The sequence below is a fragment of the Entelurus aequoreus genome, linkage group LG19 (assembly GCF_033978785.1).
Source record: "Entelurus aequoreus isolate RoL-2023_Sb linkage group LG19, RoL_Eaeq_v1.1, whole genome shotgun sequence".
Taxonomy (NCBI): domain Eukaryota; kingdom Metazoa; phylum Chordata; class Actinopteri; order Syngnathiformes; family Syngnathidae; genus Entelurus; species Entelurus aequoreus.
The window spans coordinates 5,520,117-5,637,616 of NC_084749.1; the positions used below are offsets into that span (position 1 = coordinate 5,520,117).

The 117,500-nt window shown below is 38.0% G+C and overlaps 3 protein-coding genes across 7 annotated transcripts in view; 1 reads left to right on the forward strand and 2 right to left on the reverse strand.

Annotated features, from left to right (window-relative positions):
• Nucleotides 1-5,103: 5,103 nt before the first annotated feature.
• Nucleotides 5,104-37,094, reverse strand: matk (megakaryocyte-associated tyrosine kinase). 2 transcript variants are annotated; one of them, XM_062027739.1, is made up of 13 exons: nt 36,972-37,094; nt 36,860-36,892; nt 31,448-31,564; nt 23,590-23,705; nt 23,149-23,368; nt 20,431-20,524; nt 20,302-20,367; nt 18,403-18,502; nt 15,438-15,522; nt 10,459-10,532; nt 10,194-10,395; nt 7,308-7,394; nt 5,104-5,539 (listed from the first exon to the last, which is right to left on the reverse strand). In XM_062027739.1, the coding sequence occupies exons 3-13, from the start codon at nt 31,562-31,564 to the stop codon at nt 5,372-5,374; spliced, it is 1,329 nt and encodes a 442-aa protein (XP_061883723.1). In that variant the 5' UTR covers nt 36,860-36,892; nt 36,972-37,094; the 3' UTR covers nt 5,104-5,371. The 2 variants fall into 2 exon arrangements, with proteins under 2 accessions (XP_061883723.1, XP_061883724.1); XM_062027740.1 differs by having other exon boundaries at nt 36,834-36,892.
• Nucleotides 37,095-37,125: 31 nt separating this feature from the next.
• On the reverse strand, nt 37,126-85,167 carry zfr2 (zinc finger RNA binding protein 2). 2 transcript variants are annotated; one of them, XM_062027736.1, is made up of 19 exons: nt 84,939-85,167; nt 79,622-79,880; nt 75,613-75,727; nt 72,193-72,438; nt 71,777-72,102; nt 68,667-68,855; nt 68,351-68,582; nt 68,065-68,225; nt 65,560-65,679; nt 65,346-65,485; nt 65,037-65,163; nt 61,661-61,869; nt 60,344-60,512; nt 55,679-55,853; nt 43,919-44,010; nt 43,723-43,818; nt 39,920-40,031; nt 39,748-39,845; nt 37,126-39,672 (listed from the first exon to the last, which is right to left on the reverse strand). In XM_062027736.1, exons 1-19 carry the CDS (start codon nt 84,989-84,991, stop codon nt 39,505-39,507), a joined length of 3,087 nt encoding a protein of 1,028 aa, XP_061883720.1. In that variant the 5' UTR covers nt 84,992-85,167; the 3' UTR covers nt 37,126-39,504. The 2 variants fall into 2 exon arrangements, with proteins under 2 accessions (XP_061883720.1, XP_061883719.1); XM_062027735.1 differs by having other exon boundaries at nt 43,919-44,013; nt 84,939-85,166.
• Nucleotides 85,168-89,151: 3,984 nt separating this feature from the next.
• The window catches only part of atcaya (ATCAY kinesin light chain interacting caytaxin a), a 38,271-nt gene continuing 9,922 nt past the window's right edge, over nt 89,152-117,500 (forward strand). Inside the window, exons 1-8 of one of the 3 annotated variants that reach the window (XM_062027458.1) lie at nt 89,152-89,546; nt 98,064-98,144; nt 108,801-108,859; nt 108,932-109,180; nt 109,257-109,430; nt 111,948-112,050; nt 112,119-112,250; nt 116,278-116,364. In XM_062027458.1, coding sequence (XP_061883442.1) covers nt 98,068-98,144; nt 108,801-108,859; nt 108,932-109,180; nt 109,257-109,430; nt 111,948-112,050; nt 112,119-112,250; nt 116,278-116,364 — 881 coding nt within the window. In that variant the 5' untranslated portion in view covers nt 89,152-89,546; nt 98,064-98,067. Of the gene's footprint in view, nt 89,547-92,377; nt 92,451-98,063; nt 98,145-104,955; nt 105,235-108,800; nt 108,860-108,931; nt 109,181-109,256; nt 109,431-111,947; nt 112,051-112,118; nt 112,251-116,277; nt 116,365-117,500 lie in introns of those variants that run through there. The other 2 variants (XM_062027460.1, XM_062027461.1) reach the window with 2 other exon arrangements.

The window sequence follows — 117,500 nt, forward strand, 5'->3', positions numbered from 1 at the left end:
GTTTAAGAAAACATTGAAAGGTGAAATAATTGAAAATTATAAAATATAGCAACGATTACTTTCATCCCATTGATTTTTTTTTTCCTTTTTAATGTTGATGTTCCAGGTAATCTTATTTTCAGTGAAGGTATAGGATAGGCAAATATAAGCCTTGGCTTCAGCCTATTCCTTTTTCGCTCATGCTTTTTCTTTTCTTTTCTTTTTGTGTGTAAATGTGTATGATTGTTATATATGTATAATTTGTACTGTACTGTCACACAAAATGGTTATTGGTTGAGGGTTGATTATATGGCCGAAATAAACTTATTTCATTCATTCATTCATTCATGTTTTTTCTACCAAGAAAAGTGCACTCATTAGTGAGAATATACTTATTTTAAGCTATTTTGGGGTTCATTGAGGTTAGCTCATTTGACTTGTTTTGTAAAGTCTTGACAAGCCAAATGTTCTTGTTCTATTGGCAGATAATTTTGCTTAGTTCAAGTAAAATACCCCTCATTTTTGTATTTTTTTCCCCTTGTTTTTGACTTTTTGCAGTGTAAATAAAAGCCCTTCTATGTATCAACTACCTCATTTCAATTATTTGCTTGCCTAACAGAATGACTATTGCGACATCCAGTGGACACAATCAGAACATTTAAAAATGCAGCTCAATTAAAACCGTGGACAATCATTGTGGACATTAATCCTGACTTCCTCCTTATGATACTTACCTTCCTTCCTTCCTGGCTGGCTGGAAGAAATCACACCATTCTAGTGCTTGATTTCGGTTCCTCGTCCTAAAAAAGGTTTCGAGTCGGTTTACAAGAGCAATGATAATCAGCGGAAATATGCAATATGTATTTTGACCTTTCAACTCTGGGCCGCAGTTGTCCCTTCCTGAACATCCTCTTCAGTGTGAAGGCGCCTGCAGGGACCGTCACGTGGCTCCTGCGTAAGACTCCAGCCATTAGTTCAGTTAAGGACGCCACCAAAGTCAAATGGTGCCGGTGAAAAGGTTTTATTGGCGTGCTTGACTTAGCGCTCATTAGGCAGCTTGTTGTCCGTCCAAGTGAAGCAGAACGCCCACCTTAGGAGGCATTAGATCCACCGCTAACATATGGCCAGTGGGATCATGGCTGTGGACACCAAGACCACATCCAGCAATCCTTCACGCAAATCGTTTATCATTTTTTTTACATGTGCTGTAAATCCTTGCTGGGGAAATTGCTGCTCATCCTATTACGGACGTGGAGGGGGGAAAAACAGATTGAACAAATGCTAAAAGTGGGAAGGAAGCACGAAGGATCAAGCCTCAATTTGGGTTTGTGTCTCGCGGGACAGAGACAAACATCGAGCTTACGCAGATTTAAAGCTCTTCCATGTGCTCATCCTGTGTGACAACAATCCTGGAAACCATTTTCAAGCTTTCATTACACACAACACGTCCGATTATTGACATGTTCATATTTGTACCTTTGAACCTCTGGATCACACCATTTCAATGTCTAAAGTAGGATTCAGGTTAGATTAAATTCCTATAATCGATGGACTGCCCTGACCAAAGAAAGCTCCAATGTCATACGATAGATCAAAGACTTGAACACATCACCATAAAACAGATCTGGACAAAATATGGCCTGCGTTAACATTTTCAATCCGGCCCATCGGATTTTCTACATCATTTTGTTAGACCTTTAACATGAAAAGTGTATTTGCCTTTATGATGTGCAGTGATGTTTTTAAATGAGCGTAAGTCTTCAACTATACAAAGTATTTCAATGGTTGAAATCTGGGGCCGTACTTATCAAGCTTCTTAGAGTGCCATTTTACACTTAAGTCCTGAGAATTTGCGAAATTTAGTCCTACTCTCAAACTTTAAAAGCTTTTTATCAACGTTCTTAAGTCTAAGAATCACTCCTACTCTCCACGATATTTAAGAGACCTTCAGAGGTGTCTTAAGTGGTTAGGAGTTGCCAGCAGGGGATGGCACTGAGGCGAGAGAGACGTGCGCGAACGGAACAATGTTTTGTTTTTTTTTGATGACGAGCAGCTGATCAAACGGTATCGTTTAGACCAGGGGTCGGCAACCCAAAATGTTGAAAGAGCCATATTGGACCAAAAATACAAAAACAAATCTGTCTGGAGCCGCAAAAAATTAAAAGCCATATTACATACAGATAGTGTGTAATGAGATATAAATTGAATTAAGATGACTTAAAGGAAACTAAATGACCTCAAATATAGCTACAAATGAGGCATAATGCTGCAATGTGTACATATAGCTAGCCTAAATAGCATGTTAGCATCGATTAGCTTGCAGTCATGCACTGACCAAATATGTCTGATTAGCACTCCACACAAGTCAATAACATCAACAAAACTCACCTTTGTGCATTCACGCACAACGTTAAAAGTGTGGTGGACAGAATGAGACAGAAAAAGAAGTGGCATAAAACACGTCCTAGAAAGTCAGAGAAAGTTATACTTGTAAACAAACTACGGTGAGTTCAAGGACCGCCAAAATTAGTAGGACAAAACGGCGCTCGCCAAATACTCGAATCAGTGAAGCATGTTTAATATAAACAGTGTGCTTTATAACAATTAGGGAGGTTTGCGTCATGTTTGTCCTCCTACGAAAACCATATTAAAACAAAAACTTTTTTTTTTCCTCATCTTTTTCCATTTTTCATACATTTTTAAAAAAGCTCCTGAGAGCCACTAGGGCGGCGCTAAAGAGCCGCATGCGGCTCTAGAGCCGCGGGTTGCCGACCCCTGGTTTAGACAGAGCGGATATTATTTTTGTCACAGATTTAATACTTTTCGATTCCTTGTTGATTTCTGCATGTGTCTGCAGTGGGCTAGTATATATAGAGCCACCCACACCAGTTTCAAATTAGTTGCCTAATTAATTAATTGGAAAGAAAATGTTATGACAGTAGCGTATGTGTGTGGCCCTTTAATAGGTGACAGCATGTGAGGTGAGTGACATCAGTGAGTGTGTGGGCGATAGAAGAGAGGGAGCGGTAGCGTGAGTGCCGGCGGGGACTAGTTTGTTTTGTATTATTTTGTAGTTTATTGTCAAAATATACACTCCCATTGTCCACTTAAATATTTCCAAGATATTTCTTTATTCTTAGACAACGGATTCCCTTCCGTGATTGGTCATTTCTATGGACACAGAAATGACACCACCCAAAATTGCGTTTACGGCACATAGTAATGTCGTAATTCAGCTCTGAGTGTGACACTTAAGATTCAGTCCTACACTTCGCTGAAAGTGTGAGTAAGACGCTTGATAACTAACTTTTAAGTGCAGCTTTCAGCCAAGAATTTATTTACTCTTAAGTCAACTCTTAGCAGACTTCTTAGGAGTCATTCTAAGAAGCTTGATAAGTACGGCCCCTGAACTTTTGGGTGTTCTAGGAGTTATTAGGGTCATCTAGGTCACAGCAGCTCAGACTAGGGATGTCCGATAATGGCTTTTTGCCGATATTCCGATATTGTCCAACTCTTTAATTACCGATACCGATATCAACCGATATATGCAGTCGTGGAATTAACACATTATTATGCCTAATTTGGACAACCAGGTATGGTGAAGATAAGGTACTTTTTAAAAAAATTAGTAAAATAAGATAAATACATTAAAAACATTTTCTTGAATAAAAAAGAAACTAGTAATGAATGAAAATGAGTAAAATGAAGTGTTAAAAGGTTAGTACTATTAGTGGAGCAGCAGCACGCACAATCATGTGTGCTTACGGACTGTATCCCTTGCAGACTGTATTGATATATATTGATATATAATGTAGGAAGCAGAATATTAATAACAGAAAGAAACAACCCTTTTGTGTGAATGAGTGTAAATGGGAGAGGGAGGTTTTTTGGGTTGGTGCACTAATTGTAAGTGTATCTTGTGTTTTTTATGTTGATTTAATTAAAAAAACAAACAAAACAAAAAAATACGATACCGATAATAAAAAAAACGATACCGATAATTTCCGATATTACATTTTAACGCATATATTGGCCGATAATATCGGCAGGCCGATATTATCGGACATCTCTAGCTCAGACCCAAACACATGTGTCAGGAACACATGCGGAAGCACATTTTTACAACACATTTCTGCATAAAAGTGATAATATATCAAATTGTAGGTTTTTATTACACTTTGCATTCATATTTTGCTGTTTGTTACATTTTTGTTGTGTTTTGCTTGATTGTAAAAGATACACAACTATGGAGGAGCTGGTCTGAGAAGTAAAAGATGTTCATATGTTGTTAATATTCAGTGTTTTATTGTTCATAGTTAATATTGTCGTCATCATGACAAATGTACACACACACATATATTAAAAAAACAATATTGTTATGGATTATTTATCTATTTAAAGCTCAAATTACTTCACATTACATATTTCCCTTTAAAAAAATTTTTTGGGGAAATGTTTGCATATTTTGTGTTTTTGCCATTAAAACAGGTTAAAAAAAAAGTGCATAAAAAACTTTATGGCAACAGATGGACATGAAGTGGATCTATAGATACTTGGGCGTTGAAAGTAAAACAATTAAATAAAAAAATAATTGTACGAGTTATTTTTTACACTTTGACTGAGACCTTTAAAACACAACAACGAGGGGATTCAATATATATTGTACTGGTTTACAAATGACAGCTATTAAAATGGCCCCCGCATGCTTTGATTTTTCATTGTGTGGCCCTTGGAGGAAAATGTTTGGACACCTCTGGTGTACGTTAAAGCTCAACGTTGGCGGCCTGAACTCTTGGAATGGAATGATAGAAGGCTAACAAGTTAAAATGCTACAATGACAAAACTCTAAGTCCATAGAATAATAGATCTAACAATAGAACGCTATACATGTCAAATGACAGATTGAAGCCTAAACGTTTTAAATTCTAAAAGGTGAAAACAGATTAAATGATAAAACACTAAAAAGGACAAACAGGTTAATCTAAATTGCTTGAAGGGTCGAACGCTGAAATCGCTTTAAGAAAAAAGACGACCGAATGCTAAAGCGATACAACAATGGCTAAAAGGCAAGGCATATAAAAACAATACAATAATAAATACAGTGGCAAAAACTATTCATAAGCAGGAACATAAATATTTATTACTACAGTCAATAAACATCTCCAAATGAAGAGGATACATATTATATAGGGTAATCCTGAATGGTTGGTGGTATCCAACTATGGAGAAGAAACGCTCCAATGGGTCAACTATACTGGCGAGTGTGTGTGTGCATTATTACAGGACTGTATTACACACGGATTGTTTTATATTCCACAATGTTCATCAGAAAATAGCTTATCAACATGTCGTGTGGGACATCCACCTCCAAACCTGACGCTCTCAGAACTCTTCAAGGCGTCTCTTGCTCCAGTTTCTCCCTGACTTTGTGGAAAGCGGGTCTCCTGCGAGGCTCCTTGTCCCAGCAAATGGTCATGAGGGCGTACACAGCGGGGGGGCAGTCGCTCGGAGCCTCCATGCGGTGGCCGCCCGCCACTCGCTCTTTCACCTCCTGCAGAGACTGGGCCACAGGAAGGGAAGAAGAAACTTGGCTATGAAATCATTTCTCTTCCAGATCAAAGTGCTCCTCCGCATCTTGGAGAATTGAAGTATGTTTTGTGGAGTTCTCTGCATGTACTCTCTCAATGTAGGAAGTAAATATTCATATCAATAATATCACTGTTAGCCCAAAATAAGCAAAATAAGCCCAAATATGCTTATTTTTGATACCATTAACCCCATAACAATACTCAATACTACTAAATACTAAATTATTAAACACAATTAAGATTTTGTTTTGCACGTTAAACAATTAGTTACTCCCCAAGAACCCCTGTGTATGGTGAAAAATGGACGCAAGGTCAAATAAAGTATATATAAGGCAAAAAAAAAGGTAAATAAAAGTTAAAAGTAAATAAAAGATCAAACAAGGTAAATAATAGGTAAACAAAGTCAAATAGAAGGTAAAAGAAGGTAAATTAAAGGTAAACAATAAATAAAAGACAAAAGAAGATAAATAAAAGGTAAAAAAAAGGTAAATAGAAAGTAAAAGCTAAATAGAATGTAAAAGAAGGAATTTAGAAGGTACAATTAGTTAAATAGAGGGTTAAAAAAAAGTCAACAAAAGGTAAAGATAAGAAAATGTAAAATTATATAAAAGCTAAAAGATAAATAAAAGGTAAAAGAAGATGAAAAGAAGGTACAAAATGGCAAACACAAGGTAAATATAAGGTAAGGGAAGTTATATAGAAGGTGAAAGAATATAAATGAAAGGTAAATGAAGGTAAATAGAAGTAAAAACAAGGAATATGGAAGGAAAAATAAGTTAGGTAGAAGGTACAAAAAAGGACTATAGAAGGTAAAAAGAAAACAACGTAAATAGAAGGTAAAAGAAGGTCAATAAAAGGTAAAATAACGTAAATAGAAGATTCAAAAGATAAATAAAAGGTAAAATAAGGTCAATTAAGATAAATAGAAGGTATAAAAGGCAAATAGAAGGTAAAAGACTTTAAAATAAAATGTAAAATTAGATAAAAGCTAAAATATAAATAAAAGGTAAAAGAAGATAAATAGAAGGTAAGCAGAAGGTAATAAAAGGTAAGAGAAGTTATATAGAAGGTAAAATAATATAAATGAAAGGTAAATGCATGTAAATAGAAGTAAAAATAAAGAATATAGAAGGAAAAATAAGGTAAACAAAAGGTAAAATAAGATAAATGGTAAAAGAAAAACAAAATGTTTAAATAAGTAAATATTGTAAATAAAAGGTCAAATAAGTTAAGTAGAAGGTAAAAAAAGGAAATAGAAGTTAAAAACACATAAATAGCAGGTAAAAGAAGGTCAACAAAAGTTAAAATAAGGTAAATAGAAGGTTAAAAAGAAGGTATAAAAGGTAAATAATAGGTAGAATAAGATAAATAAACGGTAAAAAGGAATATAGAAGGTAAAACAAGGTAAAAGATGGTCACAAAAAGTAAATTAAAGTTAATGAAGGATGTGACAAATACAAAAATATTTGCTTATTTCAACTATTTTCCCTAAAATACGCAATAAGGCTATAAAGTGTGTTTATCCAATTACTAGATTAATGGCTAGATTAGTGGATGACTAAAAAAATGGAAAGCTGCAGCCACACATCAAGATGGCTGTGAGAGGATCTTGGATCAATAAAGAAGGCAGGCTGGGAAAGTGTGTTGGGACTCCAGTTTAGACATGAAATATGTCTTTTAGCACAGTCCTGGAACTTTTCTGACACAGCTGCTCAAATTAAACGCCCTGAGAGCACATACCATCTTTGGGTAGGGTTGGCGACCATAAGAGAAGATCTCCCACAGGAGGACGCCATAACTCCAAACGTCTGACTTGGTGGAGAACTTCTGCGGTATGGGGACAAAGTCACAACATTAGGTACGCCTGCACAATGACATGAGAGCCCACACAAAGGAAATACTTCTGATTGATGTGGCATAAATACACTGTCACAGAGTATCTATGTAACAACATACAGTAATGTGGTATAAATACACTGTCACAAAGTATCCATGTAACAACATATAGTAATGTGGTATAAATACACTGTCACAAAGTATCCATGTAACAACATACAGTAATGTGATATAAATACACTGTCACAAAGTATCCATGTAACAACATATAGTAATGTGGTATAAATACACTGTCACAGAGTATCCATGTAACAACATATAGTAATGTGGTATAAATACACTGTCACAAAGTATCCATGTAACAACATATAGTAATGTGGTATAAATACACTGTCACAGAGTATCCATGTAACAACATATAGTAATGTGGTATAAATACACTGTCACAAAGTATCCATGTAACAACATATAGTAATGTGGTATAAATACACTGTCACAAAGTATCCATGTAACAACATACAGTAATGTGGTATAAATACACTGTCACGGAGTATCCATGTAACAACATATAGTAATGTGGTATAAATACACTGTCACAAAGTATCCATGTAACAACATATAGTAATGTGGTATAAATACACTGTCACAAAGTATCCATGTAACAACATACAGTAATGTGGTATAAATACACTGTCACAAAGTATCCATGTAACAACATATAGTAATGTGGTATAAATACACTGTCACAAAGTATCCATGTAACAACATATAGTAATGTGGTATAAATACACTGTCACAAAGTATCCATGTAACAACATACAGTAATGTGGTATAAATACACTGTCACATAGTATCCATGTAACAACATACAGTAATGTGGTATAAATACACTGTCACAAAGTGTCCATGTAACAACATACAGTAATGTGGTATAAATACACTGTCACAAAGTATCCATGTAACAACATACAGTAATGTGGTATAAATACACTGTCACAAAGTGTCCATGTAACAACATACAGTAATGTGGTATAAATACACTGTCACAGAGTATCCATGTAACAACATATAGTAATGTGGTATAAATACACTGTCACAAAGTATCCATGTAACAACATATAGTAATGTGGTATAAATACACTGTCACAGAGTATCCATGTAACAACATATAGTAATGTGGTATAAATACACTGTCACAGAGTATCCATGTAACAACATATAGTAATGTGGTATAAATACACTGTCACAAAGTATCCATGTAACAACATATAGTAATGTGGTATAAATACACTGTCACAAAGTATCCATGTAACAACATATAGTAATGTGGTATAAATACACTGTCACAAAGTATCCATGTAACAACATATAGTAATGTGGTATAAATACACTGTCACAAAGTATCCATGTAACAACATATAGTAATGTGGTATAAATACACTGTCACAAAGTATCCATGTAACAACATACAGTAATGTGGTATAAATACACTGTCACAAAGTATCCATGTAACAACATATAGTAATGTGGTATAAATACACTGTCACAAAGTATCCATGTAACAACATACAGTAATGTGGTATAAATACACTGTCACAAAGTATCCATGTAACAACATACAGTAATGTGATATAAATACACTGTCACATAGTATCCATGTAACAACATACAGTAATGTGGTATAAATACACTGTCACAAAGTGTCCATGTAACAACATACAGTAATGTGGTATAAATACACTGTCACAAAGTATCCATGTAACAACATATAGTAATGTGGTATAAATACACTGTCACAAAGTATCCATGTAACAACATACAGTAATGTGGTATAAATACACTGTCACATAGTATCCATGTAACAACATACAGTAATGTGGTATAAATACACTGTCACAAAGTGTCCATGTAACAACATACAGTAATGTGGTATAAATACACTGTCACAGAGTATCCATGTAACAACATATAGTAATGTGGTATAAATACACTGTCACAAAGTATCCATGTAACAACATATAGTAATGTGGTATAAATACACTGTCACATAGTATCCATGTAACAACATACAGTAATGTGGTATAAATACACTGTCACAAAGTATCCATGTAACAACATATAGTAATGTGGTATAAATACACTGTCACAAAGTATCCATGTAACAACATATAGTAATGTGGTATAAATACACTGTCACAAAGTATCCATGTAACAACATACAGTAATGTGGTATAAATACACTGTCACAAAGTATCCATGTAACATATATATAAATATTATAGAATGTAGTACAAATACATGTAGTTTTATGAAGTAATGTAATAATAATGTACAACATTCACCTTGGAGAGTGGACTTCTACGGTATTTCGTTCGAGCCGCTTCTCCATCAAACACACCATCAGCAGCTTTTCCATATTTTCATGTATAAATGTCTGCCGTTTAGATATTATTTTAACAACTTTTTTCTGCTACGCTCAAGTTGCTTCACCAAGTTAGCTCGCTACACACTGTCATGTTTTTCACGATTTCTTTCTTTAATTCAATGAAAATCATCCAATTCTTCTTCTCAGCGCCGTCCTTCACACTCACGTTCTTCCTTCCTATGGTCGGAAAACAAAGTTTATGTCCATCTCTCGAGGATGGCGAGGATGCTGGTAACTCAAACGTTAGCTTGCAACTTAAAGCATAACAATTAGCCGAGAGACTGCTCTTATCTCAAGACACTCTTAAGTCGAGGTGCCACTGAAGTAACCGCTAATAACCGATGTAGAGCATTCCGTCCACTGACCTCCGTACTCAGCGCCTCTGGGGCGCTCCATCGAACGGGCAGTTTGGCACGCTGGTTGTCCGACACCTTGGAGGCGGCCCGAGTCAGCCCAAAGTCGCTGACCTTGGCCACAGTGTCGTGCGAGACCAGGATGTTGCGAGCGGCCAAGTCTCTGTGCACCAGCTTCTTGGACTCCAGGTACTCCATTCCCTCACACACGTGACTGTGGACGCAGGGCACGGTCAGGCTGACTTGGTGGTGCTGCACATGCACCTGCTGTACTTACAGTGCGAAGACGAGCAGCTGCACACGGCTGATGACCGAACGGCCTCTTGTCCGGAGAAAGTTTGCCAGGTTTCCCTGCAACATAACAATTATTTGCTTCAATAACAATTAACATTATTTGCACTGGAAATGTTATAAAATACAATATGTGGCTCTAGGCCAAAATGCTCCATAGAGGTGGGAATCTTTGGGCCCCTCACCATTCAATTATGATTCAGGGGCTATTATTTATTTATAAATCTCTAATTATTATATTGTATATTGTTAATATATTATACATTATTATTCTAAACTATGTCTACAAGGCATAGTTATATACACCTATATATATATATATACACACACATATACACTATACATATATAAACAATTACATATGTCAGAATAATTGTATATAAGTTATCACACAACTTGTTTGCTTGCAGTTCAGGTTGCCCTGCGTGAAGACAAAGCTGTCCTTGTTCTTATCAAGCAAAGGCGGACAGCTTGTAAAATCTCCACTGTGTACGATGGAATGCGCCTCGCCGTAGAAGTGTCTGTGTTTCAGATCTGGACAGCCTTATCAGGACCCGAAATCTCCAAGAAGATAAGACGGACGAGCAGAGAAGGGGCAAACCTGACACCGCTCCAAGCACATTTTGTTTGAACTGTTTATGACCCAGTGCGAGGCTGCTGCATAGTGTCACCTCTCCCCTTAGAAGCAGCTTCAGCTATGTAATCAGGGAATGCCCAAATAAATGGGGAGGCGCTGGAACTTTTTCCTCAGAGCGTGGGGTGACACTGTACGACGGCGCAGGTCCACGCGCTCTCCTCATGAGCTAAATTGAATCCTGTCTCTGTTTCATTCCTTACTTCTTGTCCTGTTTAGATAGTTTGGTGTTTAAACCTGACACTATACATACATATACATATCCACTATACCAGACCTGGGCATTGTACGGCCCGCGGGCCGCATCCGGCCCTTTGCGCATCCCTGTCCGGCCCGCGTGAGGCCAATCATAAATGACAAAATAAATTTTAAAAAGTATCTATGTCGAGTGTGCAATACAACGGTGCTGCTTTTGTTTTGAAAAGCGTTATTTGTATTACTTCCGTGTGGACGTATGCGCGTGTGCGATTGTGAGTGAATTGAACGGCGCAATTACAAATTACAAAATAAAGTTGAAAAAACATCTATGTCGTGCGCGCAATACAACTGTGCTGCTTTTATTTTGAAATGTGTTATTTATGCCGTATGTCCGGGGGGAACCTGTGAGTGAAGGTGCATAGAGACAAGTGATGAGACGCTAAAAAGAGAAAAGTTGATGAGGAATGGCGTGTTTCCAACAAGACGTGGACTGCCAAGTATTTCTTTACATAAATTAATGGTAAAGCCGTGTGCTTAATGTGTGGTACACAGGTTGCTGTGTTTAAATATCATTTTAATCGCCACTACACGAAGAAACACGAGGGAAAATACCGGAATGTGTCTGATGAAGCGCGCGCAAGGGAGGCTGATGCGTTGATGGTAAAACTGCAAACCCAACAAGGACTTTGTGCCATATTTCACACCCCCAGAGATGCAGCCGTCAGGACAAGTTTCGTCATTTCTCACAAAAGCGCCAGAAAAAGTAAGGCGTTTTCTGACGGAGAGTTTATTAAGGAGTGCTTATTGGACTTTGTTGCGCTGATATGCCCGGAGACATGGACTATTTTTCGCTAACTTTGGATGAGAGCTCTGATGCAGTCAATTAAAGAGACAACCACAGGTAATGACTTGTTCACAGAGGTAAATGCGTGTTGGGACAAGCTGGCAGGTGTGACAATCCAATCCACTTTATTTATATAGCACATTTAAACAACAAAATGTTTCCAAAGTGCTGCACAACAATATTACAAACAATATTCAAATATTATCCTTAGCTCCACCAATGACTGAATAAAAAGAAAAAACAATTACATATAAAACCAATATAAAAAACAATATAAAATAAATATGATTAAAAACTCTTTTTAACAACATATGGTTGTCCAAATCTGATGGGGAAAAATGTTGGATAATGCAGGATAAAGTGACCATCAAAAGCAATCTGCTTTTGTATAAAGTTAAGTTAGGTTAAATTAAATTATTATCATTATTATTAATTATTATTATTATTATCATCATTATTATTTATCTTACGGTATATCAAAAATAATATTGAGCAAAATTTAATTGAAATATTGTCGTGTGGCCCTCCAGCAGTGCTCGGGTTGCTTATGCGGCCCCCGGTGAAAATTAATTGCCCACCCCTGCACTATACATATATAGACACATATATATTTATATACATATACACACAAAGGGTGGCTATTTTTAAGAAACTAGAATATAAAACATGTTTTCCGTTATTTCACCTTTTTTGTTAAGTACATAACTCCCCATGTGTTCATTCGTAGTTTTGATGTGACAATCTACAATGTAAATAGTCATGAAAATAGAGAAAACACATTGAATGAGAAGGTGTGTCCAAACTTTTGGCCTGTACTGTATGTATATATATATATATATATATATATATATATATATATATATATATATATATATATATATATATATATATATATATATATATATATATATACAGTGGGGCAAAAAAGTATTTAGTCAGCCACCCATTGATTGTCAATGGGTGGCTGACTAAAATACTTTTTTGCCCCACTGTATATTAGGGCTGCAACTAACGATTAATTTGATAATCGATTGATCTGTCGATTATTACTTCGATTAATCGATTAATAATCGGATAAAAGAGACAAACTACATTTCTATCCTATCCAGTATTTTATTGAAAAAAATACTGGCACCATACTTATTTTGATTATTTTTTCTCAGCTGTTTGTACATGTTGCAGTTTATAAATAAAGGTTTATTAAAAAAAAAAAAAACTCTGCGCATGCGCCATAGCATAGATCCAACGAATCGATGACTAAATTAATCGGCAACTATTTTAATAATCGATTTTAATCGATTTAATCGATTAGTTGTTGCAGCCCTAATATATATATATATATATATATATATATATATATATATATATATATATATATATATATATATATATATATATATATATATATATATATATATATATATATATATATATATATATATATATATATATATATATATATATATATATATATATATATATATTATTTTGGCCTTCGACCAATTGTTTTTAACCCAATGCGGCCCCCAAGTCAAAGTCTGGACACCCCTGATGTAGATAATGGGTTTCACTATGTAAAGCGCTTTGAGTCTCTAGAGAAAAGCGCTATATAAATATAATTTGCAATACACATACAAAATGCATCAAAACGATAGACATTATTAAAAAAAATTGTATGCGGCCCTGGCTGGAAACAGTTTGGACACGTCAATATAGAACATGCTTTAAAAAAAAAAAAACTTGAATTTTATAGATATAACCATGTTTGAAAAGGGGGGGGGGGGTGAAGCAGAGCTTATTCCATCATATCCTTTCTCTTTATCTCCATTATTATTATTTTTATATACAGTATTTAGCTATTAATTATGCCCATATTTTTTTAACCTATAAACATTATTGTATTATTAGAATATTTCATTGAAAGAAAATAAAAAATAATGGTGTGATGTTATTGATAACGTTTGTAGCAAGCTTGGTGAGAATTTAAAAAAAACAACAACTTACAGATGACATTTTTTTAAGAATAAAAGTGAGGCAGTCTGCAGCAAGTACAGCTTTGCTAAAATGTATAGAGTATTTTTATTTATTTATCAGGGGCACCCAAAGTGTGCCTTTAGAGCAGGGGTCACCAACGCGGTGCCCGCGGGCACCAGGTAGCCCGTAAGGACCAGACGAGTAGCCCGCTGGCCTGTTCTAAAAATAGCTCAAATAGCAGCACTTACCAGTGAGCTGCCTCTATTTTTTAAATTGTATTTATTTACTAGCAAGCTGGTCTCGCTTTGCCCAACATTTTTAATTCTAAGAGAGACAAAACTCAAATAGAATTTGAAAATCCAAGAAAATATTTTAAAGACTTGGTCTTCACTTGTTGAAATAAATTCATTAATTTTTTTACTTTGCTTCTTAGAACTTTCAGAAAGACAAATTTAGAGAAAAAATACAACCTTAAAAATGATTTTAGGATTTTTAAACACATATACCTTTTTACCTTTTAAGTTCTTCTTCTTCTTTCCTGACAATTTAAATCAATGTTCAAGTAAATGTATTTTTTTTATTGTAAAGAATAATAAATAAATTGTAATTTAATTCTTCATTTTAGCTTCTGTTTTTTCGACGAAGAATATTTGTTAAATATTTCTTCAAACTTATTATGATTAAAATTCAAAAAAATTATTCTGGCAAATCTAGAAAATCTGTAGAATCAAATTTAAATCTTATTTCAAAGCCTTTGAATTTATTTTAAAATTTTTGTTCTGGAAAATCTAGAAGAAATAATGATTTGTCTTTGTTAGAAATATAGCTTGGTCCAATTTGTTATATATTCTAACAAAGTGCAGATTGGATTTTAACCTATTTAAAACATGTCATCAAAATTCTAAAATTAATCTTAATCAGGAAAAATTACTAATGATGTTCCATAAATTATTTTTTCAAGTTTTTGTCTTCTTTTTTTCGGTTGAGTTTAGAATTTTAAAGATTCGAAATTGAAGATAAACTATGTTTCAAAATTTAATTGTCATTTTTTTCGTGTTTTCTCCTCTTTTAAACCGTTCAATTAAGTGTAAATATAATTAATTATTAATAATAACATAGAGTTAAAGGTAAATTGAGCAAATTGGCTATTTCTGGCAATTTATTGAAGTGTGTATCAAAATGGTAGCCCTTCGCATTAATCACTACCCAAGAAGTAGCTCTTGGTTTCAAAAAGGTTGGTGACCCCTGCTTTAGAGTATAGTGAAAAGAAAAAGCTGATTCATGCTCTCCATGAATTATTGGAAGATGCACGCACCTTCGTCATGAGCTCTGTGATGATGAGGAGGCCTTTGTGCAAGATGACACCCAGCAAGCCCACCAGGTTTTTATGCTTCAACTTCCTGGAAGGAAACAAAGCGAACTCAACATGAGTGAAAACTTTATTCAACCAAGTAAAAGAAAAAAACACTGAGATGAAAATCTCTTTTACAAGAGCGACCTGGCCAAAAGGGGCAGCAAAAAACAGGTTTCATCAATACAGCAGCAGTCACACACTAAACATCAGGCCTGGGCAATTACTTTGACGCGGGGGGCCAAATTTAGAGAAAAAAATGTGTCTGGGGGCCGGTATATCTATTTTTAGGAACACTAATGCAAAACCTCACAATAATGTACATGAAAATAAAAAATGTGTGATTAACAATATTAGCTATGAAGGATAAAACACTGAATATTGACAACATGAACGCTCGATTGACACATTTATACAATCAAGCGAAACGCTACAAAAATGCAACAAGCAGCGAAATATGAACACGAAGGGTTAAAAAAAACACCTACAGTCTGATATATCACTAAGCTTTAGAACTTTGTTGAAAAAATCTCCTTCCACGTCTGTCCCTGACACCCACATTTCAGGCTCTGGGAACACTCTGTGGAAACACTCCCCACCCACACTGCTTGGTGCCTCGTCTGAGCTGCTGTAACTAATTAGATGACCATAGTAACTAATTATATTACCACAGTAACTAATTAGATTACCATACTAACTAATTTGATTACCATAGTAACTAATTAGTAGATCATAGTAACTCATTAGATTAAAATAGTAGCTAATTTGATGACCATAGTAACTAATTAGATTACCATAGTAACTAGAGATGTCGGCAGGCCAATATTATCGGCCGATAAATGCTTTAAAATGTAATATCGGAAATTATCGGTATCGTTTTTTTCATTATCGATATCGTTTTTTTATTTATTTATTTTCTAAATTAAATCAACATAAAAAACACAAGATACACTTACAATTAGTGCACCAACCCAAAAAACCTCCCTCCCCCATTTACACTCATTCACACAAAAGGGTTGTTTCTTTCTGTTATTAATATTCTGCTTCCTACATTATATATCAATATATATCAATACAGTCTGCAAGGGATACAGTCCGTAAGCACACATGATTGTGCGTGCTGCTGAAGTAGTACTAACATTTAACAGTTAATTTTACTAATTTTCATTCATTACTAGTTTCTATGTAACTGTTTTTATATTGTTTTACTTTCTTTTTTATTCAAGAAAATGTTTAGAATGTATTTATCTTATTTTATTTTATTATTTTTTTTAAAAAAGGACCTTATCTTCACCATACCTGGTTGTCCAAATTAGGCATAATAATGTGTTAATTCCACGACTGTATATATCGGTATCGGTTGATATCGGTATCAGTAATTAAGAGTTGGACAATATCGGATATCGGCAAAAAGCCATTATCGGACATCCCTAATAGTAACTCATTAGTTGACCATAGTAACTAATTAGATTACAATAGTAACTGATTTGATGACCACAGTAACTAATTAGATGACCATAGTAACTAGTATATAATGCAGATTCCAAGCATTGAAATACTTAATATTAGGGATATTAATGGCTTTTTGCCGATATCCGATATTCCGATATTGTCCAACTCTTTAATTACCGATACCAACCGATACCGATACTGATATATACAGTTGTGGAATTAACACATTATTATACCTAATTTGGACAACCAGGTATGGTGAAGATAAGGTCCTTTTTTTTTTAAAATTAATAAAATAAAATAAGATAAATAAATGAAAAACATTTTCTTGAATAAAAAAGAAAGTAAAACAATATAAAATCAGTTACATAGAAACTAGTAATTAATGAAAATTAGTAAAATGAAGTGTTAAAGGTTAGTACTATTAGTGGAGCAGCAGCACGCACAATCATGTGTGCTTACGGACTGTATCCCTTGCAGACTGTATTGATATATATTGATATATAATGTAGGAAGCAGAATATTAATAACAGAAAGAAACAACCCTTTTGTGTGAATGGGGGAGGGAGGTTTTTTGGGTTGGTGCACTAATTGTAAGTGTATCTTGTGTTTTTTATGTTGATTTAATAAAAACAAACAAAAAAAAAACAAACAAAAAAAACCCCAAAAACGATACCGATGATAAAAAAAACAGATACCGATAATTTCCGATATTACATTTTAAAGCATTTATCGTCCGATATTATCGGACATCTCTACTTAATATAGTTGAAGACTTACGGTCATTAGAAAACATCACTGCACATCATAATGGCAGCTACCGGTACACTTTACATCTTAAAAATCTAAAAAAAAAGATTTGGGAATGTCGGACGGGCCAGATTGAGAAGCTTAACGGGCCTTAATTGGCCCAGGTCTGCTATAGATAAAAGCACAAATTACTTACAACATAAACATAAAAACATGCAATAGGTAAAAAGATAAAAGGATTCAATAAAAACTATTTAAAAACATTTCTCGATCTTTTAAAATGGCCTGAAATTCCCAAAGTGATGAGTTCAGGTCTCCTCACATTCTTTTGTATTTATTCCATAACCATGGAGCAGCAAATCTGAAAGCTTTTTAAAAATTTTTTTAACCAAGACTCGTGTTGGCTCTAGGAATCAACACACTAAGAATGTCCTGGGACTGCAAACTGACGGGACTGGAGTGTCTACACATAAACAGAAATAAGGGAGAACCAGACCAAGAAGTGATTTTTTTTTTTAAACATCCATCGAGAAAATCTACGGACTGATAAAGATGGACAGTTTGCCTTTGCATATATAGTGCAATGGTGGACAAGGTTGTCACAACCAGTAATAAACAGTACCGGTATCTAGTTTTTTGACAGATGTCAATGTGGTTGAAGAGATGCACTGCAGTGAAACAGAGGCCACAAACCTCAACTTAGTGAAAAAGAAGTGATGAGACTTACGTCATCACGGCGGTCTCCTGCAGGAAGGCCTGCGCTGTGACATCACACTTAATGGTCTTGACTGCCACCCTCTGGCCCAAATACTGGCCTTCAAACACAGCTGGAGGACACAATCATACACAATGAATCTCTTAAAACAGCAGCGTTCAAACTTCTCCCACTGAGGGCCGAACACTGAAAAATCTGCTGGTGTTGTCTGAGTTTTAGAGCACGCCATGCTTCCCGCTGCTGACCAACTTTATGGAGATGCAGATTTAATTGAACAGGCCTTGGCACCAAACTACCAGCACCTGGTTCAAGGGCCATAGTATCCCTTTCTTTAATTGGCATGCAACCACGCCTGACCGCGGGCGAACAGGGTTTGTCCGACCCGTGAGATACGTTTTCAAAGTACAAGAATGAGCTGACATTTTTGAATGAAAGAGACTGCTGTTCTAAATGTGTCCACTGGATGTCGCAATTCTTTGTATCACTAGCTATGATGGAATAGAGCAGTGTTTTTCAACCTTTTTTGAGCCAAGGCACATTTTTTGCGTTGAAAAAATCTGGAGGCACGCGACCAGCAGAAATCACTAAAAAACGAAACTCAGTTGACAGTAAAAAGTCGTTGTCGCAATTTTTGGGTATGACTTTAAAGAGTGGGACTACCCAGAGCTAGCAGCAGTGTGCTCAAACAACCACCAGGTGCCATCTGTGAGCAGATAATACTGTATAACAGGGGTCACCAACGCGGTGCCCGCGGGCACCAGGTAGTCCGTAAGGACCAGATGAGTAGCCCGCTGGCCTGTTCTAAAAATAGCTCAAATAGCAGCACTTACCAGTGAGCTGCCTCTATTTTTTAAATTATATTTATTTACTAGCAAGCTGGTCTCGCTTTGCTCAACATTTTTTAATTCTAAGAGAGACAAAACTCAAATAGAATTCGAAAATCCAAGAAAATATTTGAAAGACTTGGTCTTCACTTGTTTAAATAAATTCATAATTTTTTTTTTACTTTGATTCTTGTAACTTTCAAAAAGACAATTTTAGAGAAAAAATACAACCTTAAAAATGATTTTAGGATTTTTAAACACATATACCTTTTTACCTTTTAAATTCCTTCCTCTTCTTTCCTGACAATTTAAATCAATGTTCAAGTAAATTAATTGTTTTTATTGTAAAGAATAATAAATACATTTTAATTTAATTCTTCATTTTAGCTTCTGTTTTTTCGACGAAGAATATTTGTGAAATATTTCTTCAAACTTATTATGATTAAAATTCAAAAAAAATATTCTGGCAAATCTAGAAAATCTGTAGAATCAAATTTAAATCTTATTTCAAAGACTTTTGAATTTCTTTTAAAATTTTTGTTCTGGAAAATCTAGAAGAAATAATGATTTGTCTTTGTTAGAAATATAGCTTGGTCCAATTTGTTATATATTCTAACAAAGTGTAGATTGGATTTTAACCTATTTAAAACATGTCATCAAAATTCTAAAATTAATCTTAATCAGGAAAAATTACTAATGATGTTCCATAAATTCTTTTTTTAATTTTTTCAAAAAGATTCAAATTAGCTAGTTTTTCTCTTCTTTTTTTCGGTTGAATTTTGAATTTTAAAGAGTCGAAATTGAAGATAAACTATGTTTCAAAATTTTATTGTCATTTTTTTCGTGTTTTCTCCTCTTTTAAACCGTTCGATTAAGTGTAAATATCATTAATTATTATAATAACAGAGTTAAAGGTAAATTGAGCAAATTGGCTATTTCTGGCAATTTATTTAAGTGCGTATCAAACTGGTAGCCCTTCGCATTAATCACTACCCAAGAAGTAGCTCTTGCTTTCAAAAAGGTTGGTGACCCCTGCTGTATAACATACATAATACTGTATGTAGTACAACGAATACAAGAAGCTTACCACCAAACTCCCCTTCTCCAATGTTGTGCCCCAGTGTGAGTTTGGAGATGTCCAGCAGCCATCCAGCTGCAAGAGCAGACACATTTCGTGTGACATCAATTAAGACTTCACAGGATTCTTCTTTCCTACCTTTGGATAGCTCCGTCTCCGCCGACTTGGCTCCGTGTTTTGCTTTGGGTTTGAGGAGCGTTTGAGCAATGGAGCCCTTGTTGTGAGAGTAGAACTGGAAAGAGGGAAACAGTAAAGGTCGGATGACACTCACATTGGATCATTCCTCATTTAAAGATCACGCATGAGTCACGTTGCCTTTTGTCAGCATGCAATACATTTAACTGTGGTTACATTTTGGTACAAAACATTGCCAAAAAGGTCAATTTCAGTATTTTTTTTCATATCTGCACAAACCATACACTTTTATTTAGTAGTGAAAACGTTTGGTCAAGTAAAATGAGTCAAACAGAGAAGAGTATTACAGACCTTGAGTGATAATTGTGTTTTGGTGACATCTAGTGGCCACAATAATTCAGTAAGGGGGTCATATTATGATTTTTCTTTTCTACATTTACACATTTAAAACCTTGTGGTCTACATAACATGTAAGGTTGGTTCTTTGGGTCAACATTTAGCATAAATGATGTTTCACAGACCATTTTCGAGCCGCTTTCTGACCCTCACTTCAGGATTCGCCGTTTTGTTTACGTGGCGTGTCCAGTGATGATGTAGTTTTTAGTGCTTCCAAAGCCAGTCGACTGACAGATTAGGTTCGAACTGTATGCTACTTTGTAGTAGAAATGGCAACAGCGGAGGATGCATGTGTATGTACGAGCCAGTCTGCCCCACAGCAAGAGGAAAGTGAAAAAGAATAAATGTATTGATTACATTGTCAGACTACAATGTCAGCACTTTGGGTAAATATATATCGCTGACGTCACCAATGTCTAAAACATCACTAATGAGGCAAATTCCAAACGGCTCGTTTAGGCAAGATTATTTTACAAATATCTCCGCAATAGCTCCATGGTTTCAGTTCACATTTTTGCAACTTATGCAGATCCCAAATACCTGTACACTATTTTCCCAAATACATTTCAAAATAAAATACAAATAAACCAGTTCTTGTTTAAATTATCATTCATGAAAACAATAATATTGATAATTAATTGTTTTTTTTGTTGTGGATGACATTTTTATTGTATATTGTTTGCTGCCGGTGATGTACTTCTTGCCCAGGGACTACGGCTGGAAACTAGCTTTGTAGATTTGAGATTTGTTCCTAATATTTCACTGCAGCGTGAACATTAGTACTACTGCATCATGAACACTAGTACTACTGCATCATGAACACTAGTACTACTGCATCCTGAACATTAGTACTACTGCATCATGAACATTAGTACTACTGCAGTGTGAACATTAGTACTACTGCATCATGAACATTAGTACTACTGCATCATGAACATTAGTACTACTGCATCATGAACATTAGTAATACTGCATCATGAATATTAGTACTACTGCATCATGAACATTAGTAATACTGCATCATGAACATTAGTACTACTACATCGTGAACATTAGTACTACTGCATCATGAACATTAGTACTACTGCAGTGTGAACATTAGTACTACTGCATCATGAACATTAGTACTACTGCATCATGAACATTAGTACTACTGCATCATGAACATTAGTACTACTGCATCGTGAACATTAGTACTACTGCAGTGTGAACATTAGTACTACTGCATCGTGAACATTAGTACTACTGCATCATGAACATTAGTACTACTGCAGTGTGAACATTAGTACTACTGCATCATGAACATTAGTACTACTGCATCATGAACATTAGTACTACTGCATCATGAACATTAGTACTACTGCATCATGAACATTAGTACTACTGCATCATGAACATTAGTACTACTGCAGTGTGAACATTAGTACTACTGCATCGTGAACATTAGTACTACTGCATCATGAACATTAGTACTACTGCATCATGAACATTAGTACTACTGCATCATGAACATTAGTACTACTGCATCATGAACATTAGTACTACTGCATCGTGAACATTAGTACTACTGCAGTGTGAACATTAGTACTACTGCATCATGAACATTAGTACTACTGCATCATGAACATTAGTACTACTGCAGTGTGAACATTAGTACTACTGCATCATGAACATTAGTACTACTGCAGTGTGAACATTAGTACTACTGCATCATGAACATTAGTACTGTCAGAATAATTATATATAAGTTATCATAAAACTTTGTGTTCCCATGAGTTCAGGCTGCCCCGCGAGAAGACAAAAGCTGTCTTTGATCTTATCAAGCAAAAGGCCTACCGCTTGTAAACCTCCACTGTGCGCGATGGGATGCGACGTGGAGGTGTCGGTTTCTTTGATCTATTGGACAGCCACAGGAAGACCTTGTCATGACCCGAGGTCTACAAAGCAGAGAGGGGGAAAACCTGACACCGCTCCAGGCACCTTTTCTTTGAACTGTTTCTGACCGAGTGCGGCAGCAGTTTATGACCCCCTTCCCCTTAGAAACAGCTGCAGCTATGTAATCAGAAAAGGCCCAAATAAAGGAGGAGGCGTGGAATCTTTTCGTCAGAGCGTGGTGGAGCTGAGTGTGCAGCCCCAGACGTTTCTCCTCGTGAGCTAAATTGAATCCTGTCTGTTTGATTCCTTTGCTTCTTGTCTTGTTTAATAGATAGTTCGGTGTTTGAACCTGACAAGTACTACTGCATTGTGAACATTAGTACTACTGCAGTGTGAACATTAGTACTACTGCATCACGGAGGTTTCTGATGCACACAGAATACAAAGTACCTCTATCATGTGGATGAGGTTGGGGAAGTGCTGCTTGTTGTCAATGGTCAGCTGGTGGTCCTGGTGCATCACACGGTAGTGGATGACCTCCCCACACACACTCACACACAGCACGTAGTCGCCGGGGTGACGTATGGACTCCCGCACCAGGAACAGGCCGTCCTGCGCCGGCTGCAGCTTGCAGACGGCATCTGGGCCCGAGATCTTCCCGTGAAACCATCTGTCTGAAGGACAGGTCACACGTCAGGCCTTAGACTGGATTCGGCATTTAAAAAACAGAGGAAGTCGGTCTTCGGACTCCTGCGGGGTGTTTGTGAGTTTCCTCGCCGGCATAAATAGAGCTGTCACTACGTCAGCCGCCACACTTCCTGATGTGACACTGCGGTGGCGGTTGAGTTTCCTGTGAGAAGAAGTCAGCATTCGAAGGAACAGTTTACGTACGGCATGAGGCTGAGGCTTGCATCAACGCGCAGAGCTCCTCTTCCACGCACATTGGTGCCGTTTATGATCCCCTCTTCCCCGGTGGAGTTATGTCGGGCTTTGTAGTATCCTTTATTCTAGGGCCATATTACAACACGCAATAAGTATGTTGACTTTCTTATATTCAAGGTTCAGGTATACAGTGGAACCTCCATTTACAAACCCCTCTATTTGCAAACTTTTTGATTCATTTAGATCGCAGGTGTCAAACTCAAAGATTTTATTTGGCCCTTGAAAGTCAGGAAATAATATATCAATAAAGAACTGTAACTTTTCTTACTAAATAACTTCTTTCTTTCTATTTTGGGAGAAAAAAAAAATATGTACTCCATGTAATCGCAAATGATGTTAACTTACATATTGTCTAATTATGCAAAAATATATGATCAAACATTCAAACCATTTTTAAATAGAAATAAATATTAATAATAATGATTTCAAAGCAAGTTATCCGTCAAATTGTGCAATGTAAAAGCAGCAATAGATTTCATGGTCAAATTGTGAAATTTCCTGTGGTTTTTACAGCATTTTTCTCTGAATGAAAAAAACAGTACGTTTTTTACTGTAATAAACTTTGGTGCTGTTTTGGCATTTACAGTAATACATCCAAAAATCTACACTTGTTGATTTGCGGTAAAAAAAACTAACTAAAAACACTTTTACTGTAAAACTGCAGAGTTTTTTTATTCACAGTAAAAATCTAACGTAAATTTTACAGTAAAATTCTGGCAACTGAGCGGCCTTTTTTTTTTTTTTTTTACCATAAAAACAGCGGAACTGTTTTTCCATTTACAGTAATATACATTACATTTTGAGGTGAAATTATTGCAACTTACCATATTTTTTTTACATTTTAGTTTAAAAAAAATCTAATAAAATGCAGTAAAAAAATTGCGTAATAATGGTATTCACTGTTAGAAGCGGCCCTCTGGGGCCAAATATAACTGCCATGTGGCCCTCAGTGAAAACCACTTCGGATTTAGATTGAGCCAAACGTGCCACAATGTTGAAAAAGACGATTAAAAACTGGACAAACCATCTCACGACACACTGTTCTTTTTCACTGGTTGTTTTATTATTATACTGTATGTACCGTATGATCATGTTTTATGTTGATTATGTGGAAGCGCCTTTAAGGGCCTTTTAAAAGTGCTAAATAAATAAAATTAACTATTATTATTAGTAATTTTGTGTTCCGCCTGCAGGCAAAAAGCAGGGCGCAGCTTTGTTGCAGAGTCGCAGTCCTCCAAGTCACTTGCTGCCCGGGACTACTAGTCGCTGCTTATGTTTGTATGCAAGTTTTGTCTATTTTGCTAACTCAATAGGAGTCCCAAAAATGTAACAGACCAGCGTGGAGAGAAGGAGGGAATCGCTGTGGAGTTAAAAAATAAGAAATAAAAAAGACATTAATAGTGCTCACAAGTATGGAAGAATCACTGAAGCGGGAAAAAATGCCAGAGCAGACTTATTTCACAACAGAGGAAAAGACACTACCTCTCCTTCAGCAGCACTCGAGCACACACTTCTCTTCTTGTCTGCTATTTTCTCTTCAGCTCCTCAGCCGACGTTAACGTGGGTGGATTTGACTTTTTTGAACGTTTATTATTTTAATTATAAATATGGTTATATAAAATGGTTAATTATAATTATATAACATGGTTGTTAAAGTTAAGGATTTTTGTCATTTTTGATCGTTTGTGAGGGCACCAGAGCAGCGCATACACTTGAGAAAATGCCCTTCTTAAAAAGAGTTAAAAAAATGTAAACAACGTATTTTTGATTGTAATGAGCAACACAAATCTGCCAATTGAACAAGTCAAAAGTCTTCGTAAGATTTATTTCTTGAAATAAAACATATTTAAGCTTTAAAAACTGATAAACGATCCTGAAATGAGCAATTCAAACTTATTATTAGCCATTATTACTCGTATTGTGAAGTTTTGTGTCTTTAGACAAACTTGTGATGCTGATAAGTGCGTAATATTTTTTCTATTGTTTAAAAACAAGTTCTTATGTCTGTCTCACTGAAATAATACTATTATGGGGATTGTGACTTGTAACTTAGAAATATATACTTGCTGAGTTTTTTCCGGTGTACAGGACAGTTTAGCTTGTCGTTTAGCTTGTTAATAAAGACAGTTAATGTATCACCCCTCGTTATGTTTGTTTGCGATACAGTACTGCGGTGTTTTTCAACCTTTTTTGAGCCAGGGCACATTTCTTGCGTTGAAAAAATTCAAAGGCACACCACCTGCAGAAATCATTAAAAAACAAAACACAGTTGACAGTAAAAAGTTAAAGTAATTGTCGCAATTGTTGGGTATGACTTTAAACCATAACCAAGAGTGCATCAATATTGCTCTTGTCTCAAAGTAGGTGTACTGTCACCACCTGTCACATCACGCTGTTATGTTCAAATAACAGACACAACAGCCTCGCTCAACTTCACAACAGCACTCTGCTTTATTTCAGTAACTTCCTCAAAAGGCCCAGCCCAACTACGGTGGCTTCAAGGTATCAAAAGGCACAACGTAAATAGCCTGAGTAAGACAGTAGAACACATTACCAATAGGCATTCAAGTATAAGAACAGTATTTAAGATGAACTTGAATGAACACAACATTTCCCCTCCTCTCTTAAAACTTCAAGTATGGAAGGTGGCCACAAAGTCCTGAAAACGCTCAGGGCGTGCACGGGCCCTAACAGGCCGAGGCTCAGGAGCAAGGGGGACCGGCAGTGGGGCCGGTGCTGGAGCAGGGCACTGCGCGACCGGCACAGCCTGGGCGAGGGGTGCTGCCACTGGATCGGGCACCGGAGGGCGTGGCCCCAATGCGGGAATGTTCGGTGCCACCCCTGTGACGTGAGGCTGGTGAGGAGGGGCAGGTACCTTGCGCAGGCAGTTAGCGTGCCAACGGGATCCATCGGTTAACTGAAATGAAGCTGGGCCCAGCTGGCGGCTGACCTGGTATGGAGCAGACCAGAATGTTGACAGTTTGTTGGCGCGGTGGGGCCGGCGCGCTCTGACCCAGTCCGACACTCTGACAGCTGGCCATTTAGCCCTGTGCTTCTGATCGAACCTTTGCTTCATGGAAGTTTGTTGTCCCTTGACGCGAGACTTGACTGCTGCTGAGCATGGTCGCGGGCTCGCGGCCATCGGTGGGCGGAGTCTCGACAGGGGAAGCACAAACTCTCGACCCACCATGAGGCTGGCAGGAGAGACCCCTGTTGTAGAGTGGACAGTCGCCCTGTAGTGGAGGAGGGTCTGATTCAGTGCAGCCTCCAGCGAGTATCCCTCGGACATGTGAGCACGCAGTCCATTCTTCAGTGATTGGTTGTACCTTTCCACCCCCCCGTTTGCCTGGGGGTGGTAGACGGAGGTTCTGATGTGAGTAACACCCTTGCTGGCAAGGTAGGCGGTGAACTCCGAGGACAGGAACTGAGGACCGTTGTCCGTGGTGATGGCTCGGGGTAAACCCCAACGGGAAAACAGGCGGTCCAGGAAGGCGACGACGGCAGCAGAGGTGACCGTTCCCATGGGAGCCCCCTCAGGCCACTTGGAATGCAGGTCGTAGACCACCACAAGAAACCTCTGGTGGTGTGGCACATTATGCAGCTCACCACAGATATCAAGCTGGAGATGGTCCCACGGTTTAGTTGGCCAGTCCAGGGGCTGGAGTGGAGGCGAAGCGGGTGGCCCAGTCTTCCCACTGGTGAGGCACGCTGCACAGGAGCGGATGAGTCCCTCCAGGTCTCGATCGATGGCGGGCCACCACACTGTGTCACGGCACCTTTGCTTGGCTTTGACTATGCCAAGGTGACCCTGGTGTGCCATCTGTAAGACACACCCTCTGAGGGCTACTGGGATAACAGCGCAGTGTCCCCGGGCGATGCAGGCCTCACCCCAGCATGACAGTTCGTTCTTCACACGGGAATACGGCTCTAGCTCAGGTGGGACACGGGAAGGCCAACCGTGTCTGATGTAGTCACGCAGCATGGTGAAGACAGGCTCGGCTGCTGAGGCCGTCTCCAAATCACGAAGGGAGACAGTGTCCTTCAATGGTGAGTGGACCAGGTGGACCACGTCTTCTTCGTCCTCCGGGGAGACAGCGGGGCCCTGGGTGGTGGCAGGACGGGACAGGTAGTCTGCCACCACGTTATTCCTGCCAGGGGTGAATTGTAGCTGAAAGTCATACTGCTGCAGACGGTCTGACCATCTGTGAAGACGGAGGGGCCTGTGCCCCACACCAGAGGTAGACATCAGGGTCGTCAGGGCCTGGTGGTCCGTCCGTAAAGTAAAGGACCTTCCGTATAAGTAGAGATGCCAACGCTCACATGCCCATATACAGGCGAGTGCCTCCCGTTCGCCCACTGAATATTTCTGCTCAGTGGGGCTGAGCGCCCGAGAGGCAAACGCTACCGGTCTCTCTACGCCATCATGGATCTGTGACAGAACGGCACCTAGAGCCACTGCGGAAGCATCACAGGTCACAAATGTGGGGCTGTCCAGTTGGAAGTGCGCCAGGATCGGAGACGTGGTGAGGAGCCGCTTCAACTCGTCGAAACCAACCTGGCACTTGGGAGTCCAAGACCATGGTGTCTCCTGCCTGAGCAGCATCCTGAGCGGGGCCGTAATGGAGGAGTACTGAGGCAGGAACCGCATGTAGTAGGCTGTCATCCCCAAAAATGATGCCACCTGGGAGGCCGTCGCAGGAGTGGGGACGTCGATGATGGCATCCACGTTCGACTGGAGAGGCGAGATGCCGTCGGCGGAGACACGGAACCCAACAAAGTCTATGGCGGGTGCAGCGAAAACACACTTCTCTGTGTTCAGCGTGGCATGGTGGCGCTTGAGTGCGGTGAAAACCTGTTCCAGGCGGGCATCGTGTGTGGCAGCATCTGGCCCATGCACCACAATATCATCCAGATACACCACAGTCCCAGTGCAGCTAGCGAGGATTGTGGACATGATTTTCTGGAAACAACTCGGCGCTGAATTGAGCCCAAAAGGCATCCTCGTGTAGCGGTACAGGCCAGTGTGGGTGATAAACGCTGTCAAGTCCCTACTCTCCTTATGTAAAGGGACTTGTAAATAGCCCTGGCGCAAGTCCAATTTACTGAAAACTCGGGAGCCGTGGAAGTGTGTAGTGAGTTCCTCCGTCGTAGGAAGAGGATATTTGTCAGGCACCACTGCCTTGTTCACTTGGCGGAGGTCGACGCAGACTCTCAGTCCGCCCGACTTCTTCTTGGCGATGACAATGTTGGACACCCATGGGGAAGCGTCGATGGGCTCTATGATTCCACCAGCCTGGAGGCGTTGAAGCTCCTGCGTAACGCCGTCCCGCAAAGCCAGGGGAACACGGCGAAGGGGCTGGACCACGGGAGGCACGCTGTGGTCCAGGAGTGGCTTGTGTGTAAATGAGCTGAGGCAGCCCAGGCCGTTAAACAGCTCCGGCTGGTCGTGTTGCCTCGGAGACGCTACGTGTAGAATCCGCATACCGCTGTTGTCCTGCAGGGTAAAACCCAGGCTAGTGAAGAGGTCGAGGCCCATGATGTTCTCGCCGCGGCGCGTGATGTGGAACGGGAAACGGTCCACAGCTGTAGAGGTGTAGCGAACCGGGAGGTAGAGAAGGCCGACGACATCGATTTTGCTGCGGCCGTAGCCACAGAGGGCAGTGGACGGGGGCTGTAGCTGTCTGTTCGGGAAGAGCAGGTTGCAGGTGTCGACATTCAGTAGTGACACTTTGGCCCCAGTGTCGAGGAGGAGAGGGACACAGCAGTCATCCAGGTAAACAGGGCACCTCGAGAAAGTCGCTGAGTGGGGGCCTACAGTGCGCACAGGCACCGCCGGGTCATGTGACTGTGCATCAGGGTAATCGGCCGGAGCGGACCGGCACCACCTGGCAAAGTGGTTAGGCTTCTGGCAACGGCGACAAGTTTGGCCCCTAGCAGGGCAGTCCTGGGCCCTTGTTGCATGGCGGTTGGAGCCACAATTCCCACACCGTCTCTGTTGACGTGTTGGCTGGGGACGCGCTACCTGTATAGCAGCATCAGGGTCTGAGGTTGATAGCTGTTGCACTGACTGTTCAATAACAGGGGTAGGCCTATGAGGCTTATTTTCCGCAATTTTGGCCGCACATTCAGTAGCCGATTCCACTTGTATTGCGATTATTAGTGCGTCATCAAGTGTCAAAGTTGCATCCTTGAGTAACAACTCCTCCTGCACTCTGGGATTAGACGTTTTCTCAATGAGCTGGTCTCGAATGAGTTCATCAGTGAGGTTGCCGAAATTACAGTTCTGTGATAGGGCTCTTAAATCTGCTACATACTGCCTGGCAGACTCACCCGGGCGCTGACATCTTCGTCTGAACTCCAACCGGCGGAGTAGGATATTCTGTGATTTTACAAAATGTCCGCTCAAAGCTGTTATGACTGCATCATAAGTGTCCAGCGTACCGCTGAGAGAATTGAAAATTCTGTTCCCCTCCGCTCCAAGCAGGTGTAGGAGAATGGCGCGCTTCCTCGCGCTAGTGGCATTGTCCAAACCTGTGGCCAAAAGATACGTCTCAAAAGACGATTTCCACTGATTCCAGGGAATGACAGGATCGCCCGGGAGGGGTAGAAACGGGTCCGGAGGTGGCAGGGAGAATATAGGTGTGTCAGCCATCCTCGTTCGCCAAATGTTATGTTCAAATAACAGACACAACAGCCTCGCTCAACTTCACAACAGCACTCTGCTTTATTTCAGTAACTTCCTCAAAAGGCCCAGCCCAACTACGGTGGCTTCAAGGTATCAAAAGGCACAACGTAAATAGCCTGAGTAAGACAGTAGAACACATTACCAATAGGCATTCAAGTATAAGAACAGTATTTAAGATTAACTTGAATGAACACAACACACGCCGTGACTTATTTTGAGTTTTTTGCTGTTTTCCTGTGTGTAGTGTTTTAGTTCTTGTCTTGCGCTCCTATTTTGGTGGCTTTTTCTCTTTTTTTGGTATTTTCCTGTAGCAGTTTCATGTCTTCCTTGACCGCTATTCCCCACGCCTGCTTTGTTTTAGCAATCAAGAATATCTCAGTTGTTTTTATCCTTCTTTGTGGGGACATTGTTGATTGTCATGTCATGTTTGGATGTACATTGTGGACGCCGTCTTTGCTCCACAGTAAGTCTTTGCTGTCGTCCAGCATTCTGTTTTTATTTACTTTGTAGCCAGTTCAGTTTTAGTTTTGTTCTGCATAGCCTTCCCTAAGCTTCAATGCCTTTTCTTAGGGGCACTCACCTTTTGTTTATTTTTGGTTTAAGCATTAGACACCTTTTTACCTGAACGCTGCCTCCCGCTGTTCCCGACATGTATAACACAATTAGCTAATGGCTGCCACCTACAGATATGGAAGAATATTACACGGTTATACTATGCCGAGCTCTAGACAGCACCGACACTCAACAACAACACATAATGTGCAGACTATAATTACTGCTTTGCAAAAAATAATTTTAACCCAAATAGGTGAAACTAGATAATCTCCCACGGCACACCAGACTGAATCTCACGGCACGCTAGTGTGCCGCGGCACAGTGGTTGAAAAACACTGCAGTACTGTATAGCACTTTACTGTGTGTTCAAAGTATACAAACCTTCTCGAAAATATGGACTTTTGTCAAGGCTGGAACCTGTTATTATTATTACTATGGAGAAATTTGCTTCACTCGACAAACTTTTCGACTAAGAAGCAATTAAGTTTGTAAATCAAAGTTCCACTGTAAGTCGTTTTTACTTATACAGAAGACATCGATATATGAACCCAAAATGTGAAAACGTACCATTATGGTGGTGTCAAGGATGGTGAGGATGTCACCTTTGCAGTATGCCAACTCCCCTGGTTTGGGCTTCCTATGGTCTCCCTTGGCGACGCACTGGGTACCAGCGGTCCAGCTCATCTGCAGGTGAAACGCAACAAGTGTTTAGCGACAAAAATCACACTCATTTGTCTTAATAAGTGAACAAGTTTCATACTTGGCTGCAACACAGGCTTGAGTCTAAGTGTGTTTAGAACGCAGACAGGATTTATGGCTCTTTGACGGCAGCTGGATCTTGAGGGCGGCCATTCTTAATAAAGAGTCGTTCAAAAGACTGGCTCATTAATGTACTTATTTTCTGTGGGCTTCTTTCTCCAAGAAAACAATCACATTTTGCAGTTATAAGTGGATCGGAATCATTTAAATTGACACCAATATTACTCATTGGGTGGGAGTTATCCTCAAAATGTTTTTATTTACTAAAATGCAAAATATGACCTTCTAGCCAACAACAGTTCTTTACAACAAAAGAGTGGAAATATAATTTTATTTGTATGCACGTACAACACTTAAAACCTTTCGTATATCAGTATGTGGAATGAAATGATGGAATGGATTAAAAAACAATGTAATAATATAAACCAGTTTAAAAACTGTTGAAACTGAAAGGACAAGGAAACATAATCCTGATAAACATTTTGAACCTTAATAAAAAAAAGGGATAATCTTAGTCATCTCATTATGGAAATCTAAACTTACTGAACTATTTATCTACAAAAACTGTTGTGTTTATTATTTAATGATCTAAAGTGTGTTACAAATTGAGAACAGGAAGTGAACAAGTGTGTTAGTAATTGCTATAAAAAGGAAAAGGGCTGGGATTAAATAAGCACTGCTTCTTCCTACTCCTTTTCGGACATGTAATGGAAAAAATTGAAATATATAAAATATGTAACTTATCATATTGTAACTGTATGCACGTTCCAAAATAAACTTCAACAACAACAAGTTGTGAACATTCCATAAAGGTGGTGCCATGTTTCGACAGTGACAACACTATTTTCCAATTTTCATTCACCTAAAAAACTTTCTAAGACAAGAGCATTACAACAATACACACAACAATACATAAATAAAAGTAAGAATACCATATATATATATATATATATATATATATATATATATATATATATATATATATATATATATATATATATATATATATATATATATATATATATATATATATATATATATATATATATATATACACTACCGTTCAAAAGTTTGGGGTGACCCAAACAATTTTGTGGAATAGCCTTCATTTCTAAGAACAAGAATAGACTGTCGCATTTCAGATGAAAATTCTCTTTTTCTGGCCATTTTGAGCGTTTAATTGACCCCACAAATGTGATGCTCCAGAAACTCAATCTGCTCAAAGGAGGGTCAGTTTTGTAGCTTCTGTAACAAGCTAAACTGTTTTCAGATGTGTGAACATGATTGCACAAGGGTTTTCTAATCATCAATTAGCCTTCTGAGCCAATGAGCAAACACATTGTACCATTAGAACACTGGAGTGATAGTTCCTGGAAATGGGCCTCTATACACCTATGTAGATATTGCACCAAAAAGCAGACATTTGCAGCTAGAATAGTCATTTACCACATTAGCAATGTATAGAGTGTATTTCTTTAAAGTTAAGACTAGTTTAAAGTTATCTTCATTGAAAAGTACAGTGCTTTTCCTTCAAAAATAAGGACATTTCAATGTGACCCCAAACTTTTGAACGCTAGTGTATATTATTATTATTAATAGTAGAAATACAAATTAGGAAATTGTACCAACCTACCCAGTAGGGATGTGACTCTTACAACAATTCACGAGTCGATTCAGAATCGATTATCCGTTTAACTCAATTCTCGATTCAAAGCGATTCTCACAAGACATTATTTGGTATAATAATTGTAATAAAACCTTTGTGAGATAAGTTACGGGTTCCAAAAGCACCTCTTGGCTGCTGACGTGTGGCGTAAACGTGCAGCAAGGAAGCACTGAGATGGCCTAAAGCAGTGGTCCCCAACCACCGGGCCACGGCCCGGTACCGGTCCGTGGATCGATTAGTACCGGGCCGCACAAGAAATAAAAATAAAATAAAAAAACTTTAAAAAATGTGTTAAATCAACATAAAAACACATTATACACTTACAATTAGTGCTCCAACCCAAAAAACCTCCCTCCCCCATTTATACTCACTCACACTCATTCGCACAAAAGGGTTGTTTCTTTCTGTTATTGTTTCTGGTTCCTACATTATATATCAATATAGATCAACACAGTCTGCAGGGATACAGTCCGTAAGCACACAATTGTATTTTTTTAATGACAAACCCCCTCCCCCCGTCCGTCCGTGGGACAAATTTTCAAGCCTTGACCGGTCCGCAGTTACAAAAAGGTTGGGGACCACTGGCCTAAAGAACGTATTGGGCACACCTTCTCATTCAATGCTTTTTCTTTATTTTCATGACTATTTACATTATATGTACTTAACAAAAAAAGGTGAAGTAACGGAAAACATATTTTATATTCTAGTTTCTTCAAAATAGCCACCCTTTGCTCTGATTACTGCTTTGCACACTCTTGGCATTCTCTCCATGAGCTTCAAGGACAGGTCACACGTCAGGCCTTAGACTGGATCCGGCATTTAAAAAACAGAGTAAGTCGGTCTTCGGACTCCTGCGGGGTGTTTGTTAGTTTCCTCGCCGGCAGAAATAGACCTGTCACTATGTCAGCCGCCACACTTCCTGATGTGACACTGCGGTGGCGGTTGAGTTTCCTGTGAACATTCGGAGGAAAAGTTTGAGGCTTGCATCAACGCGCAGAGCTTCTCTTTCACGCACTTTGGTGCCGTTTATGATCCCCTCTTCCCTGGTGGAGTTATGTCGGGCTTTGTAGTATCCTTTATTCTAGGGCCATATTACAACACGCAATAAGTATGTTGACTTTCTTATATTCAAGGTTCAGGTATACAGTGGAACCTCCATCTACAAACCCCTCGATTAGCAAACTTTTTGATTAATTTAGATCACAGGTGTCAAACTCAAAGATGTGGCCCGCCACTTCATTTTATTTGGCCCTCGAAAGCCTGGAAATAATATGTATCAATAAAGTACTGTAACGTTTCTTACTGACTGTATTCTTTCTTTCTATTTTGGGAGAAAGAAAATATATGTACTCCATGTAATCGCAAATAGTGTTAACATAAATATTGTCTAATTATGCAAAAACATATCAAACATTCAAACCATTTTAAATAGAAATAAATACTAATAATAAAGATCTCAAAGCAAGTTATCCATCAAATTGTGCAATGTAAAAGTAGCAATAGATTTCATGGTAAAAGTGTGAAATTTATAGCATTTTTCTCTAAATGAAAAAAACTCTTATTTTTTTTACTGTAATAAACTTGTATGTTGAAGAGGTTCATTTAGCCTACTAATGTGTATTTATAAATGAATACACATTTTGTACCTTGTCAGGTACAAAACTTTACATTACTAGCCTATATAAATCAACCATTTATAAATGTAATAAACTTGGGTGTCTGTTTAGCATTTACAGTAATACGCCGAAAAATCGTGCAGCAAAGAATCACTGAGATGGCCTAAAGAACATATTTTTAAAATTGGATTCTTAAAAAATATAAACAGTACAGGCTTAAAGTTTGGACACACCTTCTCATTCAATGCTTTTTCTTTAATTTCATGACTACCGTATTTTTCGGACTATAAGTTGCAGTTTTTTTTTCATAGTTTGGCCGGGGGTGCGACTTATACTCAGGAGCGACTTATGTGTGAAATTATTAACCCATTACCGTAAAATATCAAATAATATTTAGCTCATTCACGTAAGAGACTAGACGTATAAGATTTCATGGGATTTAGCGATTAGGAGTGACAGATTGTTTGGTAAACGTATAGCATGTTCTATATGTTATAGTTATTTGAATGACTCTTACCATAATATGTTACGTTAACATACCAGTTGGTTATTTATGCCTCATATAACGTACACTTATTCAGCCTGTTGTTCACTATTCTTTAGACATTTTAAATTGCCTTTCAAATGTCTATTCTTGCTGTTGGCTTTTATCAAATACATTTCCCCAAAAAATGCGACATATATATGTTTTTTTCCTTCTTTATTATGCATTTTCGGCGGGTGCGACTTATACTTCGGCGCGACTTATACTCCGAAAAATATGGTATGTATATATGTATGTATATATACTATATATTAGGGATGTCCGATAATGGCTTTTTGCCGATATCCGATATTGTCCAACTCTTTAATTACCGATACCGATATCAACCGATACCGATATCAACCGATATATGCAGTCGTGAAATTAACACATTATTATGCCTAATTTGGACAACCAGGTATGGTGAAGATAAGGTACTTTTTAAAAAAATAAAAATAAAATAAGATAAATAAATTAAAAACATTTTCTTGAATAAAAAAGAAAGTAAAACAATATAAAAACAGTTACATAGAAACTAGTAATGAATGAAAATTAGTAAAATGAAGTGTTGAAGGTTAGTACTATTAGTGGAGCAGCAGCACGCACAATCATGTGTGCTTACGGACTGTATCCCTTGCAGACTGTATTGATATATATTGATATATAATGTAGGAAGCAGAATATTAATAACAGAAAGAAACAACCCTTTTGTGTGAATGAGTGTAAATGGGTGAGGGAGGTTTTTTGGGTTGGTGCACTAATTGTAAGTGTATCTTGTTTTTTATGTTGATTTAATAAAAATAAAATAAAAATAAAAAATAAAAAAACCCGATACCGATAATAAAAAAACCGATACCGATAATTTCCGATATTACATTTTAACGCATATATCGGCCGATAATATCGGCAGGCCGATATTATCGGACATCCCTAATTATATATATATATATATATATATATATATATGAGTATAATTTTTTATGAAATTATTAATCAATTTAGAATCAGGATAGAAACTGCAACTCGGATGAGAATGCATTGTCTTCAGCACCCCTGCTACCTGGTGTGTACTGTGTAGCTTGAAATACTTTACATATCCACATCACAAAAATGACTAAGAAATGCAAAATAAAACAATTCAATAAAAATCAGAAAAAGTGGATCCGAATGCTCCAACCCATTTTTTGACTCTGACTCACTTTCGAGTCCATTCGCCAGTACGGTGTGGTTAATTAATAGTAGAATCTACACCATTGCAACCATGATAATTAACAGATTTTAAATTCATATTTATTATTTCCGTTACATTGTAAATGTGCGCTGCATGTACAGTAAAGGTCGTCAACTACATAGTAAATGTATGAAGTACAACTTAAGCCACATATTCACCTATAGATGCTTCTTAGAGCGCCTACCTTTTAGCAGGTTGGATGGCGGTCCTGGGACACCTGTCAAAGGGAGAGAAAAAATTACCTTCAACAAGCATACAGAGGCAGAGAGCTTAATGACCAGTGAATGTTTTATTACCTTAGGCAATGTAGACAGACGTCTTCCTCAGCAAAATGGACAAAATGTTACATTGTGGAAAGCAGCAGGACGTTCTTATCAGTCTGTCATAGCACTTCCTAAATATGCGCCTGCTGCCAAATGACGCAACGAGTCACATGAAAGGTGCTTTTTTTTTTTGTGTCTCCATGACTGTTTATTTACATCTGCTTCAAACCAATAATACAACTGTAAAGGACAAACTGGCTTAAAAGTGTCTTATAACACATCTAAATGGGCGAGGGAAGGGTAGCAACAGGTTTTTTTCAATATTGATGACAGAAATGTTTTAGAAATAAAATTGGTTGCTCTTAGCAACTAAACGTACATCATCCTCGTCAACTTTTAAACCAAATTGTTGCGCAATCGCCCCTTCCTCGCCCCCCTTCAGTGTACTGCAGCCTGCAGGTTTCTCAAAACCACAAGAGCAGGGGTTTTCCACGTAGATTTCTGGCAGCAGCTTCAAAAAAAAAAAAAATCAAGAAAGAAAAAGGTATCTGGCTAAGCTAACTTGCGTCGTACAGAATGAAGATGAATAGATTTTTAGTACAAAGGATAAACAAGTCTGGCCGGATGATATTCACTCTGAAATACATCACTGCATATTCAGTCAAACATGCTCCTAATAATCACTTGCTAAATACTTTGACTTTATCCTTATTTTAAGGTGGTTTTTTTTACTTAGTTTCCAGGATTTTTAAACATGGGTGGACGTGTCCATTGTGCCTCCTAGTCTGCAGTCACTGGCCGTCAACCTCCTTTTTACTCTCTCACGGGCAAAGTCCACACCGCAGGGAAGGATGTCCAATTCGGATATTCTTGTCAAATCCGCTATTTTGATGCAATCGTTCACATTAGAAAACCAATTGGACCCGCATGCTGACATGAGGTCACACGTGCTGCAGTGTTTATGGAGGTCGTGACCACGGCTTCGGTTCTAGGCGCATTTGTTGCAATTTCAAGGGTTTTGTGCAATCAAAGTCAACATTTTCTGATCCGAAAAATTGTGTGTAAAAGATTAATTAATTTTGGCGTTCACCGTTTGCGAGACATTTTGAAGAGTTTTCTTTGACGGTTTTCCGCTCATTTGTCCACTACCGTAAATTCCGGACTGTAAGCCGCTACTTTTTTCCAATGTTTTGAACCCTGTAGCTTATAGAAACTTCCTGGATTTTGCTTTGGTGACGGTCATAATGCGATAGTTTAAAAAAACAACAGGCAAACACACTGAAAATGTGTTTCTTTGTGCTGTGGCGCCATCTTTTGGACGAGTTCGCTCATTGCAGGAGCTGCAGCGTCCTTCTATTTAGTCCTTTCAAATGGGAAGAAGTGCCGTTCAGGCTTTTAGCCGTCAATAGCGTTTTTACGCGTATGGATAGGCTCCAGGACCCCGAAACGGACAAGCGGTAGAAAATGGATGGATGGATTCTTCCTTCATCACTCCAGGCAACATTCGTAAGTTTCACAATATAACAAACAATCCTTACTGACTAAACCGTCCCACGTGTGATGTCTGTGGGAGTGTTTTCATGCATAATTGTACGAGGTATCGTAATGTAATGAAGCCAGCGTCGATGGCATTAGCTAATATGCTAACACATTCACGGGTGTCTGTATTAGTAATATTACCTTACAATGTCATTTTTGTTTTTATTGTTTAACAAATTCCTCAGGAAAATCACCAAGGCGTCACCGTGGAGTCTTTTTAGCTGATTGGAGAGCTAGCTTGCGCAGCCAGTGGGTCCATGACGATGACTTCTGTTTTGTTTGATCGGCTGTTTTACTGCCGTGTTTACAAGCACCATTTGGTAACAAATAATTTACATTTCTGTGTAAATAACTCATCTTGCGACGTATATATCTGCAGCTTATAGTCCGGTGCGGCTAATTTAGGACAAATATTTCATTTTCAAATTTAGTGGGTGCGGCACTGTATAGTCCGGAAAACACAGCATCTATTTTGCAAACGTCTATTTTGGCAAAAAATTGTGATGTTTACCGCTATTTGATGACGTATTGGTGGGATAATTGCGACAGGGACGTTCCGACTGCCGTTGCATTCGATACATATCCGATTTATATCTACACATGCATGGGTCGGTCGGATTTGAACATTTTGGAATTGCGCTGTTCACGTTGACGTGAAAAAAAACTTAGATTCAGGTCACATATGGGCCAAAAGATGGGATTTGACCTGCAGTGTGAATAAGGCCGAACACACATTTATTACTACCTTAGGCAACCTTTGTTGAGTCTGGAGGGGAAAAAAAGGACACGACTGCTGCAGAGTTGCATGTGACTAACCAAAAGCTGCAGAGGCATTAGTGCGCAGTTGAAATGAAATGGAATGATGCATACTGTGCACACTTCTACATCTGTAAGTAATGATCGTACTGGAAAATGAGATCGGCCTCTGCACTCTGGAGCGCGTGTGGTTAAGATTGCTTCATTCCGATTAATTCAAATTGTGACATTCTAACGGGACGCTAAACTAACAAGCTGCACTTTTTGGACGTCAAGCTTTCGCAGTCTCGTCCTTCTTTTCCTTTTTGCCCTCCGCCTCGCCTTCGCTAGTGTCGCCCGCGTCCCGTCTGCGTTTGCGAGCGCCGATCTTGGACGCGGCCAGGGAGTCGATGCCGAGGACTTTGTGGATCTGACGGAAGGCGAGCAGCCGTAGCGCGTGCTGGAAGTCAAAGACATGGTTGTCACGACTCGATTGATGTCATTTAAAAAAATAAAATGAAAATTGCATTCTCACCTGTGCGTTGGCGGTCAGGTACTCCCGGTCTTCGACCGTCATGCCCTGCAAAGCGTCTGTGGGCTCCTTCTCGCAGGGGTCCCACAAGCCGGTCCCCTCTGTGGAATGACAAGACATTGTGACCATCCAGGTGTCAACGACGCTCACCCACACACATCCTGGTTAGTCAGACCTGACAGCAGGATGCCCGTGGCCAAGCATTCCAGCACCCTGCGTAAGGCCTCTCCTGGGCTGAGTGGGCCCGTCGCACTGCTGATCGCCTTCTCCACCAGCAGCTCCAGCGCCTGCAAGATGACAGGGTTTAACCATAGGGCCTAAAACAGGCATCATATGTTGCTCAAAAAGGTTCATTGTCTTCATATTCATATACTTTTCAAATGTTCTTGTAATCAGACAATATTTTCGATACATCAGATGGAATTTTTGCCCGACATGTTTCGACTGTCATTTTTAGTCTTCTTCAGAAGGGTCACCTGACCACTGTGACGTGTTGCCCAGGAGCTGTTCTTATTGACAGGCAGACCTGTCTGTCAAGTCTACCTGGTTGCCCACCCCCCCTGGTTGCTCCCTCATCCCGATTGATGGTTTCCTTGGGCCGCTTCCTTTGTTCGATCGCCTCCTTAATCCATCGTTTGAAAGTGTTACTTTCTGTGCCGATGATTTTGCCGTTGTCCCGGTCAATGATGTGGTTATTTATTGTGTAATGATCTGATATGGCTGATTTTAAGATTTTCTGTCCAGATTTTTGTTTTAGGCTTCTTGTAAACCTTCCAGTTGTCTCTTTTTCACATTCTTCCTTGTGTTGAATGTCCTCCCTGTTTCTCCCATGAAGGATTTCGTAAATGACATTGCATTTCTTGTCTTTTTCTATTTTGTCTTTTGGATGTACAAGTAACTGTCTTGTTTTTGTGAGGTTTAAAGGCCTACTGAAAGCCACTACTACCGACCACGCAGTCTGATAGTTTATATATCAATGATGAAATCTTAACATTGCAACACATGCCAATACGGCCGGGTTAACTTATAAAGTGTAATTTTAAATTTGCCGCTAAACTTCCGGTTCAAAACGCCTCTGAGGATGACGTATGCGCGTGACGTAGCCCGGGGAACACGGGTATGGCTTCCACATTGAAGCCAATACGAAATAGCTGTTTTCATCTCATTCTGGCTGTATTCTGGACATCTGTGTTGGTGAATCTGTTGCAATTATGTTCATTGCATTATGGAGAAAGAAGCTGAGCAAGCAAAGAAGAAAGTTGTCGGTGCGAAGCGTCTATTTTGCGAGGGAAGTCAGCAGCAACACGTACACAGCCGGCGCTTCTTTGTTTACATTCCCGAAAGATGCAGTCAAGATGGAAGAACTCGGATAACAGAGACTCTAACCAGGAGGACTTTTGACTTCGATACACAGACGCCTGTAGAGAACTGGGACAACACAGACTCTTACCAGGATTACTTTGATTTGGATGACAAAGACGCAGACGTGCTACCGTGAGTATGCAGCTTTGGCTTCCAAACATTTGATCGCTTGACCGTACGTGCGCGACACGTACGTAACTTTGTTTAAATATATAAGCTTTATGAACCTTGGGTTAGGTGAACGGTCTTTTGGGCTGAGTGATTGTGTGTGTTGATCAGGTGTTTGAATTGTATTGGCGTGTTCTATGGAGCTAGGAGCTAGCATAGGAGCTAGGAGCTAGCATAACAAACACTGAGGTGTTTTTATACAGGATTAATTTGTGGCATATTAAATATAAGCCTGGTTGTGTTGTGGCTAATAGAGTATATATATGTCTTGTGTTTATTTACTGTTGTAGTCATTCCCAGCTGAATATCAGGTCACCCCCGGCTCTCACAGCATCTTCCCTATCTGAATAGCTTCAACTCCCCACTAGTCCTTCACTTGCACTTTACTCATCCACAAATCTTTCATCCTCGCTCAAATTAATGGGGAAATTGTCGCTTTCTCGGTCCGAATCTCTCTCACTTCATGCGGCCATCATTGTAAACAATAGGGAACTTTGCGTATATGTTCAATTGACCACGTCACGCTACTTCCGGTAGGGGCAAGCCTTTTTTTTATCAGATACCAAAAGTTGCGATCTTTATCGTCGTTCTATACTAAATCCTTTCAGCAAAAATATGGCAATATCGCGAAATGATCAAGTATGACATATAGAATAGATCTGCTATTCCCGTTTAAATAAAAAAAATTCATTTCAGTAGGCCTTTAACTGTTGTGTTTTGTCATGACCTAGTTATTCCTCTTTGTTCTTTATTTTAGGTTATTCTTTGGGTTTCTTCTTTGTTCTCTTTTCCTTGTTGTTCCCCTTTTTTGATAGCCCAGGTTCGATGTTGTCAATTTTTGAGTGACAACCAGGTACTCTTGCCAGGTCTGCCTTGTTGGCAGCTGATAGGCAACACGTCACAGTGGTCAGGTGACCCTTCTGAAGAAGACTGCAGATGACAGCCCAAACATGTCAGGTAAAAATTCCATCTAATATACCCAAAATATCTGTGTGATTACAAGAAAATTGGAAAAGTATAGGCATGACATGTGTTCCCTATGTGATAGGATTGTTCAGTTTCGGTCTGAAAGTACGCTAGAAAGTTGTTTTTTTAAACAAAATTGCATTGTGGTTTTGACTGCATTATTGTTAAAATAAATACACTTTCTCTTAATAACTCTTTCGACCTCATTGACTCCAGTTATAGCTACTATTTTTTTAACAGACTGTAACCCTGGTGTATTATGCCTTTTCTGTTAAAACCGAAGTAATCTAATTTTTGACAATTGAAAAAACAAGAAAAAATTGTTTTAGTTTAATTATGCCCCTTAACCACCAGGTGTTTATAAAATAGAAATATATATTTATAAAATGAAAATAAAAAAATGTGTTAATAATCATAAAAATACTTTACTTTCCTGTATCACAATAAATGTCACAAATGATCAATCTTGTTCAGGGCTAAAAGTTCCAACCTGCATTTGTTTTTTTATTTATTTTCCTTTTACAAAAATATTTTGGCTAAAAACTTTTTGTTGTATGTTCCACTTTCAGGAATTCAATATTTTACTACCAGACTGGTAAGACACCTTCTTTGCACTGCACTTTTAATCCGCTCTTTCATCTCTCTAAAGACTCATTTATGACCTTAACCGAGCATAGATGTCACGCTACTTATTTTATTTGTGTGTTTATATCTGTGGTCGTTGGTGTTCAACTGCACTCCCCCTTCCCCGACGCCCTGTAAATAGTAAATATTGTATATATAGTAAGGCTGGGTGGTATACCAGTATTAATAATTATACCGGTGTATTTTAGAAATAGATACAGTACAGGCCAAAAGTTTGGACACACCTTCTCATTCAATGCGGTTTCTTTATTTTCATGACTATTTACATTGTAGATTGTCACATCAAAACTGTGAATGAACACACGTGGAGTTATGTACTTAACAAAAGATGGTGAAATAACTGGAAACATGTTTTATATTCTAGTTTCTTCAAAACAGCCACCCTTTCCTGTGATTACTGTTTCGCACTCTGTTGGCATTCTCTCCATGAGCTTCAAGAGGTAGTCACCTGAAATGGTTTTCACTTCACAGGTGTGCTTGAAGCTCATGGAGAGAATGCCAAGAGTGTGCAAAGCAGTAATCGGAGCAAAGGGTGGCTATTTTGAAGAAACTAGAGTATAAAACATGTTTTCAGTTATTTCACCTTTTTTTTGTTAAGTACATAACTCCACATGTGTTCATTCATAGTTTTGATGTGACAATCTACAATGTAAATAGTCATGAAAATAAAGAAAAACGCATTGAATGAGAAGGTGTGTCCAAACATTTGGCCTGTACTGTATATTGAAACATTAATACACTGATAAATGTGACAAACCATGTTTGTTATTCCGCAATCTGACCTCTTAAAGAAATAAATGATACAAGTAATGATGTTAAAGAATGGTAAAGGCTCACCCAGCTTGACATCTTCCCCCAGGCGGGCACACGCTGACATAAATCACGGAGGATCCGAATGATGATCACACAGGACTGCAGACCGTTGGCACGAGCCTTCAGAGGAACCATCGATAAGATGGGGATTACTTCAACATCGCGGGCAGACATGGAATTCAGTCCACGACGACGCTACGAAGCATTTGCAGAGATGTACCTGAAACCATTTGGCGTGGCGCAGCGCGGCCAGGTGTTCCTGACATTTCTTCTCGTCCAGCAGATCCGGAGGGTCTTTCTCTGCCACCACGTCTGCTGGAGATAACGCATGCATGCTCAAAGGTTACAGCCAACCTGTAGATGCAGCCTCGCTAAAGCAGAGGTTTATTTTGCGCCTTTGTTTGTTCAGTCGAGGGTGACAATGTGGTGCGTGGACTCAGGAGCTACACTGGCTTTATGCTTTAACGTGGTGTTACAAATCCCCTTTCAGACACACAAAATAGGCACATGCAAAAATAAGGTTGGTCAAACATAGGGCTGGGCGATAAAACGATATCAATTTGTATCGTGATAGACAAGTAATCAACATCAATAAAAAATGTTTTGAACCCTGCGGCTTATAAAACTTTTTGGATTTTATAATGCCATAAAACAATAGTTAAAAAAACAAGCGAACACACTAACTAGGTGTTTTATTGTTTATTGTGCACAATCCTTCCATTTAGTCCTTTCAACCGGAAGTGTAAGTGCCGTTCAGTCTTCTTGCCGTCCATAGCGTTTCTACACGTATGCATTCTTCATTCGTCACGCCAAGCAACGCTTGTAACTTTTACAATGTAACTAAAACTATTCTTACTTTAGTCCCATGTGTGAAGTCTATGTTTTCATGCATATTTGTACATGCTATCATATTGTACTGAAGCTAGCGTCGTTAGCATTAGCTAATATGCTAACACGTTTACAAGTGCCTCTGTTAGTGTTAACTTACAACGGCTTTCTTTTTGCATTGTTTCGGTGTCACAAATTCCTCAGTAAATTCGCCAAATTGTCACCGTGGAGTTATTGAGTCGGTTTAGCTGATTGGAGAGATAACTTTGTGTTCAATAGTTGTTTTCTTTGTCGGAAGAAACCAGAAGTTGCAAAGCAAAGTTGGTTGCATGAACAAAGGCTCTCGCGCTCTGGTATCCGAGCAACGCAGGAAGTGATCAGTGTGGGGTGACACGCTACCAGCCAATCAGGTAACAGTATCAACTATCAAGTTTGATTGCGCCATCTTGTGGAAATTGTTGATAAAACAGTAAAAGTCGCCTGGTCAGAATGGAATTTTTTTCCCAAACTGACCAATGTGGTCTGTAAATGATGCAAGGCACTCTTCCTTACCAAGACCGCTAATACCACCACCTAAGCCGCGCTCACCCTTTAGAGCACAGCTGTAACTTCCTGGCACTAAAACTGCAGAGAATAGTTCTCAGGTCTCCTTATGTTTACATTTTCACAATTTGAACTATTTTCTTACACTTTATGAAGCATTACTTACACAGTCCTACAGTTAAAATGTTACTATTAAGTGTTCCATGTGATTTAAAACATTATTTTTTTTATTATTTGAGTGTTTTAAATGCCTGTGATAGCCGAGGGGATTATATTCAGAGAAATGTTTGCAATTAATATATTTTTCTCCTAGTCCTTATTTTAGATGGGTCATAAACATATCAATAATTATTGATATCGAGTGATATAAAACACTTATATTGTGATACAGTTTTCGGGTATAGCGCCCAGCCCTAGTCCAGCATCAGAAAACACTTATAAAGGACCAATGTGAAGGATGTAGTGGCGCCTAGTCGTAAGGTTGCAGATCATCACATATTAAAAGCTTACTGCACAATGCAACTAAGACTAAACTAAGACGGTTACTGGAAAAAAATAATCGTACTCAAAATGTCCATTTTGTTTCCCCCTAATAGTGCCGCTAATGTCCTGCACGCTGGTCCTTCAAATGTGACTATGGCACACTTCAAATTGTTTGCAGGCAAATACAGTACAGAAAGTTATAAAAGGACATTTGTTGTTGGGGATTCCCTGGGTACTTTTTGATCTGATCAGTAGCTTGGTGCGAGAAGCTTGCTTCAGCACAAGCGATGGCTGCCTCTTTCAAACATGACACAACTACAAACGTGCACTTGATCATATTGACAATGTCTTGAAAAGTGTGTGCAAAGAGACGATGGCGTTCCCCTTTGCAGACACGGACATCTCCCAGCAGAGAAGGCGCAGTCACTGATGTCAATTAGCGTCATTAGTGAGAGGGTAACTGTGCCTTTCCTGCTCCGGCATGTACAGTAAATGTTTATAATATGAAACAAACCGCCCGTGCATGCGTCCATATTTGCCAAACAACAAAAACAAAAAAAAAGGTACTTTTCAATATGACACCAATTTAAGATGAACATGTTTAGTAATATCAAAACAGTGTTGTCTGCTGAAATTCAACAAAAACATGCCGGTGTGATTTTTAAGAAGCAGCTTGGCAACTCGATGATACATTTAGCAATTTCGTAAAACTGTCAAAAGAAGCGGCAAAAATGCAACGACGGCCAAATGCTCCAGACACCGAAATGATACAACAAGAAAAGCACCATGAAACAAATGCAACAGGAAAAAGCTGCAATTGCCAAAATAACTCCGTGGAACAAAACTAATGTTAGCAAGGTAAGGTTAACTCTTGGCTGTAAAAAATATGTTGATCTATATCAGGGGTCACCAACGCGGTGCCCGCGGGCACCAGGTAGCCCATACGGACCAGATGAGTAGCCCGCTGGCCTGTTCTAAAAATAGCTCAAATAGCAGCACTTACCAGTGAGCTGCCTCTATTTGTTAAATTGTATTTATTTACTAGCAAGCTGGTCTCGCTTTGCCCGACATTTTTAATTCTAAGAGAGACAAAACTCAAATAGAATTTGAAAATCCAAGAAAATATTTTAAAGACTTGGTCTTCACTTGTTTAAATAAATTCATTTATTTTTTTACTTTGCTTCTTATAACTTTCAGAAAAACAATTTTAGAGAAAAAATACAACCTTAAAAATGATTTTAGGATTTTTAAACACATATATCTTTTTACCTTTTAAATTCCTTCCTCTTCTTTCCTGACAATTTAAATCAATGTTCAAGTAAAAAAAAATTTTTTTATTGTAAAGAATAATAAATACATTTTAATTTAATTCTTCATTTTAGCTTCTGTTTTTTCGACGAAGAATATTTGTGAAATATTTCTTCAAATTTATTATGATTAAAATTCCAAAAAAAATATTCTGGAAAATCTAGAAAATCTGTAGAATCAAATTTAAATCTTATTTCAAAGTCTTTTGAATGTCTTTTAAAATTGTTGTTCTGGAAAATCTAGAAGAAATAATGATTTGTCTTTGTTAGAAATATAGCTTGGTCCAATTTGTTATATATTCTAACAAAGTGCAGATTGGATTTTAACCTATTTAAAACATGTCATCAAAATTCTAAAATTAATCTTAATCAGGAAAAATTACTAATGATGTTCCATAAATTATTTTTTAAATTTTTTCAAAAAGATTCGAATTTGCTAGTTTTTCTCTTCTTTTTTTTTCGGTTGAATTTTGAATTTTAAAGAGTCGAAATTGAAGATAAACTATGTTTCAAAATTTAATTGTCATTTTTTTCGTGTTTTCTCCTCTTTTAAACCGTTCAATTAAGTGTAAATATCATTAATTATTAATAATAACATAGAGTTAAAGGTAAATTGAGCAAGTTGGCTATTTCTGGCAATTTATTTAAGTGTGTATCAAACTGGTAGCCCTTCGCATTAATCACTACCCAAGAAGTAGCTCTTGCTTTCAAAAAGGTTGGTGACCCCTGATCTATATTAATACCGTCACATGTTACAGTACACCTTAAGGCAGTGTTTTTCAACCACTGTGCCGCGGCACACTAGTGTGCCATGAGATACAGTCTGGTGTGCCGTGGGACATTATGCAGTTTCACCTATTTGGGTTAAAAATATTTTTTGCAAACCAGTAATTAAAATCTGCAAATATTTGCCGTTGTTGAGTGTCGGTGCTGTCTAGAGCTCGGCAGAGTAATCATGTTATACCATACCATATCGGTAGGTGGAAGCCGGTAGCTAATTGCTTTGTAGATGTCAGGAACATCGCGTGAGACGACGATGGTTTGTCGTGATCACAATATGCAGGCGACATCGGGAGGCAGTGTGCAGGTAAAAAGGTGTCTAATGCTTAAACCAAAAATAAACAAAAGGTGAGTGTCCCTAAGAAAAGGCATTGAAGCTTAGGGATGGCTATGCAGAACGAAATTAAAACTGAACTGGCTACAGAGTAAACAAAAACAGAATGCTGGACGACAGCAAAGACTTACAGCGTGTGGCGCAGAGACGGCGTCCACAAAGTACATCCGTAGATGACACGACACAATCAACAATGTCCACACAAAAAAAGATAGGAACAACTTAAATATTCTTGATTGCTAAAACAAAGCAGGTGCGGGGAATAGCGCTCAAAGGCAGACATGAAACTGCAACAGGAAAATACCAACAAAACAGGAAAAGCCACCGAAAAAGGAGTGCAAGACAAGAACTACAACACTACACACAGGAAGACACCAACAAACTCAATAAGTCAGGGTGTGATGTGACAGGTGGTGACAGTACACCTACTTTGAGACAAGAGCTATATTGAGGCATGCTTGGTGATGGTTTAAAGCAGGGGTCACCAACGCGGTGCCCGCGGGCACCAGGTAGCCCGTAAGGACCAGATGAGTAGCCCGCTGGCCTGTTGTAAAAATAGCTCAAATAGCAGCACTTACCAGTGAGCTGCCTCTATTTTTTAAATTGTATTTATTTACTAGCAAGCTGGTCTCGCTTTGCTCGACATTTTTAATTCTAAGAGAGACAAAACTCAAATAGAATTTGAAAATCCAAGAAAATATTTTAAAGACTTGGTCTTCACTTGTTTAAATAAATAAATTAATTTATTTACTTTGCTTCTTATAACTTTCAGAAAGACAATTTTAGAGAAAAAATACAACCCTAAAAATGATTTTAGGATTTTTAAGCACATATACCTTTTAAATTCCTTCCTCTTCTTTCCTAACAATTTAAATCAATGTTCAAGTAAATTTATTTTTTTATTGTAAAAAATAATAAATACATTTTAATTTAATTCTTCATTTTAGCTTTTGTTTTTTCGACGAAGAATATTTGTGAAATATTTCTTCAAACTTACTAAGATTCAAATTCAAAAAAATTATTCTGGCAAATCTACAAAATCTGTAGAATCAAATTTAAATCTTATTTCAAAGTCTTTTGAATTTCTTGAAAAAATGTTGTTATGGAAAATCTAGAAGAAATAATGATTTGTCTTTGTTAGAAATATAGCTTGGTCCAATTTGTTATATATTCTAACAAAGTGTAGATTGGATTTTAACCCATTTAAAACATGTCATCAAAATTCTAAAATTAATGTTAATCAGGAAAAATTACTAATGATGTTCCATAAAAAAATTTTTTTTATTTTTTCAAAAAGTTTCGAATTAGCTAGTTTTTCTCTTCTTTTTTTCGGTTGAATTTTAAAGAGTCGAAATTGAAGATAAACTATGTTTCAAAATTTAATTGTCATTTTTTTCATGTTTTCTCCTCTTTTAAACCGTTCAATTAAGTGTAAATATCATTAATTATTAATAATAACATAGAGTTAAAGGTAAATTCAGCAAATTGGCTATTTCTGGCAATGTATTTAAGTGTGTATCAAACTGGTAGCCCTTCGCATTAATCAGTACCCAAGAAGTAGCTCTTGCTTTCAAAAAGGTTGGTGACCCCTGGTTTAAAGTCATATCCAACAATTGCGACAACAACTTTTTATTGTCTACTGAGTTTCATTTTTTTATGATTTCTGCTGGTGGTGTGCCTCAAAAAAGGTTGAAAAACACTGCCTTAAGGCACCCTTGGTAACATGGCTAATGTTAATTTCTCTGAGTTATTCTGGGTTTTCTGGCATTCTACCTTTTTTACGGGGCGCCGTCCTCCTTCAGTCTTCCTGTTTCTGTATATTGTATGTCTATTCTTGAACGGCTTGTACTGTAAACTAACTTTGTTGTATTTCTTTAATTGCAATGACATTAAAGTTCTATTCCATTCTCACAATTTGCAGTCATGGTGTTGTTATGATATAATATACATTCAATAATAGCTAATGTTAGTAGCTAAACTTAGTCAAATCGCTGTCATCGCTATCAGCTGACAACAAAATGCATTATGTAGGGCGTGGTGTACGTGCTCAAAGCCCAAAGAGGGCGGGATGATGCTTGTGATCATGTGTATATATAACACTTTAGTTAGCGCCCTCTCGGCAGCTGCGTAAAGGTTGCAAACAGCCAATTATTTAATACTAGACCAAAATCAAAGTCCTTTTGGAGTGTATGCCGTCATACCACTTAGAACAGAGGTGTCAAAGTGGTTTTCACTGAGGGCCACATCGCAGTTATGTTTGGCCCCAGAGGGCCGATTCGAACACTGAACACTATTATTACACCATTTTTTGATGCATTTTATTAGTAGATTTTTTTTTAAATAAAATGTTAAAAAAATATGGTAAGTTGCAATAATTTCACCTCAAAATGTAGTGCATATCACTGTAAATGGAAAAACGGTAATGCTGTTTTTAATGGTACAAAAAAAGGCAGCTCAGTTGCCAGAATTTTACTGTAAAATGTACATTAATTTTTTTACTGTGAAAAAAAACCCTGCAATTGTACAGTAACATGTCGGCACCTGAGCAGCCAGTTTGTTTTTCTACCGCAAATTAGCAAGTGTATATTTTTCGGTGTATTACTGTAAATGCCAAAACGGCACCACAGTTTATTACAGTAAAAAAAAAAAAAGTATTTTTTTTAATTTAGAGAAAAATGCTGTAAAAACCTCAGTAAATTTCACATTTTCACCATGAAATCTACTGCTACTTTTACATTGCACACTTTGATGGATAACTTGCTTTGAAATCATTATTATTAGTATTTATTTTCTTTTTAAAAAATGGTTTGAATGTTTGATAGTATATTTCTGCATAATTAGACAATATTTAAGTTAACATAATTTGCGATTACATGGAGTACATATATTTTCTTTCTCCCAAAATGGAAAGAAAGAATACATTCAGTAAGAAAGGTTACAGTACTTTATTGATACACATTATTTCCAGGCTTTCGAGGGCCAAATAAAATGACTAGGGATGTCCGATAATGGCTTTTTGCCGATATCCGTTATGCCGATATTGTCCAACTCTTTAATTACCGATACCGATATCAACCGATACCGATATCAACCGATATATACAGTCGTGGAATTAACACATTATTATGCCTAATTTGGACAACCAGGTATGGTGAAGATAAGGTACTTTTTAAAAAAATGAATCAAATATAATAAGATAAATAAATTAAAAACATTTTCTTGAATAAAAAAGAAAGTAAAACAATATAAAAACAGTTACATAGAAACTAGTAATTAATGAAAATTTGTAAAATTAACTGTTAAAGGTTAGTATTATTAGTGGACCAGCAGCACGCACAATCATGTGTGCTTACGGACTGTATCCCTTGCAGACTGTATTGATATATATTGATATATAATGTAGGAAGCAGAATATTAATAACAGAAAGAAACAACCCTTTTGTGTGAATGAGTGTGAATGAGGGAGGGAGGTTTTTTGGGTTGGTGCACTAATTGTAAGTGTATCTTGTGTTTTTTATGTGGATTTAATAAAAATAAAAAAAACCCAAAAAAACCCCGATACTGATAATAAAAAAACCGATACAGATAATTTCCGATATTACATTTTAACGCATTTATCGGCCGATAATATCGGCAGACCGATATTATCGGACATCTCTAAAAATGACCCTTGAGTTTGACACCTGTGACTTAGAATAAACAAGTCATAATTAACGGAGCTTGTTAACGATTTGTTCTTGGTGGTATGAGTCTGGCCTTCACACTGTTCAGCTGACACTCAACTACGCAATCAGCAAACAATACAAATAATGAACGACAGCTGGTGCATAAAACGTCTCTATGTTTTGTCAATGGAGAAAAACACAGAAATGCTGAGTATTTGGCTCAGAATAGCGACACAATGATCGTGGTATTTGACTGAATGGGGTGTTACAGGTAATGGAAGTGTGTTTTCCTGGGCCTTTGTGTAATCATTTCTATACGGATCATTGTGCAGCTGTAGACAAACACTCCAGCGCCTTAGAATATGGAATAATGCCACAATACGTTGTTGACGTCACCACGCCCTCCTCAGGTGGTGTTGTGGTCATGCACATGACCCACAAAAAATGGACAAAAGTATTCGGCCACCCACCCACAATAATTATAATGGAGCTTTTTCAAAACATGTTAGAAAAGCTCCATCTGTTTGCATGGAGAAGGCCTAAAATATATTGTTTTAAATGGATTCTAATTTTTAAAAAAGTTAAACAATTTTTAATCGATTATTGTAAATTCTGAATAGATTTACAATCGGGATGAGTAATAATCTATTTATTTCTGCACACGTAATAGTGTATCCTAGTGACTTCCTACCCTTTAGTTCAGTGTTTCCAAACCTTATGGCCATTGTTGGCCTGACAAAAAAATAGATGTTTCTCAGCTGAGGTAATACACTTTTTCCACCACTTGTGGCAGTCGTGACAATCTCAAACAAACAGAAGTCTGGAGCTAAAGTCATAGAAAAGTTTCTTAACCGCAAAACTTACGATTAAAGTGATGAAGCTGTCTTTTTGTTTGCATTTAAATGTTACTGAATGTTTATTTAAGAAACATGTACAGTCAAACCTGTGTTAGCTGCCACCTCTCTGAATGTATTTCGGTACTTTGATAAGTTTTCTAAATAAAGAGAACCACAAAAAATGTAATTATTGGCTTTATTTTAACAAATAAATCTTACGGAACATTAAACATATGTTTATTATTGCAATTGAAGATCAATTTAGTACTTAAATAAAATAATGAACATACTAGACAACTTGTCTTTTAGTAGTAAGTAAACAAACAAAGGCTCCTAATTAGTCTACTGACATATGCAGTAACATATTGTGTCATTTATACACCTATTATTTTGGCAACATTATGAGGGACACGCCATAAAAATTCATTATTAATCCACTTGTTCATTTACTGTTAATATCTGCTTACTTTGTTTCAACATGTTCTATCTACACTTCTGTTAAAATGTAATAATCCCTTATTCTTCTCTTCTTTGGACAACTTTACATTAGTTTTGGATGATACCACACATTTAGGTATCGATCCGATACCAAGTAGTTACAGGATCATACATTGGTCATATTCAAAGTCCTCATGTGTCCAGGGATGTATTTTCTGAGTTTATAAACATAATATGAATTTTTTTTTTTTTTTAAGATAACAAATATTGATGTAATCGTAGTAGTATCGACTAGATCCGCTATTGTACTTGGTATTATTACAGTGGATGTCAGGTGTAGATCCACCCATGGCATTTGTTTACATTGTGATGTCGGTGAGCTATTGTATCCACCTACGGTGTGTAGTGAAGCATGTTTAGCTATTCCTCATCCTCCAGTGATGACACTTTTAAGAAACGTACTTTATTTGTCGCCATGGAGACGAGGATTAGTGAATTAGAAGTAGCTAAAACACTGCCCACTGCGGATGGATGTTAGCTGCTACCTCTTCCTGAGTGTTCAGTGTTATAACTTCACCTTTATCTTTAGTTTTTAGGCCAAAATTCTCCCGTTTCTGTCTACACACAGTGTCTGCTTGTAAGTACTCCGTTATTGTGCGCTGCCGAACATGCTCCTCTGCTTGTAAAACCAGCAATGTCACAACAACGCAGGCATGTGATTTGACCACAATGAAAAAGACGAAGGCCCCCAGCCAGTTCCAGGGCGGCGCCCTGGTGGGGGGACAAGGGGAGCAATGCCCCCCGAAGCTCCTGGTTTTTCACCAATTTAACATGCTAAAATTAACAAAGACAGCACCATTTGAAGAAAATATTTTAGTGTTTAAAGACATGAAAACATCATTAATAGAACATACATAACCCAATTATCCTAATGAATCACTGTATATGGTTCAGTCCCAACAGTATTTAGTCACTAATATTTACATAATGTGTGTTCATTTCACATCCACATTGATCAGTGTTATTAGCTACAGTTTATTTACAGTATTACCACATTACTTCAGTTCATGTAATGTAAACATTTCATTCTTTTCGCCAAAATAGGATATACATTTATGAAAATGATTAAACATGTTTAGTATTGTTTACTCATATTTGAAAATAGGAAATAATAATAATGTGAGGACACTGACATATTGCATGAAACAAGTGTGAAAATATTGACCTTCAAGATTGTTACACCACTGACAATAGTTTCAACAGACTACAAAAGAACATAATATTACAAAATAGTATTATATGCAAATTTATTTCAAATAAATTGTTAACTGGAATCAATAATGCGACTCTTTGAATTTCTGTAATGTCATAATATATTTTCACGTGGCTTTTTATTTTTAGAAAAACCCATTTATATTTCGCAAAGCAATAATTGGTTAATATTTAAAACAAACATGCGTATTTCGCAAGCAAATATTTTTTAGCTTACCTCATTATTAACAACCCTGTCTGCAACTGAAGTGGGTGGATCTTTCCTCTCCATGTCTACGGCAGTTTAGACAAAAGATGAAGTCCGTAAGGTTTGCTCACTTTCGGTTGACATCCAAAAGTACCAGCTAGTGAAAAGTTTGTTTTCCTTGCTTCAAGTTGTTTCATATGTTTTTGGCGTTCCGCATGTACTTCCAAAGCCTTGAAACCTCGTGATCCATAGTCAATATTATCATGACACCACGTGCACAAAACATTTCCGGGACGATCGATTTTCCGAATAAAATCACCGAACAAAGTCGTAACTTTCTTCTTCCCAACAGTATCAGTGATTTCCCTTTCCATCCAGTCCCATCGGAACTTACTTTTGACATGTTTATCAATTTCTTTTACTCGTAAAGCGTCCTTTCTCTCGAGAACCGACATTGTTTACATATGGAAAATGGCCGTATAGTAACCATTATGAATGATGACGTTATTAACGTCATCATTCATAACAGATGTCCTGATTGGTCACAGGGAACATATCGACCAATCAACTACGGCGTAATATAAACTATGTCTCGAATCTTGATTTAGGGTCGGAAAAAAAAACGGAAAAACGGGAGATAATTTTTGTTTTCCCCCGAGATTAAAAAAGACGGAATTCCGACTTTAGACGGAAAAATCCCATGCCTGAACAACGTGACGACGTGCTGTCATGCCGGTACTTTTCAAACAGAGTATAGTACCGTTTTTGATTCATTAGTACCGCGATACTATACTAGTACAACCATAGTGCAGTGTAAATGGGGTCTAAATCCGCCGCTTGATGCACTCCTGTGGTAATTGGATTGAACAAAACACCTGAATTCAATTTGTGGCCCAATACTTGTGTCCATAATATTAGTAGAATTGCTGCATTGTGTGCATCTGAACAGTATTCAATATATATGTGTTCTTCTTCGTCTTCTTTACGAGTGTGTGTTCTCGACATAAACACACACCCAGTGGCATAGAAAGGTCGGAGAGCCCGGCTTTTTGTTCCCATGTTGTGAAAAGTAAAGGATCATTTCCAGGGGCCTAAGTGTCTAACTGTAAATAAAACAAGAGCTAGGGGGAAAAATTAATGTGATTTTTTTTTTAAACAGGATAAAAAAAAGTTAGGGCGTCCAATATGTTGTGAAAATTTTAGGTGGCTAATGGGTGCAGAGGGCGGAGCGGGGGGCGGGGTTTGTGCTGTGAGTGTATTCGGCCAACATGTGGTTCTCTGGTACTGAAAGCTTTGGCTTCTCTAACCTTTCTCAGCCGCTTTTCCTCCTGCCTGCTTGTCCTTCTCAGCAGCAGGGTCGTCCCTCATGAGCGGCGAGGTGAGAGCAACGGTCACCTGCATTACGGGCTCCTTGCTCGATAATATGACGATGTTGGCCTCCTCGGGGTGAGCCTGCACCTCATACTGATCTTCAGAAAATGTCTGCCGGTTAAAAGGACACTTGGAATTACTCACTACAGAGGAGGTGGGAGGGGCTAAAAAAAAAGCCTTATTCGGTGATGTTATGGGGCAAGTCGGCTTTAACACTTATTTGTTTCTTAATACAGTTCTGACCACAGTAGAAAATATTACTTCAGAATGGACAGTTTGTGAAACTCCGTGTCTCACTCTGTAGGATTCATGTGTCATAACCAGGCAGGACATCTAAAGATCAGTCAATCAAACATGATTTGCACAGCAGGGGGGCCAAGGTGGGTTATTTCAATGTAATACATCCGTCCACTGACTGCTGACCTACAGATTTCGAGGCAGCTCAGTTATTTTACCTTTCTCATCGCAAACAATCACAATATAAGCAATATTACTACTGCTTTTGACACTTTCCCACTGCTCTAGGCTATTAGAGAAACTCTTAAACTTTTGCAAAAAAGATCTGTTTTACTGCTTTAAAGTGGAACTGCACTTTTGGGGAATTTTGTCGATCATTCACAATCCTTATGTGACATAACCACACACGTTTTTCTTTTTTATGCATTTTAACTCGTAAATCAACGCTAGCAAGAGTCGGCTAACAATAGATGCAATTCGGTCTATTCCACCTATAAACCACTCCAAAAAAACATCCATAATCGTTTATACATCGTAAATTCCGAACCATAGGCCACTACTTTTTTCCTACGCTTTGAACCCTGCTCTTATAAAACAGTGCGGCTAGTTTCTGGATTTTTCTTTGCTGACGGCTAAAATGGAAATACTTTAAAAAAAACAAGCAAACACACTGAATATGTGTTATTTGTGCTAACACCTATGCCAGGGGTCACCAACCTTTTTGAAAGCAAGAGCTACTTCTTGGGTACTGATTAATGCGAAGGGCTACCAGTTTGATACACACTTAAATAAATTGCCAGAAATAGCCAATTTGCTCAATTTACCTTTAACTCTATGTTATTATTAATAATTAATTATATTTACACTTAATTGAACGGTTTAAAAGAGGAGAAAACACGAAAAAAATGACAATTGAATTTTAAAACATAGTTTATCTTCAATTTCGACTCTTTAAACTTCAAAATTCAACCGAAAAAAAGAAGAGAAAAACTAGCAAATTCGAATCTTTTTGAAAAAATTAAAAACATTTTTTATAGAATATCATTAGAAATTTTTCCTGATTAAGATTAATTTTAGAATTTTGATGACATGTTTTAAATAGGTTAAAATCCAATCTGAACTTTGTTAGAATATATAACCAATTGGACCAAGCTATATTTCTAACAAAGACAAATCATTATTTCTTCTAGATTTTCCAGAACAAAATTTTTAAAAGAAATTCAAAAGACTTTGAAATAAGATTTAAATTTGATTCTACAGATTTTCCAGAATAATTTTTTTGAATTTTAATCATAATAAATTTGAAGAAATATTTCACAAATATTCTTCGTCGAAAAAACAGAAGCTAAAATGAAGAATTAAATTAAAATGTATTTATTATTCTTTACAATAAAAAATTTTTTTTTACTTGAACATTGATTTAAATTGTCAGTAAAGAGGAAGGAATTTAAAAGGTAAAAAGGTATATGTGTTTAAAAATCCCAAAATCATTTTTAAGGTTGTATTTTTTCTCTAAAATTGTTTTTCTGAAAGTTATAAGAAGCAAAGTAAAAAAATTAATTTATTTATTTAAACAAGTGAAGACCAAGTCTTTAAAATATTTTCTTGGATTTTCAAATTCTTTTTGAGTTTTGTCTCTCTTAGAATTAAAAATGTCGGGCAAAGCGAGACCAGCTTGCTAGTAAATAAATAAAATTTTAAAAATAGAGGCAGCTCACTGCTAAGTGCTGCTATTTGAGCTATTTTTAGAACAGGCCAGAGGGCTACTCATCTGGTCCTTACGGGCTACCTGGTGCCCGCGGGCACTGCGTTGGTGACCCCTGACCTATGCAGTCTGTTGGGGACTGAGCTTATACCTGGAAGTTCAAGTGATGTTCCGTCTTCTAGCCGTACATAGCGTTTCTCTTGCAGTTTTTTTTTTTTCATTCGTCACTCCAAGCAACGTGTTCAAGTTTTACAATATAACTAAAACTATTTTTACTTTCTAAACCGTCCCATGTGTGATGTCTGTAGGAGTGTTTCCATGCATGTTTGTACGTGCTATCGTAATATAACGAAGCTAGCGTCGTAAGCATTAGCTAATATGCTAACAAGTTCACAATGAGATTATTTTTATATTGTTTCAGTTTCACAAATTCCTCAGTAAAACCACCAAATTGTTATTGTACCGGAGAGTTATTGAGTCTGTTTAACTGATTGGAGAGTTAGCTTCCGCAGCTAGTGGGTCCATGACGATGACTTCTGTTTTGTTTGATCAGCCGTTTTACTGCCGTGTTACAGACACCATTTGGAAACAATTAATAAACATTTACAAAATCTTTCTGTGTAAATAACTAATTTCCCGTATATATATATATATATATCTGTGCGGCTAATGTATGGGGGGGAAAAAATATTCAAAAATGTAGTGCTGTAAATATGTATTGTGGCTGGCAGCAAGCACATTCATAATAACAAAATATTTCCATATTTTGGTCATTTTAAGCATACGGCAGCTCATTAATATCACAGATGCATCACAACGTTGGCTTTTTCTTACAACAACAACATGAGAGACCACAATGACCACTTTGGGACAAATGATGATCAAGAACCTTATATTTTTGAGTCTGAATGTACAGAGGATGAACTACAAGTTTTATAAGCTGAGTGATGAGCAGATCCAGTAGAGATGGGAATCTTTGGGCACCTCACTATTCAATTACGATTCAGGAGCTATGATTCGATTCAAAATCAATTATTGATGTACCTAATTTAAGTATATTGATGCGGTTTTTAATTTATTTTTGTTTCACTAGATAAGCGTTTATCACTTGTAACTTTTAAAAACAGTGCATTTGTAATAAAAAACTGTTAAATTAATTCCCATCACATTTATTAAAGCAATAGAAATGTGTGCAAAACTGGAACACAAGTGTCCTATAATAAAGGACCTGGCCAGATCTCGCGGTGAGGTGGCTCGCTGTGGTCAGCCAAATTTTAGAACTATCTGCATTACTTTACTTGCAATAAATAAATCAATTATCGATGTTTATTAATCGATTTTATAATCGTCCATGTCTGAATTGCAATGCATCGAAAAATTGATTATTTCCCCCACTGCTAAGTAGTAGCAGTGTGAATCTTTGAACAATTCGATCCGATTCCTGGGGTGACTATTCGATTCAGAATTGATTCTCGATTTAACACGATTCTCGATTCAAGTTGATTATCGCAATGTATTATTTGGTATAACAATTATAATAAATCGTTTTCAAAACAGGTTAGAAAAAAATCATTCTGGTTGCACGGAGATGGCCTGAAACAGTCTTTTTAAAAACGTATTTTTACAACAAAAACAATTGTTTACTACATTTTCTGGTTGCATGGAGATGGCCTAAATATGTCTTTAAAAATGTATTTTTACAAAAAATTTTTTTTTTTTTTTTAAATCAAATTTTGAAAATTATAAATCGAGTTAGAGAATCAGGATGAATAAGAATCAAGATTCAGATGTGGATCGTTTTTTTGCCCACCCCTAGGCCAAATAGCAGTATTGCTAAGTGCTAAACAAGAAATACAAACTACGACCATAATAAAACAATCACTTACTGTACAATGTCTACAACTCTGACTGGGATGCCGGCTGATGGAATGTTTATATCTTCCCATTTTTTTTTAGATAAAGAAATAATCATAATCCTCACGCAAAAAACGTGAGCATGGCATTTTTTTCGTGTCTTTCTTGCGATCCCCCGGTCTAAGTTGAATGTCAAAGCTGACCAATTTGTCGGTTTATGGCAACAATTTTCTGTGTGATGCACTTTCACCAACTCAGGGGTGACGCAGCAGCAGCAGCAGCCCAGTATGTCAATAGCTGCATAAGCTTGTTAGCTTTCTGTGATGCGCTAAAAGTAGTTCCTCGGCATTAGCACACCTAATAACAATATTGGTAATACTTGGTTCAAATGCAGGTCATGAACCGTAAAAGGAGTAATGTTGGCGGTTTTTGGATGTTTTTTTCCGGGGCCTTTATGAGCGCAAAAGATGATTCCCATTAGCTTCATTTTTAGCCACCTCGTACTTGCCGTATATTACAAATTAGAATGTATAAAAAACAAAAAGGAAAAACATTTGTGTTCTTGTCTCACGTAAGGATTGTGAATGATAGGCAACATTTCCATAAAAAGTGCAGTTCCTGTTTAAGTTAATATTAGTTACATCCGGCGAGAATCCAGCTGTTGTGGGCCAGTACTGATAATAACCTGCAAAAAACACACAGCGTTAATTTCTAGGGTTCTTCAATCTTAAGTCGACTTCTGCAAAATACAAAGAAAATCAGGCAGCATGGAAGCCTTTGGGTTGAAGAGGGAGGTTTTTCTTACCGCCAGTTGTTTGGGCAGCTGTTCAGCGATGCTCTTGAGTAAAGCGACGCTGGGTTTTTTAGTAGACAGCACGGTGAGTTCAACATTAGTGTCACCTCGAAGCAGCAGGCCCTTGGCGAGGATGCCCACCCGCATCACACCTTTCAGCAGCCGTGCTGCGCTCTCAGTACTGTCGAAGGAAGGGGAAATCATGCTACATAACTAAAACACATTTGGATGGATTTTTTTTTTTTTTTAGACAAACATTTAGTTGTCTACTGGATCCAGACCCACACATCCCGCCACCTGAACAGTTTTTTCCCCTCGGCCATCAGGCAAATGAACAATAACTCCTAACAGCAGCTCCTTGAATTCCTTCTAAGTCTATCTGATAGCTCAGTTACAGCTCTTTTTATTACCAAATATGTGTTATATGTTTTTATTCCTAGTTTGTGAACCCGTTCTCAAACAATGGCAGTAAAACTATTCTGATTCTGATTCTGAGCCAATACATGTGTATTGTATGTATGTACAGTCGTGGTCAAAAGTTTGGACACACCTTCTCATTCAATGCCTTTTCTTTACTTTCATGACTATTTACATTGTAGATTGTCACATCAAAACTATGAATGAACACATGTGGAGTTATGTACTTAACAAAAAAAAAAGGTGAAATAACTGAAAACATGTTTTATATTCTAGTTTCTTCAAAATATCCACCCTTTGCTCTGATTACTGCTTTGCACACTCTCGGCATTCTCTCCATGAGCTTCAAGAGGTCGTCACCTGACATGGTTTTTACTTCACAGGTGTGCTTGAAGCTCATGGTGAGAAATGCCAAGAGTGTGATCTTTCGGTGCAGTCAGCCAAATTTTAGAACTGTCTGCATTACTTTATTTACACTAAATAAATTGATTATTGACGTTTACTAATCAATTTTATAATCGTCAATATCCGACTTGCGAGGCATCTAAAAATCGATTATTTCCCCCACCTCTAATTGTTACATTTGTTAAAACACAAGTCTAATTAATTATATCGAAGATGCCTCATATTTCTATTGAGGAATATCTTGCGATATACATTGATATCGTTTTATCTCCAAGCCCTAATAACTTATAGTAATAATAATAAACACACAAAGAAACACCACCAAAAACTTCCTCGTTTTCTGCGAGTGTATCCGTTGTCCACAAGTTGCAGACTTTTTCCATTTGTATTTTACGCTTAAAAAGCTTACCAAGCACTTCGAAGATTTTAATTGGATTTTGTCTATACAAAAAACAAACGTAAGTTTTGATTAGACAAGTTTGCATGAATTGGCTTGATTGTTCCTACCTTTTTTGTTGTTCACCTTCAGCAGCAGCAGCAGTAACACTGGGTGTCATGTCCTTCTCCAGCAGGGTGTCGGACACCAGCTTCAGGGCTCGCTCCGAGTGGGAGACGATCCTCTGAACGGCCTGCAGCTCCAGCTCCCCCGGGTATATGGTGGCGTGTCTGGCCATGACGTGCCGGTCGTCGGGCGACTCTGGACGACGCACGCACGGCTAATGAAAACAGTATTAATTAGGGGTGCAATGGTACACAAACATTTCGGTTCGGTACATACCTCGGTTTAGAGGTCACGGTTCGTTTCATTTTCGGTACAGTAAGAAAACAACAAAATATACATTTTGGGGTTATTTATTTACCAAATTTGCAAAATCTTCCACCAAAAATATTTTTCTTAGTGGAATACTTGATGTGAAGTAATCAGAACCTTGGATAGGTCAATAATTCATAATACCATTGATTTTGATTCAATATTATGTTTTGAGCAATGACAGTTTGAAAGAAAGTAAAACCGCTTTGTTTTATTAGTCAACCTCCACCCCAGATCCCACCTCACTCCTACCCACTTCTCTAAAGTGGGCTGGCTCAAGGTGGAGGACAGAGTTAAACAACTTGCACTGAGCCTAGTCTATAAAATCCACTACACCTCCCTGATACCGAAGTACATGTCAAACTACTTCCTTAACGTAAATGACCGCCATAACCACAACACCAGGGGGAGCTCCACTAACCACGTTAAACCCAGATTCCGAACTAACAAAGGTCTTAACTCATTCTCTTTCTATGCCACATCAATGTGGAATGCGCTCCCAACAGGTATAAAAGAAAGGGCATCTCTATCCTCCTTCAAAACCGCAATAAAAGTTCACCTCCAGGCAGCTACAACCCTAAACTAACACCCTCCCCGGATTGCTAATAATCAAATGTAAACAATCAAATACAATCAAATGCAGATACTTTTTTCTATGCCTTCTGATCTCTCTCTCTCTCTCTCTCTCTCTCTCTTTGATTGATTGAGACTTTTATTAGTAGATTGCACAGTACAGTACATATTCCGTACAATTGACCACTAAATGGTAACACCCCAATAAGTTTTTCAACTTGTTTAAGTCGGGGTCCACTTAAATTGATTCATGATACAGATATATACTATCATATATACTATCATCATAATACAAATATACTCTCTCTCTCGCTCTCCCCTACTTGCTGTCCATATCCTACCCCCCCCCCCTCCACACCCCTGATTGTAAATAATACAATGTGATTATCTTGTGTGATGACTGTATTATGATGATAGTATATATGATAGTATATATCTGTATCATGAATCAATTTAAGTGGACCCCGACTTAAACACGTTGAAAAACTTATTCGGGTGTTACCATTTAGTGGTCAATTGTACGGAATATGTACTTCACTGTGCAACCTACAAATAAAAGTCTCAATCAATCAATCATTGCAACTTTTTCTAAATTACATTTAACCTTTAAGCTTTTTTATTTCACTTTTGTTATGTTTTTGTTTATTTTAATAGTATTTTTAGAATGTGGCGTGGGCCTTTAAAACATTAGCTGTGGGCCGCAAATGGCCTCCGGGGCACACTTTTGACACCTCTGCTATAGATAATAAAAAATTAAATGTGATAAATCTATGGATAAAAAGCAGAGCCTGGCGACGCATGCGCGTTTATCATAACTCTCTCTCTCTCTCTGTCTCTGCCCCTCCCTCACCAATGCTGCTGCGCGCACAATTTGTTTTGTTTTTAACCCCTTCTTAACCCTGAACGTACATTGAAAATACATGCAACCTTAACTCAAAATGCCGGATATTTGAGGCGTTTAAGAAACTCCGCCCTGAAAGCTCCGCAAAAGAGGACATGTCCGGGGAAAAGAGGACGTATGGTCAGTCTATTGTAGCCCGTTAGCTGCTAGCATGCCGTGTGTTGTGCCTCGGTGCGCTACTTAATATGTCCGTGTGGAAACTCGTTCGGTACACCTCCAAACCGAACTGGAACCCCCGTACCGAAACGGTTCAATACAAATACACGTACCGTTACACCCCTAGTATTAATCCATCGTGAGGGAGAAAATATTGTGCACGTTTACTTGTGAAACATAAGAAAAATGGGTGATATTATTGTGAATTATCATTCACAATCTCTATTTAAGACAAGAACACATACTTGCCTCTTTTTTATGCATTCTAATTTGTAAAATACGGCAAGTATAAGGTGGCTAACAATGCAGCCAATCTGAGTACTCCATTTCGCCCATAAAGCCCTCTAAAAAACAACCAAAAACCACCAACAATACTCCATTTACATTTCGTAACCTGAATATTAACCAAGTGTTAGCAATATTGTTATTATAAGCGCTAACACCAAGGAACTACTTTCAGCGGCGCATTGATCACAAAGCGATAACTAGCTTATGCTGCTGCATCGCCTCTGACTTGGTAAAAGTTCATTCTAGAATGATAAATCACGCATCACACTTGCATGTGTTAATCACAAAGATTATTATATATTTAACACGTAAACCTTAGGCTTGGGTCAGGCTGATTAGAAAAATAAGTACTAATTAAACATACTGCAAAAGAAGGGACTCAAATGACTGACAAAAAATAACAGTATATAGTTATGGTGTATTCAAATAAATCCAATCGAATTATTAATTAATATGTTTCTTACTGAAGTACAAATTAAAAAACAGCTTCACCAGTTTAGTTATATTTTTTGCGCTTAAGCCACTTCTCTGTGACTTAAACGCCAGACTTCTTCTGTTTGAGATTGTCATTACTGCCACAAGTGGTTGAAAAGTGTATTACAACTGAGTACGGTCGCAGCCCATACGGACCACAGCTGAGAAACATACTTTCTGGCGTCCCTCAAAAGGCAGCTCGTAGCCCAACAATATGGTTAAGAAACATTGCCCTAGACCACAGGTGTCAAACTTGAGGCCCGGCGGCCAGTTCTGGCCCGCCACATCATTCTATGTGGCCCGCGAAAACCTGGAAAAAATAGTTTTCAATAAAATACTTTTTTTTTTTTTTACTAAATGCATTCAATTTTAAAGAGTCGAAATTGAAGATAAACTATGTTTCAAAATGTAATTGTCATTTTTTTTGTGTTTTCTCCTCTTTTAAACCGTTCAATTAAGTGTAAATATCATTAATTATTAATAATAACATAGAGTTAAAGGTAAATTGAGCAAATTGGCTATTTCTGGCAATTTATTTAAGTGTGTATCAAACTGGTAGCCCTTCGCATTAATCAGTACCCAAGAAGTAGCTCTTGCTTTCAAAAAGGTTGGTGACCCCTGCCCTAGATGGATCGTCAACATAAATGGGACCGACTTTAACTTGCATTATCCAAACTTACCAACAGAGGAGGCACTGGCATACCCGGGCGACTCATCAAAGGCGGGGGTCCCATCCTGCGCCTCTGATCACCCCAGTACATTTGTTCCTCCTCCATCCTTCTCCAGTACATGTCCTCCTCGTATCGCCTGCACAAGTCGCCAAAAACAGCTTTATTTCATAGAGTAAACGGATCTACTTGACATCTGAATATTAAATACATCTTAAACTCCTTAAGAGATGCCTAGCATCTCACCGCATACGTGCGTCTGAGAGAAAGCCCAGCAGGGAGATCTGTATTCTAGAATCTATTTTTAAACACCATGCTGACCTCATCTCCATGTGCCAGCGCTGCTCGTCGTCGCGCTGCCTCTTCAGCACCGCCTTCTGTTTCTTCAGTTTGGTCTCCTGCAGCTTCCTGGCTCGGTTACTCGGTTTGATCTCCACAGGGAGCTCCGGGTTCACTTTCCTCTGCAGAAAAAGCAAAAGGAGCATGAATGACCAGGTTCAAATATGTCTGAATGTGCAGTGTAACCAACAACTACCTTGTACTGCAGTCTGTGTCTTCTTCCCTTCAGGTGCATGTTTTTAGCATTTGGGTCATTGAAGCTGCATTCACATAACTTGCAGTGGAAGCGGATCACTTTGCCTTCACTGTTACACACCTGAATACGTGTTTTGGAGGAAAGCACATTAAGAACCACTTCAACATTTTTAATACGCTTGAAATATAGACAGGCATTTACAGCACAGGCGGTCCTTGTGTTATGGCGCAACCCCATAAATTATTAATACTGTACATAAGACAAAAAAACAAACAGTGCAGCGGAAAAATGCATAGTAACGTGTTACTACGCTCACTTGTGCTAATTTTAGTAAATTGTTTTCCCCTTATGTTTCCCAAGAATGAGGCACTCTTCTGATGGCAGTGCGTCAAAAAAAGGAGAGTGAAATTAGACACTGTCAAATGTTCAGAATTAACATTCAATTAATGTATTTAATCATTTTATAATTTTTTTACGTGCTACGTACGTACCGTAAATTCCGGGCTATAAGCCGCTACTTTTTAAAAATGTTTTTAACCCTAAGTCTTATGAAACAGTGCAAAGACACTTAAATGGTGTGTTATTGTTAGTGCTATTGCGGCATCTTTTGGATGAGTTTGCTCACGGCAGGTGCAGCTGGGTGGATGTGAATTCCTTCTGTTTTAAGCTTTGGACCGGAAATAGAAGTGCCGTTCTGTCTTCTAGTCGTCCATAACGTTTCTACAAACCCCGTTTCCATATGAGTTGGGAAATTGTGTTAGATGTAAATATAAACGGAATACAACGATTTGCAAATCATTTTCAACCCATATTCAGTTGAATATGCTACAAAGACAACATATTTGATTTTCAAACTGATAAACATTTTTTTTTTGTTGCAAATAATCATTAACTTTAGAATTTGATGCCAGCAACACGTGACAAAGAAGTTGGGAAAGATGGCAATAAATACTGATAAAGTTGAGAAATGCTCATCAACCACTTATTTGGAACAATCCCACAGGTGAACAGGCAAATTGGGAACAGGTGGGTGCCATGATTGGGTATAAAAGTAGATTCCATGAAATGCTCAGTCATTCACAAACAAGGATGGGGCGAGGGTCACCACTTTGTCAACAAATGCGTGAGCAAATTGTTGAACAGTTTAAGAAAAACCTCTCTCAACCAGCTATTGCAAGGAATTTAGGGATTTCACCATCTACGCTCCGTAATATCATAAAAGGGTTCAGAGAATCTGGAGAAATCACTGTAAGTAAGCAGCTAAGCCCGTGACCTTCCATCCCTCAGGCTGTACTGCATCAACAAGCCACATTGGTGTGTAAAGGATATCACCACATGGGCTCAGGAACACTTCAGAAACCCACTGTCAGTAACTACAGTTGGTCGCTACATCTGTAAGTGCAAGTTAAAACTCTCCTATGCAAGGCGAAAACCGTTTATCAACAACACCCAGAAACGCTGTTGGCTTCGCTGGGCCTGAGCTTCTCTATGATGGACTGATGCATCATTAATTTCAAATTGTTTTTGGAAACTGTGGACGTCGTGTCCTCCGGACCAAAGAGGAAAAGAACCATCCGGATTGATATAGGCGCAAAGTGTAAAAGTCAGCATGTGTGATGGTATGGGGGTGTATTAGTGGCCAAGACATGGGTAACTTACACATCTGTGAAGGTGCCATTAATGCTGAAAGGTACATACAGCTTTTGGAGCAACATGTGTTGCCATCCAAGCAACGTTACCATGGACGCCCCTGCTTATTTCAGCAAGACAATGCCAAGCCACGTGTTACATCAACGTGGCTTCATAGTAAAAGAGTGCAGGTACTAGACTGGCCTGCCTGTAGTCCAGACCTGTCTCCCATTGAAAATGTGTGGCACATTATGAAGCCTAAAATAGCACAAGGGAGACCCCCGGACTGTTGAACAACTTAAGCTGTACATCAAGCAAGAATGGGAAAGAATTCCACCTGAGAAGCTTCAAAAATGTGTCTCCTCAGTTCCCAAACGTTTACTGAGTGTTGTTAAAAGGAAAGGCCATGTAACACAGTGGTGAACATGCCCTTTCCCAACTACTTTGTCACGTGTTGCTGGCATCAAATTCTAAAGTTGATGATTATTTGCAAAAAAAAAATAAAGTTTATGAGTTTGAACATCAAATATGTTGTCTTTGTAGTGCATTCAATTGAATATGGCTTGAAAATGATTTGCAAATCATTGTATTCCGTTTATATTTACATCTAACACAATTTCCCAACTCATATGGAAACGGGGTTTGTATATATTTGTACCATGAATTGATTAACGTGGACTTAAACAAGTTGAAAAACTTATTGGGGTGTTACCATTTAGTGGTCAATTGTACGGAATATGTACTGTACTGTGCAATCTACTAATAAAAGTTTCAATCAATACTACATGTTCCGACTTACAGCAGAACTCGTACTCCTGAACAGAGTACTACCTCTTGTAGAAAATAAATACAAATTGGCCTGTTTTTCCCGCTCACCTCCTCGATATAGTCATGCCCGACGGGTTGGATATCCGCCAGGCCTCCTGCCCTGTCGCCATCCTCATCCTCGCTCTGGAGCTCCGCCTTTGAAGCAGGTGCTGGTTGTGGGGTCTCTTCCCCTTTCACTGCTGCTGCCGGGGAGCTGGTTGACTTATTGGCTGTAAAGCAGGGTGCAAACATCTTTATATTATTACCTCCATTTCAAAGGAGTGAGCTGTCATTACACCAAACGAGTAATGGAAAGGAAAACCACATTAGCTGAACGTCAAGTCCACAAACTTACAAGTGAAAGTTATTTTGGAGGGAGCCGTTTTCTTGACCATTGTCAGGGTTTTTCCCACAGTGTTGGGTTTGGACGTGACGGCGGGAGTTGAAACGGTTGTTGCTGAGGCAACGACAGCGGTGGAGGCCAGGTGTTTGGCAGCTGTTGACGTGGTGACGGTTGATGCGGAATTCAGCAACACAGGCTCGGTGGAAGGGATAGGCTTGCCCAGCTTGGTGTGTAGTTTCACCACCTATGCCAAGCCAAAAACAAAAATCCCCGTTGATCATGCTGTTGCAAATGAGAAGGAACGTCACATGTATAAAACAGCTCTGACCTTCTGGTGTTTGGCCCCACGGATGTGTGCGGCATAAGCATCAACTCCAGTGCAGGAAATGTCACACAATTCGCAGCGTAACTGAGACTGGACCCCTCGGGGGGCACAGCTGGGGCCTGTCTGGCCACTACTCTTCTGGGCTGCCTCTTTTTTCTTATGTTTCTGGCCCTCCAGATGCTCCCGGTATGTCTGTAAATAAAATAAATAACAATAAAATAAATGTACATACAATTACTTAGTGCTTAAGTACACTAACTCAATTAATAATAATATATATGTTTCTTAAATAAACATTATCATATAAACTCATGAAACTGATGAAAAATAAATTTACATATTTATAAAAAATGTATACAATTATTTATTACAAATTACAAACTATGTTGCGCTAAAATAAATAGATTCTAACTAAAGTCATAACAAAAAACAATAGTTACAAAATATGTTTCTTGAATAAACAGTCAATAAAATTAAAGTGCTAATGAAAATACTAATGTAAAACTGATGGAAAATAAATGTACATACAACAAAGTAGTGCTAAAATAAACAAACTAAATTAATAATAATTAACAACAAATAGGTTAGTTACACTGTTGATAAAATTAAAGTCCAAATGAAAATATAGCTTCACCACTTTATTCATAATTTTTGCGCTTAAAAAACATCTACACGAGTTTAGCGCCAAACTTCTTCTGTTTGTTTGCTATTGTCACTATTATTAAATAGTGAATAAGTGTATTACAAGTAAGTACCGCTGGGGCCCACAGATATTTTTTGGCAGCCCCTCTAGGGGTTGTTCGTGGCCCCTTACAAGGGCCAGTCATTAAAAATCAAAGGATACGGGGCCACTTTAATACATTTGTACATTAAAGATACTAAAACCAATACAATATAGGTCAATCAATATTTGCTAAACTATCTGAACACGGCATTCATATCTATGCTTTGTGTTATCGGGAACAAATCATATTCTATGTAATTTTGCCCTAAATTAAGCATTTTCAAGCATAAAAATGGCCAGATGAACCATACTACAGTAGTATTAGCAATTAGACGAGACCAAAACAATCAGACCGCGCTGTTCAGTATCGTGGTCACCACGATCAGACTCGTAACTTGGTACTTGCCACATGTTAACTGTTAGCATTCTAACATGCTATGGTTGGCATGCTAACATTAACGTGCTAACCTTTTCAGCCAATTTGGCAGTTAAAGGAAAAATTTTGTTTACACTACAGTAACATAACCATATATAAACGTCTGTCTATCAATCGTACATTGGCTAATTTATTGCGACAAAAACTAATCACAAGTGCTAATAAAGCATATTATAGAAGCTTATATTATTGTTTACTTTCAGTTCAGGGTGGTGAGAATGCTCCGACTTTTCCAGGCCGAAATCCCACCCCAAAGGGCATACCTGTTGGAATTCCGACTTCACAGTACAAATGGAATGCACCATAACTTGGTGCAGGACACATGTTCACTGTTAGCAGTCTAGCATACCAACATTAAGCATGCTAACATTTTTAGCCAATTTCACAGCCAAACTCCTCTGAGTCACATAACTTGTTCCCTGATTAGGATTGCAAAATTCCGGGAATATTCAAAGTTGGAAACTTTCCATGGGAATTAATGGGAAATTAACGGGAATAAACATTGAATGCAACATGCTAGATCTTGCAGCATGATTGTTAGCTAAAACAACCTGATTTAATGCAAATTCAGTAGAATTTCATCCCTAAACTGTGCATTCCTCCATCACATGTGCAGTGCATTCTTCCATCACATGCACAGATAATTCCCAGCATGCTACACACTACAGCAGGGCTATTGAGGCCACACTAGTATTTGATCCCGAGGACTTCATCCAGTCAGGTAAGTTTTGATGATATTACTGGGGTAAATATATTTGATCAATGGTATTTAAGTTTAATAGAGGTGTAATTGCTTGTTACCGTATGACTGTAGACTACTCCAGCAGACTTCCACTCAAGCTAGCTAGCTGTTCTTGTTAAATGATTTTGGGGCCAATATCTCTAGCTAGCTAGGTTTATGTACCACCACAGTCTCATAATGAACCAAAAATATTTCTGTTAGCCATGATGCTAATTCTCTCTATGTTAAATCCCATTCATTTATGCTAACAATGTTAGCGATCCAAATTGACCTTTTTTGTGATCTGTAAAGTTCAACTAGCAACTACTAAATCAAAAGGTGTAGTTTCCTCTGCCTTCTATTCTGCTAGCCATTCTGTTGTCATACAAGAATGTAGCTTATAGTTTGATTTAGCATGCTGATTGACTGTTCATTTATTCATCTAGCCTATTTCTATTCATTTGTCCATCAGTCAAATATTTTTAAAGACTACTCCAATTGTTTAGCGGACTATTTATATCTGTGTGTGGCATTGCATTAGTGTTTTACAAGAATAAATAAATACAAACAGAATAATGCCACGTATGATGTGTGGAGACATTTCACCCCAACCAATGTAGGCAGAAAGGCTGTGTACATTTGCAAATACTGTGCAAAGAGCTACGTCAAAAATGCCACAAAGATGCGGCAGCATATAGACAAGTGCCCAATAATTTATCATTATTGTAATTCCCCATTAATTCCCATATATTCCCATGGACGGTGTCCAACTTTGAATACCGTATTTTTCGGACTATAAGTCGCTCCGGAGTATAAGTCGCACCGGCCAGAAAATGCATACCGTAATCAAATTTTTTTTAGAAACTTTCCACCCCTTTGCAACCCTATCCCTGATACATGCTGATTGTTAGCAAACAGACGTTTATAGTTAATATTACATCCGCAATACGCTTCCGAGTCATATGCTTTGGTACTTGACGCATTCTAACTTTTAGCACGCTAACGTTAGCATTTAAGTTGGGCTTGCGCATATCAGCGGCTTGCACGTTTCAGCATTCACGCGCAATTTCTCCCAAAACTGCATATTGTAGTTTTTTTGTGTCATTCCCTAATCCGGAATGTTTTTACTTTGTCTTTAGAATGTGTCGCGGGCCAATAGAAAACGAGCTGCGGGCCGCACTTTGGACACCCCTGTACTAAACATTGAAATATGCTCCTTCATAACATCTCACCTGAGGGCCAGCGCAGCTAATCTTACAAATGTCACAGTAATGCAGCTGGGGTTGCTTGGCGGGCCCTTTGGGCTTCTGCATCTTGTTCTGGTAAAAAGAGGGCTTTTTGTAGGAGCTTCCCGCTGGGCTTGTCACCATGTTGCTGCCGGGGTTGATCCAGGAAGCGCTCGTCAGCTGCTTGGGTGGCTGCGGCTGTTGATGCTGTTGTTGCTGAGGCTGATGGGAGGCGGGCTGAGGCTGCGACAGAGTCTGCTGAGCCGGCTGGTAATAGGTGGGGGCGGATGTGGAGGTGTAGCCGGTTGAATCATAACCGGGGTAGCTGATGCCTGAGGGTTAGCAAAAAGAAGGAAAAGAAATGAGGTCACTTTTCAACAGGCGCTACCAACGAGTTAAATCCGTGCAGAGAATGACAATACCGGAGTAGGAGGTGGCTGATGCGGTGGAGCTGTACGTGGAGCCGTACGTGGAGCCGAGGGTGTAGGACGAGATGGACGTTTGCGGCGGCTGCACTGCCGCACTGCAGGACACCGGGTAGATGTTGTAGCTGGCGGACACCGTGCTGCTCGGGGCCACTGGTTTCAGCGCTGTTACCTGCCGCTGGGGAGGAGGAGGGTGGCTGTACACAGTGGTGGGGGCGGGACTGTAGTCGCTCTTCACGCCCACTGAAAGAGCAAAAGGGGGAGGGCGGTGAGAAGAGCGCCATCTGATATGCAAGGTTGCGTCACAGCATTTAACTAGTAGTGGCGACACCCTCTATCATGTAACACGGACGTGCAAGTGACTTCTCACACCCTCACTATTATTGCAATGCCCTCTATGTTGGGGTCACCGACAAGACCATCCATAGCATGCAGCTAGTACAAAATGCAGCTGCCAGGCTGGTGACAGGCACAAAAATGAGGGAACACATTTCTCCCATCCTCTCCTCACTTCACTGGCTGGTTTCTCTACTCGGGCTGCGCCCCACGGGGACTGATGTAACAGTTGGTTGGGGGGGCGCACAATAAATGAAAATAACATAACACTACGACCGTTTGAGCAACGACAGAGATGAAATACAGTTGTGGAGTAGCCGTCTCATCCATAATAAATACAGTATAATAACACAGCTTACATGTACACAGGGCTTCCCCTACATTGCCAAATTACTTGTGGTAGTGACGTCAATTTGCTGTGATATGATTTTCATTAAAAAGATTTAAAAAATGTATACATACATTTAAAAATCAATCTGTTTTATTATTAAATATTATTAACATATATTTTTACATTATACTGTTTTGCTTTGTTTTCAGTTGTTGCTGCTTATTGCACAATGTACTTTAAGAATTCTTCAAATGTCTAGAGACTTAGTGACTTTTTCTTTATTAAAAACGACTAGCAACAAATCTAGCATCTTTTTCTGGTGTTATTATAAGATGTACTCATGTTTTCAGAGACCCGACTACAAGGCTCCTCCTTTGGCTACTGATATGTGCAGTATTGCATCATTTATGGTTTTTCGACGTTAGCGCGTGCAGCATAGATGAGGGGTGGGCAATATGGACTAAATCTCATATCCCCATTTATTTTGGCTGAATACTGATATATATCGCAATTTTTTCCCCCACGGAAAACGAATTTAGACAAAGTCAAACCCAATTATGTGTGTCAAGTTGTTTTATTGAAGCAAACACAGATTTCTGAAAATGTTAAAAGTTCCATGCACAAATAAGATGCCAGTGTTTCCCACACATTCATTTATTTGTGGCGGCCCGCCACGAAAGAATTACGTCCGCCACAAATAAATAAATAAAAATATATATATATATATATTTTTTTTTTGTCCTGTCCAGCTTCTCAGGCAAATCATATAGTTGATGTAGATGCCCATATAGGCTGTTCAGATTTACTTTACAAAAGAGAAGTGTAGGATACTTCTCTTGTTGCCTTCTTTGTATTTGACCACTACTGTTTTCTGTTTATTTGTTACTGACTGTGGCAGGACACCTCTGCCTCTGTTTCACTTTATGTTGCTGGTAAATAATATGGTTGTAGTAGTAGGCTAAAGTTAAATTATTTAGTATGCACTAATTAAAGGGGCAGAGCTTTAACAGACATTTTAGCTTTTATATTTTATAAGATATATTTTTTGTAAGAACCACAATTAATAAATATATTTCAGTGAATAACTTATTGTTCAAGTCTGTAAATAAATATGTACATAAAGTGTTGTAATTATATTGTAAAATGGATGGATGGATGGACGTTTAAAACAAAACTGTTATTATTAATTAGTAAGTATACATTTTTTGAGCCTTTTTAGAGAAAATCCTATCATTGTAGTAAATTATGCAAATTACTCGATTATGTCATGGTGACCACGCCCATAGCCACGCCCCCACCGCCACAGGTATCTTGGCAGTTTATGGGAAACACTGGATGCACATAAAAATATTAAAAAGCCTTGAAAATATAATAGTAGTAAAGTATAATCTGCAATCTTTAAAACAAACCTTGAGCTATGCTCAAATCCTCAGCTAATAAAATATACAGTACAGGCCAAAAGTTTGGACACACCTTCTTATTCCCAACACAACTCATGGTCCCAACCCCATTGATAAAGCAAGAAATTCCACTAATCAACCCTGATAAGGTACACCTGTGAAGTGAAAACCATTTCAGGTGACTACCTCTTGAAGCTCATGGAGAGAATGCCAAGAGTGTGCAAAGCAGTAATGAGAGCAAAGGGTGGCTATTTTGAAGAAAGTTAGAATATGAAACATGTTTTCAGTTATTTCACCTTTTTTTGTTAAATACATAACTCCACATGTGTCAGTGTTTCCCATAAACTGCCAAGATACCTGTGGCGGTGGGGGCGTGGCTATGGGCGTGGTCACCATGACATCATCGAATAGTTTGCATAATTTACTACAATATGATTTTCTCTAAAAAGGCTCAAAAAATGTATACTTACTAATTAATAATAACAGTTTTGTTTTAAACGTCCATCCATTTTACAATATAATTACAACACTTTATGTACATATTTAGATACAGATTTGAACAATAAGTTATTCACTGAAATATATTTATTAATTGTGGTTCTTACAAAAAATATATCTTATAAAATATAAAAGCTAAAATGTCTCTTAAAGCTCTGACCCTTTAATTAGTGCATACTACATAATTTAACTTTAGCCTACTACTACAACCATATTATTTACCAGCAACATAAAGTGAAACAGAGGCAGAGGTGTCCTGCCACAGTCAATAACAAATAAACAGAAAACAGTAGTGGTCAAATACAAATAAGGCAACAAGAGAAGTATCCTACACTTCTCTTTTGTAAAGTAAATCTGAAAAGCCTACATGGGCATCTACATCAACTATATGATTTGCCTGAGAAGCTGGACAGGACACAAAAAAAAAAAATCTATTTGTGGCGGACGTAATTATTTCGTGGCGGGCCGCCACAAATAAATGAATGTGTGGGAAACACTGTGGGTTCATTCATAGTTTTGATGTGACAATCTACAATGTAAATAGTCATGAAAATAAAGAAACCGCATTGAATGAGAAGGTGTGTCCAAACTTTTGGCCTGTACTGTATCTATTTCTAAAATACACCGGTATAATTATTAATACTGGTATACCACCCAACCTTACTATATATACAATATTTACTATTTACAGGGCGTCGGGGAAGGGGGAGTGCAGTTGAACACCAACGACCACAGATATAAACACACAAATAAAATAAGTAGCGTGACATCTATGCTCGGTTAAGGTCATAAATGAGTCTCTAGAGAGATGAAAGAGTGTATTAAAAGTGCAGTGCAAAGAAGGTGTCTTACCAGTCTGGTAGTAACTGTCAGTGGAACTCCTCTGAGCTGGAGCGGCACTTGTCTGGTAGTACTGTTTGTTGTCATAGGTGGTCACAACAGCAGGACGGGCAAAGCTGTAGTTGTCCTGCAGCAGATAGAAGAGGCAAGCCATATGATTTTAAAACATATTTAACCACTCGTGTCAAACTTAAGGCCCGGAGGCCAGATCTGGACCACCACACCATTTTATACGGCCTGCGAATGCCGGGAAATAATATGCGTCAATAAAGTACCTTGTCTAACTAAATGTATTTGTTCTTTCCATTTTGACAGGAAAAATTATATGTACTGTTCTAAACTTTATTATTGTTCAAAATTGCAACATACATTATATTATAATACTCTCCAAACTATTTGTTGATGCAATTAAAATAAATAGTTACAATTGCAAAGCAATTTATCAAATTTAAAAAATGACAATAGATTTCACGATAATCTATAGGGTAGATTTTACATCATATTAGGGCTGCAACAACTAATCGATTAAATCAATTAAAATCGATTATAAAAATAGTTGCCGATTAATTTCTATGCTATGCGCAGAAGCTTTTTTTTTTTTAAATAAACCTTTATTTATAAACTGCAACATGTACAAACAGCTGAGAAACAATAATCAAAATAAGTATGGTGCCAGTATGCTGTTTTTTTTCAATAAAATACTGGAAAGGATAGAAATGTAGTTTGTCTCTTTTATCCGATTATTAATTGATTAATCGAAGTAATAATCGACAGATTAATCGATTATCAAATTAATCGTTAGTTGCAGCCCTACATCATATTACTGCAAACTGAAAAAACGTACCGTATTTTTCGGACTATAAGTCGAAGTTTTTTTCATAGTTTGGCCGGGGGTGCAACTTATACTCAGGAGCGACTTATGTGTGAAATTATTAACACATTACCGTAAAATATCAAATAATATTATTTATCTCATTCACGTAAGAGACTAGACGTATAAGATTTCATGGGATTTAGCGATTAGGAGTGACAGATTGTTTGGTAAACGTATAGCATGTTCTATATGTTATAGTTATTTGAATGACTCTTACCATAATATGTTACGTTAACATACCAGTTGGTTATTTATGCCTCATATAACGTACACTTATTCAGCCTGTTGTTCACTATTCTTTAGACATTTTAAATTGCCTTTCAAATGTCTATTCTTGGTGTTGGGTTTTATCAAATAAATGTCCCCAAAAAATGCGAGTTATATTCCAGTGCGACTTATATATGTTTTTTTCCTTCTTTATTATGCATTTTCGGCCGGTGCGACTTATACTCCGGAGCGACTTATACTCCAAAAAATACGGTACAGTTTTTTACTGTAAAATTCTGACGACAAAGCTGCCAGTTTTTTACCGTAAAATCGACGTTTGTTTTTAAGGTGTATTACTGTTAATCAGTGCTTCTCAATTATTTTCTGTCCCCCCCCCCCCCGCGTCTGGGAAAAAAGAAGGTTCGCGACCCCCTCAAACCGCGACTATAAATAGTATAATTCGTCTATAAAATTGTTATAAGTACACCTCTGCATTACACTGTATCATTATTAACATTAACATCAACAAAAGGAATGTTTTGACGGTGGAATGGTTGAAAACGGTTGAAAAATGTGGACTGTGAAAACTTTCCAGGAAGAGGTGAAAATAGGGTTTTGGAAAAACGGAAATTATTTTTTAACTTGGTCGTTTTATTGTCCAAAGTGAGTGGAGTGTGTGGATGGTGGAACGGTTCGAATCGGGTGAGAAATGTGGGAGTTGTGCATGTTTGAAAATTGGCTCATTCATTTTCAATGAGCAAAATGTCCTGAAAAACCAGGCATTCTGGGTAATCCGGGATATTTTGTTTCTATTTTTTTGGGGGGGAAGCTCACGATTCCCAGTCGAGCCGACTTTTACACAGTTTCAGAGGAAGACTTCCCACCTGCTTGTAGCACAACATGATCTAAAACAGGGGTGCCCAAACTTTTTGACTTGGGGGCCGTGTTGGGCTAAAAAAATATTTGCCGAGGGCCAAAAACCGACTGCATGTGAAGTAACTTATACATACATGTACATATTATATACTAACATGAAGGATGCATAATTAATATGGTTTATGTGAAAGTTGGACTCCTACCTTGTTTACTTCCGTGACGAACTCCTTAAAGTTTTGTAATCAATCAAATATATCTAGCGGCAAAAATGTGGCAAACATGGATAAGTGTAGAGTGTTTGCATTTTTCCCATCATGCATTGTTATACATTTAAATGGGTGTGATTTTGAATTTTCTGTGGAGCGTCGACATTTAAAAAACAAATTATCTACAGAGTTCCAGGAGCAGGTTGTGTTATGTGTGACCATGTGTGTTGACTTGTTGTGTTGGTTGCTTTTTTTTGGCGCCATGACTAGGGAAGGTTGTTTGGATTGGGTTATATAAGTAAATGCTGAGCTGTGTTGACGTCAAATTGACCTGAATTACTCATGTTGTCCACAAGATGGTGGCAGAGTTGCAGCAATAAGATTGTCTTAATAGGAAAACACCCTGCGGGCCAGATTCCTTATTAAACTTGTGGCGTTTCGTGGGCCAAATTGTAGGGTGGACACCCCTGATCTAGACCATTTCTCAAGAGGGGAAAAAAATATCAAGCTTCAACACATCCAAACTTATCAGCCACCTGACACAAGTAACAAAATATTTGACGTTAAGGTGTATACCTCTAAGATTTGGGACAAAAGCTAGCCTACTAGCGTTAGCATGCTAACAGGCAGCATTCGTCATGTAACAAAATATTTGAAAATGAAGTTTATACCTATAAAATTTGCTAAAAAATATATCCTACAAGCGTTAGCATGCTAACATTTAGCATTCCTCAAGTAACAAAATATTTGCTGCTAAGTTGTACACCTATAAAATGATAGCCAACTAGCATTAGCATGCTAACAGATAGCATTTGTGAAGTAACAAAATATTTGACGTTGAGGCATATACCTGCAAAATTTAGTAGAAAAGATAGCCTACTAACGTTAGAATGCTAACATGTAGCATTCGTCAAGCAAAAAAATATTTGCCGTTAAGGTGTACACCTATAAAATTTGCTAAATAAGATCGCCTACGAGCATTAGCATGCTAACAGATAGCATTTGTCAAGTAACAAAATATTTGACGTTGAGGCGTATACCTGCAAAATGTGTTAAAAAAGACAGCCCACTAACGTTAGCATGCTAACAGGTAGTATTCGTCAAGTAACAAAATATTTGACAATGAGGTGTACACCTATAAAATTTGCTGAAAAAGATAGCCGACCGGCGTTAACATGCTAACATGTGGCAGTCGTCAAGTAACAAAATATTTGCTGCTAAGTTGTACACCTATAAAATTTGCTAAAAAAGATAGCCTACTAGCATTAGCATGCTAACAGATAGCATTTGTCAAGTAAGAAAATATTTGACGTTGAGGCGTATACCTGCAAAATTTGCTAAAAAAAGATAGCCTACTAACGTTAGCGTGCTAACAGGTAGCATTCGTCAAGCAACAAAATAGTTGACAATGAGGTGTACACCTATAGAATTTGCTGAAAAAAAAAGCCTACCAGCGTTAACATGCTAACATGTAGCATTCGTCAAGTAACAAAATATTTGCTGCCAAGGTGTACACCTATAAAGTTTGCTAAAAAAACAGCCTACTAGCATTAGCATGCTAACAGGTTGCATTCATCGAGTATTAAAATATTTGATGCTGAGATGTACACCTAAAAAATGTGTTAAAAAAGATAGCATTAGCATTCTAACCGGTAACATTTGTCATTTAACAAAATATTTGACGCTGAGGTATATACCTATAGAATTTGCTAAAAAGATAGCCTACTAGTGTTGTTTTGTCAGTTCATCACAACAACTACTGCGAGCTTATGAACTTGTGTACAATTACAGGGTTGAATCATTTTGGGTGCAACTGTGAATGTCAAGACATAACACAGACGACGAGAGGATTTCTCACCGCGTCGGAGTACACCTGATACGTTTGTGGGGTGGTGGTGGGCTGTGGAGGTGCAGGGGGGTCCGGCGGCCTGTAGGCGTAGTCTGGCGGCGGCTGGTGGCTCTGATAGGCGGCGTAAGGAGAGGTGACGACCGGCTGGGCCGCCTGGACCGTGGCCGGAGAGTAGGAGGCGGTCACGGCATGAGGCACCGCTGGAGCCTGCTGGACGCTGTAGGTGGCTGTGGAAGGGTGCGAGTAGGCTGGGGGAGGAACTGCGGTGCTGAGGAGGACAGATGGGGGGGAGATGGGTAAGCTCAGTCAATATCAGGAGGGAAATACGTCTGTAATGATTTTTGGTTATAGTCATGAATCGATTATATGGCTAAAACAATAAAGGCATATATAGTGGATCCCTGCCTTTTTTACATTTGCTACCTCACATATACGCACATTTCTTCTCAACAATGTTTTGTTTTGTTTTTTAAGTGTGGGAAATCCTCTCAATTACAGTTGCAATGGGGTGAACCCAAGTTAACATTGCATCTTTTGTTCCAGTGCTGGAATTACATCAGGTGTCCAATACAATACAGATGAATCAATATATGCTTAACTATCTGAACACAACATTCATATCTTAGCTTTGGGTTCTCGATAACAAAGCATATTCTAGGTAATTTTGCCCTAAGTTAAACATTTTCAAGCATTAAAATTACAATAGCCACCCTTTGCTCTGATGACTGCTTTGCACACTCTTGGCATTCTCTTGATGAGCTTCAAGAGGTAGTCACCTGAAATGGTTTTCACTTCACAGGTGTGCTTGAAGTAGGGCTGGGCGATATATTGAGTTTGTAAGATATATCAATATATTTTTAAACAAGATAGTAATTAAGAAAATCTCGTAATGTTGTTATTTATTTCACGTTAAAATGACCAAACACCGCTTATTTGTTGTGTTCCTTGTTCTACCCCGCTCCCCTCCATGGACTATTAAACCCCTACCATTCCTCCTTCCAAGACGTGCTTGCACGTATAAGAACATCCATGATTGGTTTAGGGCGGCAACTAACGATTAATTTGATAATCGATTAATCTGTCGATTATTACTTCGATTAATCGATTAATAATCGGATAAAAAAGACAAACTACATTTCTATCCTTTCCAGTATTTTATTGGGAAAAAAAACAGCATACTGGCACCATACTTATTTTGATTATTGTTTCTCAGCTGTTTGTACATGTTGCAGTTTATAAATAAAGGTTTATTTAAAAATATATATATATATATTTTTTTAAAGCCTCTGCGCATGCGCATAGCATAGATCCAACGAATTGATGACTAAATTAATCGGCAACTATTTTTATAATCGATTTTAATCGATTTAATCGATTAGTTGTTGCAGCCCTAGATTGGTTGCTTGTTTACAATGATGAGTCACGATTGGTTGAGATTAGGGCAAAACATTAGGGACAGGCCAATCAGAGGCGAGATAAGGCGGGTCATGGAACCAGGAAGGGAAATCACAACAGACATCCCAAATGACGACGAGAGAGTCATAGAAGAGGACATTTTCAAGTGGGTGATTTATATATTTTTTTTAAAAACTAGTGGAAGATGGCAGAGGGATTCTCTTTTTAGATGTTTCTTTTAGCGATGTAGACCACACCCAGGAAACCTACACTGCGTCTACTTGGCCACATTTGGACAAATGTATGCATCTGGATAAAACATTCATTTGAGTTGTTTACCATGTAAGCCCAGATCAAAACTGTTCTCCAGTTGCCATATTTGGCAGGGGAAATGCTGCCAATGTATGCCAAAGTGAGGAAGATCATAGCCGCACAATGAAGTCAAGTCACTTACTTGGCGCTGACCAGAACCGTACGTGTGTGACAGTCCATCACATCCTACACTGGGAATTAAAAAGTGCCTGCCTGCAAATTAATTTTTTATCTGCGTTTGATACATTTTGTATTATTTGCTCAGCTATGTTATTTATTTTACGTAGAAATAATATTTTTCTATATTATTTATGTTATATAATTCTGTGCTACTTAAACAGTTTCTTTTATGTGCTGTTACTACCCATCTTGACTAACTGGTTAATAAAAGTGTTTACAGTACACTTGTCATTGACTTCAATTTCAGTGAATCTTGCTCAAAAATGAATATCTTTATATGTAACTTTCACCAGAAAATATATCGAGATATATATCGAATATCGAGTTTAGGGCTGCAACAACTAATCGATTAAATCGATTAAAATCGATTATTAAAATAGTTGCCGATTAATTTAGTCATCGATTTGTTGGATCTATGCTATGCGCAGAGGTTTTTTTTTTTTTTTAATTTTTTTTTTTTAAAATAAATTTTATTTTATTTTATTTTTTTAATAAACCTTTATTTATAAACTGCAACATGTACAAACAGCTGAGAAACAATAATCAAAATAAGTATGGTGCCAGTATGCTGTTTTTTTTCAATAAAATACTGGATAGGATAGAAATGTAGTTTGTCTCTTTTATCCGATTATTAATCGAAGTAATAATCGACAGATTAATCGATTATCAAATTAATCGTTAGTTGCAGCCCTAATCGAGTTTAAGTTAAAATATATATTTCGTCCATATCGCCCCCAGCCCTAGCTTGAAGCTCATTGAGAGAATGCCAAGAGTGTGCAAAGCAGTAATCGGAGCAAAGGGTGGCTATTTTGAAGAAACTAGAATATAAAACATGTTTTCAGTTATTTCACCTTTTTTTGTTAATAAGTACATCAATGTTTTTCAACCTTTTTTGAGCCAAGGCACATTTTTTGCGTTGAAAAAATGCAGAGGCACACCACCAGCAGAAATCACTAAAAAAAATAAACTCAGTTGACAGTAAAAAGTTATCGCAATTTTTGGATATGACTTTAAACCATAACCAAGCATGCATCAATATAGCTCTTGTCTCAAAGTAGGTGTACTGTCACCACCTGTCACATCACGCTAGGGCTGTAACTAACAACTAATTTGATAATCGATTAATCTGTCGATTATTACTTCGATTAATCGATTAATAATCGGATAAAAGAGAAACTACATTTCTATCCTTTCCAGTATTTTATTGGAAAAAAAATGTTTCTCAGCTGTTTGTAAATGTTGAAGTTTATAAATAAAGGTTTATTAAAAAAAATAAATAAAAATAAAGTAGCCTCTGCGCATGCGCATAGCATAGATCCAAAGAATCGATGACTAAATTAATCGCCAACTACTTTTATAATCGATTTTATCGATTAGTTGTTGCAGCCCTCCATCACGCCCTGACTTATTTTGTATTTTTTGCTGTTTTCCTGTGTGTAGTGTTTTAGTTCTTGTCTTGCGCTCCTATTTTTTTGGTATTTTCCTGTAGCAGTTTCATGTCTTCCTTTAAGCGATATTTCCCGCATCTACTTAGTTTTAGCAATCAAGAATATTTCAGTTGTTTTTATCCTTCTTTGTGTGGACATTGTTGATGGTCATGTCATGTTCGGATGTACATTGTGGACGCCGTCTTTGCTCCGCAGTAAGTCTTTGCTCCGCAGTAAGTCTTTGCTGTCGTCCAGCATTCTGTTTTTGTTGACTCTGTAGCCAGTTCAGTTTTAGTTTTGTTCTGCATAGCCTTCCCTAAGCTTCAATGCCTTTTCTTAGCGGCACTCACCTAGGGGTGTAACGGTACACAAAAATTTTGGTTCGGTACGTACCTCGGTTTAGAGGTCACGGTTTGGTTCATTTTCGGTACAGTAAGAAAACAACAAAATATAAATGTTTGGATTATTTATTTACCAAATTTGCAAAATCTTCCACCAAAAATATTTTTCTTAGTGGAATACTTGATGTGAAGTAATGGGAACCTTGGATAGGTCAATAATTCATAATAACATTGATTTTGATTCAATATTATGTTTTGAGCAATGACAGTTTGAAAGAAAAAAAAAGCAGCTTTGTTTTATTGGTCAACATTGCAACTTTTTCTAAATTACATTTAACCTTTAAGCTTTTTTATTTCACTTTTGTTATGTTTTTGTTTATTTTAATAGTATTTTTAGAATGTGCCGTGGGCCTTTAAAACATTAGCTGTGGGCCGCAAATGGCCTCCGGGGCACACTTTTGACACCCCTGCTATAGATAATAAAAAGTTAAATGTGATAAATCTATGGATGAAAAGCAGAGCCTGGCGACGCATGCGCGTTTATCATAACTCTCTCTCTCTCTCTGTCTCTGCCCCTCCCTCACCAATACTGCTAAGTGCACAATTTTTTTTGTTTTTAACCCCTTCTTAACCCTGAACGTACATTGAAAATATGCGCAACCCTAACTCAAAATGCCGGACATTTGAGGCATTTAAGAAACTCTGCCCTGACAGCTCCGCAAAAGAGGACATGTCCGGTGAAAAGAGGATGTATGGTTAGTCTATCCTAGCCCGTTAGCTGCTAGCATGCCGTGTGTTGTGCCTCGGTGTGCATTGTTTACACAATGTGCGTTACGCTACTTACTATGTCCGTGTGGAAATTCGAACCGGAACCCCTGTACCGAAACGGTTCAATACAAATACACGTACCGTTACACCCCTACACTCACCTTTTCTTTATTTTTGGTTTAAGCATTAGATACCTTTTTACCTGCACACTGCCTCCCGCTGTTGCAGACATCTACAAAGCAATTGGCTACCGGCTGCCACCTACTGATATGGAAGAGTATTACACGGTTATTCTGCTGAGCTTTAGACAGCACCAACACATCATTTGCAGACTATAATTACTGCGTTGCAAAAAACATTTTTAACCCAAATAGGTGAATTTAGACTGTATCTCACGGCACACTAGTGTGCCGCGGCACAGTGGTTGAAAAACCCTGAAGTACATAACTCCAACATGTGTTCATTCATAGTTTTGATGTGACAATCTACAAGGTAAATAGTCATGTAAATAAAGATTGAATGTGTCCTGTGTTGATGTAGTGAAGTGGTGATGCACCTTTTTACTGCACTTAAAGGTGAAGTCATGTCACATTTGACCAGTTAGCTCGACACTTTTAGCCAAAAAAAAAAGCTTTTCCAGCTGCGTCACGACAGGCTGCACACACACACGCACACACATAATTTGCTTGCAAGTTGACATTTAAAGAGGTTTGACGGACCTTTCATCGAGCCAAACAGAAAGCTAACGCGGCTAGCTAGCGCGGGCTAAAGTTAGCTTGTGTCAGCCGAGCCGCGTGGATGGAAAAGGGCGACAAAACGACTCTCTGAAACCACAACGACGACCTATCATTATGATGCGTGTTTTTTAGCCAGGCGTACACAACCGCATATCGCTGGAATTACCTGTACTGTGGGCCGGCGGCGTGGGTGAAGCCGAAGTAATTACTTGCAGCCATTTTGGCATCTCCGGTACAGTACAGTCGTCAGAGAGTCACTTGAAAGCAACACGACAAGAGAGTTCACCCTCTAAACTACAGCCAAATGTTCACCGGAATATATTACAATGTATTATTTGTTTCTGATTGACTTATTTCAGTATCATTCGATGAATACCGTTTCATTTTTATGGGATAAAAGGATTCCTCTCATGGATTGATTGCTATAGAATTAATTAGAAATGTTCCCGGAAGTGGATGCTGTAACCGGAAGTTGTTGGGCGGGAATCATCTTGCTTCCGTAGCTGGGTTTCGTGCAAATACAGATGAAGGTTGGTGGCTCTTTGAAGGGAGGAACTGTTCCGTTTAAAGCAGACCTGGGCAAATGAAGGCCCGGGGGCCACATGCAGCCCGTTAAGCTTTTCAATATGGCCCGCCGGACATTCCCAAATATTTTTTTTAGATCTTTAAGATGGAAACTAGCTGCCATTATGATGTGCAGTCATGTTTTCTAATGACCGCAAGTCTTGAATTATACAAAGTATTTCAATGGTTGGAATCTGCGCTTATGGATGATATACTAGTTACTATGGTAATCTAATTAGTTACTATGGTCATCTAATTAGTTAATATGGTCATCAAATTAGTTACTATTGTAATCTAATGAGTTACTATGGTCAACTAATGAGTTACTATGGTAATCTAATTAGTTACCATGGTAATCTAATTAGTTACCGCGGTAATCTAATTAGTTACTATGGTCATCAAAATAGTTACTATGGTCATCTAATTAGTTACTATGGTCATCTAATTAGTTACTATGGTAATCTACGTCACAGCAGCTCAGACGAGGCACCAAGCAGTGTGGGTGGGAAGCGTTTCCACAGACGCGGAAGGAGATTTTCACAACAAAGTTGTAAAGCTTAGTGATATATCAGATATATCAGATTATAGGTGGGTTTATTTTGTACCCTTCGCGTTCATATTTCACTGTTTGTTGCATTTTTGTTGCGTTTCACTTGATTGTAAAATATGTCGATCGAAAAGGGGGTGTGACATTCATATTTTGTCAATATTCAGTGTTTTATCCTTCATAGAAATTTTTTAAATGCCATTACGTTTTTTCAGGCGGTCTGTCGTAACGTTTTTAGCATTCAATCAGACATTATTGTGAGGTTTTGTATTAGTGTTCCTAAAAATAGATATACCGGCCCCCAGACACATTTTTTTTCTCTAAATGTGGCCCCCGAGTCAAAATAATTGCCCAAGCCTGGTTTAAAGAGTCGTTCAAAAGACTGGCTCGTTATCATATTTATTTTTTAGAAGTAACTTGTTATTATCAAGGAAACAGTCAATAGTAATGAGATTTTGATCGTAATAATTTAAACCTATAGGGCTGTCAAAAATAATGAGTAACTGCAACTCATGTGATTAATCACAAAAAATGATCGCATTAATCATGTATATCCATCCATCCATCCATTTTCTACCGCTTATCCCTTTATGTATAGTTGTTGATTAATCATGTTCTTTATTTAAATTTTTTTTTTTTTACATTAATTTATTTCAAACTACCTTACCATCAAATGGTTACCTACATAATTTTGCTTCAGGACTTTAGATATGACTTTTTCTAGGTTTTGAACAAATAAATGATCATGTACATTGAAGTAAAACATTTCAAAAATGTTTGTGTACGACATTCTGATGATGAAATTGCATTTGTTTCAAAATAATGCGGTCTTTTTTTCATCTTGAATTAAGTTCTGTAAACAAGTTATCAATTACTAGTAATCTAAATTAAAAAGTGTGATTAATTCTGATTTTTAAATCTGATTTTTAATCCAACTCTTTTTATTGACATTTTCAAATAAACAGAAAAGAGTGCGAACAGTACAATTTTACTTTAAATCTGATTTTTGAAGTGACAGTGCTGATGTATATATTTACATGAGTGGTGGGAATTATTCTGAAACGTTACTAATAATTTAATTTGGCTTATGTTTTTAATTATAAACATTCCATCCAGATATGGATGTTCATTTGTGCCTTTATTACAAAGGCTTTTTTGAATGTATTCATTTTTTACGATTTAATTTTGTGAACAACATTTTTTATATCAATGTATGCTAACAATATCATTGAATACAAATTTGTGAGAAAAAAAACGTGTTTAAAGATTTCGTTTGTTAAAATACAGTTTTAAATTTCAGTGTGAAAAATCATTGTATGAAAATTCAGTTAAAAAAAATCAGTTTAAAACAATCAGTGGATAAAAAATTCAGTGCAGATAAATTTAGTGTAGTAACATTTTAGTGTAAAAAAAAAATGTGTATAAAAAAATTCAGTGCCGAAAAATTAAGTGTAAAAAAATTTGCTGCAGAAAAAGTAAGTGTAAAAAATTCAGTGTAAAAATAAATTGCTCCAGAAAAATTCAGTGTTTATTAATTAAGTGTAAACAATTCAGTGCAGAAAAATTCAGTTTTGTAACATTTCAGTGTAAAAAAAAAAAATTCAGCGCTGAAAAATTCAGTGTAAATAAATTTGGTGCAGAAAAAGTATGTGTATAAAATGTGGTGTCGTAAAATTTCAGTGTAGTAAAATTCAGTGTAAAAAAAATTCAGTGCACAAATATTTCATATAAAAATTCCGTGTAAAAAATTCAGTGCAGAACATTTGTGTGATAAAATTTCAGTGTTAAAAAATTCAATGTAGTGAAAAAAAAATTACTGCAGAAAAATTCAATGTATAATAATTTAGTGTAAAATACACTGTAGTAACATCTCAGTGTAAAAAAAAGTCAGTGTATAAAAAAGTTAGTGCTGAAAAATTCAGTGTAAAAAATTCCGTTAAAAAAAAATTTGCTCCAGAAAAATTCAGTGTATATTAATTAAGCGTAAAAAATTCAGCACAGAAAAATTCAGTGTAGTAACATTTCAGTGTAAAAAAAATCATTGTATAAGAAATTCAGTGTCGAAAAACTATGTGTATGTGTAAATAAATTAATTGTAGAAAAATTCATTGTAGTAAAATTTCAGTATAGAAAATTTCAGTGTTAAAAAAGGTTAATAAAGATATAAATGCAGAAAAAGTCAGTCTAAAGAAAATTTGCTGTAGAAAAAATTTAATGTAATAAAATTCAGTGTGTAAAAAATCAGTGTAAAAAAAATTCAGCTCAGAAAAATTCAGTGCAAAGAAATTCCTGCAGAAAAATTCAGTGTAATAAAAATTCAGCAAAGAAAAAATCAGTGTAAAAAAAGACAAACGCCTCATTAGCTGCTTCTGAGACAGGATTGCTCACTTCAGTCTTAATTTATCAGAAGCGAGTCCAGAGTTTTAAAGCAACAAATATTTTCGTACTGAAATTTTCTGCACCCATTTTTTACACTGAAATTTTACACACTGTATTTTAACAAATTTTGCTCAAAAATGTTTATTCCATGAAATTGTCGGCATAATTCCACTAAATTCCAATGCAACAAACATCAGACACATAATTGCATTGTCAAATAACAAAGCCTTCATAATAGACATAGACTTAGACTTAGACACACTTTATTTATCCACAAGGGAAATTGTTCGAAAAGTGATAAAAAAAAAAAAAAGCAAGAAAATTGAGAATAATACCAAAAATAAAGTAAAATGAAGGAAGGCAAAGGAGCTACTGTGATGTGCATCAAAAAAACAACAACACTGTATAATAACTGAATAATAAATATAAATAAATATAAATAAATATAAATAAATATAAATAAATATAAATAAATAAATAAAAACACAAATTGACCTCCCGAGCTCGCAAACACAACTGCGAATGGGTTCACTTAAAGGAGTCGTTCAAAAGACTTGACTCGTTCACGAACGTCACATTTCCACTTGCAAGAGTTGCAGATAACAAGACACAAATATGAATTTAATGGCAAAATAACATTAAAGAAAGGTTCACAAAGCAAAATGACTCCCAGGAAAAGCAAAACATAGTTTTTTTACTGTACTGTACACCTTGATGGAGATATATTGTGCAGTCAACTGCATTTAGTCCAGGGCTGTTCTCATTGGCTGAGTGGAGCTGAATAATGGATGTTGCAGAGGGGATTTGAGGGTTGGGCCAGTGGGTGTAAAAGGGAGGGGGGACGGGATGCTGTTGCCAGGGAACACCAGCGACGTGGAGAACCGCTGCAGGATCATCACACTGCTTATTCTGCCCGAGTCACTACAGGATTAAGATGCTCCCACGGAAGGATGGGGATGCTTCAGGCGGGGTTAGGTGAACTAGGACTATTTGGCAGGCAAGAAGATACATTAAGATAGTCCAAAGGTGGACAAAGACGTACAGGAGAGGAGACAAGGAGGGAGCTGAGGGCGGGGGTCCTCCAGCACAGAGGTGCCCCCTGTCCTCCAGCACCTGCTGCTGGCTAACGTCCGACATCGAGGACACGGCCGGCTTGTGTTGTTGCATGTCAATTAAGGCCAGAGCAGACCTATGCGCTTGTGTCCGGGTGCACACCAATCTTCGCTCCTGGGAGTGACAAGAAAGGAGGTCAGAGCATTTCCAAGGGGATCACGGACATCTCATGTGAGTACTTGCACTGACATATAGGTCAAAGGTTGTTATATGGAAGATGTCCATCATGCGCTGCATATAAGTCTTTGACATGACAGCCCTTTGGGGCATTCTTTTTCATTTTCCACTAATTCAACAGCAGGAAATGGGTGGAGTACAAAGAGCATGTTTCCTCATAACAATCAATTTATTGTAAATATACTATATGTCCTAAACCAGGGGTGTCCAAACCTTTTCCACTGAGGACCGCACACTGAAAAATTAAAGCATGCTAGCATTGATATTTTTTATTTTTAAGACCAATACAAATTAAAAACATTTTTTTTAACTTTATGGCTCCACTCAAGTTTGGTCTCGGGTACCCGGACGGGTCTCAGTCATAAAAATAATAAGAAATAAGCCATATATATATATATATATATATATATATATATATATATATATATATATATATATATATATATATATATATATATATACTTTTTTAAATTATTATTATTATAATTTTTTTTTTTTTAATTTAAAAAAAAGTATTATTATTATTATTATTATTTTAAATGTTGTTGTTTTTTAACACATAACTCTTTACATAAAATTTAGGTCTATCTTTCAATATAAAAAAAAAGAAAAAAATGTTTTATACGTGTTATGCCCTTTTTATAAAAAAGAAAAAAGAAAAAAAGAAAACCCATTTTTTTATGGCAAAAACACAAAATATGCAATATTTTCCTGCCAAAAATTTCAAAGTGGAATATTTGATGTGAATTAAGGTCGATAATTCATAACATTATTGGGGATCCAAAAAGGTCCTACGCATAAAAGTTTTAAAAATAAGGGATACATTTTTTTTACTTTCAAAACTTAACTCTCGAGATCAACTTCAGATCTATTTGTCCATTATAAGTTTTGATACTATTTTTAGTTGTTTTTTGTTTGTTTTATGCCCCTTATGGCAAAGAAAAATATGGCAAAAATATGCAATATTTTTCCCCAAATTTTTTTTAAATAAAATATTTCATGTGAAATAATTAAATGAGTCAATAATTCATAACAACATTGATATTAATTAATTACTATTTTTGAGCGATTAAAAAAAAAATCCCACTAAATTTTTGGGGGATCCAAAAAGGTCCCACTCACAAAATAATAAGAAATAAGCCATATATATATATATATATATATATATATATATATATATATATATATATATATATATATATATATATATATATATATATATATATATATATATATATATATATATATATATATATATATATATATATATATATATAATATATATATATATATATATATATATATATATATATATATATATATATATATATATATATATATATATATATATATATATATATATATTATTTTAATTATTATTATTATAATTTTTTTATTTAATTTAATTTTAAAAAATTATAATTATTATTTTTAATGTTTGTTTTTTTTAACACATAACTCTTTACATCAAATTTATGTCTATCTGTCAATATAAAGAAGAAGAAAAAAATGTGTTATGCCCTTTTTATAAAAAAGAAAAAAGAAAAAAAAGAAAACCCATTTTTTTAATGGCAAAAACACAAAATATGCAATATTTTCCTGCCAAAAATTTCAAAGTGGAATATTTGATGTGAATTAAGGTCGATAATTCATAACATTGATTTTAATTCATTATTATTTTCTGAGCGAGGACAGTTAAAAAAAACAACACAAAAATTATTGGGGATCCAAAAAGGTCCTACTCATAAAAGTTTTAAAAATAAGGCATACATTTTTTTACTTTCAAAACTTAACTCTCGAGATCAACTTCAGATCTATTTGTCCATTATAACTTTTGATACTATTTTTAGTTGTTTTTTTGTTTGTTTTATGCCCTTTATGGCAAAGAAAAATATGGCAAAAAATATGCAATATTTTTCCCCCAAATTTTTTTAAATAAAATATTTCATGTGAAATAATTAAATGAGTCAATAATTCATAACAACATTGATATTAATTAATTACTATTTTTGAGCGATTAAAAAAAAAATCCCACTAAATTTTTGGGGGATCCAAAAAGGTCCCACTCACGAAGGTGTTCAAAATAAGTCATGCATTTTCAAAACTTAAGTCTCTGATCAACTTCAAATCTCTTCATTGATTGAAGTTTTTATACATTTCTTAGTTTTTTTTTGTGTTTGTTTTATGCCCTTTATGTCAAAGAAAACATGTTTCTATATGACAAACACACAATATATGCAATATTTTTGCCCAAAAGATATTTAAAAGTGGAATACTTCATGTGAAGTATTTGGATCACTGAATAGGTCAATATTTTATAACAACATTGATTTTGATACATTATTACTATTTTTTGAGCAATGATAGCTTTAAAGAAAAAACAGCCTGCATGACAGCTTTGTGTTATTATTATTACAGTCAAAATTGCAACTTTTTTCCTGTCACATTTGACCTGTTTGCTCTTTTATTCCACTTGTTTGTGTTTTGTGAACATGACCCCGTGTATGATGTTTTATGCCCCTTGTTTTACAAGAAAACACAGTTTTTATGGCAAAAGCACTAAATATAAAATATTTTCCCCCACCAAATTTCAAAGTAAAATATTTGATGTGAAGTAATTAAATAGGTCAATAATTCACAACATTTTAATTCATTATTGTTTTTTGTGCAATGACAGTTGAAAAAAAAATCCCACTAAAATTCTTGGGGGTCCCACTCATAAAAGTTTAGAAAATAAGTCTTTTTTTATTTATTTTTTACTTTCAACACTGACACATAAATGTACATCATGGCTTTGATAAAGTTGTTTTTAGCTTTCTTTGACGCGAACAAGAACATTTTTTTGGAGGCATTGAAGACATTTTTTGTTGCGTACAAAGTCCTCGCCTGGGTTTGAAGGTAAATCTTTTTTACTGTTTGCCAAGTCTGTATGTGACTTTTTGAATTATGAATTAATATTTGCATTATAAAATCTGTACTTGGCTTTTTGAACTAGGAATCATTATTTGCATTCTAAAAGAGGGAAGCAGGGAGATGTATTTTTGTACTTTGCAACAATATTGTCAGGTTCAAAACCCTGATGACATCTATTAAACAGACAAGAAGCAAGGAATTAAACAGAGACAGGATTCAATTTTGCTCAAATGAGGAGAGACGCCTGGGATGTAATCTGTGTACAGTCTTCCACCACGCTCTGGCAAGAGAATTCTACGCCACCTCTTTTAGTTGGACTTTCCCTGATTACATAGCAACAGCTGTTTCCAAAGGGATGGGGGTCGTAAACAGCTATTACCTTCAGTCACAAAACAGTTCAAAGAAAAGATGCCTGGAGGTCCTGCTTCCTCTCCGCTTTGTTGATCTCGGGTCAAGACAAGATCTTCCTGTGGATTACTATAGATCAAAGAAACTGAATCCTTCCTGTCTCCTCCAATCGTACGCAGTGGAGTTTTACAAGCCTTGCTTGGTAGGATCAAAGACAGTTTTTGTCCTCTCGCCGGGAACTCATGGCAACACAAAGTTTTGTGATAACTTAGATACAATTATTCTGACAAATATATTTTCTGGAAACCAATTGTGTCTCCCACCAGGGGTGTCAATGTTAGCAATTCAATCCAATTCCGATTCCTGGGGTGATGATTCGATACAGAATCGATTGTCGATTCGAGCCAATTCTCGCAATGTATTATTTGGTATAATGATTATAATGAGACTTTTTCAAAACAGGTACAGGTTAGAAAGGCGCCGATTTTTTTGTGCACCCCAATTTCTGACCTTCTTCATCAAAGTGCTGGCACTCACAACTTTCTATGGTCTCTTGGTGGATTATTTTGCAGGTCAGCCACTCGATTTACAGGCAAGCAAACAGATGAGTTTGTTACACGCAATGTTTGGTGAAGACCTAATTGTCCACATCCGGGTGTACCAACTAGATGCGGGCATCGGCAAGGCAAGGCTAATTTTATTTAGAGAGCGCAATTTGTACATGAGCCAATCCAAAGTGCTTTACAGAAAATGAAAAGAAGGCAAAAAATTAAAATATAAAATCATAAAATCATAAAAACAATCATAATTAATTAAAATCAGTCAAATAGTGTCATTAAAAATAATTTCAGTTGTCATATGCACAATTGAATAAAAGTGTTTTCAGCTTGGAATTGAACATTGCCAACGTTGAGGCCCGTCTCACGTCTTCAGGAAGACTATTCCACGTTTTAGGAGCATAAAACTGAAAAGCAGTTTCACCATGTTTGGTCCTGACGAGACCGCTGCCCGAGGTTCTCGGAGCTGGAGGTGGTTCACATGGTTCCAACGTGTCGGAGATGTACTTTGGCACAGACCATGGAAAGAGCTGTTTTAAAGTCTATTGTCTGAGCAACAGGAAGCCAGTGCAGTGACCTAAGCGCTGGACTGATGTGGTCACATTTCCTGCTTCTAGTCAGGACTCGAGCAGCAGAAATCTGGGTGTACTGCAGCTGCTTGACAGCTCTTTTAGAGAGCCCAGTGAGAAAGCCGTTGCAGTAGTCTAACCTGCTGGAGACAAAGATGCGGGTCAGTCTTTCTAAGTCTGATTTAGACATTATTCCTCCGGTTTTGGCAATGATTTTCATGCGATAAAAATCTCTCTCTCTCAGTCTCTCTCTCAGTCGTCCTCAGACGAGCTTCCATCGGAGTCTCCAATCATTCCGGTTCTCCATACACCCGGCCAGCTCCGTAGAGCTTTCAGCTCCCTCATTTTTCTTCAGGATGTCCACGTACGTTAGCGCGGGACGTCCTCGCGATCGATGCCCGTGCGTTGGTTCCCATAGGACCAGCCTGCTGGCCGGGAGATCCCGATGTCTGTGGCAGTGGCCGGCCAGCCTCATCCTCCTAGCTGTTACCTTCTTGCTGAGCCTCGGCAGTTGCCCGTACAGGTCCTTGTTGGTGATGTGGATGTTCTAGTCCACATTCAGAACAGCTCGTATCATTCTGGTGTAGCACCCATCTAGGGACTTCTGCAGGGTGGGTGTCAGGGTCCAGCTTACGCAGCCATACAGGAGGACAGACTCCACAGTGGCGTGGAATAGACTCAGCTTTATGTGTCGGGGGAGATTCGAGCACCAAACTCTTGACACACCGTTCAGGGCCCTCCACGCTAGTGCCTTCCTGACCTTACGGTCTTGTTCTGTGGAGTTCATCCAGGAACCCAAGTACTTCAAATCATTGACCTCTCGCAGAGCGTTGCCATCTGACGTTGTTATTGGCGGGTGGTCCATGTGTAGGTTATAGGTGATTACCTCAGTCTTCTTTGCGTTCAGTCTGAGGCCAACCCTGGCACATTCCACCGCCACTCTGTTCGGGAGTTCCTGTGCCTGCTCCACGCAATCAACCGACAGGCAGATGTCATCTGCGTAGTCTAAGTCTACCAGGGCTACAGCAGAGGTTCTTCTAGACCTTCTTGGTGTAATTGTGAAGCCAAGCTCCTGCTCCCGACCGTTGATGGCTTTCCTGAGCGCGTAGTCCAGAGCTATGATAAAGAGGAAGGGGGCGAGAGTGTCTCCCTGCTGCACCCCTGCCAGGATTTCAAACTCCTTGTTGATGCTATCTGGGGTGTCAATAAAAAATAAAAAATGTGGTTTACCCCTAGATTTCCAACATGACTTTTAGGTTTCAGTGAGAGGGTCTCACGGTGTTATCTTTGCTTATGGGGGCCAAAGACAATCATGTCAGTTTTGTCTGAGTTTAGCTGAAGAAAATCAACAGACCGACGTTCACCTGCCGTCAGTGACAGTTAGATCTGAGTGACATCTGGTTGGACACGTTGCAGCTACGTATTAGCTGACCTATTGGGGGTCCCAGATAGGGGTCCCAGAATCGAGCCCTGAGGAACCCTACAGGTCATAGCCATGTGATCAGAGAAACAGTTACCAATGTCAACAAAGTATGTCCTGTGGTGGAGATAGGACTAGCTAAGAACAGAACCAGATCTTCCGACCCAGTTTTCTAACCTCTGTAATAAGGTTGTCTGGTCAACTGTGTCAAAGGCAAGCGTTCAGGTCCAGCAAGAACCAAGACTGAGACTTTTCCAGGCGGACATCATTTGTCACCTTGACCAGAGCTGTTTCAGTGCCGTGGTTAGAGCTAACGCCTGATTGGAAAGTATCAAACATGTTAGACGGGAGAAAGTCACTGGCAGGTTTGATACGGGCCGATATTTGTCCAGTACTGTGGCATCGCGACGGAGGGGCTCGATGACAGACGTTTTTTAAGGTCTATGGAAATGTTGCAGTCTGAAGATGAGAGAATTGTGGCAACAAACTGCTCAGTTTAAACACAAAAAAAACAAAAACTGACACTCCACAATAGTGTTGTCCCGATACCAATATTTTAGTTCCGGTACCAAAATGTATTCCGATACTTTTCGGTACTTTTTCTGAATAAGGGGCACCACAAAAAATTGCATTATTGGCTTTTTTCTTTAACAAAAAAATCATTGGGTACATGAAACATAAGTTTATTATTGCACATTTTTCCTTAAATAAAATAGTGAACATACTAGACAACTTGTCTTTTAGTAGTAAGTAAACAAACAAAGACTCCTAATTAGTCTGCTGACGTATGCAGTAACATATTGTGTCATTTATACACCTATTATTTTGTACACATTATGAGGGACAAACTGTAAACATGAATTATTAATCCACTTGTTCATTTACTGTTAATATCTGCTTATTTTCTGTTTTAACATGTTCTATCTACACTTCTGTTAAAATGTAATAATCACTTATTCTTCTCTTCTTTGATACGTTACATTAGTTTTGGATGATACCACACATTTAGGTATCGAACCGATACCAAGTAGTTACAGGATCATACATTGACTTTTAACCTGTGATTAGTGTTCTGTGTCTTGTAATGTCCAGTGTTATTATGTATTTTACTATGTACTGCTTTTATATTTCCTGTATTATATATTATTACTTTGAACTGTTTTATATGTTTTAATTTTTATCCTGTAAAGCATCTTTGAGTACACTGAAAAGCGCTATACCAAATAAAATGTATTATTATTATTATTTTTATTATTATTATTATTATTATTATTATTATTATTACATTGGTCATATCCAAAGTCCCCATGTGTCCACGGACATATTTACTGGCTTTATAAACATAATATGAATTAAAAAAAAAAAAATTTGTGATGATAAAAAATATCGATGTACGCATAGTAGTATCGACTACTTGTACTTGGTATCATTACTGTGGATGTTAGGTGTAGATCCACCCATTGCATTTGTTTACATTCAGGGGTGCTAGCTTGCTGCTAGCGGTGAGCTATTGTATCCTACGGTGTGTAGTGAAGAATGTTTAGCTATTCCTCGTCCTCCAGTGATATTGTTACTTGCAAGAAACATACTTTATTTGTCGCCATGGAGGCGAGGATTAGTGATTTAGAAGTAGCTAAAACACTGCCGACTGCGGATGGACGTTAGCTGCTAGCTAGTGTGGAGGATGCATATATGTTTAAGAGTTATTTCTCTATTCATAGCCATGTTTGAGCAGCTAGTACTTTTCCTTTGTATATTCTACCAGTCTCTCTTTGTCTTCAGATTGTCTGTTTAGTGTCTTAACCATTTGGAATGTGGAATACAACACCCACTCTTTTCTTATCAGTGTTGCGAGGGGGGCATGGGGGTTTTCTTTGTGTGCAAAGGAGTTGGCTTTTCCGTCGGAATGCCAGATCAACTAGAGTAGCCGATATGAATGTATTGGTTAAGTTGACCTCCTAAAGCTTTAGTAAAACTTGAAAATATTCCAATTCTGTCTTGATGGTCCTTCTTACTCAGCATATATGTCCTCAAAAGAATTTGGGATTGACCAGTAACTTAGATTCCCTGGGAGGAAGAGCTGGTCTACGCAACACTAGCTAGCCATGTCTTAAAGCAGCTCTTCCTGAGGGTGTTTCAGTGTTATAACTTCACCTTTATCTTTACTTTTTACACCAAAATGCGTCCATTCTCCCTTTTCTGTCTACACACTGTGTCCGCTTGAAAGTACTCTGTGTGCGCGCGCTGCCGAACATGCTCCTCTGCTCGTTAAACCAGCAATGTCACGACGTGAAGACGCGCCGTCATGCCCGTTAGATAAATAAATAAATAGGGAACAGGTACAGTATAGTACAGTTTTTGATTCATTAGTACCGCGATGCTATACCAGCGCCGGTATACCGTACAACCCTACACCACAACATGACGATGCGTGAAGTAAATAAAGGAGGTTTGAACGTCTGACTGGATATCTCCATCACATGCCTCTCACATGTGCTCCTGAGTGGCCAGTGGGGTAGAAGTAGAAGCATGTGACCCACAGGAGTTCCACCCTCTCTTGAAGAGCAATCTGGATGAACTCCAGGGGAAAATGTTTCCTGGAAACTTCTGCAATGTGTCTCTCTGAGTTGTGTGCGTGTCATTTGTCCTGTTAAATGCTTGTTTTGACATCCATGTGTGCGTTGACACTGTGCTATCCTCACAGAGGGATGGGCACCACGGAAGCCACTCTGAGAATGGAGAACATGGAAGTCAAGGACGAGTGGCAGGATGAAGACTTCCCCCGGTGAGGTCCTTTCCCTTTTTGGTCACGTCCTTCCTCTCAACTGTTTTCTTGGATTACTCGCATGTGGCATTCTTTTCCTTTGCACCCCCCTCCCAGTCCTACAACATGCATGTTAGACTCAAAGGTTGAAAGAATTGAAGGTTGTTAAAGATATCTGTCAGGTTCAAACACCGATGACATCTATTGAACAAGACAAGAAGCAAAGAAATCAAACAGAAACAGGATTAAATTTAGCTCATGAGGAGAAACGTCTGGGCTGCAACTTCGCACAGTCTCCCACCACGCTCTGACGAGGGAGTTCCACGCGTCCTCTTCTATTTGGGCCTTTTCTGATTACATAGCTGAAGCTGTTTCTAAGGGGAGGGCGGGTCATAAACAGCTGTTGCACTCGGTCATAAACAGTTTAAAAAAAAGGTGCCTGGAGCTGCGTCAGGTCTGCTCCCTCTCCACTTTGTAGATCCCGGGTCAGGACAAGGTCTTCCTGTGGCTGTCAATAGATCAAAGAAACCGACACCTCCATGTCGCATCCCATCGCACACAGTGGAGGTTTACAAGCCTTTTGCTTGATAAGAACAAAGACAGCTTTTGTCTTCTCGCAGGGGACCTGAACTCAATGGAACACAAAAGTTGTGTGATGACTTATATACAATTATTCTGACAGTATCATGTATTGATTTAAAGTATTTTAAAGGCCTACTGAAAGCCACTACTAGCGACCACGCAGTCTGATAGTTTATATATCAATGATGAAATCTTAACATTGCAACACATGCCAATACGGCCGGGTTAACTTATAAAGTGACATTTTAAATTTCCCGGGAAATATCCGGCTGAAACGTCGCGGTATGATGACGTATGCGCGTGACGTAGTCAGTTAAACGGAAGTTATGGTACCCGTAGAATCCTATACAAAAAGCTCTGTTTTTATTTCATAATTCCACAGTATTCTGGACATCTTTTGCAATTTGTTTAATGAACAATGAAGGCTGCAAAGAAGACAGTTGTAGGTGGGATCGGTGTATTAGCAGCGGACTACAGCAACACAACCAGGAGGACTTTGTTGGAGAGCAGCCGCGCTAGCCGCCGACCTCACCTTGACTTCCTACGTCTCCGGGCCGCCAAACGCATCGGGTGAAGTCCTTCGTCCTTCCGCCGATCGCTGGAACGCAGGTGAGCACGGGTGTTGATGAGCAGATGAGGGCTGGCTGGCGTAGGTGGAGAGCTAATGTTTTTAGCATAGCTCTGTGCGGTCCGGTTGCTAAGTTAGCTTCAATGGCGTCGTTAGCAACAGCATTGTTAACCTTCGCCAGGCTGGAAAGCATTAACCGTGTAGTTACATGTCCACGGTTTAACAGTATTGTTGATTTTCTATCTATCCTTCCAGTCAGGGGTTTATTTTTTTCTTTCTACATGCAGTTAAAGCACGAAGCTATCACGTTAGCTCGTAGCTAAAGCGTTTCGCCGATGTATTGTCGTGGAGATAAAAGGCACTGAATGTCCATTTCGCGTTCTGGACTCTCATTTTCAAGAGGATATAGTATCCCAGGTGGTTTAAAATACAAATCCGTGATCCACAATAGAAAAAGGAGAAAGTGTGGAATCCAATGAGCCAGCTTGTACCTAAGTTACGGTCAGAGCCAAAAAAAATATCTCTTGAACTGCATTCTAGTCCGTCACTCTATAACGTTCCTCATCCACGAATCTTTCATCCTCGCTCAAATCAATGGGGTAATCGTCCGAATAGCTCTAGCTGCGTTGAAAACAATAGGAAAATATGAGGGAGTGAACAACTGACAACGTCACGCTACTTCCGGTAGGGGCAAGGTTTTTTTTTATCAGAGACCAAAAGTTGCAAACTTTATCGTCGTTGTTCTATACTAAATCCTTTCAGCAAAAATATGGCAATATCGCAAAATGATCAAGTATGACACATAGAATGGATCTGCTATCCCCGTTTAAATAAAAAAATGTCATTTCAGTAGGCCTTTAAGTCTGATTGAGAGCGACGAAGCCGTGACTCGGTAGACGAGCGGCTGACTCGTGATAAACTTCCAGCATGGATCGGACTACATTAGCCACCCGCATCATCATATCATAGATCTATCCAGCCTACCATTCCCAGTTACGGTTTAGGTACGGCAGACATCTTTGTACTGCCATCCATCCCTTTTCTTCCGCTTATCCGAGGTCAGGTCACGGGGGCAGCAGCCTAAGCAAAGAAGCCCAGACTTCCCTCTCCCCAGCCACGTAGTCCAGCTCCTCCCGGGGGATCCCGAGGCGTTCCCAGGCCAGCTGGGAGACATAGTCTTTCCAACGTGTCCTGGGTCTTCCCCTTGGCCTCCTACCGGTCGGACATGCCCCAAACACCTCCGGGTGGCATCCTGACCAGATGCCCGAACCACCTCATCTGGCACCATGACTCAAAGTAGCTTTGTATACAGCTTCAAAAATCCTACGATTTTCTTTTTTCTTCTCGAAATGTCTAACCTTGTTCCATGAGAATTCCCTTTAGGGATGAGCTACTCTTCAACTTTTGGTATCTGTCCTTCTTAACATGGTCTTGTTGTCAAATGGTTGTACACATTTTATAGATTTGACCAAATATGATATCAAATACGTACAATACACCATGCAACACTATTAACAATACTACATCCATCCATTTTCTACACTGCTTAGTGGAGCCTACCCTAAGGCGGGGTACACCCGGACAACATCTACATATAATACTATATATACCAAGCAAATAAATATAGACATGTTTTATATAATTTATTAGACTTTTTAGCTACATTATTTGGCAAAAACGTGTTTGTACCAGGGTTGTACGGCATACTAGTATAGTAACGCGGTACTAATGAATAGGGATGATGTTTGATAAGAAATTATCGAGTTTGAGTCTATTATCGAATCCTCTTATCGAACCGATTCCTTATCGATTCTCTTATCGAGTCCAGATAGGTTGTTGTATGTGGAAAAAAAACACACAATATTTGGTTTAACAAAAGCTCACTTTTATTATATAATAAAAAAATAAAATCTAATAAATAAATAAATATTGACTGTTACCCCCCTAAAAATATAAGATATAATAAATAAATATTGAGTGTTGTTACCCAAAGTATATTAAGTGGGATTTTTCAGAGAAACAAATATATACAGTAACACAAAAACAAGCTGTCTTTGTGATCACTATAGGTGTATAAATAATAATATAGTGTTAAATAAAATCAGTCCCTTGGGCACAAAACTGAAAATAATACAGCTCTCCAAAAAGTGCACTTCTGCTGCTATTGGAACATAACTGTTTGTTATGATGCTTTGACATTTTTGCACTTTATTTCTTTATTGAAAGAAAATTCTACGAAGAGAAAAGTTGTTTGCAATTGTGGTTACAATGCTAATAAATGAAAAGTTAAAGCTAAAAAAAGAAATACACTTTTTTGAGTTAACATTATTTCTTTATGGGGGAAAGATGTTATGAGCTAGAGAATATAACAACTACACTACCCAGCATGCAACGGGAGTGACGAGCATGCGCGGTCACCCCGAAAAGTGTTGCATGTTGCCACGCTGTGAAAGTGAACGTCAAGAACTGAGCCAACACGCCTCGTCTGCATTATTTATAATTAGACAGACAACACATCTACAGTGTGATTTTGTAACGTTTACATGGAAAGAAAAACAAAAGTTAAAAAAGGGAGATGTGTTGTATATATATGTATGTGCTGCAGTGTTGTATATATATGTATGTGCTGCAGTGTTGTATATATATGTATGTGCTGCAGTGTTGTATATATATGTATGTGCTGCAGTGTTGTATATATATGTATGTGCTGCGGTTGTATTAAGAACGTTGCAACAGCTGCCGTAAAGGAGGTGCGTTGCTAGCCTGGTTGCTATGTTTCAGGTTGGTCGTAAAAGTGTTGGTCATGTGTTTTTACCCTGCTCAAATCTCTCAGTAAAGTTATTCGTTGGATTATACCTTTTGTTTTGAACTTTATTACACCTTGGAGCGCTTTTTCCCGTCCATTGTTTTCCTGCTTTCGCTATCTGCGCCTAATGACTGAGCTACGTGACGTCATTTCTTGTGATGTCCCACGGAGCATTTCTGGTCGGGACGGGATTCAACTCTTTTTCTTTACTATAGTGGTCTCGATATCGGGTACCGGTTCTCAAAAAGGGATTCGAGTCCGAGGACTCGGTTCTTTTCTTATCAAACAACCGGGAAAACCGGTTTCGAGTATCATCCCTACTAATGAATCAAAAATAATACTATAATCTCTTTTGAAAAGTACCGGACATTGCTGGTTTTACGAGCAGAGGAGCATGTTCGGCAGCGCGCACACACAGAGTACTTACAAGCAGACACAGTGTGTAGACAGAAAAGGGAGAATGGACGCATTTTGGTGTAAAAAGTAAAGATAAAGGTGAAGTTATAACACTGAAACACCCTCAGGAAGAGGTGCTTTAAGACGTGGCTAGCTAGCTAGCAGCTAACATCCATCCACAGTGTTTTAGCTACTTCTAAATCACTAATCCTCGCCTCCATGGTGACAAATAGAGTAAGTTTCTTACAAGCATCATTATCACTGGAGGACGAGGAATAGCAAAACATGCTTCACTACACACCGTATAGGATACAATAGCTCACTGGCGTCACAATGTAAACAAACGCCATGGGTGGACCTACACCTGACATCCACTGTAATGATACCAAGTACAATAGCCTATCTAGTCGATACTGCTATGATTACATCAATATTTTTTTATCGTCACGTAATATTTTTTTCCATTTAAAAAAAATCATATTATGTTTATAAACTCAGGAAATCACCAAACAACGGAAGTTGTTATTACATTTTAACAGAAGTGTAGAAACAGAAAGTAATGATGAACAAGTGGATTAATAATCCATTTTTACAGTTTGTCCTTTATAATGTGTACAAAATAATAGGTGTATAAATGACACAATATGTTACTGCATACGTCAGCAGACTAATTAGGAGTCTTTGTTTGTTTACTTACTACTAAAAGACAAGTTGTCTACTATGTTCACTATTTTATTTAAGGACAAACTTGCAATAACAAACATATGTTTGTACACCCTAAGGGGCGGTATAGCTCGGTTGGTAGAGTGGCCGTGCCATCAACCTGAGGGTTGCAGGTTCGATCCCCGCTTCCGCCATCCTAGTCACTGCCGTTGTGTCCTTGGGCAAGACACTTTACCCACCTGCTCCCAGTGCCACCCACACTGGTTTAAATGTAACTTAGATATTGGGTTTTCACTATGTAAAGCGCTTTGAGTCACTAGAGAAAAGCGCTATATAAATATAATTCACTTCACTTCACTAAGATTTTTTGTTAAAAATAAAGCCAATAATGCCATTTTTTGGCGGTCACCTTTATTCCGAAAAGTATCAAAAGGTATCCAAAAGTATCGAAATACATTTTGGTACCGGTACCAAAATATGGATATCGGGACAACCCTAGTTTGTACTTTATAGCTTTCGAAGAACTGGAGCAAGGGCTCCATCTTGTGGTACGCCAAAGACTCAACGAAATATTAGAATAGAATAGAATAGAATGGACTTTATTGTCATTATATTTGCATATAACGAGATTAAGGACTCCAATTTAAGGTGCGGTAGTGGAAACAAATATGGGATAAAAATGAATTACACAAGAAGTAATAAAGATAAAAAAATAAGAATTGAAATAAACAGACTACTATCCAATAAAAATAATAAGCAATCCCGTACAATATACAAAACAATATACAGAATACTGTACAATATACAGAACAAGAGTACCGGACTAATAACAATCAGTGTCGGATGTATTGCACTCGAAGGGTAATATTGCACAGTAGGGTATTAGGGTAGGATATTGTATAGGGATTAAGGTATGATATTGTATAGGTATTAGGGTATGATATTGTATAGGGGAAAACACTGTTACAGTTTAAACTGTGTGTAATATACAGTAGCCAACAGTATTAAATATACTTCTTCATTTAAACCTCTGCCTTGTTTTTAATGAATACTTAGACCTACTGCGCCACTGTATTTTAATGTTGGTCCTTCTGGTGGTACTTGGAGAGCCAAAAACCAAGTACTTGGTGGAAAAAAGTTTGGGAATCACTGAGGATTTGGGTTCGGGGCCAGGGTTAAACCCGGTTGGGGGTAATATTGGTACTGTTGAGTCTCCCAGATAGCTGGAATGGATACTGTGGAGAATGCATCTATTTGAAGAGTTCTTTCTTTATTCATAGTCATGTTCAAAGCAGCTAATATTTTCCCATGTGTACTCTTTTATCTTGTATATTATGTCCGCAAGAAAACTCTGTGCTTTACCTTGAAGGGTTGGAATGTGGGAGTATAGCATACTCCCTTTTTTTTACCTTATCAGTATTAGAACAAAGAGGCTGTATTCCTTCCTGGGCAGGGTGGGGGCTGTTTTCATATTTAATAAGTTGTCTCTTTTTCCGTTTGATTTTCCGACCTCTTCCAGATGCTGGTATTAGCGCACTGTAGGACTGGTCTCCTAAAGCTTTAGTAAAACTTGATAATATTCCTACTCTGTCTTGATGGTCCTACTTACTCTGCATATATGTCATCTGAAAGAACTTGGGATTGACCAGTGACTTTAATTCCCTGAGAGGAAGACTGGTCAGACGCAACACTACCAAATGGGTTCAATGTGAACGGGAGCCATATAGATAGATCCACGTGAAGGCTGTTATGGGCATACAATAAGGTGTGGTCTTGGTCAAGGTTGAAAAGCTGAGTTGTCTGGGAAACTGCTGAAATGTGATGAGGTGACGCTCCCTCCTCCTCCTCTTCCTCGGCGAGCAGAGAGCAGGTGCGACTCTCTCTTTTGTGAATGGTGGGACTCTGGGTCATGTGACGCAGCACGCAGTCGCCATCCAAAACAAAGCGTCCGCCATTGAGAATGGTGTCAGGTTTCAGAGGAGGAGAGAAGCAGGGACTTGCACCGCAGCCTCACCGCGAAGGCCGCAGAGAGATGCTCTGATGGAGGAATAAACCTGCTCAAGACCCACCAGCTGGTCTGACCTCCCTTCTGGAAGGTAAGCAGCACTGTGAGGGTTCCGGGACTGAAGCAAAAGGGATGACGTTGCTTGTGTTGCTCTCATTAGTGAATTGGTAGGTTATGTGACGAGGAGGCTGCTTTTATGGAGGCAGCAGTGCTAAATGCTGCGAGGCTCCTTGGGGAAGGATGCACAACGTCCTCCTGCAGAGGAGGTGATGAATCACTGGCAGGATTGCATGTGCTAAATAAAAGCCTGTGCAGTATTGCACCACTCGCATCCCTCTTTAGTCTTCATACATAAACTATATCTGCAGTACAAACTTACAAGTGGGCTTGACCGCACCCCTTTTTTTGTCTCTCTCATCCACCCGCCATGTGATCTTCCTGTGTCCCCCAAGAGACGCTAATTACCACCTTCAGCCTCTTCTCCTCTTGCTCCCATTTTTACGCTAATTGCAATATTCCTGATCCTTTTTGTGAGGCTGGTACAATAATCTCACACGGAGCCGGGCATCGAACCAGGAACCCTCAGGTTCTGACGACCGCTCTACCAAACAAGCTCCGCCGTCCCACGTATAGGATGCTTAGAAACTTTTTTGGACAAAAATACGGCATATTTAGTGTTTTTGCAATAAAAACAGGGTTTTCTTTGACCAAAAATAGCATTTTATATATATATATATATATATATATATATATATATATATATATATATATATATATATATATATATATATATATATACATACTGTATATATATATATATATACATATATATGTCTTAATTAGAAAATCTCCTGAGGATTGAGGAAAACCCCTCATGAAACAGGCCTGTAGAGATGAAATAGTCTTGTGATTTTTTCCCACACATATATATATATATATATATATATATATATATATATATATATATATATATATATACAGTACAGGCCAAAAGTTTGGACACAACTTCTCATTCAATGCGTTTTCTTTATTTTATATACCGGTAACGGTACCAAAATGTATTTAGAAAATTTCGATACTTTTCGATACTTTTCTAAATAAAAGGGACCATAAAAATGTCATTATTGGCTTTATTTTAACAAAAAATCTCAGGGTACATGAAACATATGTTTATTATTGCAATTTAGTCCTTAAATAAAATAGACAACTTGTCTTTTAGTAGTAAGTAAACAAACAAAGACTCCTAATTAGTCTGCTGACGTATGCAGTATCATATTGTGTCATTTATACACCTATTAGTTTGTACACATTACTAAGGACAAGCTGTAAAAATGGAAAATTAATCCACTTTTTTATTTACTTTTAATATTCGCTTATTTTCTGTTTCAACATGTTCTATCTACGGTTCTGTTAAAATGTAATAATCACTTATTCTTCTCTTCTTTGATACTTTACATTAGTTTTGGATGATACCACACATTTGGGTATCGATCCAATACCAAGTAGTTACAGGTAGGAATGATGTTGAAATCGGTTCTCCCGGTTGTTCGATAAGAAAAGAACTGATTCCATGGAGTCGAATCCCTTTTTGAGAACCGGTTCCCGTTATCGAGGCCACTATAGTAAAGAAAAAGAGTTGGTTCTTTATTCGAATCCCTGGGAACGAACGTACAGGAAATGCCCTGTGGGACCTACAATGTTATGCCCATTTGATTGTAGACTCTTACTGACACCTTGTGGCGATATGAAAATACTACGTGTCATTAGTTTGGGCACTTCCGGGTTGAGACAGTTGAGAAGTAGAGAAGTTCTGTTAGCTCTTACGAGCCTTGGAAAAGATAAGTCTGTAAGTAAACTGTTTACCTTGTTTATGTAACTCAATATTAAGGTGGTTAAGTTTGATACTAAGATGTTTATTGAAAAACTATTTTTGTGCACTGTTTCAATGGATGTTTTGAGGACTTAAAATGGCTGCCAGTCGTGTATTTCCACCATCGAAATAGTTTCAACACTCAGAAGTATTTGTTTGATGATAGTACTGCATATTTGTGTGAAGCTAATATTTACATATTGTGTATTACATTTCAGTATGTTAATTGAATCACATAGCTTATACATTTGTCATTGTGTGTATTTAAATTTAAAAAAAATTAAATAACAGTCCAGTGCAAGACAAAAGTAAAGATAGGAAAAGACAAAGCAAGATCAACAACAATAAAGAGCCTAAATGGATGAATCTGCTTTGGATTGTTTGTTAGCTGTGTAACCTCAACACGTATAGTGAGGGCAGAACAGGCAATATGCAATTATTGCCAGTAGAGATGTCCGATAATATCGGCCTGCCGATATTATCGGCCGATATATGCGTTAAAATGTCATATCGGAAATTATCGGTATCGTTTTTTTTATTATCGGTATCGTTTTTTTAATTTTTTTTTTATTTTTATTTTTTATTAAATCAACATAAAAAACACAAGATACACTTACAATTAGTGCACCAAGCCAAAAAACCTCCCTCCCCCATTTACACTCATTCACACAAAAGGGTTGTTTCTTTCTGTTATTAATATTCTGCTTCCTACATTATATATCAATATATATCAATACAGTCTGCAAGGGATACAGTCCGTAAGCACACATGATTGTGCGTGCTGCTGCTCCACTAATAGTACTAACCTTTAACAGTTAATTTTACTCATTTTCATTCATTACTAGTTTCTATGTAACTGATTTTATATTATTTTACTTTCTTTTTTATTCAAGAAAATGTTTTTAAAGTATTTATCTTATTTTACTAATTTTTTTAAAAAGTACCTTATCTTCACCATACCTGGTTGTCCAAATTAGGCATAATAATGTGTTAATTCCACGACTGCATATATCGGTTGATATCGGTATCGGTTGATATCGGTATCGGTAATTAAAGAGTTGGACAATATCGGAATATCGGATATCGGCAAAAAGCCATTATCGGACATCCCTAATTGCCAGGCTTCGCTCTCATGTAAGGGGGGAAGAATTGTTGATTGATGACTGTGGTGTTCTTAGTGTCATAGTGTGTGTAGTTAGTATGTTCCAATAGCAGCAGAAGTGCACTTTTTGGAGAGCTGTATTATTTTCAGTTTTGTGCCCAAGGGACTGATTTTATTTAACACTATATTATTATTTATACACCTATGGTGATCACAGAGAGTTTTTGTGTTACTGTATATATTTGTTTTTCTGAAAAATCCCACTTAATATACTTTGGGTAACAACAGTCAATATATATATATATTTTTTTAGTGGGGTAACAGTCAATATTTATTTATTTATTTATTTATTTTTTTTCTTTCTTATAAAATAAAAGTGAGCTTTTGTTAAACCAAATATTGTGTTTTTTTTCCATATACAGTACAGCAACCTATCTGGATTCGATAAGAGAATCGATAAGGAATGGGTTCGATAAGAGGATTCGATAATAGGCTCGAACTCGATCGTTTCTTATCAAACATCATCCCTAGTTACAAAGTCCTCATGTGTCCAGGGACATATTTCCTGACTTTATAAACATAATATGAATTTTTTAAAAAGGAAAAAATATTTTGCGACGATAAAAAATATTGATGTAATCCCAAAGAGACTGAATTCTGAAGCAAAAATGGTCTTTTCTCTCAGACTTCTACCCGAGGACGGAGACATGGACGCCTCGTGCGGCCTCACAGACAACAGAGGCTGTAAGTCAAAGATGGAGTCTCTCGCATCATTTTTGCCTTCCCAATGAACGCTTCCTGTCCCTCCCTTCATAGCACCTCCCGGCTCCTTCAACTTGAGCCCGCCCGGAGGAGGCGCCGGGGTGTCGTCCTCGCACCGTAAAAGGCGTACGCTGGTCGCCCCGGAGATGAACCTGTCCCTGGATAAAAGCGAAGGTTCTCTGCTCTCTGACGACTACCTGGACACGCCCGATGACCTGGACATTAACGTGGATGACATGGACACGCCGGATGAGACCGACTCCTTGGAGTTCATCACCAATGGCAACGACCTGGAATGGGAAGGTATCGGACGTCCCTCCATACCAGGGTTTGGCCTTCGAGGTCTTACGCGGCGATACTTGCCACTGTGTCGATACAGATGATGCCCCCGTGGCCTCCGCCAAAGCAGGTCCCGCCGGCCGTTCAGCGGACTTGGACGAGGAGGGAAATGCCAACAACACCCGCCTGTGGAGGACGGTGATCATTGGGGAACAGGAGCACCGGATCGACATGCAGATCATCCGACCGTACCAGAGAGTCATCACACACGGAGGTCGGTCACGCTTTCATTGCATGGAGTTATGATATTGTCGGGACCCTCCGTTTTAGAAGGGGAGAGTCCACCTAGACCACAGGTTAAAGTTAAAGTTAAAGTAGCAATGATTGTCACACACACACGAGGTGTGGCGAAATTATGGGTTAAGTCTCTCACAAAAAAAGGCAAAAAAACCCAGACTTCTGCAAAAGTGATAGCTCTATCCTGGAGGAGAGACTCCATGTCTATCTTCACGTCAACTTCTAAGTTACAACATATAAGTTAAAGTTAAAGTAGCAATGATTGTCACACACACACGAGGTGTGGCGAAATTACGGGTTAACTCTCTCACAAAAAAAGGCAAAAAAAACCCAGACTTCTGCAAAAGTGATAGCTCTATCCTGGAGGAGAGACTCCATGTCTATCTTCACGTCAACTTCTAAGTTACAACACATAAAGTAGCAATGATAGTCACACACACACTAGGTGTGGCGAAATTATTCTCTGCATTTGACCCATCACCCTTGATCACCCCCTGGGAGGTGAGGGGAGCAGTGAGCAGCAGCGGCGGCGGCGCCCGGGAATAATTTTTGGTGATTTAACCCCCAATTCCAACCCTTGATGCTGAGTGCCAAGCAGGGAGGTAATGGCTCCCATTTTTATAGTCTTTGCTATGACTCGGCCGGGGTCGGCTGTCAACAGAGGAGAACAAATGCTTTATTTAAATACATTTATTATTTATAAAACAAGTTCGAGTATCATTGGAAAATTGGCGTGCTGCCCGCCTTGGCACGCATATATGTGTCCTCTTTTTGGGATTTCACAATATGGTCAACCTACTCTAAAAACATCCAGAACGTGCTAACAATACTCCATTTACAAGTCGTGACCTGAAAATAAAGCAAATATGAGTGATATTGGTATTATAAGTGCCGATGCAGACGGACTATTTCGGCGCCGCATTGATAGCACCGGGCTAATGCTAGCTTACGCTGCTACTGTTGCTTCTGCTGCATCCCGAACTTGCTAAGAGTAAATTCTAGATTATAATTCGTGCACCTCTCATCCGGTAGTAGACAAATATGCCATGGACCGACTTTCACAACAAAAAAAAAAAGACACAAATACTTTTTTGTTAACCCTTCGTGAGGATTGCAATTGATTCTTCATCTAAACGGAATTATTTGAGCGTCACGTCAGTCGGCATCCCAGCGAGAGTGGAAATATAACAGTAAGTGTTTGTTTTGTTCTGGTTTAAAATGGTTAGTTTGCATGTTGAGCGGATGCTATAGTGTTACAATAAAGCTGCATCCGGTTAGCAGTCGGCTTGTAAAACTAATACCTCATCCTCTTTGTGCTCGGGCTCAAAAAAAGTCCTGGATCATAATTTTTCCCAAAGTAATCGTGGTTGGCTCTCACAAAGTCTGCTTGATTCGCATTGTTGTTGACGGGGAAGGGATCTGTGGTTCCTAAAGCTACGTCATGCGATCACGTGACTGCTTCCTCATTTCTCAAAATGGCTCAAGAATCTCCGTGAGATGTATCCTATTTTGATCATATCTATTTATTCGCAAACTTTGGAAGTCTTTTGGTGTCATAAATCAGGTATATAGCTTCAACATGATGCTATAGTGTTACAATAAATCTACATCTGGTTAGCAGTCGGCTTCTAAAACTAATACCTCATCCTCTTTGTACTCGGGCTCAAAAAGGGTCCTGAATCATAATTTTTCCCAAAGTAATCGTGGTTGGCTCTCACAAAGTCTGCTTGATTCGCATTGTTGTTGATGGGGAAGGGATCTGTGGTTCCTAAAGCTACGTCATGCGATCACGTGACTGCTTCATCATTATCTCTCCAAATGTCTCGAAAATCTCCGTGACATTGATCCTATTTTGATCATATCTATTTATTCGCAAACTTTGGAAGTCTTTTGGTGTCATTGTCAGGTTCAAACACCGAACTATCTATTACACAAGACAAGAAGAAGGAATCAAGCAGAGACAGAGTTGAATTTTACTCATGAGGAGAGACGTATTGGGCTGTACACTCAGTTACAATTTCCCCCTACGCTCTAAGGTACAGTCCCCCGTGCTCCTCTATTTATTTGGGAGGTCCCTAGTTAACATCACTGAGGCTGCAAGCAGCCCCCAGTTAGACACAATACATGATTATTCAGAATGGAAATGTGCTGACACCCGTGATCTCGCCCTGTCTCTGTCATGTCCGTGCCGAGGTACTCGATGTCCGTCCTTGGCTGTCAGCAGGCGGGGTCTGGAACCAAACTGCTGAGAAGAGAAAACTCGCAAAGCAAGACCACAAGTTGTGTCTCTGCACAGATAGAAAAGTACAACTTCAGCACAATTGATAATAACTATAGCAACGGCCTTTAAGCATAAGAGTTGTGTGATAACTTATACATAATTATTCTAACAGTCATAAATCTGATGCATAGCTTCAACTTGTTTTTGCATTCTACTTCTACTTAAAAGGTGGAAAATATTCCTCGAACAATCCAATCCAAACCCTCTCCTCAGGTTATTTTGGCGAGGGCCTCAACGCCATCATCGTGTTCTCCGCCTGCTACCTGCCCGACAGCAACATCCCAGACTACCACTACATCATGGAAAACCTCTTCCTGTGAGTCCACCAGGTCCTCCCGTCAATGTCCCCCCCCCCCCAGCACAACACTCCCCTTGCCCCCCCAGGTACGTGGTGAGCAGTCTGGAGATGCTGGTGGCCGAGGACTACCTGATTATCTACATGAACGGAGCCACGCCCAGGAGTAAGATGCCCGGGATTAGCTGGCTCAAGAAATGCTACCAGATGATCGACAGAAGGTAAGGATGTTCGAAGAATGTGGCATCCTGTCTACGGACGATTGTTGGTTCTCGTCAGCATGCACGTACCATTAAATCAAACTTTTTCCACTGAGGGCCACACACTAAAAAATAAAAGCATGCTGGGGACAAGTTGATATTCTTCATTTTCAAGACCAATACAATATTTATTGTAACCATTAGGCTGCCCTCGACATTAAAGGTCCCAGGCAGCGCCGGCCCGTGGCATAGGCCGTATAGGCAAATGCTAAGGGCGCCGTCCATCAGGGGGCGCCACGCCAGTGCCACAAATGTTGGAGAAAAAAAATAAAAATAAATAAAAGTTGGTACTATTATTTCTAAATACAAAAAATAATCCCACGTTAATTAAAATGCAAAGTAAAGCCTATTTAATAGAGATATTATTTGTTACAACATTACGGTGCGCCCCCTCCCTTCCCGTATCATGACTCTTTTTGGACTCACCACGTCAAAAAATCAACACAAGATTTCAAAACGGCCAAAACTGTCAGGTGCCCAGGGAAGAAAAAAGAGAAAAGAAGAGGAGAAACGAGAAAAAGACAAAGGTAGCAGGTAGGTAACGTTAGCCTACATGAAATTATTTGTCTGTTACAGAATGTGATAGTAACCTGGCTTTTTAGCATTAAGCTAATGCTACATGATTCGGCAATTGCTATTTAATAAATAGCTAGTTCTGTTTTAACGTCGGGTTAATATTGTGGAGGGAGCTAAATTGTTATGGAAAATAATAATGTAACGTTAGGTAATTACAGTACTCCCACCTTACATTCCTCAGGGACATTTGTATTAGATCTTTTAAGCAGGTGTTTTTTGTTTACATTGTTATTGACTTCTGGTTAGCTAATGTTTTCCCTGCAGGTAATAGTCACTTTTCCACCCCTTTATATATTAGGTATAGTTGTAAGCCTAGTTGTTAAAGTGCACATCATTAATGTTAATTAAGCAATATCACATGAGAGGAAATGCTGTTTTTTAATTTGAGCACTGCTGTGATTCAGTTAAAGATAATCATAACATAACATTCTCATGTAATATGTTAATTTGCTTTCTTTAAGTAAAAAAAAAGGTCAAAGACAAAGCTATTCGTTTTTTTGTGAGTATATACACTTCACTGCCGATGTGGGGGGGGGGGGGGGGGGGGGTGCGGCGCCACCTAAAATCTTGCCTAGGGCGCCAGATTGGTTAGGGCCATGCCTGGTCCCAGGGACCCGAAAGGGTCTCAGCCATTGAAGTGTTGAAAACTAAGTCTTATGTTATAATAAAACTTTATGACTTAGGTGCCGTATTGGGCTAAAAAATTTGGTATATACAGTATGTATGTTAGGACACAGAGGCTATTTCATCCCTACAAGCCTGTTTCGGAGGTTTCCCTGCTCTTCGGGGGAGTTCTCTTCAGAAGAGCAGGGAAACCTGCCAAACAGGCTTGTAGGGATGAAATAGCCTCCGTGTTTTTTCCTGACCTAACGTACATTGCGCTCTACCCTGGTATTGAGCACTGTGTAACACAGTGTTTTTCGACCTTTTCTGAGCCAAGGCACATTTTTTGCGTTGAAAAAATGCGGAGGCACACCACCAGCAGAAATCACTCAAAAACAAAACTCAGTTGACAGTAAAAAGTCGTTGTCGCAATTGTTGGATATGACTTTAAAGCATAACCAAGCATGCATCAATATAGCTCTTGTCTCAAAGTAGGTGTACTGTCACCACCTGTCACATCACACCCTGACTTATTTGGACTTTTTGGCTGTTTTCCTGTGTGTAGTGTTTTACTTCTTGTCTTGTGCTCCTATTTTAGTGGCTTTTCCTGTTTTGTTGGTATTTTCCTGTAGCAGTTTCATGTCTTCCTTTGAGCGATATCTCCCGTATCTACTTTGTTTTAGCAATCAAGAATATATTTGGGTTGTTTTCATCCTTCTTTGTGGGGACATTGTTGATCGTCATGTCATGTTCGGATGTACATTGTGGACGCCGTCTTTGCTCCACAGTAAGTTTTTGCTGTCGTCCAGCATTCTGTTTTTGTAGACTTTGTAGCCAGTTCAGTTTTAGTTTCGTTCTGCATAGCCTTCCCTAAGCTTCAATGCCTTTTCTTAGGGGCACTCACCTTTTGTTTATTTTTGGTTTAAGCATTAGACACCTTTTTACCGGCACCCTGCCTCCCGCTGTTTCCCACATCTACAAAGCAATTAGCTACCGGCCGCCACCTACTGATATGGAAGAGTATTACACGGTTACTCTGCCGAGCTCTAGACAGCACCAACACTCAACAACAACACATCATTTGCAGACTATAATTACTGCTTTGCAAAAAATATTTTTAACCCAAATAGGTGAAACTAGATCATCTCCCACAGCACACCAGACTGTATCTCACACACTAGTGTGCCGCGGCACAGTGGTTGAAAAACACTGGTATAATGGATAAACCACAGTAACCTCGACTATATATATATATATATATATATATATATATATATATATGTATATATATATATATATGTATATATATATATATATATATATATATATATATATATATATATATATATATATATATATATATATATATATATATATATATATATATAAATCCCCTGAAGAGCAGAGAAACCTGTGAAACAGGCTTGTAGGGATGATATAGCCTCTGTGTTTTTTCCTGACCTAACGAATATATATATATATATATATATATATATATATATATATATATATATATATATATATATATATATATATATATATATATATATATATATATATATATATATATATATATATATATATGTGTGTGTGTGCGTGTACATATTATATTAATATATTGGTTTTATAAATAAAAATATTGGATATTAAGAGTCTGTGAAAGTTCGACTTCTACCTGGTTTAACTTTGTGACAACCTCCTTAAAGTTTTGTATTCAATCAACTAAAATACGCCAAACATGGATAAGCTGCCAGTTTTTTTTACCATAATGAAATATGGTAGCATAAAATCATCAACCGTGGATTTTACAGTAAAAAAAACTAAACTGACAGCTCAGTCGACAGAATTTTACTGTAATAAAACAAACATTGGTCGTTTTTTTTCCAACTTATAGTAATATGCTGTAAAAAAACCTCCCTGAATTTTACAATAAAATCTAATGGTCATTTTTTTTAGTGTACAATTTTAAGGGATAACTTTATTCGAAATCATAAATTACGCAGATATTGAAGTATTTATTTGGATTTCGAGCAAAGTTAGATAATATAATATGTGTTGCAATAATGGACACTATTTTTTCTCCTGTCAAACTAGAAAAAAAACAACTTAATACCTTTAGTAAGAAAATAAAGTAAAGAAAGAAAATATAAGTTATTTTAGTGACACATATTATTTCCAGGCTTTTGCGGGCCATATAAAATGACGACCTTGAGTTTGACACCTGTGATTTACAGCATGTATATAAAACCCTAATGGAGGATGTTTTTAAGGTCTTTTATAGGCAGAATAGAGATTGTAAGCGGACTTTTGAGCCCATTTATTTACAATTTAGAATGCATTAAAAAAACAAAAGATATGTTTTTCTTGTCTAACATAAGGATTGGCAACGATGGGCAAAATTCCCCAAAAAAGTGCAGTTACCCTTTAGGGCGGGCAAGGTTGCATTCAATAACCCCCGTAATTATGAGCATCTGCATTACAACACAAGCAAGTCATTTTTTTTGCATGTTCTGTACAACTATTTTGTTTCTTATTTTTGAATGCAGTACTTTACTTATCATTGAATGTATATAATATAAATATTTCCTCTACTAGTCTGTTCAACTTGAAGCTCGCATAATTCCATAAAAAATCAGAGGGTATTTTTTTAAATTTTTGTTCTACAAACATGTGCATGTTTTTTCATGTTTTTAAGTATACCGATTTAAGCACCGGAGCAGTTTAAAGAGTTGAAATGTGGAGGATACGTGTGTGTGTGTGTGTGTGTGTGTGTGTGTGCACATGTACTGAGTGTGTGTTGTGTTCCCAGACTGAGGAAGAACTTGAAGTCGTTGGTCATCGCCCACCCCACTTGGTTCATACGCACTGTCCTGGCAATATCACGGCCCTTCATCAGGTGAGACGTGCACCCGAAAGTACAAACCTAATACATCCAGGATAAATATACAACACACACACACACACACACACACATACCCCACACCCCCATCCAACGCTCTTGACGCTTGAATCCCTTAGGGGCGATGGATGTCTGACTAGCGCATGGGTCGGCAACCCAAAATGTTGAAAGAGCCATATTGGACCAAAAATACAAAAACAAATCTGTCTGGAGCCGCAACAAATTAGAAGCCATATTACATGTGTCATGAGATATACATTTAATTAAGAGGACTTAAAGGAAACTAAATGACCTCAAATATAGCTACAAATGAGGCATAATGATGCAATATGTACATATCGCTAGCCTAAATAGCATGTTAGCATCGATTAGCTTGCAGTCATGCAGTGACCAAATATGTCTGATTAGCACTCCACACAAGTCAATAACATCAACAAAACTCACCTTTCATGCACAACCTTAAAAGTTTGGTGGACAAAATGAGACAGAAAAAGAAGTGGCATAAAACACGTCCTAGAAAGTCGGACAATGTTGTACATGTAAACAAACTATACGGTGAGTTCAAGGACCGCCAAAATTAGTAGGACAAAACGGCGCTCGCCAAATACTCGAATCAGTGAAGCATGTTTAATATAAACAGTGTGATTTGTAACAATTAGGGAGGTTTGTGTCATGTTTGTCCTCCTACACAAACCATACTAAAACAAAAAAATAGATTTTTTTCCCCCTCATCTTTTTCCATTCTTCATACATTTTTGAAAAATCTCCAGAGAGCCACTAGGGCGGCGCTATAGAGCCGCATGCGGCTATAGAGCCGCATGCGGCTCTCGAGCCGCGGGTTGCCGACCCCTGGACTAGCGCTTATACAGCTGCAGCCGGCCCCCGTAGCTCCCACTCCCTTCCCTCTGTTGCAAGTTTTGTTGATTCTATGTAACTTGTTTATGTGTGCTATGGCTATGAGTTTTTTTCCCCTTGGCCTCAGTCTGGACCCCCTCCCTGGAGTCCAGCCTTTGACTGAATATTTTTTTACTACCCCCCCCCCCCCCCCCCCACCCCTCCTTCCCAACGTTGACCTGTTTGCAATACAATCAGCAAGATAGGATGGAGCTAGACTGTGAATGGGATCTCAATTT

Excerpts from the sequence above, each read along its gene's own strand:
- matk (XM_062027739.1), bottom strand. The coding sequence starts at position 31,564 with ATGAGCTGGACCGCTGGTACCCAGTGCGTCGCCAAGGGAGACCATAGG. Across the intron at positions 23,706-31,447 it reads TCCTTGACACCACCATAATG|AATAAAGGATACTACAAAGC; the intron begins GTACGTTTTCAC and ends ATATGGCCCTAG. Across the intron at positions 20,368-20,430 it reads GGAGACGGAGCTATCCAAAG|CTGGATGGCTGCTGGACATC; the intron begins GTAGGAAAGAAG and ends CTGCTCTTGCAG.
- zfr2 (XM_062027735.1), bottom strand. The coding sequence starts at position 84,991 with ATGGCTGCAAGTAATTACTTCGGCTTCACCCACGCCGCCGGCCCACAG. Across the intron at positions 65,680-68,064 it reads GGCATGACTATATCGAGGAG|GTGTGTAACAGTGAAGGCAA; the intron begins GTGAGCGGGAAA and ends ACACGTATTCAG. Across the intron at positions 55,854-60,343 it reads AGCTGCCCAAACAACTGGCG|ACATTTTCTGAAGATCAGTA; the intron begins GTAAGAAAAACC and ends TTTAACCGGCAG.